This window comes from Oryctolagus cuniculus, chromosome 4 (genome assembly GCF_964237555.1).
Source record: "Oryctolagus cuniculus chromosome 4, mOryCun1.1, whole genome shotgun sequence".
Classification (NCBI taxonomy): domain Eukaryota; kingdom Metazoa; phylum Chordata; class Mammalia; order Lagomorpha; family Leporidae; genus Oryctolagus; species Oryctolagus cuniculus.
The window spans coordinates 10,453,128-10,595,054 of record NC_091435.1 but is presented as its reverse complement, the minus strand read 5'-3'; the positions used below and the strand labels follow the sequence as shown (position 1 = coordinate 10,595,054).

The 141,927-nt window shown below is 52.8% G+C and overlaps 1 protein-coding gene and 1 long non-coding RNA gene across 3 annotated transcripts; one reads left to right on the top strand and one right to left on the bottom strand.

Annotated features, from left to right (window-relative positions):
* The first annotated feature begins 25,840 nt into the window (after window positions 1-25,840).
* On the top strand, window positions 25,841-36,332 carry LOC127487595 (uncharacterized). Its single transcript, XR_011387712.1, has 2 exons — window positions 25,841-26,578; window positions 28,142-36,332. It is a non-coding gene; the product is annotated as an uncharacterized lncRNA (long non-coding RNA).
* An 8,286-nt stretch (window positions 36,333-44,618) lies between these two features.
* RCAN1 (regulator of calcineurin 1) lies at window positions 44,619-130,047 on the bottom strand. Of its 2 annotated transcripts, none has more exons than XM_051833615.2 (4): window positions 129,705-130,047; window positions 49,741-49,914; window positions 48,172-48,331; window positions 44,619-46,294 (listed from the first exon to the last, which is right to left on the bottom strand). In XM_051833615.2, the coding sequence occupies exons 1-4, from the start codon at window positions 129,945-129,947 to the stop codon at window positions 46,122-46,124; spliced, it is 750 nt and encodes a 249-aa protein (XP_051689575.1). In that variant the 5' UTR covers window positions 129,948-130,047; the 3' UTR covers window positions 44,619-46,121. The 2 variants fall into 2 exon arrangements, with proteins under 2 accessions (XP_051689575.1, XP_002721345.1); XM_002721299.5 differs by lacking the exon at window positions 129,705-130,047 and adding an exon at window positions 51,941-52,363.
* Between the last annotated feature and the right edge of the window lie 11,880 nt (window positions 130,048-141,927).

Here is a 141,927-nt window from a genome sequence, read left to right as displayed (position 1 = left end):
GGGCTGACCTTAAAATGATCAAACTAACAGAATCTGCACAGCCCACAAAGCCCTTGGGTTCTCTCTCTCTCTCTCTCTCTCTCTCTCCCACCGCCCCCTCCACTCTTTGTGGTCCTTTGACTAGAAATGTGGCACTGTGACCCCTTCTTCTGCTTCTTCTCTTAAAGATTTAAGGCAGAGTGGTGGGGGAGGTGGGGAGAGACCTTGCATCCTCTGGTTCACTCCCCAGTGGCCACAACAGCCAGGGCTGGGCCAGGCTGGAGCCAGGCGGCAGAACTCCATCTGGTCTCCTAAGTGGGTGGCAGGGGCCCAAGTACCTGGACCATCTTCTGCTACCTTCCCAGGCCAGTAGCAGGGAGCTGGATGGGAAGTGGAGCAGCTGGGACTCGAACTAGTGCTTCCATATGGGATGCTGGCGACACAGGCTGTGGCTTAACCCCCTGGGCCACATCACCGGCCCCTCGTCCCGCCCCCTCCCCCCACCTTTCCATGGTTTTAGCTTCATTTCTGGGAGCGTCAGCCTCGTGCACGTGACAGCCAAAGGCGCAGCTCAGCCACTTCTCCTTCATTCTTAGGAGAAACTCAAATTGCACTGCGGCTTGGGTATCTTGTTCACACTCCTGTTGCTGCCAGTCCATTCCTGGCACTTCCTCCTGGATGCCCACAGCAGGGGTCCAGACGCCTCTGCGTCAAGCCTCTCCCTTATTGCTTTGGTCTCCTGTTCCCCAAAGCAGCTCCGTCGCCCTGGGGCTCCTGGATCTTCAATGGGACACTGCGGCTTAGCCTTTCTGCGTGCGGCGCCAAAGGCACCTGCAGTCATGGGGCTTCCTCCTCAGGAGAGGCACAGAGCAGCGAGGGTCTGAGCACCCATCCTGCCACCGGGGGCCAGGCCGACCACCACCATCCCCGCTGGGTGGCTTGGCACACCCTGTGTCCTCTCCAGTGGCCACTGGCACGCTCGTGTCCCTTCTGTTCCCCTTCCTGGGCGGAGATCTTCCCGTCCAACTCAGTCGCAAGGGGCCTGCCTCAGTTTCTTCCCAGGACTCCTCCCTCCCCTGGAATCCTACATATAGGAGGCATCTTTCTCAAACACCATAGCTCCCTGGCATGATCCCAAGACCCCCTAGAAGGGGGGTCCCCACCTCCCACCTGCTCAGGGCCCTGCCAGCTGGCTGAGCTCCTGAACCTCACGAGGTGCATCCCAAGCACAGCTTCTCAGCCCACACAGGAGGTTCCTGCATTCTCTGCATTGCCCACCTGGCCCCTCTGTAGACCCTTTCTCTGTGGGGGCCACCTTGCTTCCAGGATTACAAACCACAGCCTGCTGCCGCTCCTCCAAACTGGCCTCTGGACTCTTCCAGACCTCAGCTCTCCAGCAAAGCCTGAGACTGGGGGCTGCTGGCTAGCACTGAGCCTCTAGGCACAGGATCTGTTTACTTAACTTGTTCTCTTTGTTTTTGCTTTAAAAAGCTCTTTATTGATTTGAAAGGCAGCATTACAGAGAGAGAGGGAGAGATAGAAGGAGAGAGACAGATCTTCCATCTAGTGGCTCACTTACTCCCCAAGTCGCTACAACAGCTGGGGCTGGGCCAGGTGGAAGCCGGGAGCCAGGAACTCCATCTGAGTCTCCCATGTGTGGCAGGAGCCTAAGGACTTGGGCCGTCTTCCACTGCTCTCCCAGCCGCATTAGCAGGGAGCTGGAGCTGAAGTGGAGCAGCCAGGACTCAGACTGGTGCTCGTATGGGATGCTGGCATTGCAACTGGTGTTTTAATCCACCATGCCACAACATCTGGAGCTGCTTCATTTAATTTTGAGTTCACTTTTAAGAGTAAAAAGTTAAGAGCTGTCAATTAAGAATGTAGATTTCTGTTTTTTTTTTTTTTTTTTTTTATCATAAAACTCGAAGGATCCGGAATCACAGAGCAACAAGAATGTAAACCAGAGAGCTTAAGTGACACCACCAGCCAGGTTTGCCCCAACAAGGGTCCTTAGCCGACTTCACCGCCCAGCATCCTGGTTCTGCAGGGACTCGTCTGCCCCTCTGTTCTAGGCCCTTCCCCTCCAGGGCTCTGTGCAGCCCCCTGCCTGGCTCTTCCTTCCCTTTGCACGTCTAATGGTTCGCTTCCTCACCAGCGTGCTTTGACCTTGCTCACTTGCTGTGTTGCAGCTGTTTTTGGCTGTGTTGGATACGCATGCTCTGCTTATCATTTTAGAGCGATGGTTATTAATCTTTTCAGGTTCCTCTTGAAAATCTCAGAGAAACCATGGCTCTCCTTCCCCTTTCTCAGAATGCACAAAGCGGGTACAAAATTTTACGCATAATATAAGAGATGTATTGACACCTGAGATGCTGGGTGATTCATGGCGGCCACGTTAGAACCTATTGATTTAGGGCAAGGGTCATCTTTTCCATCGCACAAACTCAATGGTGTAGTGTTGATTCTATGGGTCGCCACTGTGCACTGTGTCAGCAAGTGCCGCTGAAAGCTGCCTGTTGGTGGACAGCTGTCCACCAAGGCTGTCCATTATAACTGGCATTTAAGCTGCCCCTGCCCAGGGCTTGGGGGTATCTGCACCAAGTTATTGTCCCTTTAAGTCACCCAAGGAAGACGAGGGAGCTGGCTGCAGGCCTTTGATTCAGGCATCACTGCTGCCCTTGTATTTGACAAATAACCACAGCCTTCATCGTGTTATGAAAAGAACACAAATCCCATTAAGAGTGATTTTCCAAAATAAATACTCACGTTCCTACCCCCTCTGCGTCTGCCCATCCCCGTTTTGTCCCAGAATAAGGCAGTGCTGATAGGAACATGGATAAATTTGTTACAGCGTGGAATGTTATTCATGGGAGGGAAAGAACACTAAATCTGCTCACACAATGTTTGACATTTGAGTACAAACATTGCCTTTATGTTGTCTTTCAAACCCTCGATCCGCCCAGTTCACGAAACCATACGTACATTCCTTTTAAAGGCTGTGGATCTTAAACCGCACGGGTGACGGCATGATGGATGTTTTCCCCAGGCACAGAACAAGGAGAGGTGGGAACGAGATTAGCATCTTGGCAGCTCCTTGTGTGTGTGATGCGATTTTGGTGTCCCTCCAGTTCCTGATAACACTGAAGCACTGTTGCAGCCGAGGTTCCGGAAGACAAGGACATTGGCAACCCTGAATTGAAAACAAGGGCAGAGAGGCCTTCTGGCAATGTGTGTGAGGGTGACTTTTTAGATGAGGGACTGTCCACAGCCACAGTATGGTTTCCGGGCTATTCAGCCAAGACCGACAGCATGGAAAGCGATCTGTATGGATGTGGGTGGGTGTGGAATGAATACGTGAGCAAGACTGAGGTGATACCTGGCATGACTCAAAGGGGACTAGTAGAAAAATTCTCAAATAAAATCTCTGGAAAAACAAATTTTAAAAGAAACTTAAAATTAAAATCTGTAAGCAATGAAAGGATTCTGATCATGACCATGATCTTCAAGCTAGATCCTTATACTAAGAATAACTAACTCTGAACTGAGAACATTTTCTTTGTTGGTTTTCTTTCTTTTTTTTTTTTTAAAGCTATGTGTATTTATTTGGAAGGCAGAACAAAAGAGAGAGGGAGAAACAGAAGGAGATAGATAGAGAGCGCTTTTTCATACGCTGGTTCACTCCCCAAATGGCTACAATACTTAGGGCTGTGCCAAGCCAAAGCCAGGACCCCAAATCTCCAAGTGGGTGGCAGGGGTCCAGGCACTTGGGCCATCTTCTTTTTTTCTCCCCAAAGAAATCTTTTATTTAATGGGTACAAATTTCATAAGTACAACTTTAGGAATATAGTGATTCATCCCACCACACCCGTCCTTCCACCCCCAATCCCAACCCACCTCTTCCTCCCTCTCCTATTCCCAGTCCCATCCTCCATTAAGATTCATTTTCAGTTAACTTTATACACAGAAGACCAACTCTATACTAAGTAAAGAGTTCAACAATTTGCATACACACACACACACACACACAAACTGAGAACAAGTTTTACAGTTAATTCTCATAATACAGCTCATTGAGGACAGAAGTCCTGCATGCGAATAAGTGCACAGTGACTCCTATTGTTAATTTAACAATTGACACTCTTATGTATGATGTCAGTGATCACCCGAGGCTTTGACATGAGCTGACACAGCTATGGAAGCCTTCTGAGTCCACAAACTCCATCAGTATTTAGACAGGGCTATAAGCAAAGTGCAAGTTCTCTCCTCCCTTCAGAGAAAAGTACATCCTTTTTTTTTTTTTTTTGGACAGGCAGAGTGGACAGTGAGAGAGAGAGACAGAGAGAAAGGTCTTCCTTTGCTGTTGGTTCACCCTCCAATGGCCGCCGTGGCTGGCGCGCTGCGGCCGGTGCACCACGCTGATCCGATGGCAGGAGCCAGGAGCCAGGTGCTTTTCCTGGTCTCCCATGGGGTGCAGGGCCCAAGCACTTGGGCCATCCTCCACTGCACTCCCTGGCCACAGCAGAGAGCTGGCCTGGAAGAGGGGCAACTGGGACAGAATCCGGTGCCCTGACCGGGACTAGAATCCGGTGTGCCGGCACCGCAAGGCGGAGGATTAGCCTAGTGAGCCGCGGCGCCAGCTAGTACATCCTTCTTTGATGGCCATTTCTTTCCACTGGGGTCTCACTCACAGAGATCCTTCATGTAGGACATTTTTTTACCACAGTGTCTTGGCTTTCCATATTGGGCCATCTTCTGCACCCTTTCCAGGAGCATTAGCAGGGAGCTGGATCAGAAATGGAGCAGCCGGGATTCGAACCGGTACTCGTGGAGATCTGGGATGCCAGGATCTCAAGTGGTGGTTTAGCTTGCTGTGACACAATGCCTGACGTGTTAACAGTTTTCTCAATCAATAGATCTCCTTTGAGGAGCAATCAGTTCGGTTCAGTATTGGCTGTGTCTTTACAAGGTTAGGGAACAGGGTACCAAATCAAATTCATGTCCAGATTTGCCCAGCTTGCAGGGTGGAGCTAAAATGCTCACCCTCTTCCCCTCACCAACACCCACACAGACTGGCAGAAGTGAGCTTCTCACCCTGCTAGGAGCAGGTACTACCCCATGGTAGTACACCCTTTGACAGCCACCTCTGTCCCCCAGGGCCCTCAAAGCTATTCTCCCCCCACCACCCCATCTACTTAGGAGGAAGAGGCATACAAAGAGAGAGAGAGACAGAGAGAAAGAGCCTCCATCCACTGCTTCACTCATCAAATGCCTGCAATAGTTAGGGTTAGGCTAGGGTGAAGTGAGGAGCCAGGGACTCAAGCCAGGTCTCCCACGAGGGTGATAAGGACCAACTACTTGAGCCATCTCCTGCTGCCACCCAGGGTCTACATTGTCAGCAGACAGGAACTGGGAGCTGGAGCTGAGAAGGAAATCCAGGTGCTCCCATTGTGGGGATGTGCGTGTCCCAAGAGGCATTGTAACCAGTGCATCAAATGCCTGCCCCTATTTTTCTCTTTCCATTGCTGAAGCTGCCATCCAAGGTCAGCCTAAAACAGCTGTGGCCAGGAATCTGACAAGTCTTCAGGCTAATCTCCTGGCCCTCTCTGTCTTTGAGAGGAAAGAGGTAAGGCAAGCTGATGAGATAGGCAAACTGACGAGATGTGCAGAAATGCAAAGGTAGTGAGGATTCCCCTTCGCCGGGAGAGTGATGAAGGGTAAACTTCAGCCATCCGTAATCAGTCATTGATCACCACACCAGCTCTCTGCCTAAGCTGTAAGCCCCTGAAGCATACATTCCACCCACTGGTTTGTCTTCAGTGCCCTGCCTGCACGTAGGAAGAACCTCACAATTACTTCTCAACAGGATGACTGTTAACCGATCTATCCATGATTTGGGGGATACTCTTACCTGTACCAATCATGGACCACGTGGTACCTACTGGTGGTGCCTGAACAAAACAGAGCCTCAGCGAACATCTGAGTCGAATTCCATGGGATGTTGGAGCATGGAAATTTGGACTAGAAAGGTCAGTAGGAGGAATAGATGTGAATTACAGCATCTAAATTAAAATCCGTTCCCATGACAGCCGATCAGTCCTGTCTCCTCTGCTGTTGTTCTCCTGGAAAACACAGAAAGCCCAAGGATCATAAGTGTTGAGCAACTGGGCAAGCGAGTTGTCTTTAACAAATGCCACTGTTGCTCATTGTTCTGTTTCTCTTGATGGCAGGGGTGACCCAGAGACCAAAGTGAGAAGGGGTCTGGAGCCTGGTGCAGATCCGAGGCTCTGAAGATAGCTAACTGTGTACCAGCCCTGAGAGGAAGCTCTTGAACTTGCTGTATCTTGTTTTGGTCACTTGTCACTTGGGGTGATAAGGCTACCTGCTCTGTTTGACCTGCACACCAAAAAGACACTGTATGATGGAGTGAAAATTGCTCCTTTAAATCCCTGTGCAGCGAGGCAGTGAACTGCAAATAAGAAAGATAGGAAAGAGTAGTTGGACCAGACAGCTCGGTGACTAAATGCTTTGATCCATCTCCCTGCTCTGAACACAAGGCTGTGACAGATAAGGTATAAAAATAGAATGCTAAAAAGGGACGTCGGGCTCAACAGAAACACAGGAGAAACTGCCTGCAGCCTCTAACCCACTGGGCTCTTTTGTCTAAAACCAGGAGGGAGGTTTTGGACCCTGCTGGGAAAACCCCAGGTTTTCCTCCCAACATCAGACAGGGCCCAAGATTTTAGAAGAATGAGGGTCTAGAAAAGAGGGGCTGGAGCCAATCCCCACCAAGAACTGAAATGACTCACGCATTAGCCTCATGCTGGGACGGATGTCCCCAGGATCATCATGGGGCAGAAACTCCAGACTTCAAAATCTGGTCCAGGGTGGAATTCCAGAATCCAGGTGGAAGCTATGGCCACGTGCCGGTCAGGGTGAGGCTGGCTGGCTGGCTGGGGCAGGAGAAAGTTGGGAAGAAATAATGATAAGAAACAAAATAATTGACTTGAAATGAGTCCGCAAACAAAAACTCTATAACAAGTGAAGACATTCAACATTAAGGCTGGCTGATGTGTCCGTTTTTGAAGTAAGCCTGCCCTAGCACCAAACCTCACAGAGAGAAGACCAAAAAGGAAAAACCACCTTCCTGGACACAGATGCAAAAAACTTAGATAAAATGTTGGCAAACGAAATCCAGCTGTTCTAACAGAACCCCACGCAGTAGGTGTTTGGCCTAGTGGCGAGGATGTCTGTGACCCATATCAGAGTGCCTGGGTTTGAGTCCTGGCCCCGGCTCATCCAGGTTCTGATAATGCAGACCCTAGGAGGCAGGAGTGATGGCTTACGTTCCTGGGTGAGAGATCTGGGTTGGGACTGTCTTTTTACAAGCAAGTCTCCAGTTGTTCCAGCAGTACTTGTTGGAAAGCTGAACATTTCTCCACTGAATTTGGGCTTAGCTTTTCATAAGTAGTTCAGCTACCAGTTCAGGTAAGGCAAGCTGACGAGATGTGCAGAAATGCAATGTATAAAACAATGTATAAAAATCATTGTACACCACAAATGATGAAATTCATGAAGTACAGGAGGTTGATTCAGCATTTGAAAATCCATACATGGAATCCACCACATCAACAGGATAAAGGAAAAAAATATCATATGAGAAATGCAAATGTGAGGATTCCCCTTTGCCGGGAGAGTGATGAAGGGTAAACTTCAGGCAAAGGAAAAAGGACAGGAGAGAATGTGTGAAGTTCAAAATAGAACGGAAGTCAATCAAAAATAAAGTTTAGGAACTTAAAACAGTAATGGCATGTTAACATATTTAATTATTATTGAAATTACATTGATTTAAGCATTTCAAAAGAGGGGGCGGCGCTGTGGCATAACAGGTGAAGCTGCCGCCTCCTGTGCTGGCATCCCTTATGGGCACTGGTTTGAGTTCGAGCTGCTCCACTCTAACCCAGCTCCCTGCTAAGGTGCCTGGGAAAGTAGCAGAGGATGGCTCAAGTCCTTGGGCCCCTGCACCCACATGAGACCCAGAAGAAGCTCACTCCTGGGTCCTGGCTTTGGACCAGCCCAGCTCTAGCAATTGCGGCTGATTGGAGTTTGAACCAGTGAATGAAAGACCTCTCTCTGCCCATCCCTCTCTATCTGTAACTCTGTCTCTCAAATAAATAAATAAATCTTTAAAAAAGCCAACTCAACAGGTGAATGTACTAACACGTTGACTGCAGCTGAAGAAAGAATAAATGAACTGCAAGGAAAGTTAGTTAAAAAATCCACAGTGAGGCACAGGAGGAAAATTATGGAAAATACAGAAGAGAAGAATAAGGGCTGTAGGAAGAACTAGCAAAATACAGTGAGAGTCCTAGGAGGAGGGAAGAAAGTAACAGAGCTGAACCTGCATTTGAAGGGACAGAGATGGAGAATTTTCCAAAATCGATCTTAACCATGAAGCCACAGGTTAGAGAGAGTTGAAAACCCCAGGAAGAATTGCTTCAAAGGGAGTCCCATCAAGCCACATCATATGAACCATGCTGAAGACGAAAGAAAAAGAGAAAACTCTTAAAGTCGGAGGGAAAGAGGTGCATCATTTCAAGGAATCGCATCCCCGGAGAGGACTGATAGACAATAGAAACAGGAGAACATCTGGAAGGCGGGCAAAGAAAGGAACAGCTGGCTTGGGCCTCCAGCTCCGGGGAAAAGACCCCTTATCAACGAAGGTAAAGCAAAGACCAGAGCCTTCTCTGCTGTTGTCACCAAGTAATGAAAACACTCAGGTAATCCAAAAACAGGCAAGAAGGGAGAAAACGTAAATGCAATAAATGGAAGCAACCCCTGAGCTGGTGGAACTGTGAGGACGAAGGTGAACTCACCATTCAGCACCTGCCTATCAGAAACAGGCAGATCCAAAACACAGAAAGTCAGCAGGGACATGGCTAAAGCCGCTCGCACCATCAATCAACTGGAACTAATTGACCTCTATCAGTGGCTTTATCCAACATCAGCAAAACACACATTCTTCGCAAGCTTGCATGGGACAGTCTCCAAGATCAACCACCCGCCACATAGTAAAACACAGCTTAACAGATTGTCATGAGCAGAAAGCATAGGACTACACTGAGATTAAAGTAGAAATAAAAACAGAAATGAACACGGGAAATCACACAATAGTTGGGGATCAAGCAACATTTTTCTAAGTAACACATGATTGGAAGAAGTGTTAGGAGATACTTTAAAATATTTTGAATGAAAAGAAATTGAAAATACAGCATGTCAAAATTTTGTGAGATGCAGCTAAAGCACTGTTTACAGATGTTTATAGCATTCAATGCATCTATTAAAAAGGAATAGGAGAGGGAGGAGGGAGAAGGGTGAGAGTGTGGGGGAGAGGGTGGGTAGGGTGAGAAGAATCACTATGTTTCTAAATTTGTATTTACGATATACATGAAATTTCTATACCTTAAATAAATGGTTACAAAGTCAGATTAATAAAATCCTAAGAGAGTTATATTCAGATTAGCCACTCATCCGCTGCCAAAGTACACCTGCTGTGATGCTAATATATATGTGTGACATTGCCACAATAAACAACACTCTAGAAGGGCAAAAATAAAAAAGAAGAAAGACCTCCAATTAAGCTTCTCCCTTAAGGAATCAGAGAAAGAAAAGCAATTCAAGGAAAAAGAAGAAAACAAGTAGGAAAAAGTAGAGCAGAAATCAATGAATTAACAACTAGAAATAGAGAAAATCAACAAAACCAAATGTTGGCTCTTCAATAAGCTAAGCAAACTTGACAAACTTCTAGGTAGGTTAACCAAGAAAACAGAGAAAACACAATTTCCAATATTAGGTATGGAAGAGAGGTCGTAACCACTGATTATCAAGAGGGTAACAGTGAAACACTGAGCACAACTCTAGGCCCACAACTGTGAGAACTTGATAAAATGAACCTATTCTTTAAGACACAAACTACCAAGACTCACTTTAGAAGTAGATAATCTGACTAGAGCTACTGAATCAGTAATTAATAACTTCCATAAGGAAAACACCAGGCCATGATGGGTCCCCTGGTGAATTCTACCACACGGTTAAGGAAGCAATGATACCAATTGTCTACCATCTCTCACAGAAGCAGAAAGGGCACTTCCTAACTCACTGTATGGCATTGCTCTAATTTCTTTTTTTTTTTTCTTTTTTTTTGACAGGCAGAGTGGACAGTGAGAGAGAGACAGAGAGACAGAGAGAAAGGTCTTCCTTTGCCGTTGGTTCACCCCCCAATGGCCGCCGTGGCCGGCGCGCTGCGGCCGGCGCACTGCGGCCGGCGCACTGCGCTGATCCGATGGCAGGAGCCAGGTACTTATCCTGGTCTTCCATAGGGTGCAGGGCCCAAGCACTTGGGCCATCCTCCACTGCACTCCTGGGCCACAGCTTTGTCTCTGAAAGGTCTTGAAACAGAAGCATTCCAATAACCACAGGCATGCACAGCACCTGGGTCTGGGTTTCTAATCCTGGAGAAATGGCTGACTCTAGGACTGGGGCAGGAAATACATGGGATGAGCCAGGGTCGTGGATCTGCTGGTACCAGAAAGTAAGAACAGCACAGAACAAAGCACTGATGAGGTTGTGGCAAAGAAACACAGGAGCTGGTGGAAAGAGCTCCCAGGAGCCAAAGCTTGGAACAATTTGAGCAACAACATGAAGCAGTGCTGGATTCTAATCCCAAGTATAAAGCGAGTGTGCATGAGTCTACCATGATGTAAATAAATGATTAAACAAGCGAAGAGACAAATATCCCATATAGAAGAGTTCTGAATAACTAGTGTTGATTCTCTGCCTTCAAGGAGAGGGAAGAACCCCTCCCCGCACCGTGTGAGTGTGGGCTGTGTGCTGTGACTTCCTTCTAGAGTGCACAGGAGGAAGGAGTGACAGTGCAGTGGAGAAACCGGGTAACCCTGACCTCCGGCAGGTGCCCAAGACCACCACCATCACTCATCGATCCTGTTGACAGTGTGTGTGTCTGTTGGGAGAAGGGGGAACAGCAGTTCCCCTCTGAGGTCTTCCTCCTGATAGCTGTGGTTGTTCCTCAAGTCTCCAAGTAAGAGAAACAGCTACAGATCCCAATGGTGGGACATTCTGCAAAACACATGGCCATCCTCAAGTCTCTCAAGGGCAACAGCCCACTCCCCCCGCCCCCACAAAGAAATTCAAGAAGCCTCCCCAGACCAGAAGAGCCAAAGAGATGTGACCACAGCGTGTGATGTGGGATCCTGGAACAGAATAAAAGACTTAAGGTAAAGACTCAAAAAGTGGAAGTAAATTATGAGGGTCCCAGAGTCCACCTACAATACACTGTTATTGTTTCATTGTATCTTTGGTACCACTTAAAGACAGGAAAAACAGAGTAAACTGGATGGGTTTCATATGCTCTTTGAAATTTTTTGGAAAATCCAAAACTGTTATAAAAAATAGTCTATCAAAAAGAAAAAAAATATGGGATTGGTGCTGTAGCTCAGTGGGTTAAACCAATGCCCGCAGTTTGAGTCTTGGCCACTATACTTCCAATGCAGCTCTCTACCATGGCCTGGGAAAGCAGTGGAAGATGGCCCAAGTCCTTGACCCCCTGAACCCACGTGGGTGACCCAGAAGAAACTCCTGGCTCCTGGCTTCAGCCCGGCCCAATCCTGGCTTTTGTAGGCATTTGAAAAGTCAACTAGCAGATGGAAGATCTCTCTCTCTCTCTCTCTCTCTTTCTGTGTATAACTCTTTCAAATAAATAAAAGATCTTTAGAAAGAAAAAAACCAAATTTTAGAAAAACCACTTCCTGCTACTTGTACAACAAAAAAGGAATCTCTTGAACATAAAGTTGAGCAAAGAAGTGAGACCCAGCCTACAAGCTCCTTCACCCCTTTCACATAAACTGTTGGCTACGGTAGGAGAGGTTAGGAAAGTGGTTGCTACGGTAGGAGAGGTTAGGAAAGTGTTTCGTCTGGGAAGCAGGGCAGACAGTGACTGGGTGATGTCATGGGAGGGGATTTGGGAGCAAAATTAACATTCAGTCCCTTGATCCAGTTGGTGGGTATGTGTGGATGTTCGTTTTATGAAAATCAGTTCAGCTGACAGTTAGAACTGGTCCACTTTTCTGTACTACTCAATAAATCCCGGTGATGGAAAGAAAACAAGAATGAATCAAAACTGCGCAGAACCAGCGCAGCAGCATGGCGGGTAAAGCTGCTGCCTGCAACACTGGCCTCCCATATGGGCACCAGTTCGAGTCTCAACTGCTCCACTTTCGATCCAGCTCTCTGCTTTGGCTTGGGAAATCAGCAGAAGATGGCCCAAGTCCTTGGGAAGACCCAGAGGAAGCTCCTGGCTCCTGGCTTCAGATAGGCACAGCTCTGGCCATTGTGGCCATCTGGGGAGTGAACCAGCAGATGGAGGACCTCTCTCTCTCTGCCTCCCTGTAACTCTGCCTTTCAAATAAAATAAATAAATCTTAAAAAACAAAACAAAACAAAACAAAAAACAACCCATGTGCATCTACATGGACAAGTCTAAGATATAAGATTGAATGTTAAAAAATGAATTTGTGAAATAATACCTAAAATGAACCAATCTAAAAGTTTAGAAGAAACTGTATTTTGCTAACAGATTTGCAACATTTTGTCTAAGTATAAAGCTCCAATGAAGGAAGAGGTGGTTGGCCTAGTGGTTAAGACACCTGTGTCCCCTGTTGCTGTGCCTGCGTTTGATTCCCGACTCTGGCTCCGGACTTCAGCTTCCTGCCAAGGCGACCTGGGAGGCAGCAGTGATGGGTCAAGTGGTTGGGTGCCTGCCACCTGCAGGGGAGACCTGGGCTGAGTTCTTGACTCCCAGCTCCAGCTGTGGCCCAGCCCCAACCATTGCCAGCATGGAATGGATCAGTGGATGGAATGGATGGAAGTTTCTCTCTCTCTCTCTCTCTCTCTCTCTCTCTCTCTCTCATATTCTTTGTTGCTCTGCCTCTCAAATAAATATATTTATTAAAAATACTGCTACTGGGACCGGCACTATGGCACAGCGGGTTAATGCCTGGCCTGAAGTGCCAGCATCCCATATGGGCGCCAGTTTGAGTCCCTGCTGCACCACTTCCCATCCAGCTCTCTGCTATGGCCTGGGAAACCAGTAGGGGATGGCCCAAGTCCTTGGGCCCCTGCACCCATGTAGGAGACCTGGAAGAAGCTCCTGGCTTCTGGCTTTGGATCGATGCAGCTCCACCATTATGGCCAACCGGGGAGTGAACCATCGGATGGAAGACCCCCCCCCCCCCCGCCTCTCCTCTCTTTGTGTAACTCTGACTTTCAAATAAATAAATAATTTTTTTTAAAAAAATTACTGCTACTAACTATGTAACAACACTTACATGAGATTGTAAGTAATAGACTGAAGGTAGCAGTTAACTCAGGAGGAGGATGGGAAATGGAATGAGGGAGGGGAGCCGTCTCAGTTGTATCTAGAAAGTTGTAAATATGTTGAAAAACCTGAAGTGTGTGGTGCAAAAGGCTAAGTTGTGACACAGTTGGGTTCAGCTCCATGAGCAATAGCATTATTCTCTGTTCATTTCTGGTTTTGAAATATATATATGGGAATACTTGAAAAAATTCATGGAAAATAGAACTGGAAATGTTTACTTTTTAAAAAGATTTATGTATTTTATTTTGAAGGTCAGAGTTACAGAGAGAGAGAGAGATCAATCTTCCATCTGCTGTTTCACTCCCCAGATGGCCACAATGGCTGGCACTGGGCCAGGCTGAAGCCAGGAGCCAGGAACTCCATCTGGGTCTCCCACATGGGTCCAGGGACCCAAGCACTTGGGCTACCTTCTGCTGCTTTCCCAGGTGCATTAGCAGGGAAATGGATCAGAAGTGGAGCAGCCGGGATACAAACGGACGTCAATATATGCTGCCAAAATTGCAGGCAGAGGCTTTACCCACTAGGCCACAACACAGGTCCCTGAAGACAAATTTATTTTGGTGTAAAAATTTTTGAAATCCATGTGCAATTTTTTTATAATACAGACTTTCTGTGAACTTTTTGAAGACCTTCATATGCTTGGATTTTGAATTACTCACACACACACATACACAGAAAGAGAGCCCACAGACTCTGTAAGAACATGTACTAACACTGTGTAGAATAATGAGCCCAGGAGAATTAATGAGTGTTGCGTGATCAATATTTGTCCCCACTAAGTTGCTGAGGACGACCGGGGCCGCAGACCCGTGGCAGCATGGAAACTTGGCTTTGTCATCAGGAGCAGGTCCAGCTTGAAGACTAATGAATGCCCTTTGCACTTCATCGCCCCTTGTTAACCTCCTATCTTGATGACATTGAACCCCACAGTCTCCTGGAAGATTTAAATTACATTTGCTGACAAGACCCTTTAGACTGGCTGGGCACAGTCAGATATGTCAGATATCAGAGGTCAATGAGAAGCCGGCCCAGCTGTTCAGTCCCTCACTTTTTAGCATGAAGGGAGCACCTGTAGAGGCTCTGTGATGTGTTTGGATTGGGGCGGTTGCCAAGAGAGATGTCAGAGTGTGGAGCTGTCAGAAGTAGCGAAACAGCTCTGAATAGCATGGAGGAGCCCATGAAGAGAGAAAAAGAATCAAAGACAGCTCGGGGTTTGAGCACCATGTGGAGGGAGCACCATTAACTGGAGAGAGAGCAGAGACGAGACACGGGGCTGGCCATGGAAGGTTCTGGGCTAAATCAGCAAGTTTGGCTTCTGAGTCTACGACGTTTGCGATGCTTTTCAAAGCCCAAGCCCAGCTGTAGTTAATGACCCCAGAGCTCAAAGAGAAGTCAGGCTGGAAATAGACACTTGAGCGACATCAGCACGTTGATGGTGCCTCATGGCGCGGCACTGATGGGACCCCGCCTTGGAGAAACAGCCGCTAGCAACGTCGGAGGACCAAGTCCCGAGGTCCCACAATGGTTAGAGTCTCACAGAGAAGCCGGGACTCAAAAAATACGAGCAACACAGACTGTTTGTTCAGAGCCTGCTGTAGCAAGGCCACCACTGCTGTGTCTGGCAGAGACTCGAGGGCAGCAGGGGAGGGGGAAAGGGCAAGCTCCGGGGTGGGGGTGTCTCCCCGGGAGGCTGCTGGCCTGGGGAGCAGGGGGTAGGCGACCTGGAAGCAAGCCACCTGTGTGGTTGTGGAGGGGGCCTCTTTGGCTTTCTCTGGATGTAGGGACAAAAATTGGGAAAGCTGTCCGTATTAATCAATCCCTGGCCATTTGGGGGCCAGTTGTCACAAATGTTACTGTTTCGTCTTCCAAATTGTTACTAGAAATAGCAAACCTGGCTCCCTATGAGTCTGGCTTACCCTCGGAGCAGGTAGGCTTGCCTGGCTGTTTGCTTTGTAGATAAAGGGACTGGTGTCCTGGGAGGCTGGCGACAGGCTATGGGTCAGAGTTCTGTTGTACATCTGATCTGGCCATTGTCCATTCGTATCCTTCATCCTTCCGGAGTGTAAAGCTGGAAAGGAGAGAAGGGACAGAGAGAGGAAGATGGGAGGACCAGGACAGAGCGATCATCCTGGAAGTCAGGGGAGTGAAGTCTCAGCAAAGGAGGGGACGGTGGCTGGGATGTTCCAAGAGATGAGGGTGCCGAGGCGGGGAGGGTCTTAGGAGTGAAAAAGAGACACAACATCTTCCTTGCTGAGCTTCCCAACAGTGGTGGGAACAGGAGCTAACAGGGTGGGGTGGGCAGAGAAGAAAGGTCCGGTCCCTCCAGGGGGTGGAGCACATCCTAGCTGGGCTCTGAACACAAATACGGCATCCGCCCTACTGCCCAGAAGCCATTTCCAGCCAAACGCCGGATCCCGTGGTAGGTTAGACAGTGACGTCAGAGGCTGCAACCAGCCCACACCCGAGCCCTAGCGCCTGCACCTCCAGCTCTCCATGCAGGATGCTTGCTTGTGCCATCTGGGGACGTCTGTTACCAAGCACGATGGGAAATGGGTCATTGTCCCTTGAAGACTGTTAGGGACGGAGAGAAGACAGTTCCTGCCCTTGCTCTTTGGGTTGTTCGGACACCCGAACCGCATCCCAGGAACTCTGAATCAGTTACAGGGGTGCTAACCATGGGGAGGAATTATTTAGCGGTCATTTCTATGAACATAAACTTGGTTCTGCTTTACCTAAGTAGTGTGGCCACGTTATGAATATATACAGAATCAAGAATAGGTAGAAGTCATGCAGAATCTTCCCCACCCCAATGAAGCCCTGTCGGCACCACCTGCCCTTGCGATCCGTGCTGGGGTGGTGTGCGCCTCCGTGGTGGGGGACACTGGCCTCGCTGCTGTGATGCCCACTCCTCTTCCTCTGGGCACTGCTGAAAGACAGCAGAGGGGACCAGCGTGTGATGTAGAGGGTAAAGCGACTGCCTATGGCACTGGTTCAAGTCCCAGCTGCTCCACTTCTGATTCAGCTCCTCTGGGAAAGCAGTGGAAGATGCCAAGTGCTTGGGCCCCTGCACCCACATGGGAGAGCCGGAAGAAGCCCCTGGCTCCTGGCTTCAGATCAGCCCAGCTCCAGCCGTTATGGCCATTTCGGGAAGTGAACCAGGAGATGGAAGATTCTCTCTCTCTCTCTCTCTCTCTCTCTCTCTCTCTCTCTGTAACTCTGCTTCTCAAATAAACAAATAAATATAAAAAAAAAGTATAAACCTTGGAGCAAAGTGGAAAAGGACAACCTTCAGTCATGCGAGGTTGATCCCCTCGGAATCTTTCTGACCCACTTCTGCTTCCCAGCCCTCTTGCCCCCATCTAAGCCCATACGCAGATGGCTCTCATCTGGACGAACACAGCAATCTCACAACAGCTCTTCCCCCTTTGCCCTCTTCCTCTCCACCCTCCATGCAGCTACTAGTGCATCTTTGAAAACCCCAAAGCTGGGGCCTGGGCTGTAGCGTAGTAGGCTAAGCCCCTGCCTGTGGCACCAGCATCCCATACGGGTGTCGGTTCGAGTCCTGGCTGCTCCACTTCTAATCCAGCTCTCTGCTATGGTCTGGGAAAGTAGTAGAAGATGGCCCAAGTCCTTGGACCCCTGCTTCTATGTGGGAGACCTGGAAGAAGCTCCTGGCTCCTGGCTTTGGATCAGCACAGCTCCCCCCATATGGTCATCTGGGGAGTGAACCAGCAGATGGAAGACCTAGCTCTCTCTGTCTGTCTCTCTCTGTCTGTAGCCCTGTCTCTTAAGTAAATAAATAAAATCTTAAAAAATAAAACCCCCAAAGCTTATTATCATTATCCTTTATGCATGTCAAAGGCTCCTTTTGCTGGAAGACTCCAGCCCGGACTTTCCAGGTATACATACAAGGTCCCCCAACCTTCTGCCTCCTGCCAGTGGTTCTCAGCTTTGGCTACACTTCAGAATCCTGGGGGAGATTTTAAAAACTGCCCAGGTTCTGGTTGCAGGTGTTCGGATTTTTTATTTCATTTCCAGGATCTGGTGAGGTCTTCTTGAACTGTTGTCGGATTCCTGTGTCCCTGTCGAGGAACGAGTTGTTCTGTTCGCTAATCTGAGATGGAAGGAGAGATGTAGGAACTTGCCTCGAGGCTTGGCATTGCTTCCCTTCCACTCCCCATAGGAGGTACTCAGTCTGCTGTAGGTAAGGGTCAAAAATAAGACAGCTTTTTGTGTTTTCAAGGTCAAGTCCCATTGCAACACACAGCAGGTTTCAGAGGGAAAGATGGGCTGGGGGTGACAAGGAGCAAACGTCTGGGATGTCACTTGTCAATGACTGGAGCATACGCCACCCAAACGTGCCTTCTTAACGTGGATTAATTTGAGCTAAAGGCCACTGAGACCCAGCAGGTGCAGGTAAAGCTGTAGAAAAAGTTACAAGTTTGCCTTCTGTGAAGGACTGTGGAGACACCCCCTTCTCAGAGAAAGAAGACTCCTAACAGCTCAGCAGAGGGGAAGGCACAGGCTTAAACCTGCACAGCAAACCTTCCTAAACAGTGCTTCTTGACCCAACTCCCTGCTCACCTTCCTATAACTTGCCTTCCCCACCCAGACTCCCTTGAGCCCTTTTCCTTTAGGTTAGCCTAAGATGGTGTTTAAGACCAAGTCCCAACTGTCCCTTTGGGTTATTCACCCCTGAGGGTCCACTTGTGCACAGAGCTGAAACTCTTTGTTCATCAACTTGTATGCTTTTCTCTTCTGGATCTGTTTTTGGCCAAGTTTTTAAAAACATATATTCATGTATTTGAAAGAGAGAGTGACAGAGACTGAGGGCATAGAGAGTATTCCATCTGCTGGTTCATTCCTAAAATGGCTCATCCAAAGGCTGGCCAAGTCAAAGGCAGGAGCCTGGATAAGTCTCCCCGATGGGTGGCAGGGGTCCAGGTGCAAGGCCATCCTCCATTTGCTTTCTCAGCACGTTAGCAGGGAGCTGGGTCGGAAGCAGAGCAGCTGGGACTGGAACAGACACTCTGATGTGGGAGGCTGGCATTGCAGGCAGAGGCACCACAATGCTACTCCCTGGCCTGGTTGATTTACAGGGCTATAGGTGTTATAACTTAATGTTAGCTGTTGCAAAGCACACCGGACACTGGAGTAAGGGAAAGGGTTTATTGGGGAACACCCCAAAGACTGGAGTGAAGGGGCGGCGAAGGAAAAAGAGAGAAAGAGAGTATAAGAGAGAAACAGAGAGGAGAGGAGCTAGCAAGGAGAGAAGATAGAGCAGAGAAGGGGAGAGAGGAGAGCAGAGCCAAGAGCCCAGAGGAAGAGGCTAGAGAGAGGAACCGAGAGAGAGCAGGAGAGAAGGGGCCAAGAGAAAGGAACCAAGAGCCAAGGGACCAGAGGAAGAGGCTAGAGAGAGGAACTGAGAGAGAGCAGGAGAGAAGGGCCAAGACAGAGCATGTGTGCAGGAACAGGCCCTTTTAAAACTTTGCCTGAAGGCGGGCAGGGAAGCAGGAGCAGCGCGAATCCCATTAGGATGGGGGTGGAGCCTGGCTCAGGTAGCTGGGCCATTCGGCCACCTGGCTACAACTGCGCCAGTTTCCTAACAATAGGTGGAGAAACTAAGACAGGTAGGTAGAGAATTTTCTTTCCTCCATTATATTTGTGAGGGCTCATGGGACAGCAGCTCCAGGACCCACCAGCGGCTCAGGAGGTAGAGGAGTCAGTGGATGGGAGAGGGGAGCCCAGCCGACCGGAGTGGTTGGAGCTCTTCTGGTGCAAGGTTTGGGGTGCTGCTGTCTGCAGCCCCACCCCTCGGGGTGCCCTCACCTGCTCCTTAACTTTCTGGGCAGTGTAAGGGTCAATCCAAATCAAAAGAAATAGGATTTTCCCTGGAGCCTAAAGGGAAAGAGAATTCCTTTCTCTTTTTCCTCAGTTTTAAAATTAAAACTTTAGGCATTAGGGATGGCACTGTGGCACTGTGGCATTGTGGGTAAGACCTCTGCCTGTGATGCCATGAGCGGTGGTTCGAGTCCCAGCTGCTCTACTTCTAATCCAGCTCCCTGCTAATGCACCTGGGAAACAGTAGAAGATGGCCCAAGTGCTTGGGTCCCTGCACCCATGTGGGAGACCCAGAAGAAGCTCCTGGCTCTTTGCTTTGTTGGCCTGCCCTACCCCCAGATGCTGTGGCCATTTAGGGAGTGAACAAACAGATGGAAGACCTCTCTCTTTATCTCTCTCTGTAACTCTATTGTTGCTGTGGATTCGTTCTGAGAGGAGGAGTGTGGTGGGGGCAAGAAGCGTGGAGTCACCACACAGACCCTGGGAGTCAGGTGAAAGCAGGCCAGAGGTGAGCAGCCCCCAGACTCATTTATTTCAGTTGGTACAGCAGCTTAAATAGCCAAGGCAGCCAATCCGGTCAAGGGGCGGTCTATGCCTCAACCAATCACAGCCTGTTGCCAGGCAGGCTCTGTTGCCAGGGGGCTTCCCAGGAGGTTTCCGAAGCCACTCCTGAATAACTGACGCTGGCTTGCCAGAGGCTACTTGGCATGGCCTTCTCATTCCACCACACTCTGCCTTCTAAATAAATAAAATAAATATTTTTTAACACATTTTAGGCATATTAAATTCAATAGGGTTTAACTGAGCAAGGAGCCCCCAGAACAGGAACAGGTTCAGAGCCACTCCAGGTCTGCTGTGTGGCTGTTCAGCATTTATAGGCAGCAAAGGGGAGTGAGGAGCAAGGACAGCTGGGTGGGTTACCGCGCGGCGCTTGCCTCGTTTGAATCTGGTTTGAGTGGTTGGCTGCCCCGGCTCCTGCGATGGCTGAGTCTTGGCTGTTGGTTAGAGAGCAGGCTGCAGTCTGGGTACACACCATGTTAGGTCGCAGTTCCTATGAACAGAGGAATCTTTAGACCAAACCGAAAATATGCATGGAAGCAGCTTCAAGCCCGAATCCTCTCTGTGTCTCTTCAGGATATACACACATCCTTTTTTTTTTTTTTTTTTGACAGGCAGAATGGACAGTGAGAGAGAGGGACAAAGGTCTTCCTTTGCCATTGGTTCGTTGGTTCACCCTCCAATGGCTGCCGCCGCTGGCGCATCGCGCTGATCCGAAGCCTGGAGCCAGGTGCTTCTCATTGTCTCCCATGGGGTGCAGGGCCCAAGCACTTGGGCCATCCTCCACTGCACTCCCTGGCCACAGCAGAGAGCTGGCCTGGAAGAGGGGCAACCGGGACAGAATCCGGTGCCCCGACCGGGACTAGAACCCGGTGTGCTGGCACCACAAGGTGGAGGATTAGCCTAGTGAGCCACAGCGCTGGCCCACACATCCTTTTAAAAGCTCCATAAACCCCTTAGCACTTAGGTTTCCCAGGGGTAGCTTTTGTGGGGGCCTCTGGGCAGTCTCTTTGAAATGTGAACATCAGAGAGGCCCCGCCCTGTTTCCTGGTCTCTGGAGGTGTAGCCTAGGAGGCTGGTTCCTAGTCCTAGCTTCCTGCTTACCGCAAAGATACTTAAGTTTTCTTTTTCCTTTGGGTGAAGGTGATCAAGAACCATGTGATAGATTGGCTCTTCCTGGCTATGTCAGAGCTCTGCCCTGATCCCAGCATCCTGTCGTTGAGTCCCTACCACCCATATGGGAGACCTGGATTGAGATCCGGGCTCCTGGCTTTGGTCTGGCACAGCCCTGGTTGTTGCAAGCATCTGGGGACTGAACCAGTGGGCGGGAGATGTCTCTCGCTGTCTATCAATATAAAGTCCCTCTGGACGTCATTCAAGACTCAGCCCCTCTTGGCCTAAAATATAGGACTTGTGCTGGCTGCCGATGGTGCCTCTCGCTTCAGAAAAGGTAAGATCAAGCCTGAAGCCGGCGCCGCGGCTCACTAGGATAATCCTCCACCTTGCGGCGCCGGCACACCGGGTTCTAGTCCCGGTCGGGGCGCCGGATTCTGTCCCGGTTGCCCCTCTTCCAGGCCAGCTCTCTGCTGTGGCCCGGGAGTACAGTGGAGGATAGCCCAAGTGCTTGGGCCCTGCACCCCATGGGAGACCAGGAGAAGCACCTGGCTCCTGCCTTCGGATCAGCGTGGTGCGCCAGCCGCGGTGGCCATTGGAGGGTGAACCAATGGCAAAGGAAGACCTTTCTCTCTGTCTCTCTCTCTCACTGTCCACTCTGCCTGTCAAAAAAAAAAAAAAAAAATCAAGCCTGTGTGCTTTGCCAGGTGTGGAGTTGTACAGCTGGGCAGACTCCATTGCCCGGTAAGGATAAAGGAGCTGATCAGTGCAGTCAGCCCAGATCTCTCGGATGGAAAATCGGGGACTTCCGCCAGGTACATTACACTAGAGAGGACGGCCAGGGGAGTGGAGGTATTCCACTACACTCGGTTACATCCCGAGGAAAGCCTATTAGAGCCTGCACATTCTTAAACACAGAAGCCGTCTTCTCCAGGCGGAGGAGGAGGGCAAGTCCCCAAGTAGAACTTGAGGGGCACACCTCATAGCTCCACTGGGGATGGGCAGGGGGCTCTAAGCATGGAAGGGGAGCGGGGAGAGGGGCCCAGTGGCCTGGGAAGACACTTCCAGGTCTAAGAATCAACATTAACACCTGGAAGAGAGGATTTGGAATGCTCTCACCGAAAAGAAATGGCAAGTCTTCAAGGTGGTGGGTATGCAAATTCCCCTGATTTGATTACTACGCAGTGTACACATGTAGTGTAACATCACTGCGTGCCCCATCAGTGTGTGTAATTACTACGTCATCTAAAGTAAAACAAAAAAAAAATCAGCACTACATCACCTTGCTCGTGGAACCGGTCTTAGGTCCCCACCAAAGAAATGGCCCAATCCTTCCTTTGGTTCCTGCTGCATTTAATCCTGGCTGGATGATAAGGAATTTGATTCCCCTCTGTCCCTGGCATTTAGCATTGGGCTGAGCACCTAGCTTGGGCTCAATAACTGTCCAGAAAATGAATGAGTGAATGAATGAATGAATGAATGAATTCAATAGCTGGAGAAACTGGTTTGAGGGGCCAGAGCCGTGGCCCAACAGGTTAAGCCACCACCTGCGACACTGGCATCCCATGTGAGTGCTGGTTTGTGTCCCAGCTGCTCCACTTAGGCTCCAGCTCCCCGCTTGTGCACCTGGGAAAGCAGGAGATGATGGCCCAAGTGCTCGGGCCCCTGCTACCCACATGGAAGACCCAGGCAGAGTTCCAGGCTCCTGACTTCAGCCTGGCCCAGTCAGCCCCAACCATTGTGGCCATCTGGGGAGTGAGTCAGCTAATGGAGGCTCTCTCTCTATGTCTGTCTGTCTCTCTGTGACACTGCCTGTCAGATAAATAAATAAATCTTCAAAAAAAAAAAAAAAGAAAGAAAAGAAACCAAGCATGATATTTCAATTATTTTCTTACTTCTTTGTACCAATCAGGAATCAAATGATAAAATGAGATCCTAATTTTCATCCTAGGACATGTCCTGTCCTTTTTATGACTTGGGCTTACCTTGGTGTTCTGGTTGTTATTCCTGATAATTCTCTGCGGCCACCCGGGCGGAGCTCACCTTGTGCTATGGTTGGGAAAGTGAATCCCCCACCTCCTACACTCACTCACCTGCCTCTGCCTGCCTCCACCTGACACGTGAACCTGTTGGTCCCTCCATTGGTCAGCAAGAGTTCATCGAGGACCAAGTGCCATTGTTCTCCACTGAGAGCCAAGAGATGCCCAGGGCACTGGCCTGAGCCTGGAACCCAGCCAAGGCTGGTAATGACCTCAATTAGAGGTCATAACACTTCCTTTTTCTTTCTCTTTTTTTAAAGATTTGTTTATTTATTTGGAAGGCAGAGCTAGAGAGAGAGAGAGAGAGAGAGAGAGAGAGAATCTTCCACCCATTGGTTCACTCCCCAAATGGTTGCAATGGTCAGAGCTGGGCCGATCTAAAGCCAGGAGCCAGAAGCTTCTTCCAGGTCTCCCACGTGGATGTAGGGGCCCAAGGACTAGGGCCATCTTCTGTTGCCTTCCCAGGCATGTTAGCAGGCAGCTGGATCAGAAGTGGTGCAACTGGTACCGGAGTTGGTGCCCACATGGGTTGCCGGCACTGCAGGCAGAGGCATTACCCATTATGCCACAGCTTTGGCTGCCATAACACTCTTTTTAAAACCACAGCCATTTCCCTTAAGAAACCCAGCTTTATATTTTCCAAGCCTTTCATAGAAATCTCACATGGGGGCCAGCGGGTGGCATAATGGGTTAAGCCACCACCTGCAGTACCAGCATCCCATATAGGAACCAGTTCGAGTCCCAGTTGCTCCACTTCTGATCCAGCTCCTGCTAGTATGCCTGGGAAAGAAATGGAAGATGGCCCAAGTCCTTGGGCCCCTGCACCCCTGTGGGAGACCCGTATGAAGCTCCTGGCTCCTGACCTCAGCCTGGCCCATCCCTGGCTGTTGTGGCCATTTGGGGAGTGAACCAACGGATGGAAGACCTCTCTCTCTCCCTCCCTCTCTCTCTCTCTTTCTCCCCTCTGCCCCCTCCCCATAACTCTGCCTGTACAATAAATAAAATAAGTCTTAAAAAAAAAAAAGAAATCGCACCATGACTACTGTTAGAGATAGAAAAAACCTGAAGTGCTTTTCCTTTTCTCTACTCTCACTCACCACTCAACACAACACCTCGGATGCTGGATGTCTGGGCAGGGTTTCCCCGCACACCCAGACGCAGTTCTGTAGCAGACAGCAGCAGGTCCCCTCCAGCTGAGTTTTGTGGTCTGCCTGGAGGCAGTGTCAGGTGCCACAGCTGAGGGCTCAGTCCTGGGAGACCGGCCCCCACCCCCAGTCAGACGTCAGTTACAAGTCCCGAGTTGCAGCCTGCGGTTCTGCCTGACCAGCTACCCTCTGGGGTTCTCACCACCCCCTCTTTAGGGTTGATTCATTTGCTAGCCCATCTCAGGGAAGTTAGGGAAATGCTTTGCTGATGTCTATCCATTATTACAGAAGAATTACAAGGAACAGGTGCACAGGGCAAGATATGTAGGAAGGGGCGTGATACCGCCCTGCTCTCTCTGGTGTGGAGCCTCCACAGCACCTGCCTCTTCACCAAGTGTCCTCCTCGTGCCCCCAGGACCTCACTGTATTCCCTGTTCCTTCCATGGAAATTAGTCGCCTTATGTTTTCAATGGCAGGTGTGAGCGTGTCTTTTAGGTTTCTGGGTTGCACAGTTGCAGAGGGAACACGGGGCAGACAAATCCACATCACACAACCTGGCTGTGTACAGAACAAGGAAACCGTGGCTGCGGAACCAGAGACAGGGCTACGAGTGGGACCCAAATGCCCGGAGCCCTTTAAGAAGTGAGGGGTCGCTGAACAGGGGACTCCTGAGTGGGGCCATCCCAGGTGCCCGATCACAGATGGCCTCCTTCTAAGCCCCTGCAAGCTGAACTTGTCTCACCAGTGTTTCTGCAAACCAGCTGTCCCCACCGAATCCATGGAACTCTTCCCAGGCAGATTTTGGGTCACAGCTCCCGGTCCCTTTGCTGGCTGAGCTCAGGAGTTGGGAAGGTGGAGATGCCACCAGCCTCTGTCTTCTCCGATGTTGGGAGGAGCCGTTAGAAACAATAGACCAGAGATCTTTTTGTCCTTTGGCTTTCTTGTGGGAATTGATGATGAGGCAGGAGGAGGGGACAGGGTACCACTGTGGCTGGGAACCTCCTCACTCAGACCTTAGAGACCCCACTATATCGGGGCTGTAGGCAAGTCTCCACCCTGATCCCCAGGGGCGGGCACCTGTGCTGCAGACCTGCGTCCCAGTGGTCCTGCAGGCTGCACCCTCTGCCCCTCACCTGCAGTAAAGCGAGGCGTTAGGGAGGAAGACGGAAATCAGCCCGTGTGTGCGAAAGGGGCCCGGGAGGAGCAGAGCCCTGGGGGAAGGAACGGAGCAGCTTGAGGGGCCCAGCTTGGAAGCAGCCCAGTGTTTTACACTACACAATCCTGCCTGTGCCCTGATAACCTCAGAGGTGTTCCCAGTCTCCCCGCTCCAAAGAAAGCACCCAGGAGAATGCAGGCTGATACGGGAGGAATTTCACCTGTGTCATTCCCAGGAGACCCTTCGTCCAGAGGAGGGTGAAGCGAAGGAGAAACGGCGGGAAGACCTGGACCCCACCGCCTTCTAAGCCCCAGTTTCAGTTAGACTGCTCGTCCGCCTGGCCTGGCAGGTGCCTTGGCTCCATTACACTTCGCAACCTTGCTTACCCCAGTCTAAATGACCGGGCACTCTCTCTCTCGGATGTCTGGAGAGGAGCCTGTCCAAACTGATGGGTGCCGTGCCCTGCCCCATTAAACTCTGCCACCTGGCTTACCCCTGCTCTCTGTCTGAAATTCTCTCACTGCAGACAAGATCCTCTCTGCTAACAAGCACAGATGCCTGTGTGGGTTCCTGCAGCTCCAGACAGATCAACCTGGGTCCAGGAGAAGGACTGGGCTGGTGGCCTTGAGAAGACACCTGCACAACCAGCTTTTACTACGCCCTTATTATCCATTACCTAAAGTGTAGCCACATTAGCTTGTTAAGCAACTATTAGTAATAATAAGCAATGCTAGATGTTGTTGACTTTATAATGTGTATTATGTTAGACGTGGAGCTAAGTAATCCAGTAACTATATTAAGTTGATGATTGAATGACCCAAACCACTGCCCATTCCTGGCACTCGCTGTCGTATACTCCCCTTCCCTCCATCTGGCCAGATGTGACCCTACCCTGACACAGGTCCAGGAATGTACAGTGATTGCCTATGCCTATAAGGTTCAAAGCTTTAAATAACAACCAGCCACTACCCCGGGGTCAGCAGCGATGCTGGGATTTATCAGAAGTGTCAACTTGATCTATAGCATTCCCTTAAAGCCTGCTTGTACACGATAATAAAAGCTTTGTAAGAATTAGGCTTGGGGCTTCTCGGGTGCATCCTCTCCTGGAGGCACTGAGAGGCCGGGTTCGAACTGGTAATAAAAACGACCCTGCTAATTGGCTTCAACTTCGGTCTCTAGTGGTGTGATTTTCGGGGGACCACGGACTGCGGGCATAACAAATTTTGGGGGCTCATCCTGGGATTCACCGAAGCCCACCCAGACACCTCGTTGAAGGGTCATGGAAGGACCGGTCCGGGTGAGTTTGCCGGCATTGTCTTTGTGTAGTCGACTGTGTTATCTGAGTTGCCTATAGGTTCTGTATCTGGGCCGACGAAAAGTCCTGGCGGACACGCTATAGGACTGGCGGCGGGGCCGTTGGGAGATGTTCCTTGGACCCCATCTGGGACTATCAGTGTAAATTGTAGTCCATCTTAGCCGGCGCCGAGCTCACTAGGCTAATCCTCCGCCTTGCGGCGCCAGCACCCCGGGTTCTAGTCCCGGTCGGGGCGCCGGATTCTGTCCCGGTGGCCCCTCTTCCAGGCCAGCTCTCTGCTGTGGCCAGGGAGTGCAGTGGAGGATGGCCCAAGTGCTTGGGCCCTGCACCCCATGGGAGACCAGGAGAAGCACCTGGCTCCCGCCATTGGATCAGCACGGTGTGCCAGCCGCAGCGCGCTGGCCGCGGCGGCCATTGGAGGGTGAACCAATGGCAAAAGGAAGACCTTTCTCTCTGTCTCTCTCTCTCACTGTCCACTCTGCCTGTAAAAAAAAAAATTGTAGTCCATCTGGTTGGGCAGAGACAGCCCAACACGCCTGCGATCTGTATCTGTGTGTCAGTGTGGTTGCGTTTTCTGCCGAAAGCGTTCAGTTTGAGGCTGTTATTTTTCAGGTTACTGCCTTTGGATGAGAAAAGAGAACAGCCACTCTGCACGTTCCTGCTTTGTTCCTTTACCTGGCTAACCTCACCTTCCTTCCAAAAATCCCCCTTTTTAACCAGGGGTTGTAGGTCCATGATGGGGCAGATGCAGACCACCCCCCTCACCATCATAATGAATCATTTCAGAGACGTGAGGAATAGAGCTTCTAGTTTAAGCGTGGAAATCAGGAAGGACACATTCCCACTCTCTGTAGGTCAGAGTGGCCAGCTTTTGGTGTTGGATGGCCTGCAGAGGGCACTCTCGACCGGCCAGTCGTACGGACTGTTAAAGAGAAAATCTTTCTCTCAGAACCGGATGGCTACCCAGATCAAATCCCCTACATTCTTGTCTGGCAAGATCTAATAAATAACCCGCCGGCCTGACTGGCACCTTTCCTACCCGCAGCTAAAATTCTAGCCCTACAGCGCACAGGAGCGGGCGAGTCCGCAAAACCTGCACCCCCAAGGGAGGCCGCTGCTAAACCCCGAGCCACCAAACCCTCAGCTCCTCTTTACCCGGTCCTGCCTGACAGTTCAGATCCCCTACCCCTTGACCCTCCTCCATACCTTCTCGCTCCCCTAAATCCTAGGCCTGCAGAGCTGGTGAATGAGGAAGCATGGGCAGCCCCACTGGAGGGAGAGAGAGAAGCAGGGACTGACTCAGGAGGGCCAGCAGAAAGGACGAGGGGCCGCACCCAACGAGCGAGGAGCCTGCGCCATCCCGACTCCACGGTGGCCCTACGATTACGAGAAATCGGGCCGCCCGATGGCACCGGGAACCCTAGACTTCAGTATTGGCCCTTCTCCACCAGTAACCTCTATAATTGGAAGACTCAAAATGCCCGTTTTTCTGACAATCCCAAAGATTTGATTTCTCTTTTAGATAGCGTTATGTTTACTCATCAGGGATGACTGCCAACAACTCCTCTGAATCCTGTTCACCACGGAGGAACGAGAACGAATCCAGTTAGAAGCCAGGAAATTGGTTCCTGGCGACGATGGTCAACCCCCCGCCAACCCAGATTTAATCAATGATGCTTTTCCTTTGACCAGACCCCCAGAAGATGGCTGGGACTACAACACGGCAGAAGGTAGGAGACAGCTGCGGGTTTATCGTCAGACTCTAATGGCGGGTCTCCGGGCAGCGGCACGCAAGCCCACTAATTTGTCCAAGGTATATGCAGTTAATCAAGGAAAGACAGAGTCCCCTTCAGGGTATTTAGAAAGATTAATGGGAGCCTATGGATCCAGAGGCCCCCGAAAATCAGGCAGCCGTAGTTATGTCGTTTGTAAATCAGGCTGCTCCGGACATTAAAAAAGAAGTTACAAAGATTAGAAGACCTGGAGGGAAAGAGTATTCAGGATTTACTAGGATTGCTCAGAGGGTTTTTAATAACAGGGATGCCCCCGAAGAGAGGCAGTTGAGGGCAACAGAAAAGATGACGAGAGTACTGGCGGCCACAGTTCAAGGGAAGCAATTGCAGGGAAATTCCACACGCCCAAAAGCACCCTATAAAAATTAGATAGAGACCAGTGTGCCTATTGTAAGGAGGTCGGCCATTGGGCTAGAGACTGAAAAAGAAAAGAGCCAAGCCAGGCCGATGGCAGGAGATGCCCTCCACGCAACCCTCTGCTGTACTAGTGACCCAAGATTCTGAAGATTAGGAGGGACGGGGTTCGGATCCCCTCCCCGAACCTAGGGTAACTCTACAAGTGGAGGGGAATCCTGTCCAGTTTTTAGTAGACATGGGACCTCAGCACTCAGTTCTCACTAGCCCCCGAGGGAAGCTATCAGCCACCTCTTCTTGGGTGCAAGGAGCCACAGGGATCAAAAAGTACCGGTGGACAACTAAAAGAACTGTGGACCTGGGGACCAACAGAGTGTCCCATTCTTTCTTGGTCATCCCTGAAAGTCCATACCCCCTTCTGGGGAGAGACTTACTAACTAAGATAGGAGCCCAAATTTGCTTCCTACCTGATGGGCCAAAGGTGACGGATTCACAAGGTGGACTGGTTTCAATATTAACTCTGTCCCTGGAAGATGAATACCGTATTCACCAACAACCTGAGGAACCTGGACAAGAAATTGACCGGTGGGTCCAGCGTTTCCCGGAGGCGTGGGCTGAGACTGGGGGAATGGGACTGGCTGCCCACCGACCAGCCATATACATAGAGACAAAACCTGGAGCGGATCCGGTCCTGGTTCGACAATACCCTATGCCCCTAGAGGCAAGAGTGGGAATTACACCCCACGTGGGGCACCTCCTAGACCAGGGAGTTCTGCGACCGTGTCAATCGGCCTGGAACACGCCTCTACTGCCAGTGCGCAAGCCCACCACAGGGGATTATCAGCCCGTACAGGACTTGAGGGAGGTTAACAAAAGAACTATTGATATCCATCCAACAGTGCCAAACCTCTACACCCTTCTTAGTGCTCTCAGTCCCGAAAAACAATGGTATACTGTTTTGGATCTAAAGGATGCCTTTTTTAGCTTACCCCTAGCACCTAAGAGCCAAGAGCTTTTTGCCTTCGAATGGGCAGACCCAGAAAGAGGCATCAACGGACAACTAACTTGGACACGGCTGCCACAAGGGTTTAAAAACTCTCCCACCCTATTCGATGAAGCTCTTCATGACGACATGAGTGAGTACAGACAGACACACCCAGATCTAACCCTCTCACAATATGTAGATGATCTACTGATAGCAGCACGAACCCTCAAGGAATGCACCCGAGGAACGGAGGTCCTCTTGCACACTTTGGGGAGCCTGGGCTACAGAGCACCCGCTAAAAAGGCCCAACTCTGCAAGACCGAGGTAGCATACCTGGGGTACCTATTGAAAGTGGGGCAACGATGGCTGACCCCTGCATGCAAGGAGACTGTGCGCCAAATCCCCCAACCGCAGTCACAACGACAGGTTCGGGAGTTTTTGGGGTCAGCCGGGTTCTGCCGATTGTGGATTCCTGGATTCGCCGAACTGGCCAAACCTCTGTACTTAGCGGCCAGGGATCAACGACATTTTCTGTGGACAGAGGAGACCGAGCAGGCCTTTCAACGGATAAAAACTGTGTTGCTTTCAGCCCCAGCATTGGGACTCCCCGACGCCTCCAAGCCCTTCCAGCTGTTTGTGGACGAAAACAAAGGAATAGCGAAGGGAGTTCTAACTCAACGCATAGGCCCTTGGAAGCGGCCAGTTGCGTATCTATCAAAAAAACCTGATTCTGTAGCTGCTGGATGCCACCTTGCCTCAGAATAATAGCAGCTACTGCTCTAAAGGTCAAAGATGCAGACAAATTGACCATGGGGCAGGGATTGACCATGGGGCAGGAATTGACCATGGGGCAGGAATGGCATGACGCCCCATGCCATTGAGGGCCTACTCAAGCAGCCTCCCGACAGGTGGCTCAGTAACGCCCGGCTCACCCACTACCAAGGACTGTTACTAAATCCTCTCAGAATTTTCTTTCAGCCACTGACCGCCCTTAACCCGCCTCCCTGCTCCCTGACCCGGACCTGGAAGCCCCACTCCATGATTGTGCCGAAGTGTTAGCCCAGGTGCATGGAGTAAGAGAAGACCTACGAGATCAAGCCCTGCCCAACACTGAGGTAACCTGGTTTACCGACGGGAGCAGCTTCGTGCATCAAGGACAGGGGTATGCGGGGGCAGCGGTGGCTTCAGAGACTGAGGTAATATGGGCCGAGCCCCTGACAGCAGACACCTCGGCACAAAAAGCAGAACTTATAGCCCTAACCCAAGCCTTAAAACTAGGAAAGGGAAAAAGACGTATGGTCTACACTGATGGCCGGTACGCCTTTGCCACCGCCCATATACGTGGGGCTATATATCGGGAAAGAGGTCTCCTGACAGCAGAGGGAAAACCATAAAGAACAAAGGAGAAATCTTAACTCTCCTAGCCGCTTTATGGGAGCCAAAAAGATTGGCAATTGTGCATTGCCCGGGCCACCAAAAACCTATAGACCCCGTGTCAAGGGGCAATTATTTTGCTGATCAGACTGCTAAGAAAATAGCTATGTCCCCAATTCAGGCCATAGTCGTGTAATTCCCTGATCCAGTATACCGAAGATCTACAATGGGTAAAAACACTCCCTGGGGCACAGCTTCTTGATGGGTGGTGGAGAGACTCTGAATGTCGCATAATACTCCCCGAAAAACTAGGAGAAAGAGTATTACAAAAAATCCACCACAGCACCCGCCTAGGCACCAGGAGGATGCAGGACTTAATGAGACAGACGAAACTACGAATAAAAGAGGCCCCCAGCAAAATTGACCAAATTGTTGCCAAATGCAAAGTCTGTCAACTCACTAATGCAGGAAAGAACGCTCAAAACCCAGGAGCAAGACAGTGAGGGGACAAGCCGGGATTCTATTGGGAAGTAGATTTCACTGAAGTAAAACCGGGAAAATATGGGTATAAATATTTACTAGTTTTCATAGACACCTTTTCAGGATGGGTCGAGGCCTTCCCTACAAAGAGCGAAACGGCTCAGACAGTGGCTAAGAAACCACTGGAGGACATCCTACCCAGGTACGGATTCCCAGTGATGACTTGTTCAGATAACGGACCTGCGTTCGTTTCTGAGGTGAGTCAGGGGTTGGCTTCCATACTAGGGGCGGATTGGAAATTATATTGTGCCTACAGACCCCAAAGCTCAGGACAAGTAGAGAGGATGAACAGAACATTAAAAGAGACTCTAAGCAAACTAGGCCGGCGCCGCAGCTCACTAGGCTAATCCTCCGCCTAGCGGCGCCGGCACACCGGGTTCTAGTCCCGGTCGGGGTGCCGGATTCTGTCCTGGTTGCCCCTCTTCCAGGCCAGCCCTCTGCTGTGGCCCGGGAGTGCAGTGGAGGATGGCCCAGGTGCTTGGGCCCTGCACCCCATGGGAGACCAGGAAAAGCACCTGGCTCCTGGCTCCTGCCATCGGATCAGCGCAGTGCACCGGCCACATCGCGCTGGCCGCGGCGGCCATTGGAGGGCAAACCAACGGCAAAGGAAGACCTTTCTCTCTGTCTCTCTCTCTCACTGTCCACTCTGCCTGTCAAAAAAAAAAAAAAAAAAGGAGAGAGACTCTAAGCAAACTGACCATGGAGACTGGCGCAAACTGGGTAGCCATCCTCCCCTGCGCTCTGTACAGAGTCCGTAATTCCCCCTTTAAGCTGGGACTCACCCCATACGAAATACTATATGGTCAGCCACCTCCCATAATACCTGATCTAAAAGAAAACTTAATTAAGCAAAGTGATAATGACTTTGAACTTCTGTTTTCGCTCCGAGCTTTACAGAAGATCCATGAAGAAGTGTGGCCCAAACTAAAAGACCTTACGGAACAGGGCCATCTCCGACACCTCACAGCTACAGGCCAGGCGACTGGGTGCTAGTAAAACGTCACCGGAGGGAAAACTTGGAACCCAGGTGGAAGGGACCCTTCCAGGTCATCCTAACGCTCTCAAGGTAGACAGAGTGTCCTCCTGGGTCCACCATGTCCACGCCAAACTGGCAAACCTGTTCCCAGACATCATAAACCCCCCCTGGATGAATGGGCCTGGAGAGTCGACAAAACTCAAGCCAAGAACAATCCTCTGAAGCTTAAACTGCACCGCATTCCCCAGGCGGTAAAGCACTAGAACAATGAGGCCTGACCTCATAATCCTACTGATTCTTTTCTTTTTTAATTTATTATTTATTTTATTTCTTATTTTTTGACAGGCAGAGTGGACAGTGAGAGAGAGAGACAGAGAGAAAGGTCTTCCTTTTGCTGTTGGTTCACCCTCCAATGGCTGCAGCGGCCGGCGCGCTGCGGCCGGAGCACCGCGCTGATCCGAAGGCAGGAGCCAGGTGCTTCTCCTGGTCTCCCATGGGGTGCAGGGCCCAAGCACTTGGACCGTCCTCCACTGCACTCCCTGGCCACAGCAGAGAGCTGGCCTGGAAGAGGGGCAACCGGGAGAGAATCGGGCACCCCAACCGGGACTAGAACCCGGTGTGCCGGTGCCGCAAGGCGGAGGATTAGCCTAGTGAGCAGCGGCGCCGGCCCTACTAATTCTGTCTACTTGGGGGGGGGGGGTGACTTTGGACATCATTCCTCACCAACCTCCACCAGGCTCCTGGACCTTGAGTGTGTCGGGAAGAGTCATTGACCGCTATAATGGCACGGGGCAGCCCATGTCACCGTAGATCGCTGCACCCTATGGCAGGAAGTGGACACGAGGCTCATCTCCAGGCCCGGAGCTAGGACATTTACCTCTCCAGCCAATTGGCATTGGATTCCTGGGGTAAAATTGGTGGGGTGCGGGCAAGCTGGTGTAGAGGCCAACCTACAACAAACTGAATGGTATGTCTGTCCTGCCGAAGCTTCCCCAGACTGTGGGGGGGGGGGGGCAGGCGATTATTACTGCTGTCACTGGGGATGTGAGACAATAGCCTCATGGTTGACTCCTAGGGACAAAAATCTGGAGATGGCCAGAGTGGGTGGGTCAAGTCCTCAAGTGGGAAGAAGAAACCCAATCCAAATTATGGTAAAAACGTGGCAAGAAATACAGAATTCCCAATGGTTAAGGGAAAAACATGGGGACTGAGACTATATGTCTCCGGGTCTGACCCGGGCATTCAGTTTACAATCCAGTGGCGGTCTCAATTGAGCTACACAATTGGGGTGGGGCCGAATAAGCTCCTTATTCCCGAGCCTGAGCCCTCACCAACCCAAAGACCCAGACCCAATCCAAGTCCTCCTCCCCGGGTGAAAAAGGGCAAGGACCGGCCCATTATGACGAGCCGAGGCAAAGATTCAAAATCAAGAGGCGCGCAAAGACAGGGCCCGACCTGCCTCGGCCAGTAACAGGAGAAAGTCAAAACCCCAACAATCTGGTCCACTGTGGCGACTCTTAAATAGTGCTTATATAGCCTTGAACGCTTCTATCCCTAACTTAACTAATTCCTGCTGGCTGTGTTATCAGGCCTCACCACCCTATTATGAGGCGTCAGCTGTGACAAGTCTCTCACTCTCTGGGACAACCCAAGAGGGCTGCCGCTGGCAGAGACAGATGGAATCTGGGACCACCTTACAGGTCGTGCGGGGTCGGGGAACATGCATATCCACAGTTTCTACTGGATCGATGTGTAGCCACACTGTCCTCAGCAACGCCTCCCTGTTCTACCCAGCGCCAGGAAATACGCGGTGGGCCTGTAATGCTTCGGGAGTGACTCCGTGTGTGTCAGGGACAGTGTTACAAAGCAATAATGAATGGTGCCTTCTAGTTAGATTGTACCCTCGAATAATATATCATCCCTATGAAGAACTCCTGTCCAGCCTAAGGCCCACCAGTCACTCAGCAGAAGGCGCCGGGAGGTGGCGACCGTTTTAATCACTATAGCTGGACTGTTAGGGCTCGTAGGGACAGGGTTGGGAGCCACTGCAGTAGCCAAGCAAGGAAGCCAGTATTCAGCTCTCCGACTGGCGATAGATGAAGACTTAGCGAGAATTGACCGATCTATCGCTGGCTAACCAAGTCTCTCTGATCCCTGTCAGAAGTTGTCCTCCAAAACAGACGAGGACTGGACATGCTGTTTCTACAGCAGGGAGGACTGTGTGCCGCCTTGGGGGAGGAGTATTGTTTCTATGCCGACCGCACGGGGTAGTAGAGGACTCCATGGCTAAAGTACGCGAGGGGCTAGAAAAAAGAAAAAGAGAAAGGGAACAATGTGGGGAGCAACTGGGAGCAACTCGGACTAGACTGTTACTGGAATTAAGACTTATTCTATGCATCTGCTCTCCCACAATATGGCGCTGGGAGAGGAGGAAACAGCTTCTACACAGCTGCCTCCAGTTCAACCAATAAGCAGCAGGAGCTGATTCTGATTGGAGGAGAGCAGCGTACTCGGCGTGTGGGTAGCAGAGTTGGGATTGGTGGAAGAGGACTATAAAGGAGGAGAGAGACAACATGCACCGGGAACATCTATCTGAAGGAACACCTGTGCAGCCCCCAGAGAGCCGGCCGGCGGTGTGCCGCTCCCCCGAGGAAGTGGGGAAAAGTGGCAGGGGGAACCGCCCTTCCACGGAGGTGGAAGGGACGGTAGCCAACCCGGGAAGAACCAGCAGCAAACCCGGGGAGGGCCGAGCAGACAAAAGAACAGCGCAGGGTCCTGTGTCGTTCCTCCACAAAGACGGGGAGCGACATAATGGTGCCGTGACTCGGATATGAAGCCTAGGCAGGGTTTAGTGTCGTTCCTCCACGAAGAGGGGGAGCGACAGAACAACAAGAAGGATGGTTTGAATCATGGTTTAATTATTCTCCTTGGCTAACAACCTTATTATCGGCTATAACTGGCCCTCTACTTTTGTTAATAATAATCTTAACTATAGGCCCCTGTGTGATTAACAAACTAGTAACATTTGTTAAAGACAGGATAAACACGGTTCAGCTTATAGTGCTGCGGACACAGTACCAACCCTTAGATGAACAGGAATTATAAAGCTTAAGACCTGTAAAGGAGCCAAGATTGGCTCCAAATAAGTCCCATGTGAAAGGGGGGAATGAGAAGTCACCTGCACAACCAGCTTTTACTACGCCCTTATTATCCATTACCTAAAGTGTAGCCACATTAGCTTGTTAAGCAACTATTAGTAATAATAAGCAATGCTAGATGTCGTTGACTTTATAATATGTATTATGTTAGATGTGGAGCTAAGTAATCCAGTAACTGTATTAAGTTGATGATTGAATGACCTGAACCACTGCCCGTTCCTGGCACTCGCTATAGTATACTCCCCTTCCCTCCATCTGGCCAGATGTGACCCTACCCTGACCCAGATCCAGGAATGTACAGTAATTGCCTATGCCTATAAGGTTCAAAGCTTTAGATAACAACCAGCCACTACCCCGGAGTCGGCGGGGTAGCGATGTCGGGATTTATCAGAAGTGTCAACTTGATCGATAGCATTCCCTTAAAGCCTGCTTGTACACGATAATAAAAGCTTTGTAAGAATCGGGCTTGGGGCTTCTCGGGTGCATCCTCTCCTGGAGGCACTGAGAGGCCCGGGTTCAAACTCGTAATAAAAACGACCCTGCTAATTGGCTTCAACTTCGGTCTCTGGTGGCGTGATTTTCGGAGGACCACGGACTGCGGGCATAACAGCCTCTCCTGCCTTCGTCCTGTCCCCAGCAGCACACAGCCTCCAGCTCCACACCGCTGGACTTCCTGTGTGCATGGAGTGCCCAGGTGACCCAGGAAGACAGAGGCCTCTGGAAACAAAAGATTTTTCACCCAGTGCTCTTTTTCAATAGAACCCATTGAGGAATTCTTTCCACATGGGCTCCTTGTCAGGTGACTGCAGACTGCTTGTATGCTGAACGTGACAATGGGGGACTAGTCTGCCCTTGGTTTCTCCCTGGGAATGGCTCAGGAAAGAATGGCCATTGTGCATTCAGAATTGTGTGGCCACAGTAGTACGGCAGGGCAGGTCGGTATCTCAGAAACGTCCCCTCTGTCCCAGCCAGGCCCGACAGACCCCAAGGACCCAGCCTTTCAGAAAACTGCTGGGTTTCTGGGCCAGTCACGTCTTCGAAATGTTTCCTCATCATTCAGTGGTTTCTTGCTTCAGTTTAACCTTGCTGAGCACAGAGATTGGGCACAGGACAGGATGTGCGCGGCCAGGGGCGCAGAGGATGAGAGCTAGCCCATCCTGGCGGCACCCGGGGACAGCCAGGCCCACGCTTCTGTGTGTGAACGCATTGTCTCCACCGAGAAAAATAACACCTATGAAGTATTTACATGCCCCAGCGACCTCACGACCTCGCCTTAGGATCCACCACCTACAGAAACCTGGCGCTGATCCGCAGGGCTTGGGGAGGACTGTACCTGTAAAAGGTTCAAAGAAAGAACCCAGTTGGTTTGCAACGAATCCGTCCAACAAGCAACTGTTTCATTGCGAGCATTCTGCTCCGTGTTCAGGAATCAGAGACGAGTAGGCTGAATGTTGGCAGGCGGGTTCTGGAAATGATTGGGGCGGCCACACTGCAGCCTGGGGCAGCAGGTGACAGTCACGCCGGGGAACACAGAACAGGGACCCAGAGACCAGCTTGGCGGCACTGGCAGGGGTCAGGCCGGGCTTCCCAAAGGACATGATGCTGGAGAAAGGGCCTGGAGCATGACCCGAAGCCGGAAAGGCGGGAGGAGCGAGGTGCACCAGAGAAGCATGGGTGTGACCGCGCTCTCGGTGGGAGGTGAGCTGGATCACACTGGGCAGCCGGTCACGGTCATGGCCGTCGGCACTTGCAGACTTGGTGCCTGACAAAGATCGCTCTCACAGTAGGGTGCAGGGTGGGTGGGATGAGGGGTTCTGGGCATGGAGCATCCTGGCTGTGACCTAAAGAGAGAAGAGAATACCTAGAACTTGAGATGTGATTGAAGTAGCGGGCAGACAGGGGGCACCCTTGTGCCCTGCCTGGAGTCACGGAGACCAGGAAGCAGAAGGATGCCAAGCCCCGAATGTGTCCTCCTCATGTCACAGGCTGGGGGCTTGCTCTCCACGGCCATGGTGTTGGGAGGCGGGACTTTGAGAGGTGCTTAGGTCTTGAGGGCTCTGCTCCCATGATTGATGGAGGGAGGCTCGTGGTCGCGAGAGCGGGCTGGTTACAGACGCCAGTTTCAGTCTCTCGTGCCAAGTGACACTTGGGCCACCTTAGGATGCAGCCCGAGGCCTCTGCCGGGTGTGGCCTCTTGACCTTGGGCTTCTCAGCCTCCGTCTCTGCTCTTGATAAATTACCCAGAGTCAGGTGTTCTGCAAAACACATGAAGCTGGGAAAGCAACGTATGTTCTCAGCTGTTCCTGAGCGCTGGTGCAAGCGGGCGGCAGACGAAGTCCTGGGCCCCATGAGCATGCCAGGGCTGCCGGCCAGAAGGAGCAAGCCCGTCCCCAGCATCAACAGAAGCAGCTACGCATCCACAGCTCAGCATCTAGAACCTTCCTTGGGGGTTACATGGTGGCCCAGGGTGGGGCATCCCAGAATCTCCCATGGTCAAGGAGAATGGAGACTATGACAATGGCAACTTTGAGCAGCCACATGTGGCTGACCACAAGGCCTCTGCCGTCCAAGTTCATGGCAGGCATCAAAAATGGGGGGGTGGGGTGGCCCCACCGGGACTCAGCCCCTGTGGCATGTAGAATGTTATCTAGAACAAACACTGGGCATCATGACGCTGCTACCTGGAGCCACACACTGCACTTGCCACTACCTCAGCTCGCGCTCGCCTGTCTGTTTAACTCAGGCTATCGCTGTAATGAAGACCTATCTGGCACTGTGGCTCTGTAAGTGCGCCTCTGCCTGCAGCACCAGCATCCCATATGGCACTGGTTTGAGTCCCGGCTGTTTCACTTCTAGTCCAGCTCCCTGCTAACGTGCCTGGGAAAGCAGTGGAAGATGGCCCGAGTGCTTGGACCCCTGCCACCCACGTGGGAGACCTGTATGGAGTTCCAGGCTCCTGTCCTAGCCCTGGGCATTGAGGTCATTTGGAGAGTGAACCAGTGGATGGATCGATCTCTCCCTCCCTCCCTCTCTTTCTCTGTAACTGCCTTTCAAATAAATCAATAATCTTTTTTAAAAAGAGGAAGACATAGACCTAATTCTGTGTGTGAGAAGGCATGGGTGAATCTTCTTGTCCATCAAAACGAGGTTGGGAGGCCGGCACCGCGGCTCACTAGGCTAATCCTCCGCCTTGCAGCGCCGGCACACCGGGTTCTAGTCCCAGTCGGGGCGCCGGATTCTGTCCTGGTTGCCCTTCTTCCAGGTCAGCTCTCTGCTGTGGCCAGGGAGGGCAGTGGAGGATGGCCCAAATGCTTGGGCCCTGCACCCCATGGGAGACCAGGATAAGTACCTGGCTCCTGCCATTGGATCAGCGGGTACGCCGGCCGGGGTGGCCATTGGAGGGTGAACCAACGGCAAAAGGAAGACCTTTCTTTCTGTCTCTCTCTCTCACTGTTCACTCTGCTTGTCAAAAAACAAACAAACAAACAAACAAAAAATGAGGTTGGGGGCAGGGTAGTGAAGACAGGCTGATGGTACCCTGCAGATTTTTTTTAAAAAAGATTTTATTTACTTATTTGAGAGACAGAGTTACAGAGAGAGGGAGAGATAGAGAAAAAGGTTTCCATTGGCTGGTTCACTCTCTCAATGGCAGCAATGGCTAGAGCTGGGCTATTCCAAAGACTAGAGCTTCGTCTGGGTCTCCCATGGGGGTGCAGGGACCCAAGCACTCTGGCACCTTCCACTGCCTTCCAAGGCCATTAGCAGAGAGCTGGATGAGAAGAGGAGCAGCCAGGACATGACATGAACCAGCGTCCATACAGGATGCTGGCACCACAGGCAGAGGCTTAGCCCACTATGCCACAGCCAGCCCCAACCCTGAAGTTTTTATCTCTTGTAAGCTGCCTAGTAACTGCGTCCTCACTTTTTTTTTTTAAATGATTCATGTATTTACTTGAAAGGTAGAGTTACACACACCAGAGGGTGGAGGGGGAGAGATATCTTCCATCTGCTGATTCACTCCCCAGGTGGCTGCAGAGCTGGGTCGTCCGAAGCCAGGAGCCAGGAGCTCTTTCCGGGTCTCCCACATGGCTTCAGGGGCCCAAGCATTTGGGTCATCTTCCGTTGATTTCCCAGGCCATAGCAGAGAGCTGGATCAGAAGAGGAGCAGCTGGGGCTGGAACCTGCACCCATGCCCGGCACTGCAGGTGGCAGCTTTACTCTCTACGCCACAGCCCTGGCCCCAGTCCCCACTTTTGATACACAGTATTGTCAAAAGTTCAAGGAAAATGTGTATCATGAAAAAAACTCCAAATGGATTTCAATTTTTTTTGGCACCAAAATAATCTTGTCTTTAATTTCATTTTTCCACAAACATTTTTAAATCTCCCTGTCTTCACTCTCAATGACCCTGAAGGCTTTGGAGACAGTTTCTTTTCCCAGTTCCTGCAGAGACATCAGCAGCCTGAGCTAAGTGTTCCCCATCCCCCTACCACGACCTCAACGGTGCAGGGTCCGCCCCACCCCCATCCTGTCCCCTCCAGCCCAGGGGCGCACCCTCTGCAGAGCGGCTGGGCCCGGGTGCCATGGTGACTGGTGAAGGGATGCCCCCTGCTGTGCCCCCCACCGCGCTGCTCCCACCCCTCCCAGCCCCTGCAGCTTTCTGGTCTCCAGGCTGCACCCAAGCCCCACAGGGCACCAGGATCTTCCCAGGCACCCAGCACATTCAAGGCTCCTCCCCTTCTTTCCTTGTCACCTTTCTCTGGAAGCTCCTCCCTCCCTGCCACCACCTGAGCGGCCAGGAGGGGGCGCTGCTGCCCTGGGCTGGCTCAGCCAAGCCCAGGAACCACTGCTGGTATGGGATGTCCGGCTCCCTGCGCTGCTGTCAGGCCCCTGGCATGGGGAGGAGGAGGCCGGGCCGGTGCCTGAGTCTCCTCTCTCCCTCCCTGCCCTGGTCTTAGCTCTGGAGGCAGGGCGTGCCCTTGTGGGACTGTGGGCTTCCCTGGCCAGGGCGGGAGGGAGGCCAGCCCTGCACCTGTCAGTAGCTGCACATGGCTTGTCCTGGGCCGGCTGCAGGTGGCAGCCAGGAAGACCGGGCTGGAGCAGCAGGTGCCTGATTGAAGAGAGGGCCTGCGCTGCCCCTCAGGCACAGGTGGTGTCCACGCCGGCCTCCCGACCCTGTCCCAGATCTTCCTCACTGTGCTCCCAGCCTCTTCCTCCCCAACACAGTTCCCTCGGGGGCTCTGGGCCGCACCATCCTGTGCCCTCCGTGTTCCGGTGGTCACGCACAGCATGGCAGCCAGCTTACCTGGGCCTGCCGGTGAGGTCTCTGACACCCGCAAACTACACGCAGCCTCTGCTGTCTGCGCCCCGCCCTGCCCTGCATTTTCCCATCACCACACCCCCCTCCCCTCCGGACACGAGCGACGCCATCGCTTCTGCAGTTGGAGGAAGTCATGAGTGGGGTTCAGACTCACCTGGGCTGAACTCGGAGCAAGGCCAGGTCCCTTGAGGCATCCTTGACACAGCCTGAATCCAGGGCTCTCTGGAGCAGGTGGACCGCCCCTCGCCACTGGGGTCTGTTCACCTGGCCTTGCCTGGCTCCCATTCTCAGAGGGACCTTGTGTCACAGGGCCCCGGTGCTCCGCAGCAGTCGCAGGATGGGGACTGTCCCCTAGGTCTGAGCCTTTAGGAATCTGTGGGCCACTGTCACTCCAGCCTGGCGAGAACCATGACATCCGGGCCATCCCCCACGGTGTGTGTGTGTAGGGGGGATCCTTGTCTAGACTCATTTCCAGAAAATACTCTGGATTCTTGCAAACTTGTGGCTTCTGTCACTGGCCCAGCGGCTCGCCTGCTGCCAGCCCAGGTGGCACAGCCTCGTGCCCGGCAACATGGGTCTATGGTAGAATTTCCTGCCCAGGAAGAAATTCTGTGGTTTCCAGTATTCAGACAAAAGCCTTAACAGTCCCCATGCATGTTTCTTTTGGTATTTCATACACATGTGCCTATTGTTCCTGCAGTAGCAAAGGATTGGTTGTCTAAGATTCAATCCCTCCATCATGATTTTCAGATCAAAGCAACTTTATTCCGGCACACTTTATAACAAGGGGCACCCGCAGCAAGGACGGAGTTTCGTGGACCCGAAAGCTCCGGGGCCTTTTGGGCTCTTTCCTCTCCTGGAGCATTTTTTTTTTTTTTACTATTCTCTCTCACTAGCTACACATTCCTCTGCCTCCAAACCCCCTATCCATCCATCCATCCATTTATCCAGTCACCTGTCCATCATCCCATCCATCTGTCTACCTGCCCCCCACCTACCCATCCACCCATCCCACTTGGATAATAGTGTACCATGTACTTCCTCCCCCGTTGATGTTTTAGAAGGCAAGACAACCAATTTAACAATTACTCTGGACAGATGAATGAGCAAGGATGGGTTAGCATGGCGGAGCCAGCAGGAGACACCGGGAATGAGACAGCAGGGACTGGCAGGGCAGGGCAGATAACGGGGCAGGTAACTTTCAGTGGTGTTCACTGCGTGCTCTGTCCTGCGCTAGGGTGAGCAAGACAAGGTGGGTCTGCTCTGTTGGGGCACACGTGGCTGTGGAGTGAGCTGGGCTGGGCTGGGGCAGTGGGGTCATTGTCTAGGCAGGGGGGATGTGTGATGACACACAGAGGAGAGAGGACATGCAGTAAGAAGCACTGACAGGTCCATGTGACCAGAGAGTGAGCATCAGCCGGGAGGGGTCCCTGATGGCCACAAGAGGGGCAGCAGGGTCTGCCTGGCTCCCGTCCACTGTGCGAGTGGTCATCAGATCCCTAATCAGACTCTCGAAAGGAAAAGAAATGCTGAACGGAGGCACCATATCCCAATCACTTGCAAAGAGTTTCTTCTGTCTTCCAGAAAGGTAGCCATGATTAAAACAAACAGGATCGGCAGGGAAGGGGTGCAGAAAATGAAGTGGGTGGGGCTAAGATCCCGACTGCCACCGTGCTAACTTTCGGCAAGTCGCACAGGGAGAGTTTCAGGTGTGAACTGGCGGCATCCTGCTTTGGGAGCAGCAGTGCAGAGAACCTGGGGGAGAAGCAGTATTTGTCACCCAGAGACCGCCTTCTTGCAGGACCACTGTACGGTCAATTATTGACGGGGCTTCCGTCTGAATTGCTGACCTAGAGGTGAACGGTACTTGGTAGGTGGTCCTGAGATTCAGGCAAAAGTCCTCGAGTTCTATACAAGCTGTAGAGGCTGCCTCCCTCCAGCTGGCACTCAGTTTTTGCCACTCAGCTACCCACTGCGGGGGGGGGGGCACTGAACCCTCTGCAACCTACTATTTGATAAAATCTATTTAATGAGTTCTGTGCGTTTCACCCCAAATTCAAGCCCTCAGGGAACCCAAATTGCTTGTGGGCTCTAATTCACACAATATTCTGGAAATCTAAAATCCAGACTGCACGCCGACTGCACGGCTGCATTTGTAAGCCGAGGATTCAGGGCTGTCCTGGTCCCCCTGATCACCACCCTGTGCTTGGACTTTGCTCTCATTGCCAGGGGTCTGATTTCCGGGTTTTGGATGGCTCTAAGCTGCTTATCATGGGGTCAGGCACATATTCTATCAAAACCTGTTTCCGAAACACTTTCGATCAGTGGCAGAGAGCGTGTTCTGCACGGTTCGGCCTGGCTTGTGTCTGTCGTTCTGCATTTTCTGAGCCCCTCTCTGAGAGATGCGAGGGTCCTGGGCGTGTGCTCACTGGGGAGCCTTCAGCTTCATCAGCGTGGCAGCTGCTGGCTTGCAGAATTCCAACCAAAGCTGCCTGCCGCCTGTGCCTGCCACAGAGCTGCCCCCAAAACAGATCATCTCGGCGGGGGGGGGGGGGGGGCGTTGGTTGACTTGTGATCCTACTCTGTCTAGGATCCCCAGTGGTGGGACCACCAACTTGATTCCCCAGTAGGTAGGGGGCCCCCGCTGGCGGTCTCATGGCAGCCATCTCTCACCGTTACGAGCTAGGACCCCAGGCTGGCACCCTTCTCAGCGCAGCTCTCCCTGGCAGGGCTCCTACTGATTCAGACGGTGGCAAACGACAGCCCCTCCCTGCACTCCTACCTGGGAAGATGTCCTCCCTTCCCCCAGGCAGTCAATTTGTGAATGTGCTCAATACTCAGGTGTCCCCATCTGACGGAAAGGCAGGTGTCCCGCCGCGTTTAAACCCCGAACACACCCAGCTATGGCTATAAGGGACGCAAGCATTCTTGGGAAATAATGACGGGATGGTGCTTCTTGGAGAAGGGGAGAAAAAGGCGACGGGGATCGGCACTGTGGCCACAGCGTGTTAAGCTGCAGCCCTGGCTGTTGCGGCCGTTTGGGGAGTGAACCAGAGGAAGAAAGATCTCGATCTCTCTCTCTCTCTCCCCCTCCCTCTCTGTTGCTCCGCCTTTCAAACAAGAAAATAAATAAATAAGTTTTTTCATGAGAAAAAAGTAGCATGTGCGTCTTCATGAAGCAATGCCTACTATTAACCATCATCAGGATTAATATCATTGCTGGACTTCAGCAAATAAACACCAAGTAGGATTTTCTGGCATGGCCAGGAAGCTCACCACCGTGTGAAATAAGAATTCCGGGGCCAGCGCTGTGGCGTAGTGGGCTGAGCCTCCGCCTAGACTTCTGACTCCACTTTCACGCCATTCGCCCTCTCCTTGGCTATGTTCGGTGCGCGCGGGGGACCCTCTGTAAACCAGAGGGCAGAATTAAGAGGCTCTGAGCCCACGGGAACACGACCTCCACCTCCGAGACCGCAGAGCTGAGATCACAGATCGGTCCGAGGAATAAAACGGCCAGCAGTGTTTCCGTAAGGAGTGTGTTGTGCTGATTTATTAGAGAACGCAGTTAAAAAAAATACTTTGAGGTTCTCCTCTCCAGTTTAAAAGCACTTAACGAGAAACACTTGAAGAGCTATGCAATGCTCTCTCCTACCAAGTACTGCAAACGGGGTTTTGAGAACATTCAATTTCTTGATATGAGCAATCAAAGGATTGAATGCAAATGCATTTTCTTCTCAAAGAAAGAGAACCATCTTTCAAATGTCCAAAGCATGCATCTGTCACTTGGCATTTCAAAATGACACACTCTGTTATGGTATTGTAAGGCCAAAATATAATAGCTATTTACCAGATGTACACATTACAACTAGAAAAAAATTACAAATGTTTACCTAGGGCAACAATTCCGTCAGGAATTAATGAGAAAAGGCACTGCATCCCTCTCATAGCAACACACAGCTACTACCCACTTGACATGCTTTGAATTCAACCCCGTTACACGTCTCTACAACACACACGTCACAGGGAGGTTAGCACATCCGCCACTGTTCTCCCACGGCCTTTTCGCCCGAGTATCCCACAGGCGTGAACAGAGGCCCTCGGCTTTATTTACAAGTTCGTCTCGGTGTTTCGCTGGGGGTGACGAATCAGCGCTCTCAACCGACAGTTCCCAAGGAGGTTTTTGGCTCTGATTCATGTGCGCACGCCACCACGTAAAAGAAACAACGGAAACCGAAGCCCAACCCCAAACACCTAAACCAAAATGTCGCACCCACTCAAAGTTGGCAGTGAAACTGCACAGGGCTTTCGGATCAACTGATTTTTTTTTTGTAAAAGCAGGGGCATGTACTCTAGGTGGCAGGCCGCACGGCGAGTGCTGTTGCAAAGGAGTGGAGGCTCCGAAAGAGTGATGCATTTCCCGAATGCGTTCCCAGCTTCCCAAAAGACGTAAAAGAACAGTGGCGTAAGTTCATACATACACGAACAAGGCTTAGTCTTGAAGATCGGAGATATACATGCACAAACATTAGACCGTGTGGGGGTGGGGGGGGAAGGAATTGGACGCTACAATTTCCACGTGGCATTGTGGGTGTTTTCACGACCTCTCGGCACTCCACACCTGGTGGCCTGGCGGGGTGCTCCTTCCCACCGGGACAATCTGCCCCGTGGGCTGCTCAAAAACAGAAGCTTCCCCGGGACCCGAGGGTCCGCCTGCCCTCGGCAAAAACAGAACCTACCAGAAAAGAACAAGTACAAAACGCTACTGTGACCGGTTTGCTCAAGACGTCCCCAAACGTCCACGCGCGAGCGCTGCAGACGCAGCGGGCGGCCCTGGTCCTTCCCAGGTGCCAAGCACACGGACTGGGACAAGGAGACAAAGCCTTGATTCTCTTCCGAGCAACAGGAACTGGAATTTCCGCCACGGCGGTCATGGCTGCCACCTCCAAAGTTGTGTCGGGCGACTGGCACAGTAAATGACCCCGTCCCGTGAGTGCGACTCGGGTGCTTCTCCGGCCCTGTGCCGGCTCAGCCCAGGTGGATCGGCGTGAACTCGGGCCGTCTGGTCTGGATAATTTTTGGTTTGGGTCTCTTCATTCTCTCCATCTCCTCTTCCTCCTCGTTCTCTTGGTCGCTCTCACATACGTGCACCACCACGCTGGGAGTGGTGTCGGTGGCCGCGTGCAGCTCATACTTGCCCCCTGGGGACACAAAGCAGTTGTAGGGTAAATAGGACGAGCCCTGGCATGGAGGGGACAGCAGTTAGGGGTCTGCTGAGCCAAGCTTCCGCCTACGTCCCATGGGGTGAGGGACACGGCTGGATACCTTGCGGATTTGCATTGCTTTGGTGGCTCATTCAGGAAAAGACTCGTGTCTACGGTCTGTGGGCTGTGGGTGTGCGACTTTGCTTGCAGTCAAACGCTATGTCCGGGCGTGCAAGAGCTACAGACAGGATGTGCCTTCTCGGTTATAGCACCATGCCCGCCCGACATCAGCTCAGGGAACAGGTGTTGTGAGTGGACCTGCTCAGGAAGACACCTCCGGAGCCTCCCTCGGGGGTGGGGTGCACCCTAGGGACTGGCAGGAGGCCTGAGTGCGGGCACAGATGTGGCTGCACTGAGCCAGGCTGACCCCAGGGCCCTTTTTCTGACACCAGCTTACTGCCCTTGGAAGGCAAGACTGGAAATGGCCTTGGCCTTGGAAGGGTAAAGGAGCCTTGGCTCAGGTGTGGAGGTCAGACAGGTCACTGCAAATGCTGGCCCAGTACCTTCGCAAGCCCTCATCCGTCTCCCCAGCAGCCCTGATGCAGAGAGCTGAGAAGTCAGGACTGTTATCTGCAACATCTCTGCTGTGCCGCTGGCCAGGAGGCAGAGCTGAACTGTGCAACGTGGAAAACACGGGCAGACTGATTTGGTGACGTTCATTATTCTAGAACAGCCTTCTCCAGCGGGTGCTGGAGCGGGACGGCGTTTCTTGTGACCTCTGGGGCAGTCTGGCAGCTGTGGGCACCCCTGCCCTCCCGTGTCTCACGAGCGGGCGGGCCAGACGCTTGACGTCAGCGCCGCTAATGTACCCCGCCCGCAGCTGTCTCACACGGGCTGTGTTGGATCTCGACCTTGACGCCAACAGCGGCAGGGAGTAACGTGACCCTGGCTTTTCACCGCTGACGGCATTTCCGTGTGGACGGTGTTTTTCAGAAGTGGAGACTTTTCAACCTCGACCCAGAGGGACGGGGGCTCGCCCGCCCGCCAAGGGCAGACGAGGAGCTGGCGGCCTCAGTATTTATTTGATTTGCTCCACGGAGGGGGAAGGAGGGGGCTGGTAACTCTCGCCCCCAAATGCTCCTTCACACCTGGCTCCTGGGCCAACGCCGAGTGGACAGGACAGCAGCCAGCGCCCTGTCACTGTTTTCCACAGCTGTACTGAGGGCACCATGAGAAGAGCTTTGGACTCCGTGGTGGTCAGAGTCACCCAGGAAGACCCATTGGATAGATGAGAAGCCTGAGGCTCCAGCCCTGCCTGGAACATTCGCTCCCAGGCTAGGACCCTCCTCTTTCCTTGGCAAACTCAGCAGAGGACCACCCATTTGGGGCCCGGAGGGTAGGGGCAGGCTCTCCACCATGGCCCACAGTCCTCCTCCTGCACCTGTTAGCAAGGCAGGGTGAGGAGCTGATGGATGGGGAAAATGACCTTGATGAAAAAGCCACCTTTCTCAAAGAGACGTCCATTCTCCCTTCCCAAAGCCCAGATGTTCATCCCCAGCCAGGGCGAGAGGACTTGGGGCCAGGGTTCAAGCCACCCGTAAGGGCTGGGCTAGGTGGTAAGGGCTGGGCTCCCGTGGGGCCCATCTCATAGCCAGTGACGGTTCCTCGTGCACCTTTCTAGGGAACACCAGTGCCCAGCCTGAAGAGCAAGGATGCAGACGGATGCCCAGGACACGCCGGCACTGACGGCGCCAGGGCCAGAAAGGACAATGGTGACGCCTCTGCTCCAGGGTGAGGGTGGGCACCCCTCTCGGGCCTGCGGCACCACTTCCCCAGGCCTCTCTGCCTCCTCCCCACCCGAGAGGGCTGCTTACCTGGCCCCAGCTTGGAGATAGCGTATAAAAGATCATAGTTTATGACTGGCGTGGCGTCTTCCACTTGCTTCCAGCCGACCGGCGGAGAGGCAGGCGGGGAGATGAGGAACTGCTTGTCTGGGTTGGGCGGGGCCAGGTGTGAGCTGCCTATGTGCAAAGTCTGAGGAGACAGAGAGAGGGAGAGGCTGTGGTGTCAGAGCAGACGGCAGCAGGGCACGGACGACCCCAGGGGCACTTCCAGCAGCCCTGGGGCGCCCTGGAAAGCGGTAGAGAGGCTTCTGGGCTCCAGGTAGGATGCACCCACACCGAGGGCTCCTTCCTGGGGCTATGGAACCCTCGGGCACCGCCAGGAACCGTGCCTGACCTGGGCTGAGCACCTTCACAGGAGCCCTTGGTTCGTGACCGGAAACAGCACAGCCACGGGGTCGTGGAGGTCAGACGGGACCTCGGGATCAGTGCCTCCCAGCTCCGCACAGCACGCGGGCATCTCCTGACGTCCACGGCTGAGCCACGCCTCTGAGATGACGCACAGCTCTCCCCAGGCTGAGGCAGGCGTGGGAGCCAGGGCTCCACCCCTAATCTCAGGCGCCCCCCCACCCCCAGGTGGCTCGGGCAAACCTACTCCCCAGGAGATTTGAAAACCATTAAAAATACTAAGGGACGACAACCCGTACTCCTGGTTTGGTCTTAGGACGTGTGCCAGGGCTGCTGGGAAGACCTGGCCCGGGAGGTTTGTCAGTCTGGGTTTTCTCTACGCTTCAACACGCACTCCCTCCCCCGCCACCTCCCTCCAATGTTCACAAGGAGCGTGCGCTATGATTGTCCTAAAGCCTCATCCACTGCAGAGAGGGGTGTATACACGGGAGAAAGCCTGGAGGCCCAGAGTCAGGGCCCAGCCCAGCGGTGTGGGGGGACCCTGCCCAGTTTTAATTTACGCACAAATGGCCCCAAAGTCTGCTCTCCCTAGGTGCTGTCGGAGGGGCTTCCAGTCTCCACAAGGAGGGGCCCAGGGGCCGATGGGGACTTGATGGGGAGGAATCTTTTGGAAGCTGTTTCCCTCCTGACAACCTGTCGGCCCCCTGTTACAAGGTCAAGTGGGACTTTGGGGGAGACCCTGAAGGTGGGCAGGAGAAGAGGCAACCCCTCTCACAGCACCGACTTCCCTGGAGCGTTCCTGAGCACCTGCCACCTGTCTGAGCCACTTTTCCCTTTCCAGCCCATCTGGGTGCACACTTCACTTGCAGGTGCCCCGTTCCCCACGAAACACAGTGGCCTTGAGAACCTGCAGAGTTCTGGTCCGCTCAGGCTGGAGCAGGCTGCAGCCCCGCCCCCAGACGCTCTGCCCCCAAGCAGACCCCGCCCACTGCTCTGAAGCCCCGCCCCTGAGCAGACCCCGCCCCCTCCCGCAAGCACACTGAATGACCACCATCTCTCCACCCCAGGCGTGGAGCCGAGGATTCGAGGATGGCTCCTGCCTCTCGCTCGCAGGGGCTTCCTGGTGTTTCCCATCAACGTGGGACGTGACCCGCATGTTAGCGAGAAAGCTGCAGGCACACGAGCCCGGCTCACCTGAGCAAAATATAACTTCATTTCCTTCCCGAGAAACTCGGTCTTGTGCAGCTGGAGCCGGGCGTCCGCCGCGGATAAGGGGTTGCTGAAGTTGATCCGGACCCGCTTAAAGCTCTTAAAATACTGGAAGGTGATATCCTTGTCATAGGTCCTAAACAGGGACTCGAATTTGGCCTGGAAAACGAGAGTGAAAGCAAAAGAAGTCAGACTCTGCCTGGACCTCACCTCGGGGCTTCCTCGCAGAGACCCACCCTCGGGCTGGGGACAGGCCACCTTCCCGTCCCCATACCCCGGCTTTCCTGCTAAGGTCAGACGGCCTGACTTACTAAGTATGTCAATCACCAACAGTCACAGACAACCAAGCTGATGGGAGAGCCCTAGTAGGTTCTAAAAACCGCTTACTATTGTTTCAATCTCCATCTGTTACTTTTAACTCTCTAAAATGATAGTGGTTTAAAAAGCAATGTGTTGCAAGTGGGCCGGAGTGTACAGATGCACACAAAGAGCCTACATTTGGAGAACATACGCTCAGTTTCAGGAAACTGGCACTTTGGCCGCCTCCTGGGAAACGCTCAAAGGAGCCCCCTTGGCTGGGAGGGCAAGGAGGCCACTGCACGGCCTCAGAGAGGGAGGTGGGGCTCAGGGAGTGCTTCCAGGCAGGCTACAGGGCCCTGAGTGTTCTCAAACACCGTGGACAGGCTGTGGGAACCCAAGGGAAAGGCAGCGGAAGGGGGTGACTGGAAGGAGGGGGTTCCCCCGGAGCTGGGGTCCTGAGCAGCTGCCATGTCCAAGGGCGCCAAGGAAGCCAGGATGCTGACTATGGGAGGAGGTCTTCCGGAATGTTCACCGCTAGTTTTGTGACTTGCCCAGTAGGGGGCTCTGCAGAGGCACGTCGGGGAGCAGGAGGAGCAGACGCCTGAGCATGGTTTCATCACCGCCTACTACAGCTCCTGCGCCTCTCAGGCATGGTCAAGTTTCTGGCACGGCGCGCCCTGGTAAATCTGGAATTTCACATGACCTCATCAAGTGGCTCTGTGACCAATCATGTAATTTTGGAGTTATGATTCAGAACTGGGGAGAGATGACTTTGATAAAGACTTTTAGGATATAAGTCAGGGCTCAGGACCAGAATCAAAGGAATTCATGTTCTGTGTTAAATCCGGGTTATTATTACACCACTCTCCTGCTAGGAGTCCTCTCTGCTCTGCTAACTGGGAGCCTACAAGGTTGGGGGCAGCCTCTCTGGACTGGAGACAGAAAACCACTTCATCCTCACATCAGGCTAATCTCATGTTCCCTCCTCCACACACAGCAGGTGCCGTACGAGCCCGCACAAGAACCATGGCTGCAGCCAACAACCGTCATATGGAATTATGGACTTAAACTTGATTTAAAAAAGAAAACCAACCGCCAAAAAAAAGACATCCTACGTATGTCCCAACATGGCTTGGGGACACAGCATGTACCCCACCCCCCAGCCGGCAAGCAGAGCACCCACGTCCCATCACACTCGTTCCTGGAGGTCAGCAGGACAGCTTGGAGAGCCACCAGTGAAGAGTCTGACGTTTTAGTCAAGCGTAGAGGCAAAGCGCAGCGTGGAAAGTCGCTGACTGCTTCTCTACCGGCTGTGAGAGGTGCCGCCCCAGGAGGCACGTGCACCCCGCGCTCCGATGGTGCACCCCATTTCACCGTTTGCCACCGCTGCATGTCCCCTGGCCAGAGAAATCTGGGGGCTTGGGGCCAGGCCCCTGTCCTTCCTACAAGCATGCACATTGTCTTTAGAACCAAATTATTCTGAACTCTCGCTGTCAAAATCAACCGGTCCCACGTGCACTGTCAGGAGAGGCCTCCCTCCAAAGAGATGAGTTACAGCCCATGCAGGAGGAGAAAAAAACGCTCGGTGCCAAAACTCTGCCTCTCTAGGAGCTGGCCCTGGGAGGGGGGGGGCTGTCTTTCTCAAACAACTAGATCTTTGCAAGCTCCTTCACCGATAATTCTGCAGGCAACAGCTGGGTGAAGCTAACACTTCGGATTGATTTCAAAACTCAAAAAAAAATAAAAATAAAAAAACCCAAAAACCCAAGAAAAAACACCCAAGAGAGACGCATACCCACCCCAACTATTTCAGGTCTAGTCCCGGTAAGAGGCTTTGGAAAAAAAAAAATACGCTCCCAAATCACGTGACATTTAGAAGCCTTACCCTGGTTTCACTTTCGCTGAAGATCTCACTGTTTGCCACACAGGCAATCAGGGAGCTAAAGCTGTAGTTAAAGTTTCTAAAGTGCATCTTGCTTCCTTACAGGGAGAGCGCTAGAGACAGGCAGTGAGGCCCCCAGGCGCGGTCCCGGGCGAGAGGCTGTGTGTAGGTTCTTTCTGGAGCCGGCCCTTATAAAGCACCCAGGGCCGGCCCCCTGGGCGGGAAGAACAACTTAAAAAAAAAAAAAAAAAAAAAAACACAGCTTCCAGAGCATCCTGTTTGGACAGCAAATTCCTGAGTCAAGTCCTGCATGCTTGCAAGGCAGACGGGGACAAAGTCTAAGTTTCTACTGGAAAGAGGTGACGTCAACACCTTAGTCATTTTCCCTATGCTAATTAACTCCCCGCTCCGGGAGGATGGAAAAAACAGCTGAGGTTTGCTTCGCAGCTGCTTTACAAGGGCTCTTGCGGCATAGTTTCCACTGGTGGTAATCCCATTCAGCCAGTCGGACACCACGCTCCCTGCTGAATGGGACGACCCTCCTGGAGATGGAAAATGTTACAGCAGAGGAGGGACCAGGGGCCGGGGCAGTAAACAGCAATTAGCTGCTGCCGCCGGCTTCGGGAGACCTGGAAACCAAAGTCCTGGGGAGCTGCTGGGTCCTGTGCTTTCCTGAAAACCTCTCAGGCGCATTTCAGAGTGGGGCAGTAGAGGAAACGTGTGGGAATCTGTCTAGGTCAGGGAACTCTGCTTCCAAAGCAAAGGGTGGCATTCTTTGAAATGAAGCATTGCTTCCCTCCACACCTCCTCCCTGTTGAACTGTATTGGATGACTGTCCCGAATCCCGCTGGCACGCGGTGGCACGGTGGGAAGTGATCCTAGGACTTTTCTCTTGATAACTTCAAGAGAAACTGTCATGTAAGAACCAGGGCTAACGCGACACCGTGATTGTTGTGGAAGGGTTACTGAATTCGGGCAAAGAGACACAAAGACATTTCGGAGACTCTGGTTTCAGAAACGGAGAAGAAAAACACCAAGAGGCTCTGCTCAGAAACTCGGACGGCATTTAAAAAGGGGGGTGTGGTGGCCAGTGGGTGCAGTGGTTAACATGGTGCGTGGGAAGCCACATCCCATATCAGTGCCCAAGTTCAAGTCCCAGCTTCCTGCTAATGCCCATCCTGGGGGCAGCAGATCCTTGAGTCTCTCTCTCTCTCTCTCTCTCTCTCTCTCTCTCTCACACACACACACACACACACACGCACACACACACGGGAGACGTGGATTGGCTTCTGGCTTCAGTCTGGCCCAGTGTTTGGGGGCTAGATCAGTGGAAGAAAGCGCTCGCGCGCGCGTGTGTGTGTGTGTGTGTGCACATGCATGTGCGTATTCTCTCTCCTTCTGTGTCTCTCTGCCTTTCAAATAAAATGAAAATATATTTTTTTTAAATGAGGAAAGGACAAGGAAATGGAGAGCATGCATGCTGTAAATAAAAAGTTAGCTCAGTTGGCCCCTTTGTGTGCCTGGACTGGAGACGCACCCCTGGGAGCAAGACTGCCTGTGGTTCTTTCCCAGGGGGCAGCTCCAGAAACTTCTGGGCACTTCCCGCCGTTAGACCCCAATGGCACGCTAGTCCTAGTCCTTCCCGCCAATTTCATGGACTCATGAATTTTTTTTTTTTTTTTTTTTTTTTTTGGTTCAGGGGCACACAGGGACAGTTCTTGAGCTTACGAAGTTCAATGGAACGCTACTATTGACTTTTAAACATGGACTTCAAAGACTCATTAAAGTCAGCCAAGAATGAAAAGAATATATGAAACAGGAAAAAAAAATAACAAAGCAGTGCATTTATCCCTGCACAAAGAAGAGGGCGAAGAGGGCTGCTTCACTTCCGGCATACAGTGCCTTGCTGCCCGCCGCAGTTACGTAAGAAACCACCTAGGGTGCTCGCTTTGCCAGTTTACCCGTGACTTCAACCCGGGAAGACCTGAAGGCACGCATGTCCTCTAAATCACGGGGAGCAGAGGGCATGCGTCAGACACAGCAGAGGGGTCCCCCCGGCCCATGCTTCATGACTCAGGGGACGGGCTGGTAGGCGCTGCATTTCCAGTGAAATGCAGGCAGGATCCGCTGCGGGTTCTGGAGGCCGGCGTAGATGGTGGTGCTGGTGGGGCTGCAGTGTGGGTATGAGAGGTGGTCCTGGTGGGCGGCTAAGGAGCAAGGGAGGGGGCAGGCGGGGGACACGACACTGCTGTGTCCTCCAGGGAAGCCTGGGCATCTCCAAGGCTCCCTCTCCCCACTCCGGCCCCCTACCGCCTCCTTTCTTTCGCCAGCAGCCCACCTTGACCAAAGATGATTTTTAAACTGTGATTGGAGATGGCAGCACTGAACAACAAACATTTACGGCCTTGACTTCATTATGTGAATAAGAAAAAGAAAAAACAGTGAGGTATCTGAAAACCGTTGAACTGTCTTTGTTCAGGGAAAGGGGGACCTTTCACTAGGCTGCCCCCAAAGGCTGACACGTGTGATGAGCTCCATTTGAACCGAATTCAGTGAGCTCGAGCGTGCCCAGTTTCAGGGCGGTGGGGTGGGGGGCTGGTCCAGTGGGGGCTGTTATTTTGTAAGGAGGCTGGAATGGATGCCGCCTGGCAAGAGTCACTGGGCAGAGAGCAGGACCCTGGGGCTGCCACCTGAGACTTCCGGGGCTGCAGCATGGGAAGTGTGGGGCAGATCCGAGTTGTCAGCGTGCCACGTGGAGTGGCCAGGCTCCTCAGTGGCACCTGGGTCCCACTGCTGGCCAAGGGGTCTCCCGGAACCCCTGTCCCCACCCTCAGAGGGAACAGTGCTATCCACTCGCCTCAGTTTCCCCTCTTCTGCTAATCCTGCGGTTCTTGTTAGAAGGGTCTTTGACTCCAGGTCTCCCGGTGTGAGACATGAACTTGGACTTCTAACGGGCCCACACCAAGGAACTCTGTAAGTAGTGCTTTCCCCCACTGAGAATACAAACTGATCCAAGCGGAAATTAAAAAGGTGACTTCCCTGGGGCCGCACCGTGGCATAGCAGGTAAAGCCGCTGCCTGCAGTGCTGGCATCCCACATGGGCACCGGCTGCCCCATTCCGATCCAGCTCTCTGCCGTGGCCTGGGAAAGCAGTAGAAGCCCCTGCACCCATGTGGGAGACCTGGGAGAAGCTCCTGGCTCCTGATCGGTGCATCTCTGGCTGTTGCGGCCATCTGGGGAGTGAACCAGTGGATGGAAGACCTCGCTCTCTCTCTGCTTCTCTGTAACTCTGCCTTTCAAATAAATAAATAAATCTTAAAAAAAAAGAGATGACTTCCCTACTTCCTGTTCCTTGTGGCCTGGGAGACAAGGGTGAGCGTGCTGCCGGAGCGTGAGTGATCTGGAGAAACCAGGGCCAGCACTGTGCTCAGCAGGGCTCCTAGAAAGCACACTCAGCACAGGAAGACTGAAACCCGAAGTTAACACAGACAGGGAAAGCTGCCGTCAGCTCGCAGCTTTAGATGTTTGCGTTTCTTCCACTCAGGCCGTGAAAATCATAAACGAGTCTCTTAACCTGCGTGCGCCTCCTGTGGCTCCCAGCAGTTAGTGCACATTTTCATAAAGAAGTTTCTATTTTGGGGGAGGAAAATGTGAGGTTTATGAAGAATTCCATCGTCCCCATTACCGCGTTCCTCGGGCAGAGTTGGGATGACCTCAGCACGCCGGTTACAAACCTCCCCTCGGAGGAGTGGACAGCGGGGCCGGGACTGTGGAGCCAAGCGAAGCCTTTTGCAAAGTGGGCCCTTTGGAGAGGGCTCAGCCGAAGCCAGGATGTGCAGAGCAGAGGAAGCAGCGACCTGATCGGTGTGCGGCCCCTGCGGCAGGAGCGCCTTGGCCCACCTGAGGGCGGCAGGTAGTGTGGCCTTTCCCTTCGGGCTCTGAAAGCGACACCTTAGGCCTTTCAGCCCCCCAAGACAGCAGCCGCCTCTGGAGCAGCTCTTTCCTGTACGATGTGGGACACTGCTCCCACCCCCCACCTTCCCCGTGCGTCTTTATTGACTAGCAGGTTCGGTTGCAGAAGGTGCTGTCCTCAACCTGGAAAACTCCTCTTCATCCTCCAGAGCCCCTGACAGAGGCCCCTCCTCCAGGAGACACTGCCTCCCTCTCTCCCTTTCACCCCGCAGCCCTCCTCAGAAATGCTTGTCCCACGTCTGCCTGGAAGATGCGGGTGGACCCACGGAAGTAGACCACGTGGACGTTCAGAGAGGCATCCGGGTGAGGGCCTGCCTGCCGCAGGCTGGGAGCCTGACCTCACCAGGGCACCACAGTGGCCGGGCCGTGGGCATTCTGAGAATGGCCATGGCCATTCCTTCCAGCACAGGAGGCCACGTGGCATGGGGAAGGTCTCAGCTGTGCTCAAGACCCCGTGGTTGCTGTTGCGTGCCTGGGATGTCCCCTCCTCCACAACACAGACCTCCTATGTCCTTGCTGTGTGAGGCATGCAGGATGCCTGGGTAGGGACTGGGCCCTGGAGACCACGGGCCCACCACACGGATGCTCCGCAGGTCTTGTGTGGCTTCCTGGGGTCACCGCAGAGGTCTCCAACCCCGGCCCCAGAAGGAGCAAGCTCAGCTCGGGATTTGCTCGCCTTGTCCTTGTTAAATGCCCATTTCTAGGGTGTGTTTGATACGGGTGTCCAGTGTGAAGTGGAGTTTGTGTAGAATAACTTTTTAAAAGATTTATTTATTTGAAAGGCAGAGTTATAGGGAGAGACCTTCCAACAGCTGGGTCCCTCCCCAAGTGGCTGCAATGACCAGAGCTGGGCCAGGCTGATGTCAGGAGCCAGGGGGTTCTTCTGGGTCTCCCATGTGGGTGCAGGGCCCAAACACTTGGGCCGTCTTATGCTGCCTTTTCGGGAGCATTAGCAGGGAGCTGGACTGGAAGTGGAGCAGCTGGACTCGCCCATGTGGGCTACAGGTGACGCCAGAGCGCCAGTCCCTAGTGTAGAATTTACAAACAAAATGCTTTGCTGGCAGATGTGTTTGAGAACCCTTTACTTGGGAGGTTCATGGTCAAAAACGGTGGCAGACTATTTGTCAAAAGGGCAACGTGACTGAATTCCCAATTCCTTTAGGCTTCTTTTTGATGAGCAAATATGAGGCAGACAACAGGTGGAAAAAAAAAAAACACATTTCTTTTTTTGATAACTCTAAGGGAATTGCTACTTTTGACCACTTTCAGGAATAATCGGGAAATGAGTTCGGGGGTTGGAAATCAGATTCGGCCTCAGGAATTTATTGCTCTCAGTGTTATTACAGGTAAAATGTGCTTGGCCATAGGGAAAGTGGAAAGCAATGTAGATAGTCGGTTTTTCCCCTGATGGGAGGCCCTACCCACAATGCTCTGGGGCAACAAGAGGGGCGCAGGTCTCCAACCGTGGAGAAGGACAGCTGAGGACCCCCCCAACCGCAGTGAGAAACTCATCCTCTAAGAAAATCTCTTTTCAGTTGAATAAGCACCCGTCTTCCGTAGGAAAACAGAGTTGGTTACCAAGAAGTGAGATTAATAACAGACCTTGGCCTGGTGCATTTTTGAGACTTTGGAAGCTACGGAGAAGCCTGGCTCTCTGCACGAATCAGGGCAAGAGTTGCCTGCAGATAACACATGTCTCTGGCTGATTCAGGATTTCCAATTCCTCCGATAAAAAGATACGAATGGCCACCGTGTGCCAGCGCCACCAACAGTGGAGGCACCGGCGAGGCAAACTCACGGCGGTCAAGGCCAGCGCGCTAACCGCCTGCCATTGTGGTCTGTGCACTTAGGGCGTAAATAAAGGAAAGTCGTAATCATCCAAGAGGAAAACAGAGAGAGGAAGGCAGGCAGGCAGGCAGGCAGACAGACAGACAGACAAGGCGGAAGGCACCACCTCAGAGCAGGGCAATGCACTCCGACAAGTACTCCAGAGATGGAGGTCACAGTTCACGGCAGATTCCGTCTTGTTTGCGAATTCCATGTGTGCGCAGCCGCCTATTAACTCCCGTTTCCTTATTACTTCAATCTTTCCTCAGTACATAAAGGTTAACCGCCCAGCTGTAACTGCTTGGAAACACACTGCGTGCAAAGTTTAAGATGAAGAAAACAGCCAGGGGCGACTCAGGGCGACGTGCAGCGACCTGGAGACCAGCAGACGGGATTAAGGGAGGTGGCGCTTTGTTCAGAGACGACTGGGGCCGCGGCCGCCTCATTAGTCACCCCTTCCTCGCTCCTTCAGGTCTGTTTCTCTCCACACCCACCTTGTTTAATCACTGATTGTGACCTTGGCTTTGATGCCGTGCCCAGCCAGGGGAGCAGATCTGCAGAGACAAGAACCCGGGCAAGCATCGCCCCAGGAGTGGGCTGTGCAATACAGTGGGCTGTGGATTGCAGTCCCCACGGCTGGTTTATTCCGGCGCCGGAACCTGCCCCTTTGCGCTCAAAGCCCGAGTCCTGCTTCTGAGCAGGGCAGCCCACGGGAGAGCCTTGTTCCTCCTCACTCTGGGAAGAACCGCCAACCACGCCCTTGCCTGGGAGCCCAGGGGCTCATTCTGGAAGCTTCTTCCAGTGGCCTGGCCCTGCCCTGGGCTGGGGACAAACACAAACAGCACACCCATACCTGGCAAGCGACTGGCTCAACTTAGGCAGAAGATCAAAGGCGACACGGTCAGGGAGGGAGGGCACAAGGACAGTAGTGGCTAAAATCTCTAGGTCTTTAACACAGTCCTCAGTGACTCTCCTAAGCCCAGTGTGTATCCACAGCCGGTTTTCAAATCCAGGAGTCAGCCTAGAAATGGTTTGGTTTGTTGTTGTTGTTGTTTTGTTTTGCCAAGTGCAGGGTGAGGTGGGTCCTGTGCTCTTACCTCCTATTTCCATTCCCCACCCTACGCCCTGTTTCCAGCGGAGAGTCACGAACCAGGCCCTTGCTTCCCACACTTGGCACTGCATCCACGGCTGATGGCGGGGTCAGTCAGGAAAGTCACACGAGGAAATCAGACCTGTGTGACTCCAACACCTGCCTGAGACACAATACGCACAGAGCACACGTGACCCCGCCACGGCTCAGACATCAGCCCCGCAAAGTGTGTACCCTGCTCCAGGCCCATGCCCCAGGCCGGGGACGACCCGGTTGGTTCGCCGTCTCGACTGTAGAACAGTCAGTTGTCAATATTTAAACACTGGAACATTTTCTTCAGAAGGAGGATTTCTGACTTTTGCAGGGAGAGAAAGAAAGAAAGGAAGCTGTGGCCACGCTGAGCTCCGTGCAGGCGTCCCCTGGGGAAATGTGTGTTTCCCAAACACCAGCGACCCCCATGGTCTCCAACTGGCCCTTCCCTGGCTGACCAAACCCCAGAGCTGTTTGGGTTTTCAGCCTCTTACTCAAATTCAGTGATCCGTCAAAGAGAGCTTAGTCCCCTGCCAGGTGCCGGGGTGCAGGCGGGGCGGCTGACCCATCCCGAGGGTCACGCTGCTCCACACCCGACAACTTCTCCATCCGGAGCACGCGTCCCTCACTCCTCACGCGGCAGCCCCGGGTGGACATTTCTGCCTGGCCCAAGATGGGGCAATGTGCTTCCAGTGGGCGGCTCCCCGGGCATTGGTGAGACATTCTCTCCCTCTCCGGAAATGACGCCGAAAGTGCCAGGCAATGGTGAAACGCAGGTACAGGGACGACCCTGATTCTGTTTAAACGCGTGTATGCCATAGCTGGTTTCTGGAGCGGTCATCCGTAAGGAACCACTGGGCCAGCACAGGACGGTGGTGGACCGTACGGCCGAGAATCCAAACCATGGTATTAGAGATTCCTGCAGAATTTGCCTGCCGTTAGTGCAGCCAGGAAGCTTCTGTCACAGCCAGCAGCAGAAGACACAGCAAGAGATCCAGGTGTATTCAAAGTGAGCTCTGTAAGGTCATTTTTTTTTTAAAGACATTATTTTGAGAAGATAGCATTTGAAGCTGCTCTTGGGAAAATCTAGGATACAGTCTGACCCATCTTCCCACTGAGTTGTGTCTGTAAGGAAGAGTGGGTCTAACTCCACCCATTTAAGAGCCCCTCCCCCTTTGAGCCTGAGCCACCCACTGAGGGCGGGCACGGTGGCCCTTGCTGCCCCTGCAGGGTTGCAATCACCTGACTTATTCAGCGATCAAGGGTGTCCACTCCCAACCAACCAGCCCCCACCCAGCTGTCAGAGCACCTGTGCTGGAGATGAAGTGGGGGCGGGGAGCAGTCCGGAGAGGGAGCGTGCAGCTGCACCCTGGTCCCTGTGGAAGCTTTGTCCCTGTGGGGCACCTGCAGTGTGGGGGGTGACCCTGGCTGGGTCCCAACTCTCCACCCTGGCCAGTTGTGGGGAAGGGGTGATGTTGGGAAGGGCACAGGACCTGGGTGGGGTGGGTGCCCTTGGCCGAGTCATCAGCTTGGCAGCCAGGGGACAAGCCCTTTATCCCTGAAGGGGCCCGAGACGCATCGCAGCGGCTACCACAGCAGCCCACCAGCCAAGCAACAAGACCCAAGTGCAAGCCACGAGGAGGCTCCCAAGACCCGAACCCTAGGACAATCGTCTGAAACCTCTCTCAGCAGCAGCACGCCTGCTCCTGGGCTGGGTGTCGCGAACACACGGCCATTTCCACCTGCGGTCACCAGCCCGTCAAAAGGAACACGGGAAAAACTAGCAGTAAAACCCACAGTCTAAGCCCCCAGGACGCATCACATCAACCAAAACCCAACAGGTTCATGGCCAGGAATTTGTTCTATAGAAATCCTCATGGCTATGGGCTAAGGTTTAGCCTGCACGCGTGTTCCCTCAAGGCTGCTATGCACACAAAGTAGCCCGTCAATGTCCAGGTGATAACTATGCTAAATCCACTCATTCGACTACAGTGCTACTCACGAGAAAAGGGTAAAAGCTAATGATATGAAAACATGTTTAAGACTGCACAGAGAAAAAAAAAGGTTACACAGTAATGTTTAGCTTCTAACATTTTTCTATTTTCATTTAATTTGAAAGGCAGAGAGGCAGAGAGATAGACAGAGACCTTCCACCCTCCCCCCACCAAGCACTTGAGCCGTCACCTGGTGTCTCCCAGAATGTGCATTGGCAGGAGGCTGGTATGGAAAGCAGAGCTGGGACTTGAACTTGGCACTCTGATATGCGATGTGGGCGTTCCAAGCAGTGCCTTCACCACGGTGCCAAATGCCTATCCCCGGAGCTTCCTGTTCTCATTCCATTTTGGTAAGAAGAAAGAATGGGTGTTGAGAAAGTTGCAGTCTTTCCCATTTTTGCTCATTTGGATTTACGGGAATTCTCACGATGGCTGAACATTTACTTCTTTGGTAATGAAAACTGACTTTCCTTTCTCCCTGCCCCCCATCAGAGGTGGTATTTCAAAGGTCAAGGGAACCGTGGTTAACAGACATACTGTGTGAGGTTGAAGGTTAGCCAGACAGGAGAATCTGCCCTCCCCTTTGTTTCGAATAGTGTTTTGGAATCACGGCCTTTGTTTACTCTATATTTGTTAAACACAGTCCCCAAAGCAGGTATTTTTACTCCATTACTGTGTGGATGGCATGCTGCTGAAAGAGCCCCTTTCTTACCCAAATATCTTTAAATACAGAGGTTTCACCAGAAAATATTTTGATTTTGTTTTTCCTTTAAAAGATTTATTTATTTGAGAGTCAGAGTTACACAGAGAGAGGAGAGGCAGAGAGAGAGACAGAGAGACAGAGAGACAGAGAGAGAGAATCTTCTATCTGCTGGTTCACTCCCCAAAGGGCCACAATGGCTGCAGCTGGGCCAATCCAAAGCCAGGAGCCAGGAGCCAGGAGCTTCTTCCAGGTCTCCCACACAGGTGCAGGGGCCCAAGGACTTGGGTCATCCTCCACTGCTTTCCCAGGCCATAGCAGAGAGCTGGATCAGAAGTGGAGCAGCCAGGACTCAAACTGGCGCCTATATGGGATGCTGGGACAGCAGACGGCGGCTTTACCCGCTACGCCATAGCTCCAGCCCCTTGCTTTTCTTTGACAATCTCTCTGGCCAACTGTTGTTCTCTAGTGAGATAGCTGAAGAAGCAGCTGTGTTGGGTGAGCCATTCTCACTACAGTCAGTCGAGCCGTTGGGGCACCGGGGACAGTCAGGGGAGTGTGCCTGCTCTGTGCCCTGAGGGACTGGGCCATGCTCTGCGTCAGCATGAGCAGAGCTTCTACCTTCTGCAGGCCCTAGCGTGGCCAGCACAAGAGCGATACCCCAAATCTGCCGACAGGTACTGCAGGTGCGATGCCCTCTGTGCAGAACCACTGAACTCTCTCCTGTCGCTGCCACACGGGGGTATGTGTCGTCCCCACACCTGCTCCTTGCTTGTCTGCAGAGTTGTCTTCATTCTCTCTGTCCCAGTTCACACCCCAGCCTTCTACTTTCTCCCTGGACAGCCCCTTCCTCTGAATCTCTCTGCTAACGTGATGCAAGGTTACCCAGGAGACTTTGTCCCGTTATGGCGTTAATGATAGCTGTTCAGTGTAGGCTAAACACAACAGAGTTTGTATTTAATCAACAAATTCTGGAGATCAAACTCTCAACCCCCAGAGGAATGCATCGCTAAGGGGAACATTCCAGGCTGTAGGTCAGTTACAGGAGAAAATCCCCTGGGCAGGTGGGCTCTTCTGGACCTGGGTACTGCCTCCCTAGGGATGAAATGTCTATTTTTCAAGCACCCACACGGAAGATCCTTGTATGGGCTGTTCAGGGTTAACAGCCGATTTCCCAAGTCTAAAGGAAAATAATGGATTTGTCCATTCATTCAACCACCATTTATTAAGGACCTGCCATGTGTCTTCTTGGAGCCATGGCTGGGTCATAGGCTCCTAACACCAGGAACCCTGTGTCCTAGGATTTACTGCATTTGAATTGCTTTCCTAAACTACAATAAGGGCAGGCCAAGCCCTGGGCCCTGGAACACTTAACAGCCTCCATAAACATTTGTGGAACCAATGTGTGCAGCTAAGTCCTGGGCTCTTCACTGGAGATAAGGAGGAAGGTACGGCCATCTTTCAAGACGCTCACGGTCAACGCGGTCGTGAACTGTGCACTAAGCCCTGCCAGGTGTTCAGTGCTGTGCTCTGTGCTCTGCTGGGGCCCCAAAGCCTAGGACACAGCTCCTGGCCCTACAGGGGTTCCACACTGATGCCTGGCAGACAAGGCCGCAGCTTGGGTGACAAGATGACGCAAGTGCTCTGTGTGTCTGTGGCACTTTCGTCTCAGAACACGGGAGGTGGCCGTGTCATCAGCCTGGGCTGGTCTAGTAAGGCACGACCCCACCTCAACACAAAGTCCTGTGGATAAAGGACTTGGGAACAGGGTTAGGGGCCAAAGGAGTGAGAAAAGGATAAATCCCCGCATTTCCTCATTCCTGCTTGCAAAAAAAACCAAATCAAGATCGTCAACATTGTCTTTATCAACTCGTATAAAGCTGCTTTGATTCACATTATTCATTTTAAACAAATTCCTTTGGTTGCTTTTATTGCGAGCTAGTATAGCTAGCTAGCCGAGAGCTAGTATCTGCTAACTGATGTAGATTTCTTGGGAAATCTTACCTCTCATACCTTCTTTTTAAAACAAAAACGACTCTTGCAAAGTAAGAACATCAAAATATGCAAATTAATATAGTAGACAATGTTTATTTAAAAGGCAGAGAGAGAGAGAGAGAGAGAGAGAGAGAGATTGAGGAGAGAAAGAATCTTCCATTTGCTGCCTTACTCCCCAGAGGACTGCAACAGCCAGGGCTAAGTCAGGCCCAGGCCAGCAGTCTGGAACTCAATCTGGGCCTTCCACAGTGGCTAAGCCACTGTCCCCTGCCTCCTGCGTTAGCAGGAAGCAGGACTGGAAGTGAAGCTGGGACTTGACCCAGGCACTCTGATACACGATGTGGGCATCCCAAGAGGCGACTGAACTGCGGTGCCACACGCCCAGGCCTGGACAAACCTGGGGGGCTTGAAGAGCAATGTGTCCTTGGCCGGGGAGGTGAGGGGCAGGGAGGCCGCTGTGTGGTATGGCCGCTGCGGGGAGCTGGGATGAAGGCATTTTCAGAGGATGGCTGCAACAGTGTCCTGTCTCTATGCTGGTAGGTAGGACCCCACCATTGCCCCATCGAGAGGCTGAGCGCCCTTTGTGAGTGCCTCAACCTGCGCTATATGGTAAAAAATAAAATAAAAATAAAAATAGAAATAGACACCACGTGCCCTCCAGGGTGAGGCCAAAACGACGCATGCGCTCCCTCCTGGGATCCCTGGGATCCGGTGACCATGCTGTCAGGAAGCCCAAACAGCCCAGGGAGAGGCCCGCGTGGACTGGAACTGAAGCCCCTGGCCCAAAGCCCGGACAGAGCTTCCGCCTGCGAGTCGGCACCCCTTGCCAGCTCTGACTGGGGCATCTTGAGAGTGGTGGCCTGGACCCCAGCCAAGCAAACACAGCAGAGGATGCGCAGAGGAGAGGAGGACCGTCTCTGCCAAGACTGCCCACTGCTGCGTGAAGCCGCCGAGCTTGGGGTGGCTGCCTTCGCAGCAGCAGTAACCGGAGGGCTATCTCCAAGCTGGGCGGACGTGGCAAGGGTTGTGTGGACTTAGATTCGGAAAGCAAGTCAAGGAGAGCAGGGTCTTTCTCAGGGGTGCTGGGCGGGAGGGGGAGGGCAGGTTAGGGGTCGGGGTGGCGGTGAGGGCGGGTCTGGCTCTGTGTCATACTACACCATGGTCCGTACATGTGTGAGGGGCATACGCAGGGCGGTCGCAGCATCACTGGAGCCACACTACCTGGGTGTGGACTCTGATGATGTCCTCACTTCTTAGCTGTGACCTTGGATGAAGGCTCTCAACTCCTCTGGGCTCCAGGTTTGTATCTGCATTTGAAGGGACACCACGGGGGCCAGTGTTGTGGCACAGCCGGTTAAGCAGCCGCCTGCAACACCACCAGCATGCTGTATGGGCGCTGGTTCGAGTCCCTGCTGCTTCACTTCCGATCCAACTCCCTGGGAATGTGCCTGGGAAAGCAGCAGAGGGATGGCCTATGTGTTTGAGTGCCTGCACCCACGTGGGAGACCAGATGAAGCTCCCAGCTCTGGCCTCTGTTGCAGCCATTTGGGGAGTGAACCAGCAGATGGAAGATCTCTCTCTTTGTCTTTCTCTCTCTCTGTAACTCTGTTTTTCAAATAAATCTTAACAATAAAAAAAAAAAAAAAAAAAAGAAGAAGAAGGGGCACCACACCACACAGTCTAGACGCACACTGGCTGTAGCACTCACTAACTCAGGTCTACCTAGGACTTAGCACCCAGGGAGTCCTACTCAAGTGCTGGCTGTTAGATCTGCAGCAAGGTGGGGCTCAGGCTGGGGGCGTGTGGGGGCTGAATCACGCCCCCTCCCCTGAAGCGAGAGCAGTCTGTAGCCCTCGGAACCTGGGAAGGCGGCACCACACGTGGCAAAGGGCCCCGCGGGTGTGAACACGCTAAGCTTCCGGAGCCGGGGTGGCGATGGATCCTCTTGCAGAGTGTGCACGTGGGGAAGGCAGGAGGGTCAGAGAGAGCGAGGGGCAGGGAGTGAGGGAAGCAGAGTCGCAGTGGGGCAGGGCCGTGGGCCAAAGAGCCCAGATGCCTCTGCAGTCTCGGGAAAGGCAGGGGTGCGGAGGAGCCAGCCTGGCTGATGCCTGGATTTGGCCTCACCAGGTCTCACAGCCTTCTGACCTCCGGGACAAAATGGTAAAAAGCCCGTGTTGTCTTTGGGCGGAGCGTGACGCTTCAGCCAGAGGAAATCAGCACGGGTCGACTTCAGCCTTGAGAAAGGAGCGTCCTACAGTGTCAGCAGATCGAAGGTCCGAAAGACGGGTTTGGGTGTCAACAGACTGCGGTCTCTTGATTTTGTTGTCTCCTGAAGCAGCCGTGGTGGGGATGACATTTCCCTCTTCAGAGTGGGCACGCGGGGTATCCAGAACCCGGGGCCAGGTGTCAGGGGGATGTGGGCACAAGCAATGGCTGCTGCCCTTGTCTGCTGGGGGTCCTGCCACACTGTGCTGGCCAGGGTGGCCCTGTGGTTCTGTATAGCCAGAATCTGTCCTATTGGCTTGAGATCCATTCTCACTGCCCAGTGCCTGAGCTGTACTGGCCGTTACACTTCTTGAATACTAAACACTCTGGGCCTCAGTGTCCTCATCTGTGAATTGGGAATCATCTGATTGTTCAGTGTGTAGAACGAGCAGAGGAGGGTCCTTCTCAGCCCCTGGTCCCCACAGCAGCCTTACCTGGGAAATGAGCGGAACACACAACTCACCCACCACCTGCTGTGCTGGGCGGGATTGCAAAGCAGCCCCGAGGCCTACCCCTGGGTGAACCGGCTGCATCCCCTGCTGGGGTCTGACCAGCGTGGACTCTACTCCCGGCTCAGGCTGGCTGGGCCCTGAGCAGAGACCCATGGGAGGTGCTCTCTGTTGCTGGCCATCAAGTTGGGGGGGCTGCATGGCAAGGAACACGGTGGCTCCGGGAGCTGGACGCTGGGATCTGAACACACTTGGAAGTGCAGCCTGCTCCCAAGCCTGCAGACGGGAACCTGGCCCAGCCCTGCAGAGCCCGAGCCCAGCCAAGCACGCCAGGCTCCTGACTGCCAGCTCTGCCAGCTGGGAAACTGGAGCGGCCGTGAGCCACTGGATGCGTGGTAATTTACGACACGGCAACAGGAAACACACCTGCACTCACTGCACCAGAAACTGTGCTGCCGCAAGCCCTGCAGGTGAGTGGGTGGCACGGTCCAGCTGCAGCACAGCTGGAGTGGGCAGTGAACTTCCCGGCGTGGCGGCTGCACAGGCTACCACGCTGGGAGGGCGGCAGCCACTGGCGCCATGCACTCGGCCCTCTGGGTCCGCGGCTTCCACACTCGGCCAACTACGGGTCGGAGGTGCCTGCGGCTGCACAGAGCATGCCTGTTTCTTGTCAGTTCCCCTAAAAACACAACCTAATAGCTATTGACATTGCGAGAGGGTAGTGTGGGCCATGCAGGGATGACTCCAGGTGCACAAAAGGATGACGGAGACTGTGCAAGTTCTACACCGCTGCACATGAGGGGCTTGAGCACCTGTGGATTCTAGTATCCTTGGGGGTTCCTGGAACCAATCACCATGGATACGGAGGGACGACTGTACAAACTGTACATTCCCAGGACCCTCTGCCTCCTTCATCACGTTTAAAAAGGTGTTGGGATCAGACTGACCACTGGACATTTTGCGGACACCATATCGGCCCTGCACCAGGACGGCGACTCGGGGCCCCTTTCTGGCCCCATGTGAGCTACACCTGCTATTCTGCAGCTGTGTGCATTGGTGTTAGTCCTTGCTGCCCTTGGCCCTTAGGTCGAGAGGAGGATAGAGATGTGCACACGCAGTGGGGGTGAGGACACAGATGGCTTGCCAGACACACTGCAGTCTGCACACCGGCAATGCACCCTCAGATGCAAGGGGTCTTCCAAAGCTAAGTATCAAAAAGGCAGGCGTGGATTTTTTTTTTTTTTGCACCAAAAGAAATGTACATTTTAAAAACATTTATTTGTTTGAGAGAGAGAGAGAGAGAGAAATCGTCCATCTGCTGGTTCACTCCCCAAGAAGCTGCTGCAATGGCCAGGCCTGGGCCATGGTGAAGCCGGGAGCCAGAGGCTTCCCCTAGGTCTCCTACGTGGGTGCAGGGGCCGTTAGCAGGCAGCTCAATCAGAAGTGGAGCAGCCAGGACACGAACTGGTGCCCGTACGGGATGCTGGCATTACAGGCTCTACCCATTATGCTGCAAGGCCAGTTCCAGAAATGCACGTCTTAACTCCGTTTTCCCAGACTTTCTAAAGCACCCTTGTACTACTGAGAGAACAGACGTAACTCTCCAACTCGGGAAGTAGAAGTCAGAAGGCACAAACAGCAGCCACTGCTCCAGGGACTCAAGAATAAGAGGAAGCAGGTCGGCGATGGGTTTTTCCCTGAGATGTGTGTTTCACAAGAAATGTTCAGTTCCATTGTAGACATGGAAAGATGGCAGGTTTTTTCCCATTAACAGGGGAAACAGGAAAGGGATAAATAGCTTGGCGCATTTCTGTGTCCTATTTGGAAAATAAAAAGTGGAGAAAATGATTAGTCATGAGTGCATGACTTATTAAAAATGACTTTCTGGATGACAGGGACATACCACTTCAATAAACACTGCCCCGAGCCCTACTTGGGGGTCTCTATTTGGAAGGGTCTACACTGGCAAGGTTGAGGCAACTTGGGCTGGCTGACAAGGTCCCAGCGGAAGGTCTCAGCAAGGCTGAGAAAGACAGCTGCGGTCCTTGTGGTGGTTTTCGGTTTGCTGGGAACTACACTCTGCGTAAGAAAGCCGGAGCTTCCTGGTGGCCCCACTAATTTCAGGGAAAAGCGCTTAGTCTCATAACCCCCAAGACGTCCATTGCTTTGTAGAGTTTTCATCAGGCAGAATGTTATGTAGGAGAAGGGGTTAATGCTTCACACAAGGTTGAGCCGTTTGTGGGAAAGAATTAAAAGGCAACGGGCTCCCTGGTACATACGTCCCACTGGAATAAAGATAAATGTTATTACAGCTTTAATTCAGTATGTGCTACAAATACAACAATGGTTAGGATGTCAGAACTGTGGAATAGACCTAGTGAACCTTTAGGTAAGTACAATAAAGAAATGAAAGAGTTACAGAAAGAACTGCAGAAGAGGGGAAGCATTTAGAAAAGGGCCTGCTTTGAACATTGGGCTTCTAGTAAAGATTAGATTAGGAAGGTGGTACTCTAGCTTGTGTAGCCAATTTCTGCATAGCTCAACAGCACTCCTGACCTTGGCTTGTGTGGGCAGCCCGTTGTCTCGCACCTGTCGGTGACAGTAACTAATGCTTTGAGCATGCCTTTGAAAATCGTTGTCTCATACCTGTGACTGTGACCCATGCTCTGAAAATGTCCTTGAAAATCAAGGAAATTTTAAGTAGATGAAAATGGACAACAGACTTGTTATTGTAAGTAGAAAGCATCATTATGTGACATGATACAAAAATAAAGTCTGGTGCTTGAGCCACGCCATCAGCTTGCTGTGAGTGTGTCTCTCATTTCTTCCTGTGCCAACACCTCCCACACCTTCAGGAACCCCGGGACCTGCTGGAGCTGGACTCAGCACTACACAGTGAGTACTGCGGGTGGTCTTCTTCTAGGGAGGACAAAGGGCCACAGACAAAGTCTCAGGAGGCTGCAGCCTCTGTTGCCATCACAGCCAGACAGCTGAGGAACTGGGTGAGGAACTGGGGGAGGGCTGGGGCTCCCATCACGCGGTGCCCCCGGTGCCCGGGCCCAGCCGTGGGGACCCACGTCCATGCGTGAGGACAGCGCATTTCTATGTCCTATCTGGCAGCCAGGTCCTCCTTGAGCCAACAGCTCTTTCCATAGCACCTGCTCCTGTCATCCACTTTCCTCTGCTGCACCTGCTCCCTGCCACAAATGGGAATACAGCCTAAGAGGTGCAGAATCCGGGAAGCAAACAAAAACAAACCACAGTCCTGACGGGGGGGGGGGGGGGGGCAGTCATGAAGATGCTTTAAGCACCTTGCCCCCTGCTGTGGACTGAGCTCTGCTCCCCCAGTACCCTGTGCTGGAGTCCTGGCTCCAGATGTGGTGGTCCTATGTTTTGGATGTGTCCCCAGGGACTCATGTGTTTGCAGTGTATGGAGGGAGGGCCTCTGGGGGTGGGGAGTCCTGATTAGATGAGGCCATGCAGGTGGGGCCCCAGGATGCCATCAGCCGCTTTGTAAGAAGAGGAAGAGAGACCCGAGTTGGCGTACCTCTTCCCTGTGGCCGTGGGATACCCCCACCGAGTCAAAGCGCAGCTAGGAGGCCCTCACCAGATGCACGTGCTGTGCTCTTGGGCTTCCCAGCCCCCAGAGCAGTGAGCCAGATAAAACCCTCTTCTTTACGAAGCACTCAGACTCAGGGCCTTTGTCAAAGCAACAGAAGATGGACTGAGACAGATGGTGCTTGGAGATGGGGTCTTTGGGAGATGCTTAGGGCTGGGGAGGTCGAAAGGGCAGGGTCCTCCTGGTGGGGTGGATGAATGCCCGTGTGAGATAAGAACTTGATTTCTCTCCCTCAGGCATGTGGGCACACAGCAAGAAGGCGGCCACCTGCAGGCCTGGAAGAGAGCCCCCACCAGGAACTAACCATGCTGGCGCCCCGCTGCCGCACAGTGGGAAATAAATGGTTATCCTGGAAACCAGTCTACGGTACTTTGTTATGTAAGTCCAAGCTGACTCAAAACATCCACCATCACCCAGCTCTGGAGCCAGGACTTTGAACCAAATCTATGATTCTAAGCTCATCTTCTTAAGAACTGCATTTTAACCTGTTTTGAGAAGCACCAAATTAAGACTTCCAGCGTGTCTTCATTACAGTATAGCTTCTGCTTTCACAGCTACGGATGAGATTGTTTTACCTGGACAAATATGAACTGATGACTAAGGACTTTGAGATTAACTTACATCAATAATTTGATCAGTTCTTCTAATAAGATGGCATACCTCTGACTTGTTTGAAAGGCAGACTGAGAGAGAGAGAGAGAGAGAGAGAGAGAGAGAGAAAGATCAATCTCCCATTAGCTGGTTTACTCCTCAAATGGCCATAATGGTCAGGGCTGGGTCAGGCCAAAGCCAGGATCCTGGAACTCCATCCAGGTCTCCCATGTGGATGGCAGGAACCTAGGCACATTAACAGGGAACAGGATGGGAAGTGGAGCAGTCAGGACTTGAACTGGTGCTGTGATATGGGATGACAGTGGCATTACTGGTGGCAGCTTATTAACCCACTGTGCCATGATGCCGGTCCTTGCAAAAGTTCTTTACTGACTTCCTAAACTAAGAAGCTGGGAAAGTGGAGCTCTTGAAGGCATAAAAGTTATGTGAAATGCTAAGGAAGCAAATAATTAGAACTTGGGGCCGGTGCTGTGGCGTAGCAGGTGAAGCTGCTGCCTGCAGTGCCGGCATCCCATATGGACGCCAGTTCGAGTCCTGGCTGCTTCACTTCTGATCCAGCTCTCTGCTGTGGCCCGGGGAAACAGTAGAAGATGACCCAAGTCCTTGTTCCCCTGCACCTGCGTGGGAGACCCAGAAGAAGCTCCTGGCTCCTGGCTTCAGATCAGCGTAGCCCTGGCCATTGCGGCCAATTGGGGAGTGAACCAGCGGATGGAAGACCTCTTTCTCTCTCTGCCTCTGTCTCTCTGTAATTCTGCCTTTCAAATAAATACGTAAATCTTTTTAAAAAAATATAATTAGAACTTAAATTCTCAACAATATTAAAAATTTTGAAATATACGCATAGCATGCTTTGATATAACTAATACTGAGATACAGTTTACACACCATTTAGTACCTTTATGTGTGATAAGACTGACATATATCTCAATGTCACAAGACTACTGTTTTAACTGAACAAAAGTTTGATAATTTTAAAAGCTATTCTTCACATCCACACACGTATCTCTAAGTCTACTAATGTTTATTGCCAAATACCCTGCAGAAGAATTTTAGATTCTTAGTACCATGTAATTAGAATATTACGTATTGCTGGTCCACACTATGAACTTGAACACAGAACGGCCCCGCGTGCCATGCACAGACATGCCGGCCTTTCTTCCCGGAGCTAATTTTACACCCGTTTCTTATTCAGGTAGGTTTGAGGATTTTGCTAAACTGCTTTGCCAACAAACTGACTTGTGGTCACATACTCAGGAAAGGGCCTACAGGACGTGGCTTGCCAGACGTTGGGCGACGACCAAATGCTCGTGTCTGAAGTCCTCCTCTGTTCCCCTGCGACTCGTGCTCTGTGTTGTCTCTGGTCTGCAGGACGGAGGAAGCTTTGCTCGGGTGCCAGCAAGTTCCGACTCCTGCTCTTGGTGGCCCCTGAGGCCACTTGAGGCCTGGCTCAAAGAAGAGAGTCCCAGGGCACTGGCCATGGTGACAGTGGCCACGGCCACGGCTACGGTAGAATCTGCCACAGGCACTTGCTAGGGCTCGAGCTGTGACCTGTAATGAATATTTTTACCTCTTGCACGGCAGTGTTTGTTTTCTAGCCTGGTGGTGGTTTCGGTGATATTCTAATCTGCTTTGAGGTTTGCGAACGCGCTCACCGGATGAGGCACTGCAATGCTCCAAGTCAGCGTTGGCGCTGAGTACCCAAGACCCGAAACGTCAGCAGGGAGGGAACCTTAGAAAATTACTGCTCTCTCACGGCCAGGGAAGTGTCGGCGACCCCTCCAGTCCAGGTCCAAATAGGGCTGCGTAGTGCCTGCCTTGTTGCCGATATCCACGAAACCCAACGAGGTTTAACTCCACTGGCAACACCAGGGGCACGCAGAAGTGGAGGACGGGGCTGGGGGCTGGGGCGAGGTGAGCAGCTCCAGTGGCTGGTGTTTGTTTGACACGTCCCAGTGGAGGGAGGTGGGGAGCAGCTGCCAGTGTGGTCCAATACCCACCCTGCACCCTGGGCCAGGCTCTGACTTTGCCAGCTGCTGGGCCCCCAGACTATCTTCAGGCACCCAAAGTCCTGTAGGGCAGAGTGAGGCGGGGCCAGGAGCATGGCCCTGGCTCCCTAGTGGCAAAGGTCCACTCTGTTCTCCATAGAACATTCTGGATAGGTGTCTAAAGACATCGACTCCCAGTGTAAAATCCTTGCCAGTGGCCTCAGATTCCATTTGGAGGATTCTCTTGGTAGTGTGTTACTGCTGGCTCCCACAATAAAATTCCAGATCTATCATCTTCCCACTAGGACGAAGACAGAACCGTTCTCGAAAAGAAGTGGGAGAACCACAAAGTAATGAGTCCGAGAAACAGTGTTGCAATTTCAAAGCGGTTTCTGTGAACTCTGCTGGGAGGTGAAATGCAGTGTCCACCCCCACCTCAAGCCTGCACCTCCAAGGGCTCAGACTGTGTATTTGGGGACAGGGTCCTTCAAGGGTGATGGCATTAAGATGAGGCTGTTAGGGAGGTGTCATTCTAAGAAGAGGAGTTTCGGATGCACAGAGGGACGTGAGACAGAGAAGACCGTGTGAGGGCACAGTGAGATGGTGTCGCCCAGGAGTGACGCCTCGGGAGGAACCAACCCTGCTGGCACCACGATCCCGGATTCCAGCCTCTAGGACCCTGACGTCACTCCTGGTGACAGAGCACGCCCACCTTCCCCAGGAATAAGGTCTCGGCGGGAGCACACGTTCCCAGCTGCAGTTCACTTTGCTGTTCTTCAGGAGAAGAGGACCGGACAGGGATGTCCAGCCCACCCCGCAGGGCACACCCTACTGCCTGCAGAGCACAGGGCGTGCCCCGGGGTCGTCAGGCATCTGAGGGGATCCGCAGCCTGCTGCTGGCCGGTGCGCAGCCGGAACGCACTCATCCATGGATGCTGACGCAATGGTCCCAGAGGCTGCTGCAGACACACACACAGACCTGCGACAGCCACTAACCGGCCTTTGAGGAACACGTTCTTGGCAGTCAGCGGGCACGCGTCCCTCCCCGTCTTGCTCTCTTATCTGAAGGCCCAAGGGAAACAGCACCGAGGCTTTTAAAGGCACCCATTCCGCCAAGATAACACGGCACAGGGATCCCTGCCAGTAGTTAACTATTTTCACTCCTAGGTCCTGCACGTGGTTCCTCTCCTAAGGGTATGTGTGAGGCCTCCTGGCTGGCTGCTCGCTGGGAAAGCCTTAGAAATGCCCCTCGCAGAAAACAGCCATAATTGTCTCCTCCTTGGAAAAAGGAATGGCAAACCCTGAATCCTATTTCCTAGGGTTTTAAAATCATGAAGTCGATTTGCTGGTTTATTTGAAAACCCCATGGCTCTAAAAGAAGCAAGTGAAGATTTAACCCATTTCCACGGGGCCAATGAAGGCACACAGGAGGTTGACGACAGCTCTGCCTCGCTGGCCTCTGAACCCCTTCAGGCCGCCTGGAACCCGAGCTCCAGCTGTTGCTGCCTCTGGAACGCAACTGCCGGCGTTGTCTGGGATGCTGGACACCCCCTGGTGAACAGTCTTTCTCGATTCATTTTTTTTTTTTGACAGGTAAAGTTATAGACAGTGAGAGAGAAAGACAGAGAGAAAGGTCTTCCTTCTGTTGGTTCACTCCCCAAATGGCCGTCATGGCTGGAGCCGCGCCGATCTGAAGCCAGGAGCCAGGTGCTTCCTCCTGTTCTCCCATGCAGGTGCAGGTATCCCAAGCACTTGGGCCATCCTCCACTGCCTTCCCGGGCCACAGCAGAGAGCTGGACTGGAAGAGGAGCAACTGGGACTAGAACTGGTGCCCATATGGGATGCCGGCATCACAGGTGGAGGATTAACCAGGTGAGCCACAGCACCGGCCCTCGATGGATTCTTTTGGTCAAAGACTCCTGTGGCCTTTGCACCTCGGTGCACGCTCCCCTGCCACTCCCCCCACCTGCTGGGAAGCAAGGCCAGCGGCCGTGGGAGAACTGCGCAGGAGGGACACTGTGGCGCGGGGCTCGTGGGTCCCACAGGAAGACTTGGAGGCAGATGTTCTGGAACATTCCTCACAGGAAAGAGTCGTGTCAATGGAGAAAGGAAGGAAGGAGCAGACCTGGAGGAGGCGCCAGCAGGGTTTGGGATGGACAGCCCCGTGCTCAGAGGCTGCAGTGAGGGTCAGGGTAGGATGTGGGAAGAGACCAGTGTGTCCCTACTCCTCCCCAGATGTGCGGGTGCACGTGTGAGACAGGTGACTTAAAGGTAAGGCAGTCTGAGGCCATGAACCCCAAAGGGCTCTGTGTTCATATTAGGCTGTGTGGGGTGGGTGTCGTGACCCAGCAGGTTAAGCCGCCGCCTGTGACGCCGGCATCCCACATGAATGGTGGTTCAAGTCCCAGCTGCTCCTCTTCCAATCCAGCTCCCTGCTAGTGTGCCTGGGAAAACAGCAGAAGATGGCCCAAGCATACGGGCCTCTGCCACCCTGTAAGAGAGCCAGATGGAGTTTCAGGTTCCTGGCTTTGGCCTGGCCCAGCCTTGGTAGTTGTGTGGCCATTTGGACCGTGAACCAGCAGATGGAAGATCTCTCTCTTTCTCTCTGTCACTCTTTCAAATAAAAATAAATATTTAAGAAGCATATGCACCATGAGGACCTTCAGGGTTTGGCCCCTGTCTAACTAGAGACTCAGTTCCTTCTCTGGGGTGAAGGATGCTAGGCGTCCCCAGCCAGTAGCATTGGCATCACCTGTGAGCTTGCTAGAAATGCAGAACCTGGTTCTCCCACACCTGGATCCGCTGCAGCAGAAGCTGTGCTTTAACAAGACGCCTCCACACGGCCTGGGTCTCGAGTAGGGAGGGAGGAGGAACACGCCCATCATCGTCACCTGACTGCTGCGTCATGGTTCCCCGCGAGCGTGCGCTGAGGCTGTCGGGGTTAGCTTCTGGCTCATACTTCTCTGTGGGAAGCCTGCCAGAGCGCCACAAACAGCGGAGCAGGTGAACCCGGCTCACAGCCTTTCTTCGAGAGAAACTGTGTACCAGGTTGCCACAGGCACCAGGGTCAACTGGAACGCCATCCATGTCAACAGGAATGTTAATTACTCCCCCACCCTTATTGATTGAATTATTCCATTGGACTTGTTTGCCCAAACAAAAATTACACACATACACCAAGCTGCAACCACGGAAAGGCTGATGTGCCTATCATAAGAGATAGGGAAGAAGCCAACTTGGTTAGGTTTCCACTGACTTACTTTACCAATAAAGCCATACACTTTAAATCTGAGTGCTTGGCTATATTTTCAGTATTTTCTTCTAAAGATGTAGTTTTATGGAGTTCACATGGCTCAGGTTTTTCTTTTTAAGTGTTTATTTATTAGAAAAGCAGAGCAACAGACAGAGAAAGAAAGAGAGAGAGAGAGAAAGAGAGAGAGAGAGAGAGAAAGAGAGAGAGAGAGAAAGAGAGAGAGAGATCTTCCATCCACTGGGTCACTCCCCAAATGCCCACAACAGCCAGGGCTGAGCCAGGCCAAAGCCAGGAGCCCACAACTCCATCCAGGTCTCCTGCAGGAGTGGCAGGGGTCCCAGCACTTCAGCCATCATTGGCCGCCTCCAGGGACGCATCAGCGGGAATGCTGGATTGGAAGTGTGGAACCGCTGGGGTTCAAACCAGCCCCGCGATAAGGGACGGGGGTGTCTCAAGGGGCGGCTGAACCCGCAGCACCACAACCACCCCAACTCAGACTTTTAATCCACCCTTTTTCTCTTTTTTTTTTTTTTTTTTTGAGTTTATTTATTTAAAAGACAGAGTTGCAGAGAGAGATGTAGAGACAGAGAGAGAGGTCTTCCACCCTCTGGTTCACACCCCAGATGGCCGCAATGGCCGGAGCTGTGCCGATCTGAAGCCAGGAGCCAGGAGCGTCCTCTGGGTCTCCCACATGGGTGCAGGCACCCAAGGACTCGAGCCACCATCTTCCACGGCTATCCCAGGTCACAAAAGAGAGCTGGACTGGAAGAGGAGCAGCCGGGACTAGAACCAGCACTCATATGGGATGCCGCCGCTTCAGGCCAGGGCTTTAACCCACTGCGCCACAGCGCCAGTCCCTAACCCACCCTTTTCTACAAGTCCTTATGGTAACTGGATAGTAGAGGAGGAACACAACCCCTGTCTTCAGATTGTCTCTGAAGCACATGATGACACAGCATGAAGCCACCCTCTCCCAGGGCACCAATGGTGTGGCTTTATCAGCAGCCAGGCCGGGGCAAGAGAGAAAGCGTGGGAAACCCGAAGAAAGGGTGGCCAGCTCCCCTCTGCAACCGCAGCTCTGCTGGGGCTAGGGGCCCGGCTGCCCCTGCAAATTCCCGCTGCAAGACCCTAGCCCAGCAGAGGGAGCGGGCGCCGGGGGCCAACAGCACGGACCCCTCCAGTAGGGGCAGCAACTCCTCAGAGCCCTTGGGTGCTTTTGCTCCATCGGTGCTTGTCAATTTTATCTGAAGAATTATAATTGGAAAATAAGGGTGTCTGGGAGCATGATGCCACATGATTTACAGTGCACAAAATCATGGAAAGTCACGCCACTTCCTGATAGCACACAGCTCGCCTGGCCACCGAACCCTCCTGCTGACTAATTCCTTCCATGCTGTAGTTTTCCACGGCTGACTCATAACCATCTCCTACTTTTCTCGTTTCCTGAAACGATTCTGAGGAAGATTATTCCACATAAAAAGCGGAGTGATATATAAAACCCAGGAGCCTAGGCACAATCTGAAGCTCTTAACTCTAAGTCCCAAAGAAACTTTTGGCTAGGAATTCCCAAGACAAACCAACGCTTTTGGGTGCTGGTGGACGCCACAACCCTCAGAGGGTCAGCTCGCAGCAAAGCACTGTGCTCGGGTCACAACTCACTGCATGCAGCTGGCAAGCCAGAGCTTTGTGTAATGAAAGGAACACGCCAGCAAGTAAAACTCCATTCAGACAGAGAGAGAGGCAGCCGGCACGAAAACACCGCTGCTGTGCAGGGCGCTTTATCTAAAGGGACCTTCCCAAAGATAATCGCCCATTATTTTCACAGGACTTCCAAAGGAACACGGAGTACTTAAAGCTGCCTGCATTTGTTTGGTTTTCTTAAGGAAGACAAAGGTTTTAAAGTGACCTGTGGTTTTAATACAGACAATCTCTTAGAAATAACATCCAGCTCAATCTTTAGATTAGACAGCAAATGAGCTAACTCCTTACTAATTGTTTCTCATACTTGTCTTTGTTATTTGAGACATAAAATTGATTTTAGCTTTCTAGTTAGCATCCTGAAAAGTATATGTTTCTGCGCAAAAAAAGGTGAAAATATTTTGAATTATGCAATCACTTTCAACTAAAAATGATTATTTTATCAGAATCCCTCAGCATTTCTAAGTACTTACTACTGGAATTGTTTAAATTTTTATAAATTTCATGTATTTCATATTTACAGATTTAGGAGCACAGTGATACTTTCCACCCTACCCTTCTGCCCTCTCACACTCCTATCACCCCTCCTCCTTCCTTCTTATTCTTTCAATTTTTTAATATTTATTTGATAAGTAGAGTTATAGACAGTGAGAGAGAGAGACAGAGAGAAAGGTTTTCCTAATGTTGGTTCACTCCCCAAATGGCCACCACAGCCAGCGCTGCGCCGATCTGAAGCCAGGAGCCAGGTGCTTCTCCTGGTCTCCCATGGGGTGCAGGGCCCAAGCACTTGGGCCATCCTCCACTGCCCTCCCAGGCCACAGCAGAGAGCTGGACTGGAAGAGGAACAATCAGGACTCGAACCCGGCACCCACGTGGGATGCCAGTGCTGCAGGTGGAGGATTAAACAAGTGAACCATGGCGCCAGCCCTCTTTAATTTTTACAATGATCTACTTTAAGTTTATTTTACAATCAAAAGATTAACTTTCCACTAAATAAGAAACTTTTTTTTTTTGACAGGCAGAGTGGACAGTGAGAGAGACAGAGAAAGGTCTTCCTTTGCCGTTAGTTCACCCTCCAATGGCCACCGTGGCCGGCGCGCTGCACTGATCCGAAGGCAGGAGCCAGGTGCCTCTCCTGGTCTCCCATGCGGGTGCAGGGCCCAAGGACTTGGGCCATTCTCCACTGCACTCCCGGGCCACAGCAGAGAGCTGTACTGAAAGAGGGGCAACTGGGACAGAATCTGGCGCCCCGACCAGGACTAGAACCCAGTGTGCCAGCGCTGCAGGCAGAGGATTAGCCTATTGAGCCGCGGCGCCGGCCAGTAAGAAACTTTAACAAATAGTAAGAAGAAAAAAAACCCCACTGTTTCTCAACAGTAGAGACAAGGGCTGTAAACAATAATCAATTCTCAAAATGTCAATTTTGCTCAAATACATTAATTTTTTTGTACTCTACTAGTTACCACAGGTCAGGTAAAACATGGTATTTGTATTTTGGGGACTGGCTTCTTTTTTTTTATTTTTTGACAGGCAGAGTGGACAGTGAGAAAGAGAGACAGAGAGAAAGGTCTTCCTTTGCCGTTGGTTCACCCTCCAATGGCCGCCGCAGCCGGTGCGCTGCGGCCGGCGTGCTGCGGCCGGCACACCGCGCTGATCCAATGGCAGGAGTCAGGCACTTCTCCTGGTCTCCCATGGTGTTCAGGGCCCAAGGACTTGGGCCATCCTCCACTGCACTCCCTGGCCACAGCAGAGAGCTGGCCTGGAAGAGGGGCAACTGGGACAGAATCCGGCGCCCCGACCGGGACTAGAACCCAGTGTGCTGGCGCCGCAAGGTGGAGGATTAGCCTAGTGAGCCGTGGCGCCGGCCAGGGACTGGCTTCCTTCATTAAGCATGGTTCCCAATTGCATCCATTTTGTTGCGTGAGACAGCATTTCATTCTTTGTTTTATGGCTGAGCAGTATTCAACACTGTATCTATCCCACAATTTCTTTATCCCATCATCAGCTGATGGGCATCTGGGTTAATTCCACATCTTAGCTATTGTGAATTGAACTACAATAAATGTGGGGATACAGATAACTCTTTCATTTCATTTCCTTTGGGTACATTCCCAGGAGCGGGATGGCTGAGTCACATGGTAAGTCTATATTCAGATTTTTGAGGTATTTCCATACTGCCTTCCACAATGGCCATACCAGTTTATATTCTCACCAACAGTACCATTTTCTCCCACATCCTCTCCAACATTTATTGTTTGTTGATTTCTGTATGAGAACCATTCTAACTGGGGTGAAACCTCATTGTGGTTTTGTTTTGTATTTCCCTGATGTCGTGGGTGATACTGAGCATTTTTTGATGTCTGTTGGTCATTTGAATTTTCTCTTTTGAAAAATGCCTGTTCAAGTCCTTTGCCCATTCTCAACTGGATTGTTTGTTTTCTTGTTGCATTTCTTAAACTCTTTATAGATTCTAGATGCTAATCCTTTATCAGTTGCATAGTTTGCAAATATTTTCTCCCATTCTGTCGGCTGCCTCTTCACTTTGCTGAATGCTTCCTTTGCAGTGCAGAAGCTTCTTAGCTTGATGTAATCCCATTTCTCCATTTTTGCTTTTGCTGCCTGTGTTTCTATGGTCTTTTCCAAAAAGTCTTTGTCTATGCCAATGTCTTACAGAATTTCCTCAATGTTTTCCTCTGGTAATGTGATGGTATCAGGTCATAGATTTAGGTCTTTGATCCATTTTGAGTGGACTTTTGTGTATGGTGTAAGGTAGGGGTCTTGTTTCCTATGTCTGCACATGGAGATCCAATTTTCCCAGCACCAATTCTTGAAGAGACTTGTTGTTTCTCCAGGGGTTGATTTTTAGCTCCTTGGTCACAGGACTGGTTGAGATTCACGGATTGATTTCTGGGGTTTCAATTTGTTCCATTGGTTTACATGCCTATTTCTGTGCCAGTACCAGGATGTTTGGATCATAACTTCCCTGTAGTATGTCTTGAAATCTGGTACCGTGATGCCTCTGGCATTGCTTTGTTGTTTAAGATTGTTTTAGCTTTTGGGGTCTTGTGCTTCCATATGAATTTTAGCATTGTTTTTTTCTAGATCTGAGAAGAATATCATTGATCTTGGTATTTTGATTGGTATTGCATTAAATCTGTAAATTACTTTCGGTAGTATGGACATTTTGATGATATTAATTCTTCCAGTCTATGAACATGGAAGGTTTTTCCATTTTTTGGTGTCTTCTTCTATTTCTTTCTTTAATGTTTTGTAATTTTCATTGTAGAGATCAATCACCTCCTTGGTTAAATTTATTCCAAGATATTTAAATATTTTGGTAGCTATTGTAAATGGGATTGATCTTACAAGTTCTCAGTGGAGTCTTTTAGTTCCCCTATATATAGAATCACGTCATCTGCCAACAGGGGTAAGTTGATTTTCTCCTTTTTGATTTGTTTCCCTTTGATTTCCTTTTCTTGCCTAATAGCTCTGGCTAAAACTTCTAATGAACTTTAAAAAAAAAAAAAGAATTTTTTTTTTAAATGGAGTTAAATGAGGGGCCTTAAAAAAGTTCATGGACAATGTGTATTATGGAAAAAATTCAGACATGGATTTCAAAAATATTTCACCAAATTAAACATCTCCTTATTCCACTTTTTAAAAAAAAAAGATTTATTTATTTATTTGAAAGTCATAGTAACACAGAGAGGAGAGGCAGAGAGAGAGAGAGGTCTTCTGTCCAATGGTTCACTCCCCAGATGGCCGCACCAGCTGGAGCTGTGATGATCTGAAGCCAGGAGCCAGGAGCTTCTTCTTGGTCTCCCACGTGGGTGCAGGGGCCCAAGCACTTGGGACATCCTCCACTGCTTTCTCAGGCCATAGCAGAGAGCTGGATTGGAAGAGGAGCAGCTGGGACTAGAACCGGCGCCCATATGGGATGCCAGCGCTTCAGGCCAGGGCCAGGGCGTCAACCCACTGTGCCACAGTGCCGGACCCTTTATTCCACTTTTGTACAAACTTTCTGAAGAGCCTTTGTATCCTGGTGCTGAAAGTTAGGCTTCAGGTGTGTGATAAATCTGGGAACAGAGGTCAGCAACAGCTGCTAAAATTACCAGGTCAAAGGTGGGTAGGGAATTTCACAAGCTGAAGGAGAGGCCACGCCTGCTGCAGGGGTGGCAGGATCCTAACATCACACAAGGGGAGATGACCAGGCTCCCTGTGCATGTCTCTGAACAGCAGCAGTCAGCACAGAGGATCCCACACGAGGCCTTCCTATTCAAACACAAACTCTGGCTCTAAGCTCCCAGACCTACAAGTAAGTTTATACCCAACACAAGGAGTAAATGGATGTGCTACAAGATGCTAACAGGACGCAAATGAAACCGTATCTTCCAATACAAATGAAGACCCCAGGAATTAAGAGACAAGAGACAACCAAATGCAGGGGGTATATCTTATTTGGATTCTAATTCAAATATACTCATTATAAAAAGATACTCGAGGGGCTGGTGCCTTGGCTCACTTGGTTAATCCTCTGCCTGCGGCCTGGCATCCCATATGGGCGCCAGTTCTAGTCCTGGTTGCTCCTCTTCCAGTTCAGCTCTCTGCTGTGACCTGGGAAGGCAGTGGAGGATGGCCCAAGTGCTTGGGCCCTGCACCCGCATGGGAGACTGGTGTGGGGAGCAGCCCGGACTGGACTGAGTTACTGGAATTAAGACTTATTCTATGCATCTGCTCTCCCACAATATGGCGCTGGGAGAGAAGTAAACAGCTTCCGCACAGCTGCCTCCAGTTCAACCAATAAACTGTAGGACTTGCTACTGATTGGAGGAGAGCAGCGTACTCGGCGTGTGGGCAGCCGAGTTGGGATTGGCGGAGGAGGACTATAAAGGAAGAGAGAGACGGCATGCACAGGGAACATCTAAGGGGAACATCTAGCTGAAGGAACACCCGTGCAGCCCCCGAGAGAGCCGGCCGGCGGTGTGCTGCTCCCCTGCGGAAGTGGGGAATGTGGCCAGGGGGAACTGCCCTTCCACGGAGGTGGAAGGGATAGTAGCCAACCCGGGAAGAACCAGCAGCAAACCCGGGGAGGGCCGAGCAGACAAAAGAACAGCGCAGGGTCCTGTGTCGTTCCTCCACGAAGAGGGGGAGCGACATAATGGTGCCGTGACTCGGATATGAAGCCTAGGCAGGGTTTAGTGTTGCTCCTCCACGAAGAGGGGGAGCGACATAATGGTGCCGTGACTCGGATAGGAAACCTAGCTCGGATAGGAAACTTAGGAGGGAAGAAACGGGAAGAACTGGGAAAATACCGGAGAGAGAGACTAGCAAACAGCCTAGGGAAAAGCCGGACGAAAAAGGTGCCGGAAGAAGCTATTGAAAGCCTAGGCATAGACTCAGATACGGACTACGGGGGGAAGCTGGGAGAAATCTCTAAGGTCGAAAGCGAAAGTGAAAGCTAGAACAAACAGACTCGGATGCGGACTGTGGGGAGAGGCCAGGAGAAATGAGGGAGGAGTATTGTTGGAGGAAAGCTTGGGGAAACATACCGGGTAGAGAAAAATGTTAGGGAAATTGAAGCCGTGGGGGGCAGGCCGAGGCGGAAACGAAAGCCACTTTGGGATTCTCAAGTTAGCCCGGGAATGGGGGGCGAAAAGTTGAAACCAGAAGCTGAAACGTAAGCCAGATTGGGATCCATCTGATTAGCCCGGGGAGCAAAGGACAGGAAGCCAAACCGTGGGGCGGAGACGTATGCTGGGTTGAATTCGCCAGGCTAGCCCGGGGAACTTAGATTGAATGCTAGTGGCGGACACGGAAGCTACGCTGTGTGACTCGCGGAGGCTGCCGTGCGCAGAGAGAGCGTGCGGGGCACAAGTAGATAGGGAACGGGGCTGGCGCGAGGCCGTGGTGCAGACGCGAAGGGCGTGGAGACCGCGGAGCGCGCGAATCCAAGCCGTGCAAAGCCGAGCCGCGCAGATGAGAGAGGCGCGGGCTGAAGCGGCTCAGAGCCGGCGGGGCTCCGAGAAGCAGCCTCGGGGCGGAGCCCGCCGGTGGGGCGAGGCGCCGGGAAGCCGCACGGAGCCGTGAAGCTGCCGGCAGGGCGAGGCGCCGGGAAGCTGCAGGGATAAGAGAAACAGAAGTTTAGAAGTAAAGTGAGAGAAATAGGAATGCTGGAAGATAGAAGTAAAATGGGAGAAATAGGAATGCCCGGAGATAGAGAAATAGAGAAATAGAAAGGCCTCCCCTCAACATGGCAATGAGAAAGCTTGGATTCGGTCTGCCTGATTAAGGCGGTAAGCACCAGCAAGCAGCTCGACCAGAGTATGAGCTGCAGGTCACCGAAGATAGGCACGAACCAACACTAATAAGTCTCCCCCACAATACGGCAATGAGAAAGCTTGGATTCGGTCTGCCTGATTAAGGCGGTAAGCGCCAGCAGGCGGCTCGACCAGAGTATGAGCCGCAGGTCACCGAACACAGGCACGCATCAGCGCCTAAAAACCTCCTCACAACATGGCGAAGAGAGGACCCGGATTCGGTTTGCCTGATTGATAGGACTTGTAAGAACCTGTGGCAACTCTAGCAAGTAGAGCAGAGTGTGTGCCGCGGGACACCGAAGACAGGCGCGTATCAACGCCAAAAAATAAAAAGAAAGGGGGATCTGTGGGGAGCAGCCCGGACTGGACTGAGTTACTGGAATTAAGACTTATTCTATGCATCTGCTCTCCCACAATATGGCGCTGGGAGAGAAGTAAACAGCTTCCGCACAGCTGCCTCCAGTTCAACCAATAAACTGTAGGACTTGCTACTGATTGGAGGAGAGCAGCGTACTCGGCGTGTGGGCAGCCGAGTTGGGATTGGCGGAGGAGGACTATAAAGGAGGAGAGAGACGGCATGCACAGGGAACATCTAAGGGGAACATCTAGCTGAAGGAACACCCGTGCAGCCCCCGAGAGAGCCGGCCGGCGGTGTGCTGCTCCCCTGCGGAAGTGGGGAATGTGGCCAGGGGGAACTGCCCTTCCACGGAGGTGGAAGGGATAGTAGCCAACCCGGGAAGAACCAGCAGCAAACCCGGGGAGGGCCGAGCAGACGAAGGAACAGCGCAGGGTCCTGTGTCGTTCCTCCACGAAGAGGGGGAGCGACAACTGGGAGGAAGCTCCTGGCTCCTGGCTTCGGATCGGCGCAGCGCCAGCCATGGCAGCCATTTAGGGGGTGAACCAATGGAAGGAAGACCTTTCTGTCTCTCTCACTGTCTAACTCTGTCAAATAAATAAAAAAAAATTACTAAAAGATACTCATAGGCTAATTAGGGAAATTTGAACACAGGATGGTATTTGATACTAAGAAATTTATTTATTTTTGAAATTATTTTAAAGAAAGAGAGAGAGAGAGAGAGAGAGAAACTATTCCACCCACTGGTTCACTTCTCAAATGTCTAAAATATGCACGGCTGCCCCAGGCCAAAGCCAGGTGATCTGAACTCGAAATGGGTCCCCCACATGGGTGGCGGGAACCCAAGTACTTGAGCCATAACCTGCTGCTTCCCAGAGTGTGCATAAGCCAGAAGTTGGATTGGAAGCTCTACTGGTGCTGGGACTTGAACCAAGCATATCTGACACAGGATGTGGGTCTCCTGAGTAGTGAGTTAATCACTGTGCCAAATGCCCAGCCCAAGATTTTATTTTTGTTAAGAAGAGAGTCCTTATCTCCTTGAGGGGCAGACAAATGAAATGATGTAATGGCTGAGGTGTGTGAAATCACCCTATGTGTGAGCATGGGTGGGGGTCCATGCACTGACAGCTGTTGAGTCTGGGTGCGGAGTTGAGTATATGGGACTCAGCCAAATATACTGTCTGTCTCTGTACCTGTTTAAAAATCTCCATAATAAAAATGCTTTAAAATTAAAAGGCAAAAAAAAAAAGTGAAGGCTTGAAAAGGGATTTAAAGTAAAGTCAGCATTTTCCATAGTAACTCTAAATAAACATGGTTTTCGTAACAAAATATGTAATTCACATAAGTCGAAACCATGTGATTTGATTTTTCACAATTTTCAAGAGAATGAGGTGTCTGATGAACAATCTCATACTCTTGACACTAACAAGCGCGCATCAGAACTTGCTTGGAAATAGTGTAGTTTTGCAATCACGGCAACAGTCAGTAGTGAAAGTATTTATTTGTGGGGCCGGCGCTGTGGCGCAGCAGGTAATGCAGCCGCTTGCAATGCCAGCATCCCATGTGGGCACATTTTGAGTCCTGGCTGCTCCATTTCCGATCCAGCTCTCTGCCTTGGCCTGGGAAAGCAGTAGAAGATGGCCCAAGTCCTTGGGCCCCTGCACCTGTGTGGGAGACCTGGAAGAAGCTCCTGGCTCCTGGCCTTGGATGGGCACAGCTCCAGCTGTTGCAGCCAACTGGGGAGTGAACCAGCAGATGGACGACCTTGCTCTCTCTCTCTCTCTCTCTCTCTCTGCATCTCCTTCTCTCTGTGTGTAACTTTGGCTTTCAAATAAATAAGTAAATCTTTTTTTTTTTTTAAAGTACTTAGTTGTATATCCCTTGTCCTACAGTTAGTAGGGAAAACATTTAGAGCAGTTTTCAACACGAGGAGGATTTGAGTAGAGAAACAGCTCCCGCACGTTTCAGGTGAGGACAACTGCTGCTGCTCACGATGCCACAAGGAGCACACCGAGCTCAGCTGTGTCACATCTGTCACGCTGCCTGGCAGGTCCAGGGGCCGCGAGAACAGCGCCCCTGCAGGGCTGACACAAATACTGGACATGCTGCTGGTGCCTCCAGAGCCGGGCACACACGCAGAGCCACGGGTCAAGGCACCCACTGCACCAGAGATGTCACTGAGACACGGCGCGCTGGGATGGCTCCCTCCAGCTGCGCACTGCAGAAACACTCACTGGCAATGCCCACGAGGGTCCAGTGAGGTGCGCAGGCGGCAGCCCGGACGGAACACCGGTGCAGAGCACGTTATTGCTTGAGTTGAGGGAGGACTGAGGGGAAGGCGTCCAACCCAGGGCTACACAACCCCAGCAGGCGGCGCTGGCTGTCACCAGGCACTGTGGCCGAAAAGGCGAGGAAGCAGGCGGCATGGCAGGGTGTTGGCAAGGGTCAGGTGGCAGCTTTTTAAAATTTTGAGATGCTTTTTAAAGATAGGCACCACAGCCGTCGCTGCAGCTCAATAGGCTAATCCTCCGCCTAGCAGCGCCGGCACACCGGGTTCTAGTCCCGGTCGGGGCGCCGGAGTCTGTCCCGGTTGCCCCTCTTCCAGGCCAGCTCTCTGCTGTGGCCCGGGAGTATAGTGGAGGATGGCCCAAGTGCTTGGGCCCTGCACCCCATGGGAGACCAGGAGAAGCACCTGGCTCCTGCCATCGGATCAGCGCAGTGCACCAGCCGCAGCGCGCAGGCCGCGGCGGCCATTGGACGGTGAACCAACGGCAAAGGAAGACCTTTCTCTGTCTCTCTCTCTGTCTCTCTCTCTCTCACTGTCCACTCTGCCTGTTAAAACAAACAAACAAACAAACAAAAGATAGGCACCACAAAAGCACACTCCATGGGCTTGAAGCGTGGAAAGGTGCTGTCCACCTCTCACGCACGATGACGTTGCTCGGGGTGAGGATGGGGGCTGCGGCAGCGATCACAGAGTGACTGACGGCTCAGACCCACCGGTCCCGGGGTGAGCGCCCCGCCTGCCTTCCCTGTTGGAGTCCTCAGGCCTCCGCAGCAGGCGGGCTCTGATTCTTTCTCACGGTGGAGGAACAAAGGCTAACACGCTTTGAGCTTTGTTCTCTCAGATGTTTGACTCGGAATCAGAATCTGAGGCAGAGTGACGATGAAACCGTAGCCAGTCTAACACAGATTCTTCAAATAGTGAAGAATGATCCATCCACCCCGTGACAACCATGTTGACAAGTTGAAGCTGCCGAGGCGGTGCCTGTGGTCCCACGTGTCCCGGGTGGAGACGGTGCAGTGCTGTCAGTGCCCCTGCAACGGACAAGACACCTGGCTTCTCTTCAGACTGACCCTTTGCAGACCAGGCAGGTGTTACCTGGGCAGCGGCCCACATGCGCTACCTGGCTGGCTAGCTCACAGAGAAGCACGCACAAGCAAACCAAGGGTGGAAAGATCCGCCAGCCAGCAACCTGCTCTGGGAAAACGAGCCTCAGGCTCAGGCTCAGTCATATCCTCCAGCCCCACCCCCCCCCACCGCCCCCACCTGTCACAAAGCACAGCGATGGAGGTGGGTGACTCAGGAGATGGTCAATAAAAGCATTACTAAGAATTATCAAGAGCAAAACTTTCACATTTTTTAAAAAGAAACTATTTATTCATATGAAGGGCTGAGCAACAGAGAGGGAGAGGAGGAGACAGAGAGAGAAAGAGAGACAGAGAGACAGAGAGAGAGAGAGAGAGAGAGAAAGAGAGGTCTTCCATCCACTGGTTCACTCCCCAGATGGCTCCAACAGTTGGCTATGGGCCAGGCTGAAGCCACAAGCCAGAAACTCCATCCAATGGAGGTGTCAGGGACCCAACCACTTTCCCAATCCTTTCCCAGGCACATTACCAGGGAGCTAGTTCGGAAGTGGAGCGGCCAGGACTTGAACCAGTGTTCCAATATGGGATGCTGGCATTGCAAGAGGCTGCTTAACCCACTGCCCTACAGTGCTGGCCTAAAATTTTTACCCGTACTCAAGAAAGCAGGGTTGGACTGTCCATTTTAGACCCAATCCCGAATAGTTAACTATTCATTTCTGACGGCTGAAAGGCGGTACACTCTCCAGCTCTGCAGAAAACCTGGCTATTCTAAATTACTGCACGTGTTTCCTAAGTGTACTGAGGAGTAGACACTTGGATTTCCCGAGAAACCAGAGCATCTTCTTGAGGACAATGGCCTTGGGGTCTGAAGTCCTAGTCCAGACCGGGGCTTTGCTATAGGAATTGTGCTGCACTGGGCGGAAGAGATGCCTCCCTGGATGTCAGTCTTGCCTTGCTTCAAAATCAGTGACGAAGGCTCCTTGGGCTCTAGTGCTCTGAACTCAGGAAATACAAAAAGATGTGACCAGAAGGAATATAATCATGTACAACATAATTCAGCTTATGTAACTGAACAATGTGTGGGAAAGCAAGGCAGAGCTACAAATACCCATGTGTATTAATATCTATGCTAACGCAGCACTATAAAAATGCTTCACCTGAATACTAAAAATACGCTCCCAAGCAATCATAATAAAAAATCATAAAGTTCTGTTATTCTAGCTGCATGAAATTCCCATTAGGGTCACTGGAAAGTGTGAGAATGCAGAGGGATGAATGCAGTCCACTTATTCCAGGAATAGTTGGAAAATTCGGAACAAGGCCAGGATTAAGGGGAAAAAAAAAAACCCTTGCCTGACAGATGAAGCGGTGTCAGGAAGTCTAAAAACAATCTGCGTTTGATTCACAGCACAGGACTTTCCTGTAAGACGCACCCGCGTGAAAGCCGGTTTGTCCTGGGCCAAGCTTCATGCTCCAGAGTGAGTCCCGACAAGGGTGACGAAGAGACGGCTCCGCAGTGAGTCCTGCCACGCAGGTGGCCACCACGGCACCTCTCTAACTTTCCTGGGCAAGGAGGAAGCCACAGAACTCCTTTGTCGGGCACACAAATGTCCTCCGGGTAATGGTCTGATAAGCCTAGTGCTTTCAGCGCCGCACTCTGAAATGCCCCGTGTTCCAGTGGATTAAGTCAGCCGAAATACCCTGAACTGGGTCCGTGACATTCTTTTGAACGTAGCTCACATTTTCCAGCTCGCCCCGCAGGCCCTGGCCGATCATGACTCTAAGTTGCCGTCAACCTACACTCTGCAGTTTTCAAGGTCGTTTCGCATAGACGCACTCACTGGAGCTTCTCTAAACCCTCAGAAGACACGGTGAAGGCCTTCCTGCCGCTGCCCTCGGAGAGTTCAGGTTACTTTCCCAAGGTCAGGGCCGTACACCAATGCTCACATTCACGGCCTCTGACTCTTACTCAAACATTCCTCCTAGGACATGCGTAAGCTAGTTCTGGGAAAGGCACAGTTCAGGTGTGCCGGCAAGCAATCATATGGCCACGAGCTACTAAGCATGACTCAGCACACCGGTGAGCACAGACAGGGCTCGCGCTCTGACTGTCAAAAACGTGTTTCCCCACCTCAGTTTATCTTTTAACCCACGAAGTCAGACGGCAGGCAGTTCTGAGCACTCCAGCCCAGGCCCAGAATCTGCGGAAAACTAATGGAGTTTGCACGAGTCACGGCCCTGAAGGTGTTACTGTTCACAGCCGCGTGTGGGCGCCCGCTTCCATCGGGAGAGCCCACGCGGGGAGTGCCTGGGCCCTTCTGTGCGGGAGCTCAGGCTAAAGCTCCTCCTGCGAATCTGTGCACCAAAGGATACCATCTGAGTGTGCCTGGTGTTGCAATAACAAAATTCCCGAGACTGAGTAACGTACAAGGGAGAGACAGCTCCACGAGCCGAAGTCCAAGGGCATGAGTCTGGCGAGGGCCTCACGCTGCTAAGCAGAAGGGCAAGCAGGGGCGTGCGGAAGAGACCAAGCACCCAAGAGGGGCGGTCTGGCTTCCTAGCAGGCGGCTCTCCTGCTAATTAACCCAGTGAGAATTAACTCAGCCTCATCAGGCATTAATCCCGCTTCACCTTCAACACTGTTATGCTGGACATTGAATTTCGACTTGAGTTTTAGAGGGGACAAACTACGTCCACATCACAGCAGGTACCAACCTAGTCTTCCATAAGAACAGAAAGGCACAGATTCCTTTGTCATTTCTCTGTCTTTCACACTTAGAACCAAGAGGTAATAGAGAATAAAAGTCAAGGGGGAAAAAAAAAACACCAGAAGCCAACAATGCATGCCCATACTGATATCCATCTCAAGGCTGTTGACTTCTGTCGGGCATCCGTTTCCTGGAAAACGGATCCTTTACAAAAGGAAGATTGCTGGAAACTTTGAAATGATGAAAACAGGGCTTTATAATGGAAACTGTTTTGCAATTCCTTAATAATTTCAGTACTTAATATAATAATTTAGGACGTACCAGAATTGGTTGAAGTGACAACAAAAGAAAATGCTGTGCTAAAAATCGGAAATATAGACCCGATTTCACAAAGACATCAGAAGGACAATGCATCTGTCTAGGAAGTACAGTGGGAGCCTGGGGGAAAGCTAACGGAGAATTAGTGGTGAAATAAAGAAACCAGAAAGGGCAATGCCCAGTATAGCTGCGCTGACTCTACTGTCTACAAAGGCTGTGTTGAAATCACGAGCCCTGGAAACAGAGGATACAAGTCCCCCATCTATGTAGCTTTCTCCAGTGCAAGGAAACATATTATTTTTTTTGGTAAGTAGTTACTTTAAAACTTTTATTTTTAGTACAAAGAAAAATGATCCCCAAAGTATGCTTGCAAAGCCACACTTGGACTATTTTTGATGCCAGAAACATTGATCTGCCTGCATGTCCTGTTTATGTTAAATACTACTCTAATACTCTCTCCATAAACAAAACCCATCTGAGCTAGCTGCAGCCTCCTCCAAGAGCTAAACCCAGTGTGGCTAGTTTCATATGACTGCTGTGAAAACTGGAAAGCAGAATGCAAGAACTAGCACTTTCTGGAAAGTGATGACCCCTTTCTGGATTATTTTACACAAAAATGAGTTACCTTAGTAATCTGAAATGAAAACATGGGAAGCCAAAAACATGAATCCATACACACTTGTCAGTGCCGACAGAACCTGAATTTTAACCCAAAGAAGCTCTGTCAATGTGGGTCCACTTGCCCAGCAGGCTTCTGCCCACCTTATTTTCCAATAGTGCACGACATTCAGGGACTGGGCTCCTTCAAGGCTTGCAGAGCCTACCCCTTCTAATTCAGTCTACCGGGAAACCCCGGGTCGCATCACTCCAGGGCACTAGAGCCACACTCAACTGCACTTTCTGAAATGGGCTGCAGTCACTGCAGTGGGGCACGGCCATGCAGGGCAAACACCGCGAGAAGATCTGACTGCGTGCTCTGTGCATTCCACTAGGCAGACGTAGCAACAATCGGCTGGCTCTGCTTCTCGCCGGATCACACTGTGGCTAAACAGCAACCAAGCTCCAGGGAGGACTGATGTACTCTGTAGTCAAAAGTTTCATTCTTATATCCTGGAAATTCAAAGGAGAGTCGGCCCACCGTATCTGTGGGTTCCACGCCTATAGAGTCAACCAAAGATCAAAAATCTTTGGGAGAGAAGAAATTTGTCTGTACCGAGTTTGTGCAGACCCAATTTTTAATGGTCGCAATTCCCCAAGAATGCAGCATAACAGCCATCCACACAGCACTTGTGTTCTGCCAAGTACTACAAGCCATCTAGAGGGGATGGGAAGTGTGTGTGGGAGGATGTGTGTAGGTCAGACTCGAATATTACGCCATGCTCCATGTGGGACTTGAACATCCTTGGATTTTGGTATTCTTGCCGGGAGGGGTCCCCCATGGACGGCGAGGAACCCCTGTACCCTACATCCTGTCATCCCCTGCCTTGCCTTGGAAGGACTAAGGTGAGCAGAAGGCCACTTCACTTATATCAGCTTTTAGAAACAGAAGAACACACTGTGCCCTCTTAGTGTACAACTTCATTTGGGGCCAATACAGATGGAGTATTTTTGAGTTAAAATTCAAGATTTACTGACATTAATACTGAAAAATGGCTCAGCTTTTCTGGAAAACCATTTGGCAATATGCAACAATATTTATAAAGGGTACAAAGTGCCTGTGGAGAAATTAATTCCTACACTTAAAAAGATAAATTGTATAAAGATATATAAAGAATGCTGCTTATGACAGAAAAATGTCTGGGAAAACGAAGCAAAATGGGGACCCTGTTTTCCACAAGAACAGCTAGGGAGCCTTGAGAGCTTGTTTTATCAAGCCTGAAAAGGCTCCCAAAACCTTCGAGAGCTCACCAATGGTAGGCAAGCATGAACCTTCTAAACTGAATGGAGCTCACCAATAGCAGGGAGGCACAAAAAAGTTTCCAGAACCTTCTAGAACTGCACGGCGCTCACTAATGGCAGGGAAGTGTGAAAAGCCTTCTAGAACCTTCTAAACAGAATGGAGTCAATGGTGGGGAGGCATGAAAAGGCTTCTGGAACCTTCCAGAATGGAGTGAGGCAGGGAGAATCACAGGGCAGGGAATGGATATGAAATGAGGCCCAAGAGGCAAGCGAACACTGTTCTGTGACGCCTCTGGGAGGAACGAGGTGAGGCTGTGACTTGGAAGACCACCCTAGGCGCTCGCAGAGCTCGACCTGAAAGGGGACCAGGGTGGAGGCTGGGACAGACAGCCAGGGAGGCAGAGAGGTGAGGAGGAGAGGCGTGCAGGGCCACATTTGGCATAAAAGCAGAATGCCATCACAGTTCAGAGCTTCAGCCATGAAAAAGGAGGGCTTGGGCAGCGGAAGAGATTTAAAGGAAATTCGGGATAATGCAAACCGAGTATAATGCTTGATTTTTTATGGAAAGAAGCCTCCTAATAAGACACACACATACCTATATTTTAAACCCCCGAGGGGTGGGTGTTGTAGCACAGCGTGTTGGCCTACTGTTTGGGATGCCCACCTCCTGTATCAGAGTGCCTGGTTCAGGTCCCACTTCCTCCTCTTCTGATCCAGTTCCCTGCCAATGCACCTGGGAGGCAGGGGATGATGGTTCAGTACTTGGGCCCCTGCCACCAGGATGTGAGAGACCAGAGTGGAATTCCTGGCTCCTGGCTTCAGCCTGGCCCAGTACCAGCTGGTGATGGGGGAGTGAACCAGTGGGTGGAACACCATGATCTCACTCTGTTTATCACCCTGCCTTTCTAATAAATACATTTAAAAAAAAAAAATCCCAAGCTTAACCTCTGTTATTTAGGATAACTGCCTTAAGTGTGGTCTGTGGACGTGGCGGGGGGGGGGGGGCAGTCTGCCACGAGGCAAGAACAGAAGCTACAGGAAGCTTCCAGAAGCTCTCACAGCACTCCATCAGGAAGTGTCTGTTGGGATTTATGGACTTTTGTGGCATGTCTTTTTGTTCTGTTTCTTTCGAAAAGTTCATGATTTTTTAAGATTTATTTTTTTTTATTTGAAAGAGAGTTACAGAGAGACAGAGAAAGAGATCTTCCATCCACTGGTTCACTCCCCCAAATGGCCTCGATAGCCAGAGTTGAGCCAATCTGAAGCCAGGAGCCAGAAGCCAGGAGCCAGAGCTTCTTCTGGGTCTCCCCTGTGGGTGCAGGGGCCCAAGCACTTGTCCATCCTCTGCTGTTTTCCCAGGTGCATTATTAGCAGGGAGCTGGATTGGAGGTGGAGCAGCTGGGACTCGAACCAACACCAATGTGAGATGGCCTGCATTGTAGGCCAGGGCTTTAACCCACTGTGCCGCAGCAGTTCTTTTTTACTACAGTATGTTTATAGGCTGGCATGAGCGGAACCGAAACAGAACACAGGTCTTCCTGGTGGGTGGTTGGAAAGCACAGCTGGAAGACACTGCGGGCCTGCTGGGCTCGGGCTGAGGGCCCTCAGAGAGCAGCTGCTGGGGCCTCCAACCCCATCCTTCCCCCCAAGACGGAGCTGCCGCTCCAGGACACGCTGGCTGGGTGCTGCAACTCGGCTGCACCTGTCTCACTTTGCCATTTATGTATTCCACATCTCCCATGTGGAGGTAATCCGAGTGACAGAGCTGGTTTCCTGTCTCTCATATACTCAGGCCCAAATCCCACGTGACGGATGAATGCACAGAGCAGGCTCATCTCCGAGAATCGCGGCTGTTGGCAGACCTGGGAGGCAATGCACGAGTCTCCCGCACAGGCCCTGAGCTGCAGCGCACCGCATCCCGTAGAAGGAAGTTGCACACGTGCACTGCGTTGGCAGTTCAGGAGTCTGCTGCTGCCTGGGCTCACGCCTAGCAGCCCCACAATCAGAATTCAGCCCTTGGAGCCCACACTTTTCTGTGTTCATGGCACAAAGGTGAACCACAGGCACTCTGTGCAATCCCTCCCCCACACCCCCAAGTCCATCCGGCCTTTGCTTCATAATTAGATGAGCTCTTAGAGCTTGAACTCAAATGCGCTTTATCTTTGCAATGGACTTGGGGCCCTCAATTTGCCGACTTGGCAGTGAAGTGAAGTGGTGAGCTGGAATCTGGAGAGCCGGGTCTGCTGGCGAGAGGCGGCGGCGACGCCCTGAGCACCCCTGTCCTGATGTTCACAGTGAACGGACTCTGAAGACAAGCATCTTGACACCGGCTGGGATCATAAATCCAGAGACCAGGCCTCAAACAAACAGCCTATTTCCTTTTAGTTATTTAAAAATACTATCACACAAACACTGACAAACCAACGTCACCTTTATCCTGTGGACTCTTCCCATTACTGTAGCCTAGATTAGACCCCAGGGGAAAGAACCTTGGGAAGCCGGGTCCTGGCCCCGAGCCCTGCTTGGAGTCTCAGCAGGGAAAATCCCTTGGACGGAGCTTCTAGGGTGGGGGTGTGGGGGTGGGGCAAGGAGAGCCAGGGAAAGCTGCTCACTCGGGGGGCCAGCAGCTGTGCTAGGTGCCAACCCACGGAATAAAGAAGATAAGTACATTTTGGTGCAAAACATCTCGAAATCCACACATATAAGGAGGCCTTCAAAATGTTAATGGTAAATGTACACCATGACAAACCTATGTGTGGATTCTAAAGTTTTTTTTTTTTTTTGGACTAAAATAAACTTATCTTTTTAATTCCTTTTTTTTTTTTTTTTTTTTTTGACAGGCAGAGTGGACAGTGAGAGAGAGACAGAGAGAAAGGTCTTCCATTGCCGTTGGTTCACCCTCCAATGGCTGCTGCGGCCAGCCCACGGCGCCTATCCAATGGCAGGAGCCAGGTGCTTCTCCTGGTCTCCCATGGGGTGCAGGGCCCAAGCACTTGGGCCATCCTCCACTGCACTCCCTGGCTACAGCAGAGAGCTGGCCTGGAAGAGGGGCAACCGGGACAGAATCCGGCGCCCCGACCGGGACTAGAACCTGGTGTGCCGGCGCCACAAGGCGCAGGATTAGCCTAGTGAGCTGCGGCACCGGCTGTAATTCCATCTCTCCATGAACTTTTTTTTTATTTCTTTAAGGACCCACAGATGTTGTCTCCTTGATTTTCTCATCTTGGTTACGGGGTCAGCGACATTTCTGTTCCACAGATGAACAAATCATCTTGAGGAGGTTAGGGATCTCGCCCGGGGTCATCAGTGAATTCCCTTCTGGAGCCAGGCCTTGAATGCCAAGAACAGGAGACTCAGTGCAAGACCCACTCTGAGGGTCTCAGATGAGGGTTGGTGGAGGCAGGGAGGCTGGAGGAGTCGGGGTGATGAAGATGATGGTTGGGGGGGAGCATGTTCTGCTACTTCTCTGACAAGCCTGTAGCATTGCCCACCCCAGATGAATGTCAAGGAGACAGAAGTTGGGAAGCAGGGGGCCTATGCCCGTGCCTGCTGGGCGAGCTTTCAAGTCTGTGGGTTGCCTGTAGAAATTTTAAAACCAGTCAATCTACAAGACGTTAGACAGTAATAAAAGACCCTTCTCTTCCTAAAAGTTCAGAGTTTAAAATACTTGTTATAAGTAAAATGCGACCTGGAGAAAATAAGAGAGAATTAACAACTAAGAAGAAACAACAAAAAAGAAAGCTTGTTTTGCACAACAGTACTCCAGAGGACCACGTGACTGGCTTCTGCATCCATAACTTTAAGGACCCACGATGCACAGTCTGCATGAAGAAAGCATCCTAAGAACCAGATGTAAGCGACAAGATCCAGGCAGTGTGAGTTAGGACTGTAAAGCACTGATGTCTTCCATGAGCAGACGCCATTAAAACAGAGTGCGCTGTGCATCTGCTCCAAGCTGGAGGGGACCTGTGACGTCGCCTTCACCACCAGCATACATCCTGATGAGACATCTCTGTCTTTTCATGATGGTGCATTTTGTTTTGAATAATTTTTAAAAATAATTAGTTATTTATTTGAAAGGCAGAGTTAAGAGAGAGAGAGAGAGAGAAGAGAGAAGAGAGAGAGAGAAGAGAAACCTTCATCAGCTGGTCCACTCCCCAAATGCCACAGCAGCCATGCTGGGCTAGGCTGATGCCAGGAGACTGGAACTCCATCCAGGTCTCCCACGTGGGTGGCAGGGGCCCAAGCGCTTGCATCATCTTCTGCTGCTTTCCCAGGCACACTAGCTGGGAGCTGGATAGGAAGTGGAACAGCCAGGATGTGAACCAGCTCCTATACGGGGTGCTGGTGTTGCAGGCATCCAATGCACCACGCTGCCAGTCTCTCTTTCAACACTTGAAGCCAAAACATAGCACACCGAGTTTATGGTGAGCCCAGTAACACTACCGTGAAACAGAAAGAGCACACGGCAAGAACCCAAATCCAGTTTTCTCCTGCTGCACTTGGTGAACTTGCTTCCAGGACAGTGTGAGGAGAAGAGCTGCAACCCAGTCTCTGCCCAGCGCCGGAAAGATGACTTTGTATGAAATACCTTTAACAGAATCCTTTCCCCAGTCGCACACTCAAGCAAGCTGCAAACTTTAACACACTCACAAAAGTCAGTGATGACGAAGACGAGCAAAAACGACCTCTGGCTCGGAGGGAAGTTGCTTGGTGGCTGCGCGCAGCACATGCGAAGTGCCAGAACGTTCCGTGCTTTTCTGACACAGTTGCTAGATTATCCTGGGGGGGGGGGTAGGATCAACACTTAAAAATCCATTACACACATTCCCTAGAAATTAAGTTACAGCCCTCTCTCAAAAACAGGTGCTATTTTAAAACGCAAATGTTCTTTTAATGAAAGAAATCACGTTTTCCTAATTGCGCTGATCAATCCTCTTTCAATTAGAACTACACAGAGAATGCAGATAGTGACTTTAAAATGAATCACTAAGACAATTCATCCAATTTGGCAAATTAAAAACAAACTGACTTTACTCACATGCCTGTCAAGGGCCTGAGTTAATCATCACTAAAGTGATTAATTGGTGACTGAGAAAAGGCAGAGAGCGATCATCTTGTTACAGAGACAGTCTGCTCATCACCACAGAAGCATGGATGTCCATAGGGGACTGGTTTCAGGAACCCCCTAGGATACCCAGGTCCCTTCCACAGCACAGAACCTGCTTGTATCCCCCTCCAAACTTCACAGAATTTCTACATTGCTTATAATATCTAATCAACACAAAGACCAAGTAGATGCCACATAAACAGTTGTTCTATTGAACTGCTTAGGGGATAAGGACAATAAGTTTATACACAGTGGGAAATTTTTTAATATTAATTTTTTTAAATTAAGATTTATTTATTTACTTGAAAGTCAGAGTTACACAGAGACAGGAGAGGCAGAGAGAGAGAGAGAGAGAGAGAGGTCTTCCATCCGCTGGTTCACTCCCCAGTTGGCCGCAACAGCCACAGCTGTGCCAAGCTGAAGCCAGGAGCCAGGAGCTTCTTCTGGGTCTCCCACAAGGGTGCAGGAGCCCGAGGACTTGGGTCATCCTCCACTGCTTTCCCAGGCCATAGAAGAAAGCAGGATCAGAAGTGGAGCAGGCAGGATTTGAACGGGTGCCAACATGGGTCGCCGGCACTGCAGGCGGCGGCTTTACCTGCCACATCACAGTGCCAGCCCCTTTAATATCTTCAATCCATGGGGCTGGCATTGTGGCATAGTGGGTAAAGCTGCCGCCTGCAACAATGGTGTCCTATAAGGGCACTGGTTTGTGTCTTGGCTGCTCTACTTCCAATCCAGCTCCCTGATGGTGGCTTGGGAAAAGCAGCAGAGATGGCCTAAGTGCTTGGGCCCCAGCCACCCACACGGGAGATTCAGATGAGGCTGCTGGCTGCTGGCTGCTGGCTTCAGTCTGACTCAGCTCCGGCTGTTGTGACCACTTAGGGAGTGACAAGCAGATGGAAGACATCTCTCTCTCCCTCTCTCTCTCTCTCCTCTGTGACTCTGACTCTCAAATAAATAAATAAATCTTTAAAAATATTTCAACCCATAGTTGGCTGCATCTACAGATGTAGAAACTGCCCATTGTATCCGACTGCCCTGGGGCACTTAAAGGCATTTAGCACAGCAGGCTGGAAAATCTGCAGAATTCACCTGTACTTTTATCTGCAGGATGTGCTGCACTGTGGGACTACAACCCCAGCGGGGAGCTCTTGGAGGGCTGAGAGATGCTCTAAGAATCCAAGGGAAAAAGGCCTCAGATGAAACACGCCCTCGGCTGGCTCTGTGCATCGCAGGGAAGAGCCAGGACATCAGAGGTCTGGGTTCAGCCGCACGCCTGCTGGGTCCAGGACTCGCCACTTCCTGGCCAGGAGAGAGATCACAGTGAAGGGAACTGGGAGGCCGGCTGCAGCTCTGCCCCTCCATGCCCTCCGTCTTGCCCAGTTTTGTGAGCAATAAAATCAGGGGAAATCCTAGGGGCCAGGGAAGATGGCACGGGAGCCAAGTAGGCTGCAGGGCTGACCTCTGCCTCACCACGCGGAAGCTCCAACTCGGCTCTGCCCGTGTGTCGGGGTCAGCGACAGAATTCACTTTCAAAAGATAATTCATTCAGAACAAGAAGAAGCAAAGATGAAGCCATTTTTCCAAACGAACAGCTTGCAGAGATCTCGTGTCTCAGCACCAACCTCCTGCACTTGAGGAGGCGGCTGACCCGGGGCCTGCCCGGACTCTGCTCCCAGACCCAAGCACACGTCAGCTGCAACCTGTGCGTGCGACACGAGAGCGCACTCTGGGGCAAGGCTGGGTTTTACAGCAGGGATCCAAAGGTGCGTTTAGAAAACTGGCTTGATGACATGGGCAGATTTTTCAGCCAGGACCCTCAAGTGGGACAAAAGGTTCCAGCGTCTTCTTTTTCTCTGTGGATAAAGTCAAGATTGCTGAGCTGGGCTGTCGCATCGGCCACCCGAGATGGCAACAGTCCGCCTTGACTGCATCCCCTCATCCACGCACTGTGCCATGCGTGCTTGGCCACATGTCAGGCCTGCGCTTGACCACAGCCCCTGATGCAGGCCCACTGGTCCCAGCTCAGACACACCCTGTAAACCTTCAGGCGGTCATCTCGGCTCCGGGCTCCCTCCACAGAGGTCTCCTGTCTTTGTCTAACCCCAAGGTTTCCCTCTAAGTCAGCGACCTCACCTTCTACCTCGTAAGGCTTGTGTGTGACTTATGTTCCCTTCCCTTTGTGCTGCATCCCAACTCCTTCCGGCTCCTTCCGGCTCCTTCTCTATTGTGCCCAGGAGAAGGGCTCCTCCTCCTCCCCAAAGACAAAGCCTTCTTCAGTTCTCTCAGTCCGGCTTCCTCCTGCCGCACCCAGGCCTTACTTCATCGTGTAATTACCCCTACCTATAATTTCTGTTACGGCTGTCACAATACACATTGCTTTCTGAATTCACAGGCAAATCGTCAAAACTACCTATGTCACAGAAACACATAAGGCAGAAATTATAAGAGATATACACAAGGGACGAACTTAAGGATGGCCAAAAGGACAAAAGTAAATACATAAAACCCGTCTTGTCTAAGGTGATGAGTCTCCACGTGGAAGAGCAGAGCACCACGAACAGAGACCACAGCCCGACACGGCCACTGCACGGCTCAGAACACCACGGATGTGGCCGGGGGCGCGAGTCAGACTGACACCTGCCCTTGCAGCAGCCAGGCTGGGGGCTGGACAAGAGTTTTCCCTAATGAAGTTCTGAGAACACAGCGCTCACTGGCGAGTTCCACGTGAAGGCTCCTGCCTTCAGATCAGCGCGGTGTGCCAGCCGCAGCGCGCCGGCCCCAGCGGCCATTGGAGGGTGAACCAACAGCAAAGGAAGACCTTTCTCTCTGTCTCTCTCTCTCACTGTCCACTCTGCCTGTCAAAAAAAAAAAAAAAAAAAAAGAGTAAATGAGTGAACGTGCTCTCTGAGAACGCTAGATCCCGCTACGAGGTAAAGCGGGGCATGCCGCGGTTTCCAGCAGGTGCGCAAGGAGCACCTGTTCACGGCTGATGCCAGAGGTGCTTGCTTGCAGCCCCTGCTGGGCGGGCGCTGGGCCGGCTCAGAAGGAACCCGAGCCCCACCTGGTGCTCAGCCCAGCCTCGGGGACTGCTTTGACGGCTCCGAGAACGTACACTCTACTCACTGACTTTCAACCCTACTCACTGACCTTCGGGTTTTAGAGTCAAATTACAATACAACAAGGACAGTGGTTACAGCACGGGTGGAAGTGTTAACCGTGTGGGGGTAAAAGTGTGGCTGGCAGAGGTGGGATGGGCCAGGCTAGAAGAAATCGAGAAGCAAGGTAGAAGCTCACGCTGCCCAGCCCCAAGGTCGCCTGCTGACATCGGTCCACTCACATCAACTGCGCCTTCAAACAGCTCCTAGGCTCCCTCTCCCCACGGCTGGCCCAGGTGCCCGAGAGCGTGGCCACAGCGAGCCTTGCTCTGCCGCAGCTGCCCGGGGCCTCACTGCCACGAGCGCCGGGCGGTCTCTGCTGTGGTTTGGACAGGGGTTGAGTGTCTCCCGAGCCTTTGTGGGTGGGAGTTTAATCTTCTCTGTGAAGCAGGAACAGGATGGAAACCTAACCTAGCTATGGTGTCTAACGGTGAGGTCTTTGGGTGGGAGCCCCATGACTTTATGAGAAGGGCGGGGGAGGGGAGCAGAGCAGCGGGGAGAGGGAGAGGCAGAGAGACCAACCAAGAGAGACACGGACGTGCACATGTGAGAGACACGGATGTGCACATGTGTGTTCGTGTCTCTGCCGTGTGTTGCTCTGCGCCCCTCAGGACTCTGCCTGCGAGGAGGCCGGCACCAGATAAGGCCCCAGACTTTGTACCTCCTGAACCACGAAACCAAATAAACTCCTGTGGATAAAGTAGCCTGTCTCGGGTATGCCACTACGGTGATGACGACCAGACTACTACAGCCCCGAGAGGCCCGGCCTGCCCCTCAGTGGGCAAAGTGGAGCTCCACAGGAGAGCAGCCACGCCGTGGGCAAACCACAGGAGAGCAGCCACGCCTTCCTCTCCTCCTTCCCATCTGCAGCTGCTCCACCCGGCTCCCGTGCCGGTAGCAGTGTCCCCCGTGCCCCGGTCCTCCATCACGTCTTGCAGCCCTCTGGCCTCCTGCGTTTCGAGAGCGTCTCCCACAGGCCACATGCTTTGGCCGAGCAGGTCTTGCTCTCAAGGTGAGCCCACCCGGAAGACATTCACACCTAGAGCCCAAGACTGCAGGCCCGGGAGTGGGAGAGGGAGAACGAGGAGAATAAACGTGCCTTTTGAAGGCCTTTACCATGGAAAGAGTGGTGACTGGGACTTCCTGAGCACAATTCCACTCATCGGAAAGACACACGGAAAAATCCTCTATCTGATCCCTGGGATCGGCCGAGTCAGCGGTGGTGAAGCGGTGACCCTGCAGGTGACAAGCAGCCTTGCACGCACTCCTCAGGACACCTCGGGGCCAGGCGTTAGGTTAACCATGAGCAAACAAGCTCAGAGAACTGGGGCAGCCGACCCAGGCTGGGGCCACACCACGCTTCGGGTTCTTTCCGTCACACCGACGGGGTCATTAACTGCCAGTTGCTCTGAGTGAACCCGCACGGAGCCAGGCTCCTGTGGCAGTCTCCAGACACCCCGAATGTGTGGCCGGAGAGGAAACAGCACAGGTAGGAGAGCGTGGGAAGACGGGGATTCGGTCCTGGAGCTCGACCACGCGTGCTCCCTGGGGTGGCGGCTCAGGTACCACCCGTGATAACACTCCATAACTGTCCTTCCAGGTCTTCCTTCTGCTTCCCAACACCATGCCAGGGTTTTGTGGTGTCCTTGCCAGGCACGTGCGACAACTTCCTGCCGGGGCCCCGCGGGCTCACAGCTGAACCACCCCACGCTGGGGGCAGCGCCTTCCCCCTGAGCTGGGAGAGTTAAGAGTTGGGGCCCCTCCAAGGTCACGGCTCTGATGGCTTCTGGAGAAGCTGCGGCAGGGCATGAAGGGCCCCTGGGACACCTCCCGGCTCGGACACAAGCCCACCTGCTGGAGGCCGCTCTCAGGCTCAGTGGTGTGTTCCTTTCCTTTTAAATCCATCTGAGATCATCTCGTGTGCTCTTGGGACAAACGAGAACTTTGTTAAAATCCAAACCAAGACATGTCCGTGTCTTTTGGAAGGAACGGGTTGGGAACAAGGCACAGGCGGGAAGAAGCCTGCCCGTTTTGGTAAACAGACGTGAATGTTTCCAGGGAATCCATGAAGGGCTCAGGCAGCCCAAAGAGCGGGCAGAAGACCCAGAGGGACCTGGCGGACAAGGCTCTCTCCTTCAGGTCAGCTGTACGGCTTGGTTTCTGAAGCCACTTGCTAACTCACTCACTCGCTCATCACACACGCGTTAATAGCATACGGCATGGGAAGCCACCGGGCTAGCGGCTGGCCGTTCCAAAAGGAGAGGTAGCTGAGAGTTTGCGTCATACCTGTACTGAGGAGGTGGGACAGAGACACCAGCGGGGGCCACGGGAAAGGCCTTAAGTACAGAGTAGGCAGTTTGACCTTTGACAATGGACATGCGCCGGGGAGTCTTGAAAAGCAGGGTCGTGAGATGAATACCCAGATTTCTAAAATGGTCACTCGGGTGGCAGCCCAGAGGGGCCCCTGGAGGGTGCCAGAGTCAGACGGCGCGACAGGAGATGGAACAGAGGCCGGAAAGTGGAAACAGATCGGAAACCTTCAGATGCAAATTCCACAGACGTCTGGGCTGAAACGAGGGGGTGAGAGGAGGTGCCCATGCCGTCTCTCCAGTTTCTGGCATGAAGTGCTCAGCGACTGGGAGAGGACACAGAGGACGTTCAGGGACACAGACAACTGCTTGGTTCTGGACTCACAGCTTGAAGGCCTGGTTGGGGGGAGGGGGTCCGTGAGAAGGACGGACAGCCGAATGTGGAGCTCCCCAGAAAGGTGCGGATGTGTTGGCGAACCCACAGGACAAGGATAAGGAGGTCCAGGGACCGCCAACAGGGAGCGGTCATTCCCAAGCGTGGAGGAGCAAGATGTGTGGCAGGGAGATGGGATATTTCATCTGCTCCCTGGCCCTCGCATCTCTGTCCTCCCCACCAAACACGTGCAGCTTGGGCAAGCAAATGAGGCCTGCATACAGAGGCCTACGTGGAGAGGTGCCATCTGGAAACTGAACCCCCACCCTGCTGACCTAGAATCAGGTGAGCATTTGAGACTGAGAACCTTCAGGAAGGGCAGCGATGGAGGAAACATCAGAATTGTCTCAGGAGGACACCAAGAAAGGCTGTCTGACCACAGCTAAGTATTTGGACCCCCTAGGCGGCTGAGACGCCACCCTGAACCTGGTCGCCTGCGAGCAGGACCCCAGGCAGGCAGGGGTCACGGGCAGCAGATCAGAGTAGACAGCCGGTTCTCATGTTGGGCCAAGGCCAGACGTCCGCTCTGGGCTCGGTGGCTCCAGAGAGAAGGGAAGGCTTCTGTGGATGCCCCCAAAGAAGTCGTCCGAAGGCTTGCGGGAGGAATCTCCCCAATCCCATGAGTCCTCTGAGGCCTCCTCCTGGCACGGTACCGGGTGGCGCTGAGTGCAGTGCCTTAGCCTTAGGTCCCCTCCTGGCCTCACCATCCCATTAGGTTCTCACTGATGCGTGATCCCCAGCTGGGTGACCCCGGCCAGGTCATTCAGCCTTTGGGCTCCTGGTTCCTCCCCTGGACAACACCAAACCCAAGGAGCAGACACACAAACCCAGCCGGCACAAAAGGAAGGGGCTCTACCCGGTGATTCCAGTGGGTCCCAGACTTGCAGGCCGGCTGCTTAGGTTCCTGGGGAGTTTGTCACAAATGCAGTGCTAAAGGTACAGTGTGCAGATGTTTGACCCTGAGCCCGGGGCAGGACAAGTGCATGGGACCTTTAATGATGATTCTGATGAACAGCCAGAGTTGGGAACCACTGGCTTGAATGATGACTGAAGTTGCTTCCAGCTCTTACAACGTACAACTCAATGCAAAGCTTTAACAAATGTCCACAACCAATTCAGTGAGTGTGCCCCAAAACCCATGCAGACACCGTTTATGCTTGCTGACCAGTAACTCTCCTGCCTCAAAGAAAACAGAACAAGACAAATTGGTCAGGGGACCTAAAATAGACCCATCGCCTACTCCTTGAATCAGTCTGCTAAAACCGAAACAGACACCCCACGCCCCCGCACCTAGAAGAGGGCTGGCCCAGGGCCACAGCCTCTAATTCCATCTGGGCCAGGGGTTTGCAACTGGGACCAGGGCTGCAGGGTTCCCCCTTGTCTCTTTTCTTCTGCTCTGCTGATGGAAATCACCACGGCATGCTGGGAGAACTCACATGGGGTATGCTCCCGCTGACACTGGGGGGCCAGGGCACAGGGGACGAGCGTCACCTGCACCACCATTGGATCCCCACGTGTCTGCACCAAGATGAACTCAAATGCTCGAAGGGAAAGGGTTCCCAGACCAAGTGTTCCCAAAAGGAGCACGGGGGAGGAGCACGTGTTTTGCTTCCAGACCTAAGGCGAGTCCAGCTTGTCAGCATCAAGAGCTATCTATCGTATCTGCCCCGGCCGGCGCTGGGGGCGGAGGCAGTCCACACCACCGGTCAGCAGTTGCAACTTCCTTTAGCTAAACCTGCTGGCACTCGGGCCTGACAGCAAGCAGGGTCAGAGCGATGGAAAGAATGACAGGGTGTCCTTCCACCTTCCTGAGGCCTGCTGATACGGAAACCGGCTGGCGCGGGCGGCGCTGGAAACTCTGAATCCCTCCCCGCTCGGGCTGGATGACCGAGGAATAATGAGAGCGGGGCGCGTGCTGAAATATCACGGCGGCTCACTGGACTGCAGCACGTCCTGCGGCCTCCAGGCTGCTGTAGCCTGCGGCAGCTTGCAAAGACAAGCCCGGGACTGGCTTCTTAGGAGAACTGTGTCTGGGGACTTCCACAAGCGTGCCCAGGCCGGCTCCTCGCCTTGGTGCCCACACACCGTGACCCTTAGAGGTGTGTAGTCTTCACCTCCCTCTGTGGGTGAGGGTGTCTGTCCAGCACCAGGGACCCAACCACCAGGTCCTGCGAGTCTGACTCCTGGTGACCTGCACACTGCTTACCACTGGGGCTACGTTCCATGCACCTTGCATACGCACACGCTGGAAGTCAGGAGGAAACACAGGGAGGCAAGCCATGCGGGGGAGGCTTGTGAACAGGGACTGGGAAGCAGGGAGCAGGGGGAGCAGGGGGAGCAGGGGGAGGGGGGAGGGGGAGGAGGAGGAGAGTTTTGGGGAAAAACTTCAAAAGTGTCCTTTAGACAGGCGCTGGGAGAACAGCCAGAAAAGAACCCAAGCGCTGAGCAATGAGATCGAGAACCTTCCAGACAGGGACCAGGGATGCTCTAGAGCACCTCAGTCTGTGTGGGAAGGAGCACCTGAGACCACCTTCTAGGCCAGGGCGCGTGCACCTCCCTAACGGCTGTTTTTGTTTTAGAAATGAGATCGGGGCTCATGCTAACGTACCGCTATGGCTCACTTGACCGGCCATCAGCCAGTCCCATCCCACGGGTTCCAGGTGGGACGTGCTACAGCCCCGGAGGCAGCTGGTGACCCAGGACCTGCTGGGAGGGTCACCTGTCCCAGTGTCCTGGCCAAATCAGGGTCCCAAACAACGAATGGCTGTTACTCCTCAAGACCATTTCATCTAGAAAGTCTTCCCTTGTACTTGGAAGGATTCCTCCAATCAAAGAATAGGAGTGAGAGGAAGATGTGGGGAGGGCAGGAGGAGGAACCCAGGGAGGAGGGGGAGGGGAAGAGGAAAAGGAGGAAATTCCAACGCGCTACCCCCAACTCTCCTTCTGCCTCTGCTAAATTGCAGTCAAATGCAAAAGCAAAACGGCAGCCATCTGAGAGGTCGAGGCCAACACACACAAGGAAGCAAATCACTAAGAAGGAGAAGCCTCTACGGATTATAGGCAGCCTCAGTACGGGGAGTGGTGGCCTGGGGTGGGCAGAGAGGCAGGTGACGGGGTGCCTCCTGGCTCAGCTGCACTCTCGCAAAGCCCTTAGGTTGCAAAAGCAGGGGCCAGCCTGCCTGAGAGCCCCAGCTCTGAACTTGCTAGCAGGATGCCAAAAGGGCATCCCCTTTCCAGCCCAGACTGTGCACCCCTTGCAGGGAGCCTCTCCGCTCTTTACCCTGGGCAAGGTGTCTTCCAGGTCCAAGGTGAGGGGCAACGCAGACTCCTCCCCGGGACTGCTCTGGACCAGAGGAGGGGGTCTATGCATGTGAGCAAAGCCACCGCAGACCTCAGGGACTTGCCTGGGCCACGGGAAGTCACTCGTCCACTGAGCGCATGGTCAGGGGGCAGGCGCGGTTCCTGGTGCTGGGGACTCAGCGGTGAGCGGTCAGCAAGGTGACTGCCTCCTCCCAGCCAAGATTCCAGCAGACGGGAAGCAGCCGTGTACTCAGATGTCAGCAAGGGTCAGCGCTGCGGAGGCACTGAGGGGACAGAGGGCAGGGCTGCAGGGGCAGTGCTCTGTGTGTGTCCTTTCTGAGCCAACCACAGAACCCCAGGGAGGCCACAGGGAGTAAGCCATGTGTGTCTGGGGCAAGGACATTCTAGGTCTCCAAGCCCTGTGACGCGCCCACGCTCGGCACACTGGAGTGATAGCCAGAGGCCAGGGTGGTCCCTGCCGTGACCCAGGCAGAGTGGAGGAGGTGGGTCTGCAGAGGCAGGCCGCCCAGCTCGGACAACTTCACTGCCTGGGCGGGCATCTGAGCTTGCACTCGGCGTGCTAGGGAGTCCCGAGCCAGAGACCCGGATACGTTTCGGAAAGCCCACCGGCTGCTCTGCCAGTGTTCGAGCCCCAGGACGGCCGTGGGGCCTGAGAATCAGCAGGCGACTTGCAAGGCTGGGTCCAGGCGGTGAGGGGCGCTGGCCGGGGCGAGACAAGTGAGACTGACAAGTAGGCAAACCTGGCACATGTTGTGGAGACACGCCCAGGACTTCACAGTCCTGGAGTGGGGCTGGAGTGGGGCGGGGGGCGGGGCCGCATGCAGAGTGGCTGGTACCACCTGGGAACATCAGCGAGACAGCCACCTGCTCTTGGTTTGGGAACAAGAGCGCTTCCTCAGGATTCCTGCAGACGCCCTCCCTGGGCCTCCCAAGGGCTGATTCCTCTGATGCTGTTGCAGGGTGCACTGCGTTTGTGACCTCTTGGCCCCTTCCGAATTCACCTGCCAAAGCCCCGGCTGCCAGAGCCATCAAATGCGGCTATATTTGGCGTTAGGGCCTTGAAAGAGGCAATCAAGTGAAAATGAGGTCAGTAGGGTGGGCACTGACCCAAGCTGACTGCTGGCTCCGAGAGGACAGCTGGCCCACAAAGGGACACTGGACATGTGCACACCCGGAGGGACCACTCCGTGAGGGCACGGGGAGAAGTCGCCAGCCGCCAGCCATGGGGGAAGGGCTCAGGAGAGACCAAGCCTGCTGACCCCTGCCCCTGGCCTTCCAGCCTCGGGGACTGTGGTCTTCTGTTTCGGCAGTGGGAGCAGACAGACACAGCCACCAGCAGTGTCTGGCTTTAATCTCTCCAGGGGGACAAAATAAACCGCAATTTCCATAGACCCCATGACCACAGTGGCTGTCACAGAGACCTGAGGCTTATCACTGAAAAGACAAACTATGCCTTCCCATCTCTCTCTCTCTCTCTCTCTCTCTCTCTCTCTCTCTCACACACACACACACACACACATACACACACTTATTACCAATTAACAACTTCTCGCTCTTTCCTAATTTTCAAAAAATTTCTTCCTTTTCTTTATTTGAAAGGCAGACAGACAGACAGGGAGATGGATCTCCCATTTGCTAGGTCACTCCCCAGATGCCCGCAGCAGCCCAGGCTGGGGCAGGCCAGTGCCAGGAGCGTGGAACTCCACCTGGTCTGCCATGTGGGCGGCAGGGACCCGGGTCCGTGAGGCATCACCGGCCACCCCCAAGGGTGTGTATTAGCAGGAAGCTGGACTGGAGGGCGGAGCTGGGACTGGAACCTAAGGACTGTGGTTCAGGACGTAGGCGTCCCTCAAGTGGCTTCTTCCATCCAAGTGCTAACCAGGCCCAACCCCACTTGGCTTCCGGGATCGGTGAGATCAGGTGCACGCAGGGTGGTGTGGCTGTAGACTCAAGGGCCTTCTCCATCACTGCCAGGATGCCTGCCCTCACCTCTCTTTGGCCCTCTTGCTGCTGCACCCTACTGGACTCCAGAGGACAGTGTGGACTGGAGACCAGGTGTGGACACCTCCAGGAGCCCCAGCCTTCTGGTTGTCTTCCTGCAGCCACTAGGTGGTCTTACCATTTCCCTCCCATGTTCTAAGGGCAGAAAAATCTCACGCCCTCTTTCAAGTCACCCCCATCAAAGCCCTGACCTGGTCCTCAGAAGATCATGAATGCAGAGGGAAATCAGGAACCCAGTGATGCTGGAAATACCCAAACTGCCTCCTCTGGAATGAGCTACCAGGAAAAACACGCCTTCCAAGGGCAGAGAGCAGGAAAAACACGCCTTCCAAGAGCAGAGCGTGTCTCTTTCTGAATGTCTCCACCTCAGCTAAGAAGACAGATGTTACCACGGCTAAAAAAAAAAAAAAAAAAGTACCATGTAAAAATCAAACTTGGTAATGACTGTTCTTGCGAATGCCTCCTTAAATACATCCTCCGTACACGAGGTTTTCTCTTCCCCACCATGGCTGACTGCAGGGGAAAATGACACTCCACCATGGACTACAAGCCGGCTGATATACACACCTACTGAGGCCCTCGCCAAATTGCCAGGTGTGGTGGCGTTAATTAGGGCCGGCCAGGAGGAAAATGACAGAGGATGCAGACGACCGCAGTCCAGGGGAGGTAAACACGACAAGATTGCAAGCGCCTTCTCAAGCCAGGCCAGGTGCTGACAAACTAAAGAGAGCGGGCGGGCGGGGCTCTGCGAACCCCCGCAGTGCAGGTGCCCCTCGCCTGGTGACAGTCTTGTGCACTCGTCCCTCAGGCTGGCTCCCAGCCCGGGAGGCACGTGGATCACACAGTGATACGCACCCCCATCCCGGGTTGCAGAGAGCCACAGGTGCACGGGGGCCAAGCGGGGTGTCGGGTCCCCTTGTGGTTGCACCCTTCTGTGTGCTGCAAGGACAGTGCTTTGGTGCTGTACCCCAACTGTGCCTTCATGATGAAAATACTCCATAGACTATCCTTTCTAAAACAGATGTTTGTTCTCTTTTTCTAGGGAGATTAATAACAGAATTGTAAAAAGTCGAATAATTTCCAAGAATTACCAGAGTTTAGCTGCACCCTTTTAACTCACTGTGGTGACTATTTAGAACATCAACAGCTCTAAGGTGCCTCAGGGACCCTACAGAAAAACATAAAAGAAGGAAATGTATAGGCTACAGAAGCAGCACCTACCAGGACACCATTCCCACTTTGCATTCATATTAGGTCTTACTAAGTCAAGGACATGTATTATAATTACTAGAATGACCACTAAAGAAAGGGTAAAGGGATATCTGACGGACAAGGTAGTGGACGGGGGTAATAATTCTTAAAAACACACAATTGATTCCAAAAGAGACAGGAAAGGAAACAAAAGGGAATAGAGAGTAAGTGGAACAAGCGGTACTGGTGAGGGCCCCACAAGTCTACTCAGAAGAGAGCTGGCACAGCTATTCTCTTATCAAGCATGACTTTAAGACAAGAAGCACTTGGTGCATCAGTTAAGACCCCACTTGGGACCCTCACACACTCACATCCTGTGTCGGAGTGCCTGGGCTGGAGGCCCCGCTCTGCTTTCAGGCCAGCTCCCTGCTAACGCACACCCTGGGAGGCAGCAGGTGATGGCTCAAGTCGTTGGGTCCCTGCCACCCATGTGGGAGACCTGGATGGAGTTCCGGGCTCCTGGTTTTATTCTGGGCCAGCCCCTGCTTTTGTGTGCTTTTGGGGAGCAAACCAATGATGGAAGAGCTCTCTAACAAAACACAAACAAATAAAAGACATGATTCCAGAGTTGTCCCTCAGTACCCACAAGGGGTGGGTTTCAAGACCCCCTGTGGAAGCCAAGATCCATGGATGTTCAAGTCCCTTATATGCAACGGTGTGGTATTTGCACAGAGCTCACATGCATTCTCCCATGCACAGTAAGTCATCTCCAGATTACTTACAATACCTAATGCAGCACCTATGCTGTGCAGTTACACTGTGCCGTTCAGGGATAACAAGAAAAAGGTTCTACACGTGCTCAGTGCGGATGCAACATTTTATGCTGTTTTCGATCTGCAGTTGGTTGAATTCTCAACACGGAACCCATGGATAAGGACAGCCAGCTGTGCCTGAGAAGCTTGGAATCTCGCGGGGACGGAAAACTATGTCACTGTTGAAGCACAAAGTCTATCTACACCAACGACAGGTCAATACTGGAGTGAGCAGAGGACTAGATTTGGATGCGCTGGAAGCTTCTTGGGCACAGTAATCGTCCATGTCTTGAACAAGAGGTCACGGCCAGGGCTCGTTGCCTGAATAAAGACAAAGCAATGCCTGTGGTCTCAGAGGAAAAAGGCTGCAGGGGCACAGAGAGGCCGCTTTCCTTACGAGGAGCACGGGACCAAGACAGAGCCTGGATCCAGCCCTTGCTTCTGGACACAGCACAGCCTCTGCCAAAGATGTATTTATGCACTTACTGTATACCAGGAGTACTTTTAGGAGCCGGGATGTACAAAATGAAACACGCTGGCCTCCAGCTACTCATATCCTGGTAGGAAGAGACGGGCAGCAAACAACACAGAAAACACGCGGTGTGCCATGGAGTGAGCAGCACAGAGCCTAAGCGTGGGGGAGGGGGTTCCAGCTGAGGTCCCCCTGCAAGGGCCACACCTGGGCCAAGACCAGAGGGAGGTGGTCTGCTCCCCAGGAGGCAGGAGGTGGGACCTGGGTGTATTCAAGGAGCAACACAATAGGACATCCCTGGGAGGGGCAGGATGAAGTGAGGGGCCTACTGCTGAGCTTCAAGAAGCACAGCTGTCTTAAGACCAGGGGAGCTTAAGCCTTTAACCTGAATTGCACTGCATTCCAGCTCAACTAATCCCTCTACCTAGATAAAGGGCTTGGAGATGTCACACAGCAGAGACTACAACTGTTGTGCTAACAGCTAATGCCCACAGTTGTGTGCAGGTCCACAGAACCTATACGCCATCTAATTCAACTCATCCTCCCTTCCTGGCCCGACTACAGCGGAAAGTGGCAGCACGGCAAATCGCAATGCGCCTGGAGTTCAGGAAGTAAGCAGTACCACCGAGATGGTGCCAACCAATCCCCAGCGTCCGCACATCTCACGTGTCTGCAGTCTAAGGTGTCAGGTGCGCCCTCACGAGGCGAGGCGGAGAGAACAGCGCCAGCAGGTGTAAGAGGACGGGAAGCCCCTCCTCGCACTCCCCCAGACCTTCAGCTCTTTTTCCCCCCTTCCTCTGCCATGTTTAGATAGATCAGGGCTGGGGAGCGTCACCCACGAAATCACCCAGTCTGGTCCTGCCAAGGCAACCACAGGAGGGACTCAAAATTTCACAAATCTACAGCTGGCTATTTTTTTTTTTTTTTTTTTACAGGCAGAGTGGACAGCGAGAGAGAGAGAGACAGAGAGAAAGGTGAGAAAGGTCTTCCTTTCGCCGTTGGTTCACCCTCCAATGGCCGCCGCAGCCAGCGCGCTGTGGCCGGCACACCGCGCTGATCCGATGGCAGGAGCCAGGTACTTATCCTGGTCTCCCATGGGGTGCAGGGCCCAAGCACTTGGGCCATCCTCCACTGCACTCCCTGGCCACAGCAGAGAGCTGGCCTATAAGAGGGGCAACCTGGACAGAATCTGATGCCCCGACTGGGACTAGAACCTGGTGTGCCGACGCCGCAAGGCGGAGGATTAGCCTAGTGAGCCATGGCGCCGGCCCAGCTGGCTAATTTTTCAGTTGAGAATTTCATACACCCTGCTAATGGTGTGATAAATATCTAATTGGCCCTTGGCAGAAAAAAAGGCATCCCACTCCTGAGACAGGTGAAAGACAAGAATGAGTGACCCAGAAAAATCTGGGAAACCCCCCCAAATTCACCCAAAGGTCTGAACTTCCATTCTGGAGAGAGGCTGTGGAGGAGGAGGCTAGCCCTGCGGGCACATGGGCTGCTGGGAGCCAGGACCATGCTTCCGCTGGTGCCCCTGCTCCCATCGTTAGCTCCTGGAGATGCTGTCCAACCACATGCCCATGTACTTTGGACACTGTCCTCTGATGGACAGGGTTAAAAAAATAAAAAGTATGACAAAACGCAAGGCTCAGTTCTGGGCTGCCGCTACTCTGCATAGAGATGCTGGTCAGGCGGTGACTGGGTTCAGGGTGCGCGTCCCATCCTCCCCGCGTGAGGAGGACGACACCACGATGGGACAATCCGTGCCGTCACACCGGCATAAAGACTCCTGAGGCTTCTTCATGCAAGCCAGCTCCCTGGGGCCACCCAGGTGCCTACTGCTGGCCACACCAGGGCTCCAGTCCATAATCACTCCCAAGCCCTCACCCTTCTCCAGAAGTGAGCAGGGCTCAGTCATCTGCTCCCGGTGATGTTTTCTGTCTCTTGGCCAAGGCTGTCTTGTCCCTGACCAGGTTTTCCTACAGAGCGTCTGTGTCCTTTCTCAACCCACAGTGGCAGGAAAACATCAACGGCTGGACTCAGCTGGAGCGCTGAGGGGCCAGGGTAAAGGATGGCCGTGCTGGTGCTTCCAGGGGCTTCTGGGGACAAGGGGGTGGAGGCTGGGGCAGGTTCCCGGCACTCACGGAGGCTCTAGAACGTAGAGGACCCGAGAGCACGGTGGTCATGGCCGAGGCCAAGGCCCGCCCCCTTCACTCCGAAACGAGCTCAGCCTCCCTGCACCCGGCGGCTGTGAGACGCGATGCCCACTCTACAGTGACGGCGTCTCGGTCCAGCCTCGTAACCAAGATGCCCCTTCTGAGATGATCTCCCGTGAGATCAGGGACAGGCCTAGCAGACAGGCCTGAATGCTCAACCGCTGGCCATTTCAGGTTGCAGCATCGCATTCCTCACCTGACTGCCACACGGCCACACAGTGCTAGGGACTGTCGGGGCAGCAGGCACAACTACTTCCTCAGGATTACAACACACTCTTGTCTTCTTGAGTCTTTAGGAACAAGCTAGGGCTGTGCCACTGGCAGAGGTGCCAGCCTGGACCACAGCAAGCTGCCAAGAAAGGCTGCCATCTCTGCTCTCTGCCGTGACCAAGAAAATACCCAGAGCTGTGCCCCCGTGCAGGCCAGAGGAGAGCCCAGGGCAGCCTGAACTGCACAACTGGGCCTGCTCTGGATGGAGGGGGAGGCAGCTAGGGGGCCAAGGACCCTGCCTCAGAGCCTTCACAGGTGGGGCTGGGGGCTGCGGAGAAAGGACCTGGACCCACAGAGGAGGAAACAGGCTCAGTAAATACGCACATGGCAAACTGAGCCAGAATCAGTCCCTGCCTGATGCGTGAGTGTTCAAAGCCGAGGGAGACTAAGAATTCCAGATCATGTGGGAGAAAAAAACCTGCTGGTTTTCACCTTTTTTTTTTCCCACTCTGGGGCTGGAGGAGTGGGGCAGGCATGAACTAGGTCTCACTGTCCTGTTGAGCGTAACCATGTGAGCGTGTTCAGAGTTTCTGCGAAACAGAAAAGGGGCACAGATGCTCACTCCTGGTGGATACCGTTAGAGGGGTTCCCATCCCGACACCTGTGTTGGTCGGAAAGCAGACGGATATAAAACACACGGTCCCATCGCTGAACGGGCAAGGGGGGTGAACCGCCGCCCACAGGAGGAAGCGGAAGCAGCAAAGGGCACAGTGAGGACAGAGCGATCCTGGAGTCAGGGACAGCCACAAACACGAGAATGCAAGGCGCCCCTTTAGTGAGCCCCGAGCCCCTGTGGCCAGCAAGCTGTCTGCGCCGGGCATACCGTGAGGGTAGGGGCTGAGACCCAGGCAGGTGCTTGGAAGTAGGTGAGAACAGTATTCAGGGTCAGACCCACAGTGCTGTGTCTGACTCCCAGGCAGGCCCTAGTGTCCTCACTGTAACACAGAAGACGCCCCAGGAGCACAGCTCACGGGGAGCCTGGGTGTCCAGGCAATCGAGGGAGCAGAGGGGGAGGCGGTGGGGTGGAGGTGGGGGGTGGACAAGAACATGGACTCTGGAACAAGGTAGCAGGGCCCATATCCCATTCTACCCCTTCCCCAACCTAGCCCTGAGACACTGAGCGAGTGACGTCACCTTGGCATGCCTCGGTCACTCCATCCGGGAAATGGGGCCACTAACAGTCTTCCCCTCTCAGGAGGATGAGGCACAGTCACTGGCACACAACACACACTACAGGAGCACTTACAGCATGGGTGCCTAGTGGTGCTGAGGACACGACTTGGGATGCCCGTATCCCAGTGCCTGGGTTCGAGTCCTCGCTGCTCCATTTTCAATTCAGTTTCCTCTCAGGTGAAGCCTGGGAGGTAGCAGGTCATGGCTCAAGTACTTGGACCCCCACACCCACATGGGAGACCTGTGGAGTTCTGGGCTTCTGGCTTCAACCTGGCCCAGCTCAAGCTGTTGCAGGCGTTTGAGGAATGAACCAGCAGATGAGAGTCCTAGCTGTCTAGCTGTTGTGCCTCTCAAGTAAATAAAATAAAATAAATTTCAATGTGTTTACTTAAGCACATTCCCGGCCGGAAGCCACTTGCTGTAGTGACTGGCACAGAACAGGCACTCAGTCAGTGGCTGGAGAACTTCCGTGTGGCCATTTGGCTTCTGGGCTGGGCTGGGAGGCAGGAAGCAAGCATCATCAGAGAGCGAAGACAGATGGCCTTGTTTCAGCCCTAAGCCGCTGCTTCAAGGCTTCTCCGTGACTGTGAAAATAAAGGGGTGTGGCGGTGGGGATGGGCAACACCTGCAGAAAGATTACAATCCTGCCCACCTGGGTTCTGATGGGCTGGGCGAGACTTCTCAGCGAACCACGGCCTCCACGATGTACACAGCCATCCATTATCACAAGCCCCAGCACGCGGATCCTGTGGCCCAGGCGCTGTCGGTGCTGGCTGCTGGCTCAGCTGCCACGGAAGTGGGTGCCGGGGCAGGGAAAATGTGGGGTCCCCATCCCACCCAAGGAGCCACTTGTCCGTCGGCAGACAGGCAGACGCGCCGGCAGCCTTGGCTGGCTGCGGGAGTGAGCGAGCGGCCTTGCTCCCCAGCCCTCGCCTACTCACTGCCTGGACAGCTTCAGGAGCCCCAGGGCGAGATGGGCTGCAGGAGGATCTTGGTACCTGATGTGGCACAGAGACCAGCCACCGCTCTGCAGAGCCGGGACACACGCGTGGTCCCTGCCACGAATGCGAGGACTCAGGAATGCGGGGACTCTGGGAGCTCCCAATGCCCTCACTCCATGCACACACGTGAGCAAGGCTCCCCAGACACACCTGGGTCAAGGACTATCGCTTAGGGGTGGGGGACCCAGCCTGGAGGTCACCCCTCAGGTGGCCAAGCCCTCTCCAAGCAGGCCCCACCTACGGCTCAGGCAACCTTGCTAGCCCCATCTTACAGGTGGACAAACTGAGCACCAGAGCTGGGACGAAGCCCAGGTGACCTGCGCTCTCAACCTCTGTGCTCTGACATGAGTGCAGGCCTCCCTGCCGGAAAACGCCATGGTTTCTTAGAGTCCTTCTCTCCTGCTTCCTCCGAACCACTGGCTGGAGGGGACCCCACAGTCCCGGGTGGTTCCGGGTGAATGACGCGGGAAACCCCTGGTGAAGAGAGAGCAGGCTGAAGTAGGGAGACCCCCAAAGTGACCGGAGAGCAGGGCTGTGACTTCTTCGTGAGGGTGAGACCCTGCAGAGAGACTTCCAGAAAGCTCTCCCATCTTTGCTCTCCTCTGACCCCCGACTCCAGCAGCCGGGTTCCCGGATGGCTCAGACTGGTCACAGTGACAGGAGTAAGCTCCTGCTGCCTTGCATGGAGACCGGAGACCGGGAATCTTCTAGAAAAAGGACTGAAAAGAGTCACTGAGACCAAAAGGGCACACGGCTGCTACTCCCTGAGGGTGCTGGCACCCAGGCACCCAAGCCCAGAGTGTGGGGGGCTTCCAGTCCCATCCCCAGCGAGGTGGGCGTGGGACCCTGACCAACAGCCAGGGGACTTATCTCAGGTAAACCCCTGCACCCCAGGACAAAGCGACTTGGTGGAAAACTCAGTCACTCTCATCGTTGATTACCCTTCGAATCACCCATCGACGCGGGGACAAGCGGGATCGTCGGAGCCAGTGCTCAGCAGACCAGCTCTGCAGGCGTTTCTCCGGGCGTGTGGACTAGCCTCACAGGGTGCAGAGGGGACCTCTTGCTGAAGTCAGCCTGTGACAGCCGTGCTCCAGGGCTGGAAGGGTGGGTAGGGATGAGCCTGAACAGAAGGCACGGAGAACTGGCCCCCAGGACCTTGGTCACAGGATGCAAAAGCTTCCCTTCCCCTCCCCAACACCGATACCTTCCTGTAACGTCACCTCCCAGTACTGGGGGCCAGGCTCCGGGTGACAGCTGCTGCAGGGCTAAGAATGGGGTTTTCAAAGATTGGTTCATTTAATTAAAAGCACAGCAGGGTAGCGCATCCTAAGCAGACAGCAGGCATTTGATGAAGGAAGGTCGGCTTCCCAGGGCCCCATCTCGTGGAAAACAGGGCAGCGTCTGAGATGAGAAGGCTGATTTTGCCTGCTAAGGAGGAGATCTGGCAAAGGATGGGAGGCCGGCGGGGGCCCAGGGGGAGAGCAGCAGGCGGTGATGTGATTCGGAACAGCTCTGTTCCCTGAAGACTCTCTAAGAACCTGGGAAGAAAAAGGGAAGGGGGAGAAGCTTTGCCGCCAAACGTGACCGCTTGCTTCCTTCCTTCCGAATCGCAACTTAGCGTTTTAATGAAGCGAGGACGTAGGCCTAGGATTTCTTGTCATCATCAGGAGTGAGTTGATGCCTCATGGCCTATGGGAGTTTTCATATTCATTATGTTGTCCTGAGATTTATTTTTTTCAAAGAGTGTTTAGGTTAGCAAATTCTCAACTTTGTGGCAAAGCATCCTTCTGACAAAGTCCAACCATCCTGCGGTGGCATTACGGCTTCTGCTACACAGTCCCCAGGGGTGGAGATCCACGCTAGCCTGCTGGTGCGATGCATCCCACTGCCGCATTCAAATTATCAGCATCGCCCCAGGCTGCTCATTTTATACACACACACACACACACACACACACGCTGTGATCATTTTAAAGCTGCAGGCCCGACTGGTGTAAAACTATTTATACAAGTTTTCCTTTTTTTTTTAAAAGACTTATTTATGTATTTGAAAGCGAGAGTTAGAGAGAGTGAGATGGGGGGGGGAGGGAGGGAGGGAGGGAGAGAGAGAGAGAGAGAGAGAGAGATTCCATCTGCTCTGCTGGTTCACTCCTTAAATGGCTACAATGGCCAGGGCTGGGCCAGGCCAAAGCCAGGAGCCTGGAATTCCATCCAGGTCTCCCATGTGGATGCTGGGGACCAAGGACTTCAGCCATCTTCCACTGCCTTCCCAGGTGCCTTAGCAGGGAGCTGGATTGGAAGTGGAGCAGCCAGGGCATGAACCAGAGTCCATATAGAATGCCCAAATCCCAGACAGTGGTTTAACCCATTGTATCGCAACACTGGTCCCCCACCCCCCATTTATGCAATTTCTGTACGTGCCTAAGTTACTCCTGGAAATAATGCTTACTATTAAAGGGCGTGAAAGGGCAATATTTTCATTTTTTTAGGTGGTGCTTTATTTCCTCTGTACCACAAGTGTTTACTAAGTGTCTACTATAGGGGCAGACCCTGCACAGGGGGAAACAAGCAGCACACCACGGACATGGTAATCTTTGTATTTTTTTTTTTTTTGACAGGCAGAGTGGACAGTGAGAGAGAGAGACAGAGAGAAAGGTCTTCCTTTGCCGTTGGTTCACCCTCCAATGGCCACCGCGGCTGGTGCGCTGCGGCCGGCGCACCGCGCTGATCCGATGGCAGGAGCCAGGTACTTCTCCTGGTCTCCCATGGGGTGCAGGGCCCAAGGACTTGGGCCATCCTCCACTGCACTCCCTGGCCACAGCAGAGAGCTGGCCTGGAAGAGGGGCAACCAGGACAGAATCCGGTGCCCCGACCGGGACTAGAACCCGGTGTGCCGGCATCGCAAGGTGGAGGATTAGCCTAGTGAGCCACGGCGCCGGCCAATCTTTGTATCTTAATGACAATTTTAATAAATCCCTAACTCCTCCCAAGCCCTTTCACCCTTACAACGCCACCACGAGACAGATACATTTATTATCCCACTTCCCTAACCAGGAGACCGAAGCGCAGGGAAGTTAGGATCCCGCAGCCCCTGGCTGGCAGAGCTGGCGTTTGAATCCAGGCTGACACGACTTGTGCGGCTGCTCCTAACGCCTGGGTGGCATCTCCTTAAGGAAGGCGGCGCTGTCTGTGAGGAAGCGTCGGCAAGCACAGCTGTGTGTACACGAGGGTCGTCAAAAAATTCACAGCAAATGCAAATCCACGACAAAACTGTGCATGGTCTTCCAACACTGTCCTTGCACAAAAGCAAGCTTATCTTCTCCTTTTATGCTTCCATGGACTTTCTTACACACACGTCCTCTCTCAGGGGGCCGTGGAAACCAGCAGGAGCAGTACCAAGCGACCAGGAGCCCTGGGAGCGGTGGTCCCGCCAGTGTGACCCCCTGTGCTCTCAAGTAGAGGAGACAAACAATGAACAGAAGGTAAACGGCGACCCAGTATAAAACCTCCAACCACCGACACAGAAATGAGATCCCTGAGGAAGACGGATCATTTTCTGAGTCGTCCCTGTCTTCAGACACTGTTGCCGACACAGCCAGGCCACGTGCAACTCTGACAGGGTCCCGGGGAGGGAGAGGCACCCAAGCTGCACACCCCTGACCTGAACATCTGAAATCTGACACTCGTTGAGCACGGCCATGAGTCTGGAGCATTTCTCATTTCAGCTTTGTGGATGAGGGGTGCCTAACTGGTACAGTGTGCGCCAATTCCCCCAAATCCAAAGAACTCTGACATCTGAAGGACTTCTGGTCCCCAGCATTTCGATCGCAGACTCCTGACTTGTACAGAGAACGGCAGGCACAGCTCTGGAGTTGGCAGGTGCATCTGCTTCATTCCAAGCCACCAGGGGGGCACGGGGTGCTCTGAGCTGGGGTCTGCACAGCCGGCTCCTCCTCCAAACGCAGGGAGTCACCCCCAACACATGCCCCCTACATCCAGCACCGATGCCTCCTCTGAAAGCAACAGCTTGGATTTGGCCACCCTGAAAGAGAGACCCTGACACGAATGACCGCAATGCCCTTTGCAAACACCAGCAAAGGGCTGGTGAACTGTGACCCCGGGGAATCCTGCGGCAAGCAGCCTGTGCGTCGGCGCTGCAGGGGGAGTCCTGACTGCTGGCCCAGACCCGCAGGCGAGGATACACAAGTGGAACTCGTAGATTGCGGCTCCAGCAGAGCACTGCCAGTCCATGGGAACCTACCCGGGGCGGGGACTCTCACGTGGGAGAACAATTCCTACCACACAGGTCCTGAGACCTAGGATCTGGGGCCCACGGGGAAAATCCCTACCATCTCTGTTTCGGGGGACTGGGTTCTCTCTTTGGAGTCCTTGATGTTGCTAATCTGAGTCAATGCCAAGGAAATGGGGGTGAGGCATAGCTGGGGCAGCAGGGCCACTTGTCCAAGGGTCCCCTCTTGCAGACCTGGGGACTTCCCACTCTGTCCCAAGAGGGCACTTGCATGGTTTCCCACCAGGAGCTGGGAGGTCTCTCTCCACTCCCAAGTGTCAACGATAAACGCATCTTTGTGGCAGTTTCTTGGAAGCAAGAGGTGCGACTTCTCCCTTCTGAAAACCCTCTTTCAGTCTCTGATGCCTGGAGTGAGGTCCCAGGCAAGAGGCAGCAACCACTCCGCAGACAGGAAGTGACCTCCCCCTGGTGGTGACCGCTGGTGTCTGCACGGCATCAGACCTGCTCAGGGCAGGGAGCCCCTAAGGGTAGCTGGACTGCTCCCGGCCTTTCTTGTCCTGGCTGGCTTTGTCGACAAAGGTCTCCCCAGTCCTGCGCCTGCTCTGAGTCCTCGTGGGTGGGATGGGAGGGGGGAAGGGCATGATCTGACATGGAATTCAGCAACACGAGAAAAAACCAGCCTGCAGCAGAGACCTGCGTTCAGGTTCCCCATCCGCTGCTATCTATCGACGCTGCCTGAGAACATCCCATAGGCCCTGAGCCCAATTCCTCCTGGGGGACAGGAATGGCAGAGTCCTAGGCCCTTCCTGCTGTGGGACGTTGAGAATCCCAGAGCAGGAACCCAGGAATCATGGGATGCCAGGGTGCTAAGTCTCCCCCACCTGCAGTGTTTATCTTACCAGGCCTAAGAGGGGATGAGGGAGGTGACGAGAAAAAGTCTGGCATGGGGGTTAAGTGCTCCGTACGTAAGCTGGGTACGCGTGATTAATTTCATGGTTACTGATTATCACCCAGACCTAAGAGCAGGGTGAGGGAGTGGGGTGGGATGGGGTGGGGTCCTGCCAACAATGTCGCTGAAATGACAGCACAAACCAGCAGCACACGCCGGGACCTGCCGCCACCCTATCGGTAAGCAAGGGCTGGATAAGATTCGGGAACGTTTCCAACAATCGACAGACTTTTTAAAAGACAGGTCATTCAAGCGTTCTGGCATGGCCAGGCTCTCTCTGGCAAACCTGTGACTGGGAACGGACAGCATCAGTCGCTCTGATGTAGGGGTCAGCTCAGAGCTGGCGCACGTAAATCCCTGAGACCAGTTAAGTACCCCGGGGTGGGTGTTGGGTGCAGTGGTTAGGACGCCGACGGTGGCATCGGAGCAGTGAGGTTCGAGGCCTGCCTCCGCTTCCTGCTAACGTGCACCCCGGGAAGACAGCAGACGGTGGCTCGAGCACTTGGGCCCCTGCCTTCCATGTGGGAAACCTGGATGGAGTCCCTGGCTCCTGGCCTTGGCCTGGCCCAGCCCCAGCTGCTGCAGGAGTTTGGGGAGTGAAGCAGTGGATGGAAGATCTCAGTCTGTCTCTCTGCCTTTCAAGTAAAATGAAAATAAATAGACAAAATTTTTTAAAAATTACAGATCCAAGGCTAAGGTGACTGAAATGTACCTCCTCTCTGGGCACCAGCCAGCAGAGGGGCCACTGCAGACCCAAGCAGGGCTGTGGTGTGGCTGGAAGGCCACGGAGTAGGGTGGAAGGGAACCAGGATTGCACTGCAGAAATTCCCTTTTGGAGCAAACTCCGACTCGGAAAAGTCTGATGGCACCTGAAGGCGCAGGGGAGCAGGCGACACACGTGGCCCTCTGGCCACACACGTGGGGAGCCAAAAATAACGCCCGGGGATTATCCAACACAACCTGCTCGTTTGCAGATGAAGTACTAACAGATCCGGGCAGGCGCACTGGCTTGCCCGAGGACATACGGCTAACTATTGATCTGTTAGGCTCCTCAGTTCTATCTATACAATGCATGCAATACCCAGAATTTTAATTGTGTGTCTTCCTTGCCGGCTTGGCGTCTGTCATTCACCAGGACCTCCCTGGCTGCCCTCTCTACACCACTCCCCCCACAACGATTACGCAGTGGGCATCATTGCTCCTGGAGCAACTCGGGAGGCTGGGGCTTGGGGAGGCTGACTTATTTGCTGGGGGTCCTGTGCTGGTCTTGCAACCAGAACGGTGCTCAGAACGTAGCTGGCACCTGATAAATATTTGCTGAGAAGAAAGAAGGAAGGGAGGAGGGGAGAATGGAAGGAAGGAAAGAAGGAGGGAAGGGAGGGAGGGAGGGAGGGAATGAGCCAGGATTCACACCCAGGCCTGCCTGGCTTCAGTGTGCAGGCACTGACTTGAAGTGAACACCAGAACGTCAGTGTGGGGTCATGGTGTCCGGCACACCAAAGTCCCTGGAGAGGAAGACAAAGAGCTGGAGCTTCCTGTGGATAAAACGCTTCCTTCACAGCTGTGCTAGGGCCGAAGCGAGGTGTGGCGGGGCTCTGGGGCCTCCGCGGGCAATGCTGTCACCCCCACCGTGGGCGGAGCAGCAGCACAGCCTTGGAGACACGGCACCAACACTTCCTGGCCGGGTGACCTGGGCCACACTGGACCTCAGCTGCCATTGCAGCAGAACAGGGCTGGCCATGGTACCTACTTCACAGGGTCCTTGGGAGAGGAAGTGACAGATGCCACACAGGTGGGATACTTAAATGCTTAAGCTAGCGCTCCACGTTAGTGAACAGAGGCTAGTTTACTATCCTTAAAATAAAGCACAGAGATTAACAAAAAATACAGAATAAATACGGATTGAACATCTGCGTTCCCCCCAAATTCACAGGCTGGGGCTCTAACCCCAGCACGGCCGGTGGGGTCTCTAAGGAAGTCATAAGGTTAAATAAGGTCATAAGGGCCAGGGCCTGCCCCAGCCAGGACTCTTGTCCTCAGAAGACACACCTGAGAGCTCGCTCCCTCCCTCCACACACGCTGAGCACACAGGGAAAATGAAGCCAGTGCAAGCCAGGAGAGGGCTCACCAAACCCTGAGCGCGCTGGCCCCCCACCTCAGCCCTCCAGCCTCCACGACAGCGAGAAAAATCCACTTCGGTTGCCTAAGCCACCACGTCTGCGGTATTGTTATGACGGCCCAGGCTGACTAATGCAGTGATAAAGTGAGACAAGCTATTATTATGTTGAGGGAAAAAATCCAAAATTAGCTACCCGAATTAAATAACATTTTTGTCTTTTAATTCTGAATCCAGGCCAAGCTGAAATCTCTCTGTGTGGTGTGCGTTACAATTGCACATGGGAATTTCGGAGTGCACCTGCTGAAATTAGCGAGGAAAGGAAAAGTACTGGCCTTCCCAGGTTACACAGGGCTTAGCTTCCTGAGCTCTTCTCTCAGAAATGGAGTAACAGCTTTTGAAAAACCAGAAACCTAATAACCCAGCCATAATCCCATGTAGGAAGTATTTGATGTTAAACTGTGGCGGCTTCGACTGTATTGTTTTACAGAGTTGAAGATGAGAAAAGAACCTCAACGCACATTTCTGAACCTGCGGTGTTCCACAAAGGAATAGAAATTTACAAAGAAAAGAGGCAGTGATCATGCTGGACCATGGGCACCTGTGAGCTGGCCCCAGGACCCCAACCCCTCCTCTGTGATCTCTTTGCCTTGAGAGGGAGGGGCCGGCACTGGGGGGTGAGGGGGGGTCACAAAGACTGTGGATCACACCCTGCTGGCTCCCAGGAACAAAGTGCCCTGCTATGGAGAGGCCACGGGGAGGCTGCCAGCCCCCAGCCAGCCGGGCGTGGAGACCGCAGGCCCAGCAATGCCCCCAGCGCAGCCTCCAGCCGAGACGGCAGCCGGTGCTCTACCACAGCCACAGGACGCTTAGAGGCACAGGTGCCAGGCTCGGCTGGCCTGGAACTCCTGCCCGCGGATGCCAGGAGGGCTGTCGGGCTGCGGCACAGCAGTAGGTGACCAACACACTCAGCCACACGCTGTAGGTGTATCACATCCCCGTCAGGCATCTGAAGACCATCCTCAGACGGAAGGTGCTATTAGCAGGCCCGTGTCACAGGCAGAGAAACTGAGGCAGGGGTCGGGTGAGTAGCAACTCGGGGTCACACTGCCAAAGCGGCAAAGGTACAAGGGTACTTCAGAAAGTTCATGGGAAAATGAGATTAAAAGTTAGGCTCATCTTGGCACACACACACACACACAAAAAGGTGAAAGTCATGCATAGTTTTTTTCACAATGTGCATTTTCCATGAAATTTTCGCAGGCCCTGTACAAGCTGAAGACGCTCGCTCCTAACCAGTCTGCTGCACTGCCTCCTCACCGGGGAATGTACGTACATCAAGCACAGTGAACCTTTACAGGGAAAAACACAGAAAACACCAGGCCCAACGAAAGCAAAGGCAGAGGAGTTCTGCAGCGACAGGAACCACGGCCCAGCCACCCCCAGCCTTGCCAGTGTCAACGTGTCAGATGCGGCGCTCGGGATTCTGCTGCTGCTTCACTCTGACACCTGCACCTGTTCCCCAGGACAGGCGGAAGGGCCCTCTGTCTTCCTAAGGCCGCAGGATAGCCTCTCAGTGCTCAGAAACACGGCTATCTGTCGCACCTCTGTCTGTGCAGTGGCTGGCATTTACAATGGGAAAACGCTCTCACAACCCAAGTGCCTTTCAATGGACTGGCATCCCACTGTCCCCCAGTCCTTGAGATGGGCCCTAATGACTGTGCCCAGAACGTGAGCACACGCACACACACACACACACACGCATGTACACACACCTACCTACACACGCGCGCACACACACGCTGCAGGCAGTCAGCATTGCCGCAGGGAAGCGGTGTGGCCCCTCAGTGAGGCTCTGGAGAAAGGGGGCTCGTGTGTCGGGTTACATTTTCTAAAAGCAAAGGGACAAAGCGTGCAGCCTGCAATACACACACTGATCCGCAGCCTCCGCCCCAGCTCTCTGCTCTACCCTAAGCCTACTTCGGCCTTTGGGTCCTTTCTGCCCTTGCCCCAAGGCTTGCAAAGGCTGCACTTGCAGGTGGTGACGGGTGAAGCCATGGACGCTCAGGGCAAGTGCGCTGAGCAATGTGTGGTAGCGGCAGATGGAGGCCAGAGGGGCCCAAATACTTGCTAGAGAGTAGACGCTGAGGAGAAAAGAAACTATGAATGAAAACAACAGCAGAAAACCCCAAACCCACTGACTGAAGCCAGAAATTCTAAAATTAGGGAAATAGCAGAGAACCTCTAAAACAAACATTGCACATATGTAACATGTAATTTTAAAAAATACAACATGCTGAACATTCTCAAACGTTTAATCCACTGTGCTGGAGCTAAGACAATGCAAGAGGGAATGGTATCCATGATGTGCATCCGAGAAACGGCGTGCCAGCCCCTCACACCAGGGTGGCAGAACCCCACTGTCACTCTCCCGTGAGGACATCACAGTTCACGGCATGCCGCATGGACTGACTTGGATCCGGGACGGGCGGAAGTGCAGCCTGGGCCCACAGCCTGCGGGGCAGAAGCCCTGAGCTGCCGCTGGGCCTCCCCGGGGGGCTCAGAAACCTTCCAGTCCCCAGATCACCACTGAATGATGTGCACCATGGGGCGCGCGAGCACGGGAGACCAGGGGCGCCATCTGCCACCTGGGTAATGGGGCGGGTGTTAGAGCGCCCGGTCTGATCTCCCCTGTCACTGGCAGCAATCCTGCACGCGGGCTGTGAGGGCAAACCAACACTGCAGGAGCAGCCCGACTCCCACGCAGGCTCAAGGGGATGGAGGCACTGGGAGGACCCGTTGTCCCCCAGACGCGGAATCCAACGGCCAGTGATCCAGTTGCCCTTTCAAGAATGTCAAAGGATGTCACCTACACTCCGAATGCCAATTGGAGTATCTGGCCGTTAAAAGAAGGTCCCCCAAGTACCCATCACACATCTCCAGTGGGCGTTCCGTTAGAGAAAGCTGATTCACTAGTTAATTCTATGGTTTGCTGGCTTACCATTCAGGCAAAGCTCTCTCCACCAAATGCGCGCTCACGTTTCAGATGGCTGCAGAAAGCGCGCTCGTCTCCATTGTTGAATAGGGCCCTATTTACAGAATGTCATTTGCAAACTCTGAAATTCCTGGTTAGATTGGTAAGGACGGAATCAATTCCTACTCCGGGGAAGTGACTAACGGTTGCCAGCACTGTGTAATTACTCAGTGGGTGCTGAGTGGGTCAGAGCACCAACGGGGGGAAAAAACACCAGAATGGAATGCACTGAGCAAATATAGACACAAACAAAAATAAGCCTGTTCTGCTATGAGTTGTAATTCATTTGTAATGGAGCAAATTTCTCCAATGCTGCTATTTTAAGATAAATGACACAGTTTCGGTGACTTTCTAGATACGTCTACTTCACATTTTCATTATAAATTATCTACCCCACTGATGATAACCTGGCCAACACAAACGGTCATGAAACAGCTACCAACGACAATCCCCAAAGGAACAGGCACTCAGGTCAGTCACTCTTTCCATTAGGAGGAAGTTAGGGCATTATGTGAACATTTGTAGGGAGTTTCGCCACAGCCTCTTCTCTGCACAGGCACTCCAGGGAGGCCTCCCACAGACTGGCCTAGGAGAGGGCTTGGCCAGCTCGCCAGGACTTTTTATTTTTAACTGACACATGGTAAGTGTGCCTATTTATGGGGTACACTGTGACACTTCAATCCACGTGTGCACGGGTAAGGACCAGCCCAGGGTAACTGGTATACCTGTCATCTCAGTAACGGATCATGTCTGTGTTGGGACCACCGGGACTCTGTGAATGAATGATCTTGTTACTGAAGGGCAGACGCCACCAAGCTAGGCAGTCAGCCTTAGGGAGAGGTTGTCTTTAAAGTAACAAAGTGGGGGGCCGGCACTGTGGCACAGCAGGTAAGGCCGCTGCCTACAGGGCCGACCTCCCATATGGGCACTGGTTTGAGTCCCGGCTGCTCCTCTGACGATCCAGCTCTCTGCCATGGCCTGGGAAAGTACTAGAAGATGGCCCAAGTGCTTAGGCCCCTGCACCCATGTGGGAGACCAGGAAGAGGCTCCTGGCTTTGGATTGGCCCAGCTCTGGCCGTTGCAGCCATCTGGGGAATAGAGCAGCCAATGGAGGACCTCTCTGTCTGCCTCTGCCTCTCTGTAATTCTGCCTTTCAAATAAATAAATAAAATCTCTAAAGAAATAAAGAAACAAAGCTAACTTCCGGGGACGCAGTGCCACCGATATCCCAGCCTGGCCAAGGACGTCGGATCTCACTGTCATCATCTTATAGCCACCGCTCCCAACAAAAATAAATAAATAAAACAATAAAGTGGGCAGGCTGGCACACAGCAGCCACCTCTCTACCCCAGAGAGGGCTGTAGCTAAACGAGTGCCCTCACACTGGCTAGAAGGCTGGCCCAGGCGGGCTGAGATTCAGCTCCCAGGCTGACAAAACCACCCGCGTTGTGGGACGGGAATCCCTTAGCCCAGGGCAGCTTTGCGTCTTCCCCCACTGCACATCTCACGGGACCTCTGCAGCTTCCCTGCCTCCCCTGGACTAAGGAAGCCGTCTCCCAGCCAGCTCCCCTGCCTCCTTTCCTGCCCACCCACCTGCTCCCTGCAGGCCAGCTCTGCTACTGGAATGACCTCCGTGCCACACTCCTGCCTGTGTGTCCCCTGTCCCCACACTCTCAAGGGCCATTGCCTGCCCCTGTCCAGCCCTGGAAGGCTGGCCTCACCCAGGGACCTCCTTGCTTGAGCTTCCCAGCCCTCTGACTTGGGCCGAGCTCTGCCAACAGGAGCGGAGGGCTGGGGCGTTTGTCCCCTGCCTGCTCCTGCCTTCCCACCTCAACTCCACCCCTCGTGCCTACACTGCCAGGCACTTTCTCCCGGTCGATTCTTGCTTCCGGCTGCTGCTCGTGGCTGTAGACTGCACCTCCCTGGGGGTTCCCTCAGGCCTGCCCCAGTCTACCAGCTCCTGAACCACCTCTCTGGGCTCCGAGCTCTGCGTTGTCCCTGTCCGGAGCTGACCGCCCTTGTCACTCTGTCACGTGACGGGGTTTCCTGTTCACCACTGCACCTCTCCCAGCCGGAAGGCGCCTTCCTGTGGTCTGTCTCCCCACCCACCAAAATCTATTACATTCCCCACTCCGTCCTGTGGGCCTAACTCAGTGCCTGGACCTCAGCCGTCAATCAAACCAGTGGACGAATGAGCACCCGGTTATCTGAGGGGGTCCTCCAGGAAACCGAAGCCTCCCCAGACGCCCCCGGACCACCATTCCCAGCTCGCCGGCCATGTGAGTCTTCCACCACCTTCGGAGAGATTCCGTATGCTGGTGCTTATGGTCTGTTTCTCCCAACACAAATGAACGCTGCTTCGTTCACTGCTGAACCGTCAGCGACACGGCGGGACCTGGCTCACAGCACAGCCTCACCACACACCTGTTAAGCCGGCACGGTTTCACACAAGGCAAATTCAGGGTGGATCGCCACACCTGGAAGAACGCGAGCGGGGCCAGGTGTGCAGGCAAGCAAGCTCCGTCTCAGCGCTCGGAGCTGGCTCCTGCAGACAGCCTGGGGCCCCCAAGGCGGACGCCTCCACGGGTTTGGGACGGTGGGGGAGACCCTGAGGGTCCTGCCCGCTAGTGCCCAGAAACTTCCCCGAGCCCGCGGCCCCGTGCGAATGCCAGGCGTCAATGGGATTGCAAACAGTGGCGACTTGGGCGCACCCCTAACTCCCTGCTCCACGGCGGTGCGCCTCCTGGCTGCAGCCTGCAAGTTCATAGACAGCATTCGGGGCCCCACAGCCCAGCACCGAAAACGCTGCTTTGGGGAAGTTGAGGGTGCGGCGGCGGGGAGCGGGGGGGGGGGGGGGGGGCAGCAGCTCTCAGAGACTGGCTTCATGCTGCGACGCCTACATCGCCCAAATTTCATTCTGCACAATGATTGCAGCTTTGGAATAAATTCCTCCTCCCCACCGCCATCCATTACTCATCCCTGTCCCCTCAGCCTCCCAAGTGTCAAAAAAAATTAGCCGGTGCGGATGGGGGCGGGAGGATCCACTCCCCTAGGGCATCAGGTCCCGCCTTCGAGGGACCTCCCCGCAGGCCTGGAGAGCCGGCCCCGTCCGTTCTCGACCCAAGCTGGCCGCGCAGTCGCACGGCAAACAGCCGTCGCCGGTCCGCGCCCAGCACAGGCAGACCCCGGCGCGGCGACACCGTCCACGTCGCCCCCCGGCTCCTCCGCGAGCAAAGTCGACCCCCCAGGATCTGGCGCCTGGGGTCCCCCCCAACCCCATTACCATCCCAGGCGCAGGGGCTTCGCTGGGAAGCGGGGTGGATCCCGGGTCACGGGCCGCTCCGGAGAGCCGTGCGCGCCCCGCAGGTGCTCCCGGAGCGCGGACCCCGGGCGCAGCCTCCACCGACCGACCCCTGCCCCCTGAGGAGGGGTCGCCTCGCAGCGCCGCCGCCGGCTCCCGCAACAGGTGTCTGCCCCTCCGCCCGACGGCCTCACCCGGCACAGGCCGTCCACGAACACGCGCGGGTCCAGGTGGCAGGCGATGGTGGCGCTGGGCAGGTCCTGCAGGTCCACCTCCTCCATCTCGCAGTCGATGAAGCTCCAGTCGCCGCCGCCCTCGTCGCTCTCGGCGGCCGCCGAGAAGGGCGCGAAGGGCCGCAGCGTCACCCCGGGCTGCGCCCGCGCCTCGGCCGCCTCCGCCGCCACCCCAAGCCGGGGCCCGGCCAAGCCGTCCTCCATCCCCGCGCTCGCGCCCGCGCGCCCCCGTGCGCCCTCCCGTCCGCGCCGCGGCCGCCGGCTCGGCGGTTAACCCCCTCAGGGCCGCGCGGCTGCCCGCGCCAGGCGGTCTCCACGGCTCCCGGAGACGCGGCCTCGCCGCGCCCGCCCCGCCCGCCTCCGTCCCGCGCGGGAGGGGCCGAAACTCCGCGCAGCGCCCCCCGCCCGTCCAGCCCCGGAGGCGGGGCTGCGGCGGATTTAGCCCTGGTCCCTTTAAGGCCCATCCCCAGCTTCGTCATTCTTCCCCGCCCCTCTCGGAGAGGAGGCCAATAAAGAAGCAGGATTCTCTTCACGTGGTCCCCGTTCTGCCGCCCGAAGCCTGAAGCCTCGCAGCCGCCATGTTGGTTAGGGGCAGAGGCCTCTTCAGCCAGTTCCGCTTTTCTGACAGCTGGTACCTGCTGTAGGGCGCCAGGCAGGGTCTTGGGCTCTGGGCCTCTGGGGCCCTTGGGATGATTGATAGCTGGGGAGGCAAATCTTCCGTGGTTCCCGGGCAGTGACGTTTGGAGAGACAGGGGCCCACCGTGGGAGGATTTAAGCGAGATAGTCCTGGTTATGGCTGTCACTGCGGCCATTGGCAAGCGATGAGATGCTTACCGGATGTTATCCCGTGCAGTCGCAATAAGGGTTGAGCTGGACCACGATGTCAATAACTTACAGTTCAGCTTCTTAGTCATTGTCCAAAATGTGTATAATTGGAAGTCATTTGCCGACGTACGTGTTCTGTACAACAGGAGATAAGGAAAGAAGCGAGACCTTAGTCTTACCCTTTGAGGGGTTCACCGAGGGGAGCCGAGAACCTCACATGAGCGCCCACGAGTATCCTTCTCTTCCGGCCAGGCTACTCGCTCGCAGTGAAGGACGTTGGGACACAGTACAAACGCGGGCCTGGATTTTAGCTTTGTTGCTCGTTACTTGGACAGATACCCTGCCTCTCAGAATCCTCATTTTAAAAAATAAAAAGGTCAAGGATGCTAAGAATCCAGCCAATGCCCGATAAATGATAGCTCTGTATGTGCTAGGTTCTTTGGAGGACGTGAAACGAGAGATGAGTGTTCTCCCGGGTAAGCTTGCCTTCCAGCGAGCAAGCAGATCCCAGCCCACCCCTGAGATTTCCCCCGCGGAACCTGCTGGCCATGCGGTCTGACCACTGGGCCTGTGGAAGGTTCTGCGAGGGCATGCGAGCGCCGTGCCCCGGTCCCATACCTCCTCCCGCGCCCCTCCTCCTCTGTGTGCCTTGTAACGCCCTTGAAAACAACCCGGGAAAGCTGCAGGTGGACCCCGAGCATCGGCAGTCACTCTGAGATCTCACAGAGCCTTCAGTGACTGGGTTGGGAGACGCTGGAGCCAGCCAAGTGTGTGCAGAAACCCGGGACCTGACGAGGGGGTGGTGACGGGGATGGGACGCTCTCTTCTGCCAGCCGTGTCCTCCAAATGGGAGGAGAAGCCTTGTTGCTTTCAAATGGCCTCAGAGCCTTCCAGCTGCGGGGTAGCACCGGCGTCGGCCAGACACCCAAAGATGAGGTTCAGCGGCTGCCTCGGCCCCTGGGGAAATCTTTTGGTATCGCTCTCCCTGAGGGCAATGCCACCGTCTTTGCATCTCTCCCTTAGGCAAACACTGCACAGTCCTCGCGAGAGCTTAAAAAAGGAAGGCTCTCAAAGCTTTAGCCAAACTTCTCCTTGCCTTGTTACATTCTGAACAGCACAAGTCGCATGGCCGAATTATGGAGTCTGGGTTTCTGAAAGCCAGCAAAGCCAGTGGCTGCACTGGGGGTGGGGGGGTGGGGGGATGGTGGTGTTCTCTCCAAATCATGCAGCCCCTGCAGAGCTCAGGGTAAGCTTATAAAGGCAAAAACCACATCCTGTTGGGAGTTAATCCAAAGCCAAGCACTGGTTACAGAAGCCAGAACAAGCAAGGTTACGGTTATCTCTGAGGGGGCACTGAATACATTTTCCCAGCACTTAATGTGAACGATGATTATGGATAACATTCTTACAAGGCTAGTTTTTGAGTACATGGTAGTGTGCAACAGGTAAAAAAAATTAGAGGACAAACAGAGAGACTAGACATCATCCAGAGGCAAAATAGAGTGACTTGGATCAGGCCAAAGCTCACTCAGCCTTAAAATTCTGTTCGAGTGGAATTTTTCCATTAGCTGAAACTTGGCCTACACACCTTTGCCAGAAGGTCTGTGCTTCAATTAACTTCTTCTGGAAGATCTTGGTCTTAGTGTTCTTTACAAATCTGAAAAGCCGCTCTGCAACTCACCGTACAAGTCAGAGCCTATTGTTTGTTTTTGGTAAGCGGCTAAGATTTGCTTAGTGTGCAGTTGTATTTGAGTAAATCCCATGAAGACAGGTGTGTGGCGTTCCCTGAAGATAATTGTCACATATTAAAACAAGTGGATATGTAATTCCTGCAACATTCCTATAAAAATTCTTTCTGTTCGAAACTGCTTACCATTTGTGAAGTTTATTTATGTGTTTATTTGAAAGGTAGAGCAACAGAGAAAGAGACTGAGATCTTCCATCTGCTGCTTCATTCCCCAAATAGCCCCAAGAGGCAAAGCCAGGCCAGGCCAAAGCCAGGGGCCTGGAGCTTCATCTGGGTCTCCAGTGTGGGTGGCAGGGACTCAAATACTTGAGCCCACCCCTGGTTCTTAGGTGTGTCTAGAGCAGGACGGGCCAATGAAACTTCCTGTGATGACAAAATAGTTTGCTGTGTCCAAGAGTCTACCATGGTTGCTATTGAGATCATCTCAGGGCAATTTGTGTCCTTAAAGGGCTTAAATTCCAGAGGAGTGGTAAAAGCCAGTGCAGAGATAACCCATCAGGGGCTCAGTGACCACGTGCGATGCCAACATCCCATATGGGAGTGCCACTTGGAGCCCCATTTACACCGTTTCCTATCCAGCTTCCTGTCATTGCATGCTGGGAGGAAACAGGTGATGCCTGGGTACACGTACTTGTAGGAGAACCAAATTAAGGTCTAGGCTCCTGGCTTCTGCCTGGTATGGTCCTTGCTGTTGTAGCCATTTGGAAAGTGAATCAACAATTGGGAGATCTGAGTTTCTTTCTCTCTTTTTCTTTATTTCTTTTTTTTCCTTCTTTCTTTTCTCTCTCTCTGTCTCTCCTTCTCTCTTGTGTTATTCTGGCTTTTGAATAAATATTTTTTGAAAGATAAGCTGTACATGAAGGTCCGTATGTTATTACTCATAATAGGCCAGAAGAGGAAACAGCTCACATGTTCATCACCTGACCAATGGATCTGCACACTGGAATCATATTCACCTGTAAGAAAGAATTACAGGGGCTGGTGCGGTGGCACAGCAGGTTAAAGCCCTGGCCTGCAGTGTCGGCATCCCATATAAGCTCCGATTCGAGTCTCAGCTGCTACACTTCCAATCCAAGCTCTCTGCTATGGCCTGGGAAAGCAGTGGAAGATGGCCCAAGTGCTTGGGCCCCTGCACCCACGTGGGAGACCTGGAAGAAGCTCCAGGCTCCTGGCTTTGGATTGGCACAGCTCTGGCTATTGTGGCCATTTGGGGAGTGAACCAGCAGATGGACAATCTCTCTCTCTCTGTGTCTCTCTCTCCTTCCCTTTCTCCCTCTCCCCCTCTCTCCCTCTCTCCCTCTCTTCCTCTCTCCCTCTCTGTAATTCTTTCAAATAAAATAAATCTTAAAAAATATTTAAAAAATGTACTGATTGAGACCACAACATGCATGGGCCTTGAAAACCTTATGCTAAGTAAAAGAAGCCAGTCACGAACGGCCACATCTTATCCCATTTATGTGGAATGACCAGGATAGGCAAATCCATAGAGACAGAAGCAGAGTAGGGCCTGGGGAGAGAGAACTAGGGAGTGGCAGTAGAGGAGGTAGGTGTCTCTTTCTAAAATTGATTGTGGTGGTGTTTGCACAGCTCTGTGAATACACTCTAAGTATGATGGTGTATGGGTCTCATCTCAATAAAGCCATCACTGTAAGAAAAGAGAAAAAGACCCAAGACATGAGATGACCATGACAGGATGGATGACGCTGCAGAGCCAGACACTCTGTGTGAACCCACAGAACATTCTGGAAAGACTGACAGAGGGGATGAGGCACATGTTTGGGAAAAACAATGGCCAGCCAGCTGGTTGCTGGGTGGGTCTGTGTTGTCGCCATCCTCAAGACAGCATTCTCTTGTAGGGCTGGCTTCTCGTGAGCCGTGCACAGCATGCAAACTGGGCCCGAGGGACAAACTGGTCAAGTAAAAGGAATGCACCAACCAAACAGAAACCCCGAACGCACCCAGAGTGAACCCTCCCAGCTGGCACGTGGCGCTGCCCAGGGAGCAGAAGTGGGTGCAACTGAGGGAAGCAGGAAAGACCAAGTCACCTGTAGCTAGCTTTGACATGCAACCCATCACTGCTCACACAGGCCACATCCAACATTGCCTCGTGGCTGTGGATTTGCCCCTCTCTCACCCTCCCAAAGCAGCAAAGAGGGTGACATTTCTTAATTGACCATTCAGATCTATTCCTTGTCTATGTGACCCCAGGTGTGATATCGGTTTCTTTGACATAACTCTTTTTTTTTTCTTGACAGGCAGACTGGACAATGAGAGAGAGAGACAGAGAGAAAGGTCTTCCCTTTTCCGTTGGTTCACCCCGCAATGGCCGCTGCGGCCAGTGTGCTGCGGCTGGCGCACTGCACTGATCCGAAGCCAGGAGCCAGGTGCCTCCTCCTGGTCTCCCATGCAGATGCAGGGCCCAAGCACTTGGGCCATCCTCCACTGCCCTCCCGGGCCACAGCAGAGAGCTGGACAGGAAGAGGAGCAACCGGGACAGAATCCAGCACCCCGACCAGGACTAGAACCCCATGTGCCGGTGCCGCAGGTGGAGGATTAGCCTATGAGCCATGGCGCTGGCCTTGGCATAACTCTTAGTAGGTGGGGTAGACACATCACCACCTTTCTCCTGTCACGCTCACCCATGGGTTATGACTTCAGATTCTAAGAACTGAGGCTCAAGGGAATCGAATGAGCTTCCCACCAGTAACAGGCAGTGAATGGCAAAGCGAGACCCAAGCCAGCTGCCTCTCTCCCCTGTGGCTACGGGAAACAGGGAAATGAGCAGGAATCAAAGAAATGAAAAGCAGAGAAGAGACAAAGAGGAGGAAAGAGAGGCAGGGAGGGAGACTGAGAGCATCAGGTCAGAGACCTTTGAGTTCCCAGTGAGAGGCAGGGTTGATGACGCCTGGCACAACGGAAGCTGCAGGTGCACTCAGACCCAACACCCAGCGAGGGTGAAAAGCTAGGGAGACAGAGGTCTCAAATATTAGAGCAAGACGACAGAAAGCGCCAGGTAAATGGCATCAGCACCAAGCCTTCCACCTGGGTGCCTGGGATTCTTGCCTTATTGCAGGTGACATATCTCACAATAGAATGCCAGCTTCCTCTTTCCACTCAGAAAGTAAGATTGCATAGTAACTGGCATGTTCACCATGCTTTTGAAGCTTAAGGAAACGAGTAGCAGTGCCTCGTGCTGTCGCTGTCACTAACCATTAACACCAACCTTCGGCAGCCTCTCCCAAGGAGAGGAGCACAGAGACCGTGTGCACTGTCAATAGCGCAGGCAGAAACTAAAGCAAAACATACCGGGTTCTCCAAAAAGCTTATGGAAAATAGGATTGAAAGATAAGTTTATTTTCATGCAAATTTTTTTAAAGTATTTATTACTTTTAATTTATTTGAAGGACAGAGAGAGACATTGGCCAGCTGAAGCCAGGAGCCCAGAACTCAATCCAGGTCTCCCACCTCGTGGCAGGAACCCAGCTACTTGTTGTCTTCCAGGTGCACATTAGTGGGAAGCTTGAGCTGGAGACGGAGGCAGGACTTCAATCCAGGCACTCTGATAAGGGATGCAAGTGGCCCAGTGACATCTTAATCCCTGTGTCAAATGTCAGCCCTGATTAAAAAATAATAATAATAAGGTTGAGATCCATGCATACAAGACACCTTCAAAAGTTTTGTGGAAAATATGAAAGAACTACGGGTGCATTTCCAAAAATGATTTGTGCCAAAATCAACTTATATTTAATTCAGCTTTTGGGGTGCACTTGTACTGCTTGAGTGTGATGACAGATATTTGTATGGATTCATCTAAACTCGGGAGGCTTCTTTTCAGGGGCTCTGCCACTATAGGGTTTGCACAGATGATCCCAGCGTTCCTGGGGAATTGTGGAATCAAAGATCTATGCCCACTTCCTGTCTAACTATAGAATCTCACCTTCTCATTGGCTCACAGGAACCAATTTGATCCAGCTCTTTAAATACTCAAAAGGGAAAGGAGCCAAAAACAGGTTCAGAATGCTTCTCACTGGTTTTGCTTTCCAAATGGGCAAGGGACACACATTTTTAACTAGTCTATCCTAGCACCTCCCCATACACTTACACACTTCCTTCATGTCAGCCGTGGCAATCACCAGAAAGGAAAGGCGACAGGCACTCAGAAACCCATGTTGGGTTATTTTTGTTCTTTGTATCTGCCTCTTCCGTCTATTCCAGACTTGTCATACAAACGTGCCCATGCGTAGGTAAAACTAACCTATTCATTTCACAGATGGGAAAACCTCACTCTGATGTTCCAACTGCATCCTGTTTTGTTCTACAGATTGCAAGGGACTGTGATCTGGAGGAGCATGGGGAATGCTCATTAAACAAGCCAAAGGCATTTCAGCAATTCTGAGAAATTATAGACATTTCAGGAATTTATTTAAGGTAAAAGGCAAATTGCTGACTTTCTGAGTGTTTGCTTTTATAGGGAATGAACTGTTCCAAAGACTGCTCCAAAGAATAAATCTCTTCAATAGCTCAATCAAAACTTCTTTTTTGCCACTGCCCACAACATAAGTAAAAATATCGTGCTATTTTCTTGTTCTTGTTTTGGATTCTTTGATTTTTAGAGAAAAGAACTTCCTTCCATACTCAAGGTTCATTCTTGAAACCCGCTCTTAAAAACCTCTCTTATTATTCATGGCCTTCTGATGCCTTTTAATTTAGAAAAGCACTTACAAATTTGGTTTTGGGGGGAAATATTGGAATTTGGTTTATTTGCCTTTCCAAGTTTGGAAAGGAACTTTACCGACTCTTACAATTCTCTGAGTTCTCTTTTAAGTGTGTTGACATTTGTGTGGCTTTTGTATGATCTAGGATTCTTTTGGTTGCAAGTAACCCAAACCTCTGAAGCTAGTTTGTACGAGAAAGAATCTAAATTAAAGATGGGAGACATCTCAGAGAAGTCTAGCTCAGGAATGCAGTCTCGCCTTGGAAAGTCCTAGAGCCGAGACCTCAACGTTGTCCAGAAGCCAAGCTGTCTCCTTTGGGGCCATTTAAGACCCTCAGAGGCAGGGAGTGGACACACATGCAAGTAAGTGTCCTCTTCCAGAAGTCAGCAGTGAGCTCTCGTCGTTCACAACGCCCTGCTATTCCCAGCTAAAAGCATCACCCTGCAGTATGACAGCCTCCCTGTAGAGCTCCGGAAGCCAGCTGGATCTGGTCTAAATTCCACTCCTGTCTGTTGTGATCTCGAGGAAAGCACTTGACCTCTCGCGTCTCTGTGCATCGAAAGGTGTGATAACTAGCTTCTTTTCAGAGGTGCTGCAACAGCTAGAAACAGTGGCTCCCAGCCCTGCCACAGAGGAGCGGCTCCAAGTGGAAGGGTCGAGTTATTTTGGTCCCTGATCATCCATTAGAGTCTTCTACATCATATCTCCTAACAGGGCCGTAATGGAGCAGTAGCTCTTCCCCTGTGGGCCACTTCTGGGGAATGGATAGCGGGGCAGAGGCCGAGGGTGGGAGCACTTAGCCACCTGCTCTCTCTGAGTCCTCTTTGGATTTGAAGGTGCACGACAATGACTCGTCCCAGCCTGCCCTTGAAATTGGAAAAGACCCCCTAAAATTTACTCTGAAATGTGGCCCCTTAAAGCTCCCTAGAAATGCTATCCGGGGTGCCACATGCGCTACCGGAATTTGGGGTGCCTTACGATTTCACCACGGGCTTATTACTAAATCCCCGATATTAATAAGCCCGAGAGGGTTCTTGCCTAATATTTAGAGAAGAATTCTGAATACTGGCACAGATCAACGAGGCAGCATGGTATGTTTTAAGCTTTTATTTAGTAAGAAAGATGCATAAGAGAGTGAGAGCCTATTTAGGGGAGAGAGGTGAATAGGGGTTCATACCCAGCACCAGGAACCAGCCACGTGGATGAACATCTAGGCCAGGAAGCTAGAGCACATGGCCCGAAGGCCATGCACCCTGGAGGCGCAGGGCTACAGCAAGCCCTGTCCTGGCGAGAGGCCAGGGAAGAAGAGCAGGGCCCAGGCACACTGTGCCCTAGGCTTTTAACCCACTCCAAAGGGGAGTGGTTAGTTAACCTGATTGGCTGGTGGGCACCCCGGTGTGGCCAGGTAGGGGAATGAGGGGCGTGGCAAAGGCATCAGGTAGGAGCATGAGGTCACACAGGGGCGTGGTCTTCCAGTTCACAAATCTGATCCATTTTAACCTGTATGCCTGCCTACTTCATTCTGATGTCGCTGTCCTTTTACAGAAGAGATGTCCTTGCAAGAGTGGGAGCAGCACATCCTTGGTGCCTCGTCCAGTGCTCTTCCCCAGGATGGGTGTCACCACTGTGATGGGTTCCTTCTTGAATTCTCCCCTGTGCCTGGAGCGCAAGACCTATTTGCATATAGCATCCAAGGGGCCTGGAGTGTTGACCAATGATGACTCAGCACTTCTGCACTCACCGGGAGAAGAGCTCAAGTGATAACACTAAGCCAGTCTCACTCAGGCCTGACCTGATTCTGGCTCTGACTTTGGGGATTAGATCCTGGGGCTCTAACAGGACACAAAACAGATGGAAAGAAATCCCTGCTCTCCTGAAGTGTGGTTTCTGTTACAGCAATGGAAGGGAAGGGGGGAAGTGGATAATAAATGAAATAACCAGACACAACGTGTAAATGCAGACGATATATATGATGGCAAACATTATGGAGCAAACAAACAAAAGCCCACCAAGGAAGAGGAATGGGAAATGGGGGAGGGGAAGGGAGAAGAGGATTCAGTTAAGACCGTGAGCAAAGGAAAGTGCCACGTCCCCTCCTGAGAACTAGCACTCCAGAGGAGCAACGCGAAGGCCTGGGGGCAGCAGCTGCTTCCTCTGTGGGAGGATCCGTGCAAAGGCTGTGACAGGTTCTGCTGGGGCTGGGATGAGTGATCAAGGGAGCGAATAGTGTTCTGGTCAGAGAGGCAATAGGGCTGGCTCCTACAGGACTTCGCAGGGCACAGCGAGGACTACTTGTTTCTAAGGAAGCCAGGGGAGGATCTGAGCAGGAGACTCTGAGATCCTCCCTGTGGAAGGCTCCTCCCAGAGCTGTGTGCTCCAGTCACTGTGTGGGGACAGGGGCGGCAGCTGGAGACCAACTGGGAAGCAGATACAGAGACAGAGAGAACGGTGGACCGTGAATCAGAATGGAAGACCTAAGTGGTAAGAAAATGGTAGGAGAGCTCCCAGCTAAGGTGCCGGGAAAGTAGCAGAAGATGGCCCAGGTCCTTGGGCCCCTGCACCCACGTGGGAGACACGGAAGAAGTTCCTAGCTCCTGGCTTCGGATCGGCACAGCTCTGGCCATGCGGCCATTTGGGGGAGTGAACCAGAGAATGGAAGACCTCTCTCTCTCTCTCTCTCTCTCTCTCTCTCTTTGCCTTTCTGTAACTCTGCCTTTCAGATAAATAAATAATTATTAAAAAAAAAAAAACAGAAAATGGTAAGAGTCTTTCCATGTTCTGAAATCTCAGCCAATAGGATTTCCTTAGTTTGTTAGTCTCCTATGCTTGTTTTAATCAATTCCTGCTGACCTAGTGGCTAATGCAATTGTACCGTCTGGAAATCGGAAGTGTAAAATGGGTCATCAGAGCTGTGTTCCTTCTGCCGGAGGCGAGAGTCCATCCCTTGCCTCTGCCAGGATCCGGGGCTACAGCGTTCACAGGGGCTCGCGGCGCCAACCTTTCTGCTCCCATTGTCAAGTCTACTCTAACGCAAGCTCCCTAGTGATCTCATGGGTCACTTGGATAACCCAGGCTTCTCTCCTCGTCTTGGGATCCTCCATTCAATTCCATCTGCATGGCCCCTTTAGCCGCACATGAAAGTCACATATCCACAGTTCTGGGAATGAGGGCATGGACATCTCTGGGGGGCCGTGACTCTCTGTCAGACTTAGAGGAAAAGAGCTATCAAGATTGACTCCAGGGCTTTGGGCCTGAGCAGCAGTGAAGAAGGGGCCTTCCTCTAGTCTGGATGCAGCAGACAGTGGGGGAACTGGGAGAGGGCAATTATCAAGAACTCAACCTCAGGGCCATTTAGATTTGCAGGGCTCCCGCTGGCGTCGCGGCTCACTAGGCTAATCCTCTGCCTGCGGCACTGGCACCCTGGGTTCTAGTCCTGGTCGGGGTGCTGGATTCTGTCCCAGTTGCTCCTCTTCCAGGCCAGCTCTCTGCTGTGGCCAGGGAGTGCAGTGGAGGATAGCCCAAGTGCCTGGGGCCTGCGCCCACATGGGAGACCATGGGGAAGCACCTGGCTCCTGGCTTCAGATCAGCGCGGTGCGCCGGCCATAGTGGCCATTTGGGGGGTGAACCAATGAAAGGAAGACCTTTCTCTCTGTCTCTCTCTCTCACTGTCTAAAAAAAGATTTGCAGGGCTCCTTGGATGGAGGAGGAGAATCGCCAAGAAGGTAAGTTGGCTGAAGGAGTTGTACACGCAGGGGATTTAGCTCCAGATGGTACCTGAGCCCCTGAGGCTGTTGGGGTCTCCTGCAGAGTGGGTGTAGCAGCAGGGGTGCCAGGAAGGGGATTCAGAAACCAGCAGGCAGGGGTGTTGTCATGGAAGATATGGCAGACACGGCTTCCCAGGGGACAGAAAGGTCCTCTCACGCGATGCTGCTGAAAGCTCAAGTGCCTTTCAAGTTGGGAAGTCATCATTGACGTTGAGTAGACGCTCTGGAGGCTCTGTGGGGGGTACAAGCCCAAAGGGGAGAAGAGTAGGAGACGATGAGTCTAAGCCAGCTCTCAGGAAGCTGTGCTGTGGAGGGGCACAGAAATGGGGAAGCCCCTGGAAGATGAAGCGGGGCTAGCGGAAGGTTGGTTTGTTGACAGCTGGGAGAAGGGACCCCAGGTCTACATGCAGGTGGGGGTGATCCAGATCATGGGGAAAGCCCGGGGATGGTGGAGGTGGTGGGGGTACCTGGAGCAACTCTGTGCAGATGGAGGGTCCCAGAGGGAAGGAGGCAGTGCTGCCCTGAGTGGGGTGATGTGATGGGGGTGGGGCTGTACACAGTTCCCTGTGGTTCCTTCTTAGTAAGATAGGAAGCTGAGAGTGAGGACGAGGGAGGTGGCATTGAGTGTTGAAGGTAAGAGAAGAAAACATGCAGAGAGTTTTTAGAAAAGTAGCTGTCTAGAGAAATCTAGGAGGGTTTCACATGCACACAAATGCAACATAAGTGCAGTATGCTGTATGGCCTCACATATAACTTGCGAATATATGCGTATGACATGTAAATGCATTTATGAGGTGATTTTGTATATAATCATATGTATATGCATATACTAATATATATATGCAAATATATTATTTATGTGCCATGTATATAATTTTTTAAAGATTTATTTGAAAGAGTTACACAGAGAGAGAGGGAGAGGCAGGGAGAGAGTTCTTTCATCTGCTAGTTCACTCCCCAATTGGCCGCAACGGCAGGAGCTGTGCCGATCCGAAGCCAGGTGTCAGGAGCTTCTTCCAGGTCTCCCACATGGGTACAGGGGCCTAATGACTCAGACCATCCTCTACTGCTTTCCCAGGCCATAGCAGAGAGCTGGATCGGAAGAGGAGCTGCTGGGACTTGAACCAGTGCCC

Excerpts from the sequence above, each read along its gene's own strand:
- RCAN1 (XM_051833615.2), bottom strand. The coding sequence starts at position 129,947 with ATGGAGGACGGCTTGGCCGGGCCCCGGCTTGGGGTGGCGGCGGAGGCG. Across the intron at positions 49,915-129,704 it reads TCGTGGACGGCCTGTGCCGG|GCCAAATTCGAGTCCCTGTT; the intron begins GTGAGGCCGTCG and ends CTCGTTTTCCAG. Across the intron at positions 48,332-49,740 it reads TGAAGTTATATTTTGCTCAG|ACTTTGCACATAGGCAGCTC; the intron begins GTGAGCCGGGCT and ends CTGTCTCCTCAG.